The sequence below is a fragment of the Papio anubis genome, chromosome 9 (genome assembly GCF_008728515.1).
Source record: "Papio anubis isolate 15944 chromosome 9, Panubis1.0, whole genome shotgun sequence".
Taxonomy (NCBI): Eukaryota; Metazoa; Chordata; class Mammalia; order Primates; family Cercopithecidae; genus Papio; species Papio anubis.
In genome coordinates this window covers 121,559,106-121,703,284 of record NC_044984.1, presented here as the reverse complement: position 1 = coordinate 121,703,284, position 144,179 = coordinate 121,559,106, and the positions used below count along the sequence as shown (strand labels likewise).

Genomic DNA, 144,179 nt, shown 5'->3' with positions numbered 1-144,179 from the left:
TAGCTGCCCGTGGTGGCAGGTGCCTATAGTCTCAGCTACTCAGGAAGCTGAAGCAGGAGAATCGTTTGAACCTGGGAGGCGGAGGTTGCAGTGGGCCAAGATCACACCACTGCACTCCAGCCTGGGCTACAGGACGAGATTTCATCTTAAAAAAGAGGGAAAAAAAAGAGTATTATTACTCACGGCTTAATTATCTCTAATTTGGGTTTGTATGGTCCCAGTTGTGCGTGCGCATATATATATATGTATATATATACTTTCAAGTTGATAATAGTTGGTTAAGGTTTATTATTATTTAGGATAAAGCAGAACCTGAACCCTAAGTCCACACATAAACCAAAACCTGTGTTCCATCTACCACTAAACATCCCTAATGATGCCTGTGGCCCACGAGGTTTTCACCATAATGGGATTAAGACAAAAGCCCTAATTAAAGCAGCAGCTTTAAACGTGACTCAAATGTCAACAAAAACACCTCCCTTCCTCTATAGCTACCCGTAAATTGTGCACTGCCTGTGAGCACAGGTGGAACTCTCCCATTCACACGGTATGAAGTCAGAACCCGTTCTTCAGACAATTAGCGGTGTTCTGTGTCTCCAACCTTGTATTTATCAATTTAGTTATTTACCTGGCCCAATAGTCAGACATTGATTACTGAGCTAGCGATGTTTGCTGAGTTCATTTTATGAAAGACCAATGGAAACGTCTTCTTGAATAAAAACAAAAAGGTACAAACTTCTCAATTTTAATGACCAACCTTCATCAGAAATCCCGTCTATATGCTGTCTTATCTGCTTCCCAGAATGCCACGTTTTAACCTGCATCAACAGCTGCCAGGGAAGGTTTAGAGAAGTTCCGTGCAGTCAACATGAGATGTTTTCTCCTGTTCGGCTCACTATGTGTATGTTCAGAACCAACAGCATGAGCTTCTGCCAATCCTGTCATGCTAGAAATCTTCCTCATTCACCTAAAAAAATTACAAAAGGTAACTCAACTCATGGCAGACATAAAGTCTAACCAGGAGACCTGGCTTCCAAGGTGAGGCAGGGTCTGTGAGTATTTTTCTCAGCTTCTCTATAGCCTGTAGAAAGGAAATGCATTTTTTTTCCTCAACTGTCACATTGAAGAAAAGTTGGGCTATTCCACCGCTGGATTGGGACCAAATGCATGTAGATGAAGATATAGTCCTTAGCTATAAATAAAGCAAGTGCTTCATGATAGGGAAAGTTGAAGCCTTCTGATACGGTTTGGGCTTGTGTCCCTGCCCAAATCTTGTGTTGAACTGTAATCCCCAGTGATAGAGGAGGGGCCTGGTGGGAGGTGATGGCATCCTGGGGGTAGATATCCGCCTTTGTTGCTGTTCTTTTCTCACAAGATCTGGTTGTTTAAATGTGTGTAGCACTTTCCCCCACCCTCTCTCTCTCTTCCTCCTGCTCCAGCCATGTAAGATGTGCCTGCTTCCCCTTCACCTTCTGCCATGATTGAAAGTTTCCTGAGGTTTCCCCAGCCATGCTTTCTGTACAGCCTGTGGAATAATGAGCCAACTAAGCCTCTTTCCTTTATAAATTACCCAGTCTCAGGTAGTTATTTATAGCAGTGCAAAAACAGGCTAATATATCATCTGTGTGTTATTTCTCCAATTGCAAGGGGTAGGCAAAAGCACCACCTGCTTGTGCAGCAGGGATTGTGGGGAAGAATGAGAGGAGGGAAAATGCTTTATGACCAGCAATATTACTTGAATCTGAGATTTTTACTTGCTACTCAGGATTTTAAAGCCCTCTTCAACACTGACGGATTATCTCACCGTCTCCTACCGTTAAATCCCCTGCCAGCTAGAATGAAATACGGGTTCTCACAGGAAATGTGCCTTTGCTGGCTTTTAACACTCTATTATCTATCGCTGTCACTGCCCTGTCAGGAATCTCCATTGGTAAATCTGACTTCCCATTCTGATGTCACCAGGAATTGTCTGCGTATTTCAGCCCCTTGACTACCAGCCTCCATAGCTCTCACAAAGAGATAACGATGTTTGTTTCACCTGGTGTGTAAGTGATGGTTGTTTGTACTTATACCTGGAAACATGAGGCATTCAGGAAGAAATGGTCATAAGAGGGCATTTTCTGTTTTGTCATTTACCCATCCCTAGGATGTTTTTATTATCAAAATGTTTCAAGATGATGCATCTCCACATCCTATGACAGAGAGTGAGAAGCAGGGTATGGAGAAGAGACTATGTTCTTAAAAAAAAAAATAGCTATGGCCCATAAGAGGCACACATTATTTTTCTATATCCTACTTGCCAGAACTTAACCATGGGACTATATTTAGCTGCAAGAGAGGCAGGAAAATGCAGTGTTTATTCTGCATAGCGAGCTCAGATCGAGGATTTTGTTAGTGGAAAAGAGAGAGAATGAAGTTGTGTGTGCTGGGGTGGCAGTTGCAACTAGTGACTGTCACAGTTACAGACCACGGCATAGGTGATTCCTCAATAAATATATGCTGAATGAGATTAATAATAATAATTATTATTATTAACATTAATATCTGACTCTGGTAGTTATTCTCTGATCATAAACAAATAGAAAACATTTTTCAAACCACCCGTTATGATTGCTCACATCTGCTATACATGCAAAAGTGAATTTCATTGCTTAAGAAGTTACTTTGTACATACTGAGAAAGCCAGTTTCTGAAATATCTCTTTCAAATACAGCCAAAGGTTTCCAGAGATTAAAGATAGTTTTCCAGATCATAGTTAATAGAATTCAGAAAATCTAACCGTGAGCTTATATGATAGAAATTTCAAAACCGTTTCCAATTGCCCTATTATTTTCATACACTACCAGCATGGGTACCACCATGCCACTCAAGAAAGGATGGAATTTGGAGAACCAGGTGAATAACATTGAACCTCATGATTAGGGATGCTTTTATCAACAGTAAAATTGCTAGAAAGCACAAAGCTGAACACGGGAGATGATGCATAATGGAACAATTGGACCAAATGTGTGCTTTCTTAATGTATGTTTAGATATAAACTCTGTGTCAACTCTCCCATCTTAAAAAAGAACAGGCTGGGTGTGGTGGCTCATGCCTGTAATCTTAGCACTTTGGAAGGCCGAGGCAGGCGGATCACCTGAGGTCAGGAGGTCGAGACCAGCCTGACCAACATGGAGAAACTCTGTCTCTACTAATAATACCAAATTAGCTGAGCGTGGTGGCACATGCCTGTAGTCCCAGCTACTCGAGAGGCTGAGGCAGGAGAATTGCTTGAATCAAGGAGGCGGAGGTTGAGGTGAGCCAAGATCACACCATTGTACTCCAGCCTGGGCAACAAGAGCGAAACTTCGTCTCAAAAAAAAAAAAAAAAGAACAAAAATATAAAACCTATGTTTAGCCAATATTTATATTCTCCTAGAGAGTCATCCTTTTCTCCTTTGAGTATAAATGCCAGTTTTAATTTGCGTGCCAAATTAACATTTATTTTGATACATTTAAGAAATATCATTAAAATTTTTAAAAGATAAATGTAAAGAGGATTTTAACATCATTAAAATGCAGAAATAACTTACTACATAGGAATTACTTCTCTGATAAGCAGATGACTATATTTAAAGTATAAAAATACAAAGTAGCTACTTTGCTTAATCTCATTTACTTTGTAGTTTATCAGATTAATATTTTGATAGTCTGCTTGTTGCTTAAAAGCAAAGCAAACTAATTTGTGTAATTGTTGCCTTGGGGTTGGATTGACAAGTTTTTCCTGTTAGTTATCTAGAAATGTGGCTTTCATATATGAACAACTGTGAATAACATTGATAATCTTGTTAGCATTAAAAATTGGCATAGAATAAGAAATATTTCATTAACTTCTCAAAATATGCATCACTTGGGAAGTAACAGTGATAACATCAGTGCTATTAACTCTAGAAGTGCCATCATAGTATTCTAAAGTTGAGTTAAAACTTCGTAATACAGTGCTCCTGTTTATCCCGCTGATGGCCCTGACAGGCACTCTCAAGCAATCCTACCAGTGTCTGAGGTAAAACGTGCTCTCAGAATCCCTCTCATTCCCTTCCCCAAGGATATCACAACAAGGAGATAAGACTATGCAGAGAAGCTCACCCTGATACGTGCTTCTGGTCTCAGACAGTCCTGCACAGATGGCTTGCTCTGTCTTAGACAACTCAGTGTGAAAGCTATAAAATCTGGCCAGGCATAGTGCGGAGTTCACTAAGGCCTAGGAGGTCGAGGCTGCAGTGAGCCATGACCACGCCACTGCATTCCAGCCTGGCTGACAGACCCCATATCTAAGAGATAAAAGAAAAATTTAAAAATGTAAAATTTCCCAAATAGGAGACTCAGGACATGTCAAGATGGAACAGTTCCTTTAGTATAATTTATCTAAAAAGTGCAATAGTAATATATTTTTATTTAAAAATGCCAACAAAAATTATTTGGTGCATTTAATCCCATCATAAACCTACTGCTGCCAGCTTAGTGTCCTTTCTTCGAGTTGGGGTATAGGGGCTGACAAGGGGCAGCTGTCTGCTGCTCTGTAGCTAGTCCTCCTGTGGGAGGGGTCAGCCGTGGCCAAGTAAATACATAAAAAGAATGGTACCAAAGAATATAAACACACACACAAACACACATGCACACACGTACACCAACACATGTGCACACACATTTTTTTAAACTTGCTAACTTTCTATGACGGTTGTAAACTTTTGGCATCTTATTACCTTCAGAGACTTTCAGAAGTAAAAGGGCGAAGAGAACCTGGGTATCTTTCCAAGGGAAGGTTGATTTTAGAAAGTTGTGTGTAAATTTTTCAAGTGCTGGGCTTTCAGCTGGATAAAATTTTTCTTGCTGTTTTCTAATTTATATCCCATGGATGAGGAAACGAAGTCTATGGGATGATAGGAGCTCAGGACACATTGGAGAGGGTTCTAGTGATTCTCATTCCAACAACTTCTGTAGTTGATGATGGTGATCAAACAATATAAACATACAAAAAGATGAAAGAGTTTTATAACATATTGTATGAGAGATGTTCAACAGCAACCCAATGCTGTGGAAACGAAACATAAATATGCAGTTAGAGAAATGTATTTTGAGTAGGGAGTGCAAGTGTGCTATGCTATTCATTGACTGCATCGATCATCCAGACACCTCATTTAATTTCCATCAGTCATTCTCACCAGCCTTAATTTCCTCAGAGGAAGAGGCTGTCTTGTTCATTTTGTGTCAATCACATCTAAGATAGTGTCTAGTAGGTGGATATGCTACATTAGTAAGGATGGGCTAGGTTATGCCCTTGTAACAAACAGCTCCACAGTCTCAGCACCATAAAATATAAACCACATCACAAGAGATTATTTCATGTTTCTGCCATACATCCAACCTGGGATTTTTGCTATTTGGAGGGGAGGCATCCTCACTGTAGATACCCACATTGACCAAAGGCTCAATGTCAACTTGAGGTCAAGTGTGTACAGAGTTAGGGAAGAGTAAGGTGGAGAGTCAAGCCCCAGAATTGGTTTATATGTGAGTTAATTCTCACATTTCATTGGCCAGAGACAGTTTCATGGCCATGAGTAAATATAAAGTGTTTTCAGGCAGTCAGCATTTGCCTCCACAAATACATGTGATATCAGCAGCTGCCCTGTTCCAGGAACCATGCTGGGTTCTGGGGAGGAAAGAGTGGGACATGAGCCTTACAAAAGAGAAATTTACAGTAATTTCAGTAGTTAATAGTAATTATTGGGAAAGTACAGTGGCTCATGCCTATAATCCCAGTGCTTTGGGAGACCAAGGAAGGAGGATCACTTGAGCCTAGGAGTTCAACACCAGTCTGGGCAACACGGTGAAACCTCTGCTCTACAAAAAATACAAAAATTAATGATATGGTTTGGCTGTGTCTCCACCCAAATCTCATCTTGATTCCCATAATCCACACATGTTGTAGGAGGGACCTGGTGGAAGACAATTGAATTATGGGGGTTGGTTTTTTTCCTTGTTGTTCTCATGATAGTGAATAAGTCTCATGAGATCTGATGGTTTTATAAAGGGTAGTTCCCCTACACACTCTCTCTTACTTGCCATCATGTAAGATGTGCCTTTGCTCCTCCTTCACCTTCCACCGTGATAGTGAGGCCTCCCCTGCCATGTGGAACCATGACTCCATTTAACCTCTTTTTCTTTATAAATTACCCAGTCTTGAGTATGCCTTTATTAGCGATATGAGAATGGACTAATACAATTATCCAGGTGTGGTGGGTGCATCTGCAGTTCCAGTTATTTGGGAGGCTGAGTCAGGAGAATCACTTGAGCCCAGAATTTTGAGGCTGCAGTGAGCTATGTTTGCAACACTGCACTCAAGCCTGGGTGACAGAGCGAGACCCTATCTCTTGAAAAACATAAAAAATAAAACAGTATTTCTGGAGACAAATTACAGTTACTGCAAAACATTCACCATCCCACAAATATTTGTGGGGGTCCACTCTATAAATTAGTCATTGGGAATATAGTTGTGTACAAGGGGCAAGATCTCTGCTGATAAGGAGATGATCTTCTGTGCATGGGTAATGGAAAAAATAAGATGGCTTCAGAGAGTTAAAAAAAAAAAAAAACCAGGAAGACAATAATTGGAGCACTTTACTCCAATTATTTCCATCACTTTACTCCAATTATGAATCATTTTTTACTTCATAACTTCACTTTTAACTTCATAAAGTAAAGTTACGGTGCTGCTTTAATTGAGTCTTCCAAGAAGGCCTCTCTGAAGAATGGACATGTAACAGAAACCAGGAGGATGTGAAAGCCACATGTGCCAACCTAAAGGAAAACTAATTCCAGAAACAGGGAACAGGAAAGGCAAAGGCACTGCCTGGAATGTCTGAGAAAGGTGAAGAAACCCAGTTTTTGGAAGGTGAAAGAGATGAAAATGGATGGAGTAGATTGGAGAGGCTGACTATAGTTGATGGTGTTACATGCATTGAGAAACTCATGGATAGGTTTTTATGCAAGAGAGTGAGGTAATGTAGTTTAAAAAGTCACCGTAAATCCTGTGTGGATAATAGATTGCCAGGACAGGAGTAGACTTGTGGTGAACTTAAGAAGCTACTGCAACAGTCCAAGCATAAGAATAGGTGAGCAAGGAGTAGGGTGGTGGAAATTAGGTGGAGAGAGGAGGGCATTTTAGTGGCTGGAATAATAAAACGTGTTCCAGCATTGGATATAAGGGTAAGGAAATTGCAAGACTGAAGGATGACACACGACATACTAGTAAGTGGCAGAATAAAACTAAAGGGAATTTTCAGATGTGCTGTGGATGCACAGAGGAAGGATTGTGGAGGAATTCCATGCCGCAAAATTCTAAGGACTCCCAGACCTCAGGACTGAAGTTGGAAGAATGGCCAGTAGAACGACTGACAAGCCCATCACAACACAAATGATGCCCCCATTTTGGCCTCAGCAGGTACTAGTCAGAGAAGAGGACAAGGTAGAAAAATCCATGGAGAAAGGATAGAAAGACCTTTGCACCCTTGGCCACATTGTCAGCTCCTCAGAGGTCCCCTGGCAGGCTGCCCTGTCCTCTCCTGTCCTCTTTGGGCCCCTCAGTCTTCTCGTTCTGCTTAGGATGGCAGCTTGTTTGCAGGCATAAGCTGAGAATCTGCATTAAGATCCTGGGAGAGATTGTGCGATGAGACTTTAGGAAGTAATGAAGCTCACAGGAGAGATATTAGAGCAGAAAAGTAGAACAAGTTCCAAATAAACACCAACGGCCACTAGAGAGGAGACTCAAATTACTTAAGTGAGACAGGTGGAATGACAGGAGTAGCGACTATGGCGTCAGCAGAGCAGATCCTTTGGCTGGCTGGAGCAGCTGCACACACAGCTCCGATTGGGAACATGAGCCTGGAGTTAATACATGTTTCTTCTTCTTAGGAGAAGACTGAAATATACCTTTTTTTTTTTTTTTGAGACGGGTCTCGTTGTGTCACCCAGGCTGGAGTGCAATGGCACGATCTCAGCTCACTGCAACCTCTGTCTCTCAGGTTCAAGCCATTCTCCTGCCTCAGTCTCCTGAGCAGCTGGGACTATAGGCGCGTGCCACCATGCTTGGCTAATGTTTTGTATTTTTAGTAGAGACGGAGTTTCACCGTGTTAGCCAGGATGGTCTCAATCTCCTGACCTTGTGATCCGCCTGCCTCAGCCTCCCAAAGGGCTGGGATTACAGGTGTGAGCCACCATGCCCAGCCTGAAATATACATTTTTAAATGTTAAATGCAGGGGTTTTAAAAAAAAATTTCTATTTTTATTTTTTAAACTTTTATTTTAGATTCAGATGGTATATATGCAGGTTTGTTACCTGGGTATATTGTGTGATGTTGAGGTCTAGGGTACAAATTTCACCACTTAGGTAGTGAGCATAGTATCCAATAGTAAGTTTTTCAACCTCTTCCTGTCTCCCTCCCTCACCCCAATGTCTTTTGTTGCATTTTTATGTATGTATGTACCTAATGCTTAGCTCCCACTTATCACTGAGAACATGTGGCTATTCTTGTGTTAATTTGCTTAGGATCATAGCTTCCAGCTACATCCATGTTGCCACAGGGGACATTATTTCATTCTTTTTTATGGCTGTGTAGTATCCCATGATGTATATCTACATTTTCTTTATCTAATCCACCAATGATTGGCACATATATTGATTCCATGTCTTTGCTATTGTGAATAGTGCTGTGATGAACCTACAAATGCATGTGTCTTTTTGATAAAATTATTTATATCAATTTGGGTATATACCCAGTAATGGAATTGCTGTGTTGAATGGTAGTTCAGTTTTTACTTCTTTGAGAAATATCCAAATTGCTTTTCACAGTGGCTGAAGTTATTTACATTCCCACCAACAGTGTATAAGCATTGCCTTTCTTTTCGCTGGAGCCTTATCAGCATCTGTTGTTTTTGACTTTTTAATAATCACCATTTTGATTGGTGTGAGATGGTATCTCATTGTGGTTTTGATTTGCATTTCTCTGATGATTAGTGATGTGGAACATTTTTTCACGTTTGTTATTTACTTGTATATCTTCTTTTGAGAAGTGTCTGTTCGTGTTCTTTGCCCATTTCTAAATGGGGTTATTTGGTTTTGGTTGTTGATTTTTTAAGTGCCCTCCAAATTCTGGGTATTAGACTTTTGTTGGATGTATAGTTTCAAATATCTTCTCTCAGTCTGCAAGTTCTCTGTTTGCTCCCTTGATGGTTTCTTTTGCTGTGCAGGAGGTCTTTAGTTTAATTAGGTTCCAGCTGTCAATTTCTGTTTTTGTTGCTATTGCTTTTGAAGAAGTTAGTCATAAATTCTTTCCTAAGGCCAATGCCCAGAATGTTGTTTCATATGTTTTCTTCTAGGAATCTTATAGCTTCAAGACTTACATCTAAATATTTAATCCATCTTGAGTTAATTTTTGTATATGATGAAGGATAGGGGTCCAGATTCATTGTTCTGCATATGGCTAGCCAGCTATCCCAGAACTATTTATTGAATAGGGAGTCTTTTCCCCATTGATTATTTTTGTTGACTTTATCAAAGATCAGATGGCTGCAGGTGCACAGGTTTGTTTCTGAGCTCTCTATTCTGTTCTACTGGTCTATGTGTCTATTTTTGTATGAGTACCATGGTGTTTTGATTACTGTAGCCTTATAGTATGATCAGGTAATGTGATGCCTTCAGTTTTGTTCTTTTCTCTTAGAATTGCTTTGACTCTTCAGGCTCTTGTTTGGTTCCATATGGACTTTAGAATACTTTTTTTTAGTTCTGTGAAAAATGATGTTGGTAGTTTGATATTAATAGCATTGAATCTGTACATTGCTTTAAGCAGTATGAGAATTTTAAGGATACTAATTCTTCCCATCCCTGAGCATGGAGGTTTTTCCATTCGTTTGTGTCATCTATAATTTCTTTTAGCAGTGTTTGTACCGCTAAAGATTTTTTGCCTTCTTGGTTAGATGTGTTCCTTGGGTTTCTTTTTTTTTTTGGTGGCTATTGTAAATGAAATTGTGTTGTTGATTTGGCTCTCAGCTTGAGCATTATTGGTGTGTAGAAGTGCTACCAGCTTTTGTACATTGATTTTTGTATACTAAAACTTTACTGAAGTTGTTTATCAGATCCAGGAGGCTTTTGGCAGGATCTCTAGAGTTTCTAAGTGTAGAGTCATATTGTCCACCAAAAGAGATAGTTTTACTTCTTCTTTTCCTGTTTGTATCCATTTTGTTTCTTTTTCTTGCTTGTTGCTTTGGCTAGCACTTCCAGTACTATGTTGAATTGGAATGGTGAGTGTCAGCATCCTTATCTTGTTCCAGTTCTAAAGGGGAATGCTTCCAGTTTTTGTCCATTCAGTATAGTGTTGGTTGTGGGTTTGTCATAGATGACTTTTAATATTTTGAGGTGAATTTTTTCAATGCCTAGTTTCTCAAGAGTTTTTATTACGAGAGGATATTGGCTTATATCAAAAGCTTTTTCTGAATCTATTGAGATGATCATATGGTTTTTGTTTTTAACTCTGTTTATGTGGTGAATCACATTTATTAATTTGCATATATTGAATCAACCTTACCTCCCAGGAATGGAGCTTACTTGATCATGGTGAATTAACTTTTTGATGTGCTGTTGGATTCAGTTTGCAAGTATTTTATTGAGGATTTTTGCATCTGGATTCATCAGGGATATTGACCTGAAGTTTTTTGGTTTTTTTTTCTCATTATGTCTTTACTACATTTTAGTATCAAGATGATGCTGACTTCACAGAAAGTTCGGGAGGAGTCCCTCCTCCTCTTTTCTGGAATAATTTCAGAAGATTGGTAGCAGCTCGTTTTCTGTATGTCCAGTAGAATTTGGCTGTGAATCCATCTGTTGTGGGGCTTTCTTTTGGTTGGTAGGGTTTTTTAAAAAAATTACTGCTTCAATATTGAAACTCGATATTGGTCTGTTCAGGGTTTCAATTTTTCCTGATTCAATCTTGGGAGTTTGCATGTTTCCAGGAATTTACCCATTTCCTGTAGATTTTCTATTTTGTGTGCATGGAGATGTTCATAATAGTCTCTGAGGCTCTTTTGTATTTCTGTGGGATTGGTTGTAATTTCACCTTTTTCATTTCTGATTGTGCTTACTTGGATCTTCTCTCCATTTTTCTTTGTCAATTTAGTTAGTGGTCTATCAATCTTGTTTATCCATTTAAATAATCAAACTTTGGCTTCCTTGACTCTTTGTAAGGATTTTGGGGTCTCCATTTCATTCAGTTCAGCTGATTTTAGTTATTTTGTATTGGCTAAGAACTGGTGAGATTAGTGCTCTTTATGGAGTAGAAAACTTCTACACCTGGAAACTAACCTTCCGGGGTCACTCTTTTTCCCCTCTGCAAAAGGAAATTGGTCCACTTCATTTTAGCACACACACTATTGATATCTGAGAATCCACAGAGTAGTCTCTTTTCTGCAGACAATGTCATTGTCACCAGGGGATTCTATGGGCTGGCCAATTTGCAATCGTTGTCCTGCTATAGTTATTAACTGTAGCCCTTTCATTTTCAAAGGCATCCCAGTTTGAATGATAAACTCTGTGGTCATCTTAACTTTAAAGTTCTTTCAGAGTCCACCTTTCTCAATGGATTTAACCTATCACTTGATTAACAGGCTATTCAGACACAGGTAGTCTAATGAATAAGGCTGGGGTGGCTGCCCTTGACTCATGGCCCAGGCTTTGAGCTTGAGCAGGGTTGGGTGTGCAAAAGGAAGAGGCATTAGGGCCAGAATGCCTGAAAGCCCTGGACAGTGGGAGTTTGCTTCTGCAGTGCTCAGAGGGGCTGAACTGCAGGCTCCAGGCTGGACAGGCCACTGGGCTTTAGGTCCAGGAAAGCTATACAATACAAGGGCCAAAACTCACCAAGAGGGTAATGTTTTTAAAAAGAGAACAAAGATCCAGCTTTTCCTTAAAACCTAGCCTGGCCTTCTATTCTCTTGGCAAGATCATTAGCAGTTTCAGGTATCCAGTGTGTGGTTTCTCCTCAGCGCTTAGCCAAGGGTGCCTTAGCCGAGCTGGAGACAGGGGGAAGGAGGGAAGAAGGGAAGGTGAGGAGAGAGAGAGAGAGAACACACCTGCATGCCCATGGAAGTGCAGGCATGCAAGTGCCGTGAGCTCTTTCCATTACTGGGGGGTAAGAGCAGCCAATCAAAGCCACAAGCCAGAAATGGAAGCATTAAGCCTTTAATCACTTACTGCCAGGGTATAAGCAAAACTCTAAAACCCAAGAAAATGCCTACTCCCTCTGTGTCACTTTCCCCCATGGAACTCCAGAGTAGAGTGCGGGAAGGCTACATATCGTTGTTGAGGGAGCCCCCAACGGAAGGCTCCTGAAGTGTTATGGGCCCTGGGGCCTGGGGTGGAGGAGGAGCTTAGAATAGGAATGGGAAACTGCCAGGCACTGAGTGGGAACGGAAGCATCTCAGCATTTCCCTATCTCTCTGACCCTCATAAGGAGGACCAGGCAGAGGCCTCTGAAGAAGACCTGGGACCGGTGCTCAGATCAAGACCTACACATGGAATCACTCAGTCTGGGAACGGAACCATGAAAAGGCATGGCGAGCCAGGGAGGTTTGAGGACTTGAATGCAGCTCCCCTCAGAGTCTGCAATGCACTAGCTGTGTCCTAAAGCTGGTTTGAGGAGAGCAGCTTCCCCCACCCCAGTGAGGCCTAGCAGGGAAAGGTTTTATAATTGTCTTGTCATTGTCTGTGGTCAAGTCTTAACCTACTGTCCCAAGTTGTTGTTGTAAGGCGAGGAATCACAACACCCCTGTTAAAACTCTCAAATGGTAATCTGGTTATCTACAGCAGCAAGTCTCAACCTGAGGCCATTTGCTCCCCAGGGAACATTTGGCAATACCTGGCAACATTTTTTATTGTCCAAGCTTAGGAGAAAGCATGACTGTCATCTAGTTAGTAGGGGTCAGGGATGCTGTATTCTACAATGCACAGCACAGCTTCCTGCTATAAAGAATTATCCAACCCCAAATAGCAACAGTGCCAAGGTTGAGAATCCCCACCTATAAGGTATGGCCTTATTGAAATGATAAGCAGGCATCTCCAGGTGGAAGGAATTGACAGATCAGCTACTTCAGAATCCTGAATACAGAGATGGAGGCACAAGGAGTGGGGTGACCTGCCTAATGCCCTGTAGACACTTGGTGGAGAGCAGGGTTCAGACTGAAAGACAGGAACAGGGAAGTCTTGCAGGCAGTCGTTGAGACTCTTCTCCAACAATAGAAGAACAGTGTGGCTAGACGCAGCTGAGAGGAAGCACGCTTGGTGAACTATATTCATGCTGGGGTCAGTGCTACCTCCGCAGATGTGCTAGCTTAGGCGGTCAGCTGCGTGAAATCTGAGAAAGGAGTGATGACGGTGTTGGGGTTTTGTAGATATTTTTTCATGCTTCTTCCTTGAAAATATAAGCTGCACAAAGACGTCCCACCCGCATGAGGGCAGGGGAGGTGTCCATTCCTGCTGTCCTCAGAAGCATAGGCAAAGCAACTCATTCTGTTCTCATCTTGCCATCACTTTTGCTAACACTAACTTAGGTTCTTCAGTATCTCGGAAAGAGGAGAAGATGTGATAAATTTACTAGGCAATGCAAGATCACATCACATCCTCTTTTCTAATTGTTCAGTGCAAACTATGGATCTAAGTTTCCATTAACTTTTTGCATTAGCTACTATCTGCCACCATCTTGCACTGTTTAGAAGTTTTGAAATTTCATTTTGGTTTTCAAAAAAAAAAAAGAATTTTGATTATAATGATAGCTCAGGGCCTGGCAGAAAAAAATTGCACAACACCACAATGTGAAATCATAATCGGTCCTTACTCATAATTTTCCACAAGTGATCTATTTAGATATACATTTAAAAAAAGGAAGTACATTGATTATTTTGCTCATTTGGTTTTTGGTAGATAGTGCTTACATTTTTGATTAAAACTTTCCATGATGAGGGCAGAGAAGGAAATGGACATAGAAGAAAAAAAAAAAAAAAAAAAACAAGCAGGATAAATACTTGTACATTAGCAGTTTTGTTTAAAAGCTGTCCGTAAGGATTAAAAAAAATAAAAGCAGCCGGGGAAAACGTAAAAAATATAAATTGCAGCCACCTGCTTGCCTATTTCCAAAGGAAATGATTTTGTGAAGTGTAAATCAATTTCTTTGAATAAGCATTGTTGCAGTCTTTGCTGCTCAAGCTTCAACTAGCTTTTCTTACCACTAACCTTGTCCAGCCGTGTTCTGTGTGAACAGCAGGAGGTCACCTGCAAGTGGTCAGCTTTCAGGGTCAAAACATGTGCAGCTGAGACCATTTAAAGTAACAACACCATTGTCCAGATTTAGAGAAACCTGGAGAATCCACTGTGCTAATGGATTATTGATCTCAATCCAGGGGCACATTTATAAGTCGTTGTTTTGGCCTGTGACTAATTACAGAATGGTGTGTAATGCTGAAGTAGAGAGGAACAGAGCTACCGTGAGTCCTAAGCTTTAAAGTTGTAGCTACAGGGTTGTGGTTGAGCTCACATCAAAGGCATCGGTCTGTAAAGTATACATTTATCACATCAACTCAGGAGTAGGACCAACCAGCAGGAAAGCAGAGAAACCGCATCTGATTATTTTGTATTTTTGATATATTTTGGAAATGCTATTTGTAAAGAACATTATTTCCCTGGATGGTAGAAATTTCATCACTTTCCATTTTTAATCTCATCTATATTTTCTACTTTTTTATTTAAAAATATCTATGTATTGAAATATTTTCAAAGAAATAAAAATGTTTTGCAAAAGAATAGTGCTCACTAATTTGCAGAGGAGAAGTTGAAGTTCCGCCAGCAAGTAACATAATTGCTCACCTCTCAAACCTCTGGCTTATTGGAACGGAAGCTGATGGAAAAGCCTGCTCTTCACTGCTGTAATTAGTTTGTGTCCATTTCTATCCATCCTTATTGGCTCATGCCTCACATGACATCATATTTTTTATTCTCCTCAAAGTTGCAAGTGCATGAATCATTGCTGAGCAGCTTCACATAAGCAGCAGCAAAGTCTGAATGACTTTGATTATTATTTCCTGATGTCTCCCATCAGAGATTCAGCTATTAATGTAACCAGAATAAGCTCATCTAGGCTTGATTGCACATGAGCAAATTCCACATCATGTCTGAGTCATCCATGATAAATGAATGCAGTTTTTGCAAAGTTAGTACCACTACAATACATGGGTTTTGCATATCATTGTTAAGGATATATTTGACTTAATTGTGAAATTTTTAATGTGGCTGCACTTCAGTGAACCACCCCGATCTATTTAAATGACTATGAAAAATGATTTGTCACTAAATGATTGATTTATTCTAGAAAACTCGACAGAGATGGTAGTAAAAGTACATTTGCTTTTGCTTTTTATGTTTTCAATGTAAAAGAAAATTTCCTCCTTCTACCTAAAAGTGCCTTCCAGGTTGTTGAATTGCTCAGGGCATCTTGAAAGAATTCTATTTGTCCACACTTTGAAATTAAAGTTTATTTAAAAACATTCTTATCATTTCACTCCTAAAAATCTCCCTTTGGCAGCTAACAGAGCAATGTGGCATTATGGTAACCATGTTTCATACAAATAGCCGATTTTTAGGTTAGATGTGACCAGCAGGTGAATCTCTGGGAAATCTCAAGTTTAGATTAAGAAAGTAGCTAATTTTCAGCTGCATTGCTTTTCTTCTGAAGGGAAAAAGGATAACCACAGTAATTTTAAAAACAATTCAGTGGTGCTCATTAATAGGACCTTTTCATAGTCAAAACTCCCCAACAAGCACTGTCTTCATTATCACCCACCCAGCAGGAAACGAAACTGTGCCCAAAGCTGTTATCCTCCTTTGGCCACTCTCACTGTCTCCAAGTTTCCCAAACCTGATGTTATCGGGCCAGTCGTGTTCCCAGCCCAGAGGATCTAACAAGACTGGTCTGATCGTTACTGCAGTGCTATTCCCAGTGACTGTGGGGCCACATCTGACTTATTTCTGGACAATGGGGCATAAGTCAGAACTGGTGAGCTCTGGAGGAAAATCCTTCACTTATTATTATTATTTTTTTAATGCACAGGTTATCTTTTTCTCTGTCTCACATTCTGTACTGCTTTGTATGCTATGTGTGATGATGTGATGCCTGGAGTTGAGGCAACCCCTTTGGGACTGTGAGGCATTGAGCATGAAGGAGGAAATGACAAGTTGAGCATGTTAGAGTGAAACAGTGGAAGGAGCCCACATTTCTAATAACATCTTTTAGTTATCACTAAGCCAACCATGAGGTAGCCACTACTGGACATTTCAGTAAGTGAAGAACAAATGTCTTTTTATTTTAAATCACTCTGACTCAGGTTTTCTGTTGTTTATCGTCAAACACAGCAAAGAAGATATACCTTCTCTGTCATAGATGATATTCTACCAATTGCATTTCTCTTTCATCTGAATCCCCAGACAAATGGGTGGCTGCTCCAGGAACTCATCCCCAACTCAACCTGACGCTCAACCTTCACCTCTCATTTTCTTCTTCCCCTGCTGTGGAAACTATGGGTCCATGGAACACAGTGTGACAACTACTGATGTATAATAAAATGTAACAGGAGCATTGTGGTAAACTCTTCATACTGATGATTGCAGCCTGGGGCCTTATGAGGCTTCACATTTGAATAAAATCGATCCCATAAAACTATTTTTACTATAATGACATTGTCGTCCAGGCATAAAAAGTATCAGAGCAGAAGTTCAACCTGTGTCTGGTTCTCTCAATGTTACCAGCAATGCTTAATAGGATGGTGTGGCATTTTAAAATTCCACACTATTAATAGTTTGTGGTTAGTTTAGTACACATAGTGTTAAATTACGTTAAAAGGTAGGTGACCCAAATTAATAAGCTAGTTCCCTTATTATCTCTCTTAATCTTTATAAGAAAACTATATTTTTAGGTATTTTAGTTGCCATTTAATGCTAATGCACATGACTTATTTTTAATAATTATGTTTCCCAGATCTGGATATAAAAACTTGTGCCACGGTAATGAATCCCCACCTACCAGTATCCCCTTATTAAATTCGAAATGTACTTGCTATGAGCTAAGATTGACTTTGTGTGAGATACATATTTAATGTACAATAAATACTGACTAGGACCACAACATTAAGTTAAAATGATGGAATGAGATAAAGAACAGAGATAGGTAACCTTCGAAAGAAGGCATATATTCAATGGTTTTCGTGGTCTTACAAAACCCTGTTGGCTATCTAGTCCAGATAACCTTTTCCTTAATATAACTTATAAAAATGTCTTTTATCTTTTTCTTTCATATATACATACATATATGCATGAATGTATGAATGGTGTATATATACATAAGTATAATTAGAAAATACATATGCTTGCATATTTTATGTGATATATGTATAATTAGAAAAAAGGGCACATTTTTCATTATCCTTTTATAATATTTATCAACATATTCTAGAGTATAGATGCATCTCCTTAGATGTTGCATAAAATCAGGGATTATTTACATTTTTTTATTTATTTCTAAAGCTTTTTTAATGTAATCCACTAAAGAGTAATATTAAAGTAAAATATACTCACATGTGTTCTGGTGCTAATTAACTAATGAAACCTATTTTTTTTATGTGTAATGGGCACAAGGGGGCACAGTGTGGAATAAGGAAGCTGGTCCCTGCCTCTCTGTGTGCACAGGCTAGGGGAGAGAGAGAGTCCCATAACCATATGGAAAACTGCAGCACCTACAAGTCTGTGCAGAAGAGGAACATGAAATGGTGGAACTGACACAATCCAGGATGTTGGGATGGCTTCTGAGGACCTCACATTTGACTTGGAGCCTGAAGGATAAGGAAGTGTTAACCAGGTGAAAGCAGGAGGCCAAGGTGCAGAGCAGAAGGAGCAGCCTATGCCAACGTCCTGAGTAAGGAGAGAGCATAGTGAGTATGAAAGACAAGGTTAAGGCCAGCGACGCACAAGGGTGAGTGCGAATGGGAACTTGGGGACCTTAACCAGAGAGAAAAGTGGGAATTGGGCTGTACGGATTTTTGTCAGCTATATCAAAGAGCTTTGTCTTTTTCATAAGTCAGTGGGAAGCCACGGAACCATTGCCTGTTTTGTTCAATGTTGGCTTTTGAAAAAATCTCTCTAGAATTCGCCTGTACATTTTCTGAACTTAATTTACCAAACCCTTGCTAAAGCTGCCAAATACAAGGTTCTGGGTAGGTATGGGAGAGCGAGGTTTAGATCCTGTTTTCAAGAGCTTCCAGAATGCCCTCAGCAACAGATTCATAGACCAGTGACAATAAGGCTACAGGACAGTTGAACACACATTGCCATAGATGCCTTTTCAAATGATCAATACATTAGAAAAGGCCACTGATCACGGAAAGTAAAATCTAGATATAAATCTGAACATTGTCTTGATGGATAGCAACTAGAATTCATAACATTCACTGGGACAGGATTACAGGAATTGTCCATTAAGTGACTTCATCATTTCATCATTATAACAATCCTAGAAGGATGAAACAGTGTTGATACCCATTTCATAGCTGTCAGGAAAGAGGGCCAAGAGAAGAAGAATGATCTGTCTAGATTCACTAAGCCTGTCACAGGCAGAACAAGAATTCAGTTAAACCCAGGCCACTGCTGCCCCACACTGTCCACCCATGCCCGGTGGAGGTGGTCAAGTGAAACCCCATGATATAATTGGAGTATGGAAGCTGTCATGCAAAAAACAAAACAAAACAAAACAAAAACTGTTAAAGTCCTAAATCCAGTACCCCAGAATGTGACTTTATTTGGAAATAGTCCTTTCACATATAATTGGTTCTGATATAGTCACACTAGAGTAGGAGGAGGTCCTAATCCAATATGCCTGGTGTCCTTCATAAGAAGACAGTCGTGGGAAGACCCAGGGAGAAGGTCTGGTGAAGATGAAAGCGGAGATTGGAGTGACGCATCTCCAAGTCAAGGAATGTCAAGGGTCTCCAGCACTCACCAGAGGCTAGAACAGGCCTAGAGAAGGTTCCCAGCACAGCATCAGCAGGAACTAACACTGTTGACACCCTGATTTCAGACTTTTGGCCTCAAGAGCTGTGAGAAAATAAAGATCTGTTCTTTTAAACCACTTTATTTGTGGCATGTTGTTAAGGCAGCCCTTGGAGTCTAATGGAAGATGAAAGGGTATGGACCAGGAAGACCAGAGTGAGGCCTTCAGAGGCTCACTGGGGCTCATTGTTGGAGAGCTTTGATTGATTCTCAGGGTCCGAGGAGCAGGCAAGATCTGGAATCAGAGGAGGCAAGTGACGAGCTGTGTTCACTCCGGCAGGCACCACAGACGAAGCTGGTTCTGTGTGGTGTTTCACGTGCTGTACAGAATTTATGCGTCTTGTGTCAGGTGTATTCCTTTCTTACACATATTTTTATGCCATTTGAAATGCTATCCGTTTCTTAATTTTAAATTTGAGTTGTCTATTGCTAATAGAAATACAATCGATTTTCAAAATATTGTATCCAGCAACATTTTAAAACTCACTAACGAGTTCAAGGAGATCTTTCGTGAAATAAAGACACATTTTCAAGTCTTTTACTTCTGTTTTCTTGCCTTATTTCTCTGAGTAGAATCTCCTGGACAATGCTGAATAAACTATTAGTCAGAGCTGGCATCATTGACTTCTCACCACCTTAAGGGTCTTTTATCTCTGAGTAAAAACTACTGCTAAGTAAAACTCTGCCTTTTACCTCAAAGGATGATGTTAGCTGGAGTATTTCTGTAAATACTCTTTACCCACTTGGGAAATTATTTATTTCCCATTATAAGTTTACTATTTCTTGTCTGTTTGTTTGTTTGTTTGTTTAACAGAAATAGATGTTGGATTTTGCCAAATGCAATTCCTACTTTTTAAAAAAATAGTTATACTTATTTCTCTTTTTCAGTCTGTTAATAAATTTATCACTGATTGATATTCAGAAGTTATTAAAAAAAACCTTGTATTACTGGAGTAAACCATACTAGGCCATGATATATTATATATTGCTTATATATATTATTGAATTACATTTTGTTCAGAACTTTTGCATCTATATTAAGGTATGAATCTACAGCTGTCATTCTTATTTTATCTATGGCAGATTTTGGTGTAAAAATAATGCTGCCCTCAGAGAATTTATTGGCCAGTAAATGTCCTTTCCTCTTCAGTTTTCTAGAAGACATTGAGTAGAATTGCTATTATTTATTTATGTATTTATTTATTCTTTTTTTTTTTTTTTTTTTTTGAGACGGAGTCTGGCTCTGTCACCCAGGCTGGAGTGCAGTGGCCGGATCTCAGCTCACTGCAAGCTCCGCCTCCCGGGTTCACGCCATTCTCCTGCCTCAGCCTCCCGAGTAGCTGGGACTACAGGCGCCTGCCACCTCGCCCGGCTAAGTTTTTGTATTTTTAGTAGAGACGGGGTTTCACTGTGTTAGCCAGGATGGTCTCGATCTCCTGACCTCGTGATCCACCCGTCTCGGCCTCCCAAAGTGCTGGGATTACAGGCTTGAGCCACCGCGCCCGGCCATATTTATTTATTCTTAACATATGGTAGAATTCACCAGTGGAGTCATCTGGCTGCTTTATGGGAAGGTTTATCTTAAATTTATTTAATAAACTCAGATATTAATTTTATATATTTATTTCTTATTATTATTATCTGAGACAAAGTCTCACTCTGTCGCCCAGGCTGGAGTGCAATGGCACGATCTCGGCTCACTGCAACCTTCACCTCCTGAGTTCAAGTGGTTCTCCTGCCTCAGCCTCCCAAGTAGCTGGGATTACAGGAAGCACCACCACGCCTTGATAATTTTTGTATTTTTAGTAGAGATGGGGTTTCACCATGTTGGCCAGGCTGGTCTTGAACTCCTGACTTCAGGTGATCCACCCTCCTCGGCCTCCCAGAATGCTGGGATTACAGGCGTGAGCCACCATGCCTGGCTTTATACATTTATTTTTGAGTGTGCTTTGGTAGTTTGTCTTTCAAAGAATTTACATATTACAACTAAGTGGGTGCATTTATAGGCTTAGAGTTCATCATGTTTTGTTGTTACTATTTTACCATCTGTAGAATCTGCAGCGAGATGACCTCTCTAGTCCTGCACATTACCAATTTCTGTCTTCTCAGTCTCTCTCTCTCTTTCGCTCGCTCACTCACACGCTCGCTCTTTGCTTCTTGGTAAATCTGACTAAGGGCTTTCAATTTTTCTGAAAGAACTAGTTTTTTTTTTTTTTTCATTAATTTTCTCTATTGCTTTTATCTTCAATTTTATTAGTCTTCACTCTGGTCTTTTTTCTTTCTTTTCTTCCGCTTATTTTGGGTTTTATTTGCCTTTCTTTCTTATTTTCCTTTCTCTGTTTGGGATTGTTTCCAAAGGCGAAAGTTTAGGTCATTAATTTGCGACTGGCCCTGCTTTTTTTCTAACACAGACTTTTTTATGTCCAGTAAACTTTGCCCAGGTACTGCAATAGCTCATGGCTATAATCCCAGCATTTTGGGAGACTGAGGCAGGAGAATCGCTGGAGGCCAGGAGTTGGAGATCAGCCTGGGCAACATATCAAGACCCTGTTCCTACAGAAATACAAATTCTAAAAAGAACTGAGCATGATGGCACATGCTTGTGGTCCCAACTAATCTGGAGGCTGAAGTGGGAGGATCACTTGAGCCCAGGAATTTAGGGCTGCAGTGAGCCATGATCATGCCACTGCATTCATGGATTCCATAGGATGTTGGAAAATAGACCAACATCCTATCTCAAAAAACAAACAAACAAACAAACAAACACAAAATGAAACAAAACAAAAACAATTAAGTATTATTTTAGCAGTGTCACACAAATTTTCATGAAAAAGCTTTTCTCAAGTATCATTTTAGGCATGTCACACAAACATTGACTTGTTGCATTTCATTTCCATTTAATTCCATTTAATTCAAAATGCTTTCCAGTTTCTGGTTTAAGTTTCTTAAAATTGTGCTGTTTGATTTCCAAATATCTGGAAGTTTTTCATAGGTCTTTCTGTTACTGATTTCTAATTCATGTCCGTGTTGGTCAGATAATAAAATTTATGTTATTCAAATCCTTTTCAATTTCTTGAAGCTTTATTATGGGCCAGAATATGTTCTATATTAGGAATGTTTCGTGAGTGCTGGAGAAGAAGATGTATGCCGATGCTCTTGGGTAGAGGGTCCTATAAAGGTCATTTGAGTCCAATTTCATTGAGTTGTTGAAGTTTTCTATACTTTTTAAAATTTTCTGTCTACTTGTATCAATAACTGAGAGAGTGTCATTAAACTGACTCTCTCTCCCTTGTGATTCTAATTCACAGATAGATAATACCAAAGTGACCAGTGCGTTTAAAACTCTTTGTGCAGCAGGAGTGACACCCAAAGATTTCTCATGATGGAGTCCAGACTAGATGGACCCAAATCTCCAGACTCCCAGCTCTTCTGTAAACCCCATCCTGATTCTCTGAGTCTCTGAATCTTTTGTCCTCATTGTCTTTCCAACTGTCCATAATGCAGAATTTAAATAAAAGGTTAATGTAATCTTTATAACTTATTATTATATTATTGAACAGTTTCAGGTTTCTTGTTCTTATTTACAAAAAACTAATAAGTAGAACATTGTACACTTCTCTGAGCATAAAAAATATACAAAATAAAAATTATATAAAATTAATTCGATTTTTACTTATGAGGTCTATAATTATTCCCTTCATGGCTAATTATCTTCAGTAGGAAACAAATGGCTTCCTACCTTCTTACTAAGTTGCGAAACTCTCATTTATTAAGAATCACTTCTATTAGTAATTATGAAATTGAATATGCCAGCTCTTACCAGATTTATGCTAGACTGTAATAAGTCTGTCTATTCCCAGAAGCAGGAACAAAGTAGGGATTCATCAAATGAACTAAATCTAATCTAGTCTAATTTTCCTTATTGAGATTGGTTCTTAGGACCCTTCTTTCATATTCTGGAAACTGAGACACACTTGTAAATATTAAGTGGTTATAAAAAGACGGCCTGTGACAGGCCTGCAATCCCAGCACTTTGGGAAGCCAAGGAGGGCAGATCTCCTGAGGTCAAGAGTTTGAGACTAGCCTGGCCAACATGGTTAAACCTGTCTCTTCTAAACATACAAAAATTGGCTGGGCATGGTGGTGGGTGTCTGCAATCCCAGCTACTCAGAGGCTGAGGCAGGAGAATCACTTGAACCCAGGAGGTGGAGGTTGCAGTGAGCCAAGATCATGCCACTGCACTCCAGTCTGATGACAGATTGAGACTCTGTCCCCCGCTCCCCTAAAAAAAAGAGATGGCTGTGAGTAGTGGGCCTTTGCATTAGCTCCTGTCCTCACTTTGAAGTGCCCACCTACTCTCTTGGTGCCCAGCTGAATTTCATTTGTAGCATCCTGTATCATACATATCATTGCTTAGTGTCAGGCTCACCTTCCTTCTGTAGAAAGACTCACAGGTGAAGTCTCCTTAATGTAATGAAGCCACTTCTGCACTTAACAGATGGTGGACTTGAGTTCGGTATATGTGTCTCCTTCCCGTGGGTGTGACATCTTTCACCAGATGTCAGCCTCTGCACCAGAACTTAACTCAGCAGCCGAGTTTTGAAGAAAACACAGTGCCTTCTCTGAACCATCAAAGAATGAGTCTGCCCAATAGCTACAAATAGCTACAAGTCACTGATAGCTTGTATCTATCTGCTCTTTCTTAAGGGATATTTATTTTCAATCCTCCGATTAGAAACAAAAAACAAAAAACAGGTGCTTGACAAAGAAGTGAAAAGAGCCAAGGATGTTCCTGAAAAGAGATGAAGAGATGTTGGTATTGATTTAGCCTATAGGCACCGTAAGTATATACCTGAGGAAGGCTCACTGCAAACCACTGGCTTCTCCCTTTTCTGAATTCTGGGACATGTTCACAGTTTTTGGAGCCTTATGTTGGATCAGGGAAAGTCTCAGCACTCCACAAGTTATCCTTTCACCCAAATGCTTCTTAAGAACATGTTTTTAGAATGCCCCACATCCTGGATTTAAACTCAAACTCTGATATTCACTACCTCTGTAGCCACTTGAGATGTCACCTCCCTTGGACTCAGTTTCCCCTAGAATAAGGATTCTAGTGGTAACTTCCTCCTAGGACTATGATGAGGTTGGATTAAGTGAAAAAAAAAAAAGGAAAACCCTTAGCCTAGGTCTTCACAGAAACACTCCTGGTAATTATCCTCTCCAATTGTTCTGTCCAAATTAAACTCTATAGACAAAGCCTGTTGTTTGGATATTATTTTTAAATCATCATAATCTTTTGAAATATGACATACATAACTAAGTAAATGTATAAATATATATGAGGCAGTGTCTGTGCAATGACTGATATGGATAGGTGCCATTCGTGGTGATGAGAATCTGGGATAAATTCCCCATGACTGGTGCATGGGGTAGTTTGGAAAACAGGGGCAGTGGGGGTTCCCTGAGGGTCTAACTGGCCAGAGTGGGCTGGGCCAAGGAAGTGGGGATTGAGCAGGAGCTGGGTGTCAGGTAGGATGTCATGGGGACTGCTGTGAGCACAGGTGTGGGCTCGAGCGATTCAAAAATTGCAGGATTTCACTTTTAGGTCCCAGGATTTTCTCCAAAAGTGAGAAAATATGGCTACGTCTTGTCCATCTTTGGATGCAGTGAAAACTAGAGAGAGAAATGAATAGGCAGTGCACAGAGGATTTTTAGGACAGTGAAAGTAGTCTGCATGATACCACACTGGTGGATACACGTCATTATACATTTGTCCAAACCCACAGAATGGACACCACCAGGAGTGAACCCTCATGTCAGTTACGGAAATTGGGTCATAACAACTTGTTAGTATAAGCTTATCCATTGTAACAAGTAGACTACTCTGGTTAGGGATGCTGAGACTGAGGAAGGCTGTACCTGTGTGGGGGGAGGAGGGGTATGGGAAATCTCTGTACCTTCCACTCAATTTTGCTGTGAATAGTTGGCCATGCACGGTGTCTCATGCCTGTGGTCCCAGAACTTTGAGAGGCCACGGGGAGGGGGATTGCTTGAGTCCAGGACTTTGAGACCAGGCTGGGCAACATGGTGAGACCACATCTCTACAAAATATTTTTTAAAATTACCCAGGTAAGGGCTGGGAGTGGTGGCTCACGCCTGTAATCCCAACACTTTGGGAGGCTGAGGCAGGTGGATCATGAAGTCAGGAGATCAAGACCATCCTGGCCAACATGGCAAAACCTCATCTCTACTGCAAAAAATAAATAAATAAATAAATAGCTGGGCGTGGTGGCACATACCTGTAATCCCAGCTACTCGAGAGGCTGAGGCAGGAGAATTGCTTGAACCAGGGAGTTGGAGGTTGCAGTGAGCCAAGATCACGCCATTGCACTCCAGCCTGGTGACAGCGAGACTTTGTCTCATTAAAAAAAAAAAGAAAAAAAGAAAAAAATTACCCAGCTATGGTGGCACATGCCTGTAGTCCCAGCTACTTGAGAGACTGTGGTAGGAGAATTGCTTGATCCCAAGAGGTCGAGGCTGCAGTGAGAATAATTGTGCCACTGGACTCCAGTCTGGGTGACAGAGGGATACCTTATCTCAAAAAAAAAAAAGTTTTATTAAAATAAAAATAAAGTAATTAAATACATGTATAAATACATAATTGGGAAACAAAAATAAATAACGTTTATTTTTAAAAAATGACTGTAGGCGAGTAGCAATTTGTGAATTTAAGTTGTCTTCATGGCCTGGAAGCCAAATGGGTTTGTAACTCCTTGGCAAGGGACTGGCATAGAGTGTGTCTGTGTGTGAGAGAGACTGGGAAGATGCGAGATGAGTAAAATGACTTCAGGCTTGGGGATGAAGTCAATTCCCTAATGAAATGACCAGGCAGTGGAAACAGTTCATTTTCTGGTCTCATGTTGTCCGTGTTTGTCTGTTTAATTTCCTCCACCTCTGTGTCCTCTATTGTGTTCTGTCAAAGCAGGAGCCTGCACCATATTCTCGTGAACTTTCTCCTAATGAAAGGAATCCCTTATCTTTGACAGGATATCATGGCAAATTATTATTATTATTATTGTTATTATTATTTGAGATGGACTTTCACTCTTGTTGCCCAGGCTGGAGTGCAATGGCGTGATCTCAGCTCACTGCAACCTCAGCCCCTCGGGTTGAAGCTATTCTCCTGCCTCAGCCTCCCAAGTAGCTGGGATTACAGGTGCGTGCCAACACACATGGCTAATTTTGTGTTTTTAGTAGAGATGGGGTTTCTCCATGTTGGTCAAGCTGGTCTCAAACTCCTGACCTCAGGTGATCTGTCCGCATGGCAAACTTTTAACCAACCAAGTGAGGAGGGAAATAATCATTGTGAGACTACTGACTATTGTTACACTCTGTTAAATTTAGCAACACAGTCATTCCCATAAACGATTTAATACAAAAGGTCATGAAACATGTGGATGTTTAGATCTCAGGCTCCTCATCCCATAAGCTTTTTGCAGCTTCATTGCCTTGGCTGCTGTACAGGTTCCATTTAAATGCCCTGATAGAGGATTATGGCACCTGACAGATAGCCAATGTGTTTCCTGAAGTTAGTGCACATTAAATGTCTTGTCACTCTGCAAAAAAAATGATAGTTGTGCAGGCTTCACTTTGGCAGAGGTAACAGAGGCTTGCCCTAGGATCAGATGTATGTCTGTTTTCAGTTGCATTAGCTATAGCTGCTTTGAATCTTCTGTTTAGTCATTCATTAAAATTAGCACCTGTTTTCTGTCAGATGCCACAAGATTGTCAATAGATGCCACATTTATAGAATATACACAGGGCATGCTTTAGACTAAAAATATATTCGCTGCTTGTGTGAAATTCATATTCAAGTGTCTACACGAATCTGGCAGCCCTAGCCCTCAATCGGTATGTAGTCTGGCGGAAACACCACCACATTCACAGACAGTCACAATGCAGTGCAGTCAGGGCCATGAGGGAGAGACAGCAATGAGTACTTGAGACACTGCAGCAGTGGCAGCCAAGCCAGGATGCTGGAGGCCAGAGAAGTCTGTCTTCAGGAGTTAACATACAAAATGAGGCACAGAAGACAGTAAGAAATAGGCCAAGCAAAGGAGCTGAAGGTGGGTCTTGAGAAAGAGGGCAGAAGGTATATCAGACATTCCCAGTGGGCCACCCTATCTATAGCTTTTGAAAAGTCCATGTGAATCTTCCACTCTACCACGAACTTATAACTTCTCATACGTGTGCTTCTGTGCCTTATGTCTCCCCCTCCTACCCACAACTGTGAAAAAGTCAACTGTCTGACTGTTGGGTGGATGGGACATCTGAAGAATAAGAGTAACCTGTCCCCAGGAGCAGCCCTCCATGAATGACTCTTAGTGGGTGGAGTATAAGTACCCCAGGTCCTTCACACCTCAGATGGGAAAATTCTGAGACAAGTCTGCTGCAATTTTTCCTGACACTTCCTCACCCGAAGATCTGGTGATCCCTGTGGTTGCTGGCCAGAGAGAGCACCCTCTGGCATCTCTTTCTCTTATTCTACCAGGTTCCCATTTCTTGTCCAGTCTTTCCTGAACTTCTCAAATAAACACTCTTCACTTGAACCTGTGCCTCAGGGTTTGTTTCTGGAAGAACCAAAGCTAAGAGGTGAACACTGAGATAGGTAGCAGACACTGTCTGTGTAAGAACAACAACATACCCGCTTACAGCTAGCTGGGATATGGGATGTGGACAATGAGTGCCCAGAGGTCAGGCTGGGCTTCAGATACAGTAGGATATTTGGAATTACTCTTAAAATGGTGGGAAAGTGTTATATGGGAATAATCAGAGGAGCAATATGATTAGATTAGTGTCTTACACATGGCTTTCTGCCAGGGGTTTGGAGGAGATGAAAGAAGGTAAAATGGAAGTACCGGAAAGCAAGTAGGAGCTGCTTGCAGCAGCCATGCAAGGGGGCAGAGGAAGTGCTGGGGTGCAGAAGTAGGCCGACAACATACCAGCAGCACCATGCAGACTAGGAGAATATGGGGACAATGGAGAGAAACAATGGAAACGCTGGTTCCTGCTTGCATGCTTGAGGAGACAGCATCCCTGAAGCTAAACTAGAGGCCATGCAGGTCTCCATTTGATGGGAAAATGTTAGAATTAACTGCTTATTCTTCACTGCCACAAGGAGGAATAGCATTCAGACAAAAAGTTTTCTCAGCAAGGCAATTTTACTTTCGGCAGAAAGGGTGCTACCCGTCTTCACTTCTACCATGACAGGACCCTGAACAAAGGGAGACAGGACTATTTATCCCTTATGCATGCAGCCCCTACTGCTGTGTCTTATCTCCATTGGCTGGAGTTGGACCTCACAGTCTATGCTACATCTGATTGGCTAACAATCTAAAACTTTCCTAAATCGGTAAAGACAGAGAGGAACAAAGAAAAAGAGGAAGTTGCTCACAAGAAGGCTTATAGGAGTAATAACATTTCCAGATAAGGAAGGGACATAAGCTATGGGCTGGAACATGCCTGGGCACTTTCAGACATGCCTGATCAAACTAGAACAAATACTGAGGTTAAAGTACAAAGATACATAATACACTCATTCAATTAGACTTAATGGTTACCTAAGGCTCAACAAAGAGTTATTACTATAAAATAAAGAGGCTTGAAGAAAGTTAGTTTCTAAGAGAAGATATTAATTCTAACACTTATGATTTAAAGAAGGAAACTTCGAAGAGGAACTTTTTACTTTCCAGAGAAAACGGCCAGTCCTTCCTGCCCTCAAACATCTGGATGCATGTGGCTAACACTTTCAGTTCTATGACCTACAGATTCCAAATTTACTTCTCCAAACAGCCAGAGATTCTTAGAGATTACAAATTATTGGGTGCTAAATTCTACAAATTCTTCATGGCTGAATTCTCATCATCCATCCTTTTTTATGTCTGGAATATCAACATGGGTCACCTCATTTAAACAAACTTTTCTCACCCTAGTTATAATATTCAGTCTCTTGATTTTTACAAGCACACAACACACAGATGTGCACACATGTCTATGTATGTACACACACACACACACACACACACAGTCCTACTAAGCATTTCATAAGTTTAACTGCTCTTACTGAACATCTTGGACTTCTGAAAGGTAATTCAATATGTACCCATACAACCTTCAGATCTTCAAATATTTCCTCTACTCACTACCATACCTACATTTCTCTCTCCATGGAGATATGTGTGTGCACATATACATGTATGCAATTTTTTATGAACCATTGAGAGTAAGTTGCAGACAACACTCCCCTTTACCCTGTAAAAATGCCAGTGTATATTCTTAAGCACAAGTATACCCACTTCCTAACCACAATGCAATTATCAAAATCAGGAATCCGGACATTGATCAAATACTGTTATCAAATTATCAAGTGCTTTTTGCACTAATGTAATGGTGTTATGGTGGAGAAGTGTTTGTCATATACCTCATCTCACTTCTCCACCTGATCAATGGGGAGCCAGCTAGTGGGGGAGGGGTGGTTGACTCTCAGGGTCTCAGATTCCACCTGCATATCCTTTGCAGCCTGCATCTTGTGCTCTATCACAGGCTATTACCCTCAAGAATGCATCTTTGCCCCATGAATTATCTTCCATTCCTTCCATAGGACAAAGAAGGGACTCTGCAACCCAAAAGATAGAAGTATTTATTTATCTATTTATTTATTGAGACAGGGCCTTACTCTGTCACCCAGGCTGGAGTGCAGTAGTATAATCACAACTCACTGCAGCCTTGAACTTGAACTTCTGGGTTCAAACAATCCTCCCACCTCAGCCTGCAGAGTAGCTGGGGCTATTGGCATGAACCACCTTGCCTAGCTAATTTTGCTATATATTTTTTTTAAGAGATGGGGTCTTGTTACGTTGCCTAGGCTGGTCTCAAATTCCTGGCCTCAAGTGATTCTCCTAACTTGACCTCCCAAAATATTGGGATTACAGATATGAACTACTGCCCTTGACCGATAGAAACACTTAAATAAGTCTTGGGGTGCCACTTTGACCAAGAAATCTGTGATGATAGGTGTGATGTCCACTGACCTGAAACAATGAGTTTTTACTTGTCCAATGAAATATACCCACTCAAATTCATATCTCTTTCTCTTTATGTTTTTTTTTCAATATTCTAGAGTGTTCAGATTAAAATATTAAAAATATGGCCAGGTGCAGTGGGTCATGCCTGTAATCCCAGCACCTTGGGCGGCTGATGCGGGCAGATCACTAGAGCCTAGGAATTCAAGACCAGTCTGGGCAACATGGTGAAACCACATCTCTATTAAAAATACAAAAAAATTAGCTGGGCATGGTGGTGCACACCTATAGTCACAGCTATTTGGGAGGCTGAGGCACATGAATCACTTGAACTCTGGAGACAGAGGGTGCAGCCAGCCAATATTGCACCACTGCACTCCAGCTTGGGTGATGAGCAAGACTCTGTTTCAAAATTATATATATATATATATTTTGTTATATATGTTATATATTTATATTTCAAAATATATATGACGATATATTAAAAATACTAATTCTCTTCATATGTTCCTCACAATAATTAACCTCCATGAATGCAAGCACCGCACTTGCTTTATTCTTAGTGTCTGTTAGCTAATCAATGTTTGTTAGATATTTGTCAATTGACAAAATCATTGAATAACGAATGCAAAACCAAGTACCTAAAGAGTTTCTTTAGCTTTATGCCTAGGCAGAGGACAAAAGAGAAAAGAATGAGGCTGTTGCTGAACATTATTTGGTGCTTCTCATGTTAATAAACCCAGCAGATGGGAGATGACAAGTGTTGGAAATTGTTCCTGGCCATGGTGTGTGTAACAGGGGGCCCTGCCTATGATCCTTTGAACAATTAAGAGTTTACTTGTGGTTTACTAAGCAGAGGATATATTGGGTTTTATAGCATAGGTGGAGAGGAAAAAGAAGAGAATTGGCCCTTAAAGTGAGTTTCTTCATCTGCTTATAATTCATGTCTTGGCAGCAGATGCTCCCCTGTCCTGACGTTTGGAGAAAAGATGAACACCAAGACAAAGTGGCAAGAGTTTCTTTTATCCTTCCCCCGTGCCCACTGCTTAATCAATATTAAAGTCCTACTGCCATGAGTGATGAATGGCTCAGCAGCCTCACAGCTCAGTGGCTCCTAGTGCCAGGTGAGCTGGCAGCTGCCACCGCCGTCCCACCTGTGACCCACATGTGTCTTTCCAAGATGGCCAAAAACAAACTTTCTCTTCAAATGTTGCTTTTTAGCCAATGTTGATCAACAAAGTTAATCAGTCATTAACCTCTGGGTATTCAGTTACATTTTTAGCCTTTATTAGACGGAGGTGCCCCAAAACTAAATTCCCTTTTTTGAAAGATAAAAGTTGCTTTATAGCCAGTGATGGACACCAGGGTGGCTGTTGCACAGGGAGGAAGAGAAAGGACTATGAGATGAAGGTGCATGAGCTGGGGTCATACAACACAGAGCCTCTTCAACCATTCTTGAGAGACAGAGACAGACAGACAGAGAGAGAGAGAGAGAGAGAGAGAGAGAGAGAGGGAGAGAGATATTTAAATTCTAAGTGTAATGAGATGGAATTGAAAACTCTGAAGAGACAGTGTCATGATAGAACTTAATCTTTAAAACGATCTTTCTGGCCTAGGGCTGAAAGAGCATCATGGAGACATACTAGGAAATTGTGATAAACATCCAGGAAAGGGTAGATCATGTGTGTGATGTGGTTTGGATCTGTGTCCCTGCCCAAATCTCATGTTAAGTTGTAATTCCCAGTGTTGGAGGAGGGGCCTGGTGGGAGGTGATTGGGTCATGAGGGTGGATTTCCTTCTTGCTGTTTTTGTGATAGTGAGTGAGTTCTCAGGAAATCTGGTTATTTAAAAGTATGTATCCCCCTTCACTGTCTTCCTCCTTCTCTGACCATGTAAGATGTGCCTGCTTCCCTTCACCTTCCACCATGATTGTAAGTTTCTCGAGGCCTCCCCAGCCTTGCTTTCTGTACAGCCTGTAGATCTGTGAGTCAATTAAACCTCTCTTATTTGTAAATTACCCAGTCTCAGTAGTTCTTTATAGCAATATGAGAATGGACTAATTCAGTGAGGAATAGGAAGCTGGCAGTGGAAATAGAGACATGTGGACTAATTTGCAATCTATCTTTGATGATTTTAGTATCTTATTATATGTAAGGGAAGATTTAAAGCCTATTTCAAGTTTATAAATTTAGATACAATTAATAATTTATTGCTTTGATATCACATGACATTACTGGGCTTTGGAATGTGAGCGGAGGCCATCTGGTGACCTCTCTGCTGGGTAACCCATTGGTTCTGGTGGCACACAGCTGCAGAATGAAACCTGAACATCTGCTACCCTTAACAACCTCCATGCTACCATCTCAGGCCCTGCAAAGTCTGTTCCTGGAGAGGTTGCTGGAAGGAGCCCTAGCACGTCTCCTCCTGAAGGTGTCAGCCACTCACACACTAATGGTCATACCAAAGGTGTTTTCTTATGATGTTCCTCAGCCATGGACCACTGGGGTGCCAGAGTAGAACTAGGGATCCCTGCAGAGGCAGAGGTTGGCCCCTTCCTACTCTAACCACAGTCACATCTGGTGTCCCTGGCAGCCAGTCCATCTCAGTTGATGGCATCTCTGTCCTTCCAGGTCAAAGTCTCTAACTCACTTTTGCCCCACTTCTTTCTCTCATACTGTATCTAATCTGTCAGGAAATCTTCTTGCCACCTCTTTCAAATGTACACAGATTCTGACCACTTCTCCCTGCCGCCCTGCTACTCCCAGTTCTCATCCACCATGGCCTTTCCCCTGGATTCTGCAGTGTACCCATGATGGTCTCCCTGCTTCTACCCTTGACTCCTCGATTAGTCAGGGTCCTCCAGAGAAGCAGAACAGACAGGCCTGGATGCATCAGAGGAGATTTATCATGGGGATTAGCTCACAGGATTATGGAGGCTGAGAAGTCCCATGATCTGTGAGCTGAGGAGTGAAGAAAGCAGATGCTGTGATTTAGTCTGGGTCTGAAGGTCTGAGAACCAGGAGAGCTCTGTTGTATTCCAGCGTCCAGAAGTCTGAAGGCCCAAAAACCAGGAACTCTGACGTCCCAGCGCAGGAGAAGATGGATGTCCCAGCTGAAAAAGAGAGACAGCGAACTCACCCTTCCTCTGCTAGTTTGAATTTATTTAGGCTCTCCAAAGATTAGATGATGTTCACCTATATTGGTGAGGGTAAATCCTCTTCACTCAGCCTAGCAACTCAAATGCTAATGTCTTCCAGAAACATCCTCCAGACACACCCAGAAATAATGTTTACCAGCTATCTGGGTACCCCTGAGCCCAGTTAAGTTGACAGATAGAATTAACACCACATCCTCCATGACCCCATGCACAGTCAAGGGTGTGGCAGCTGCCGGGGGGCCCCTCCTGGAACATGAGGCAGTGCCATCCCATTACACTCAGAGCAAAACTCAGTGTCATCTTACAGTCAGTCCTCTGTACCCCAGGTTTTGCATCTCAGATTCAAAAACACAGTATTTGCTGGATGCAAAGACTGCAGATTTGGAAAGCGGACATGGGCATGCCCAGAAGTCAGCATCTGCTGGAGTTCCTGATGGATCCTGAGAGACTGAGAGACTATATCTCTTTTAATATATTTCAAAGCTACACGTGATCTCCTCCCAGGCCTTTCTGAGCATTTCTCCTCCTACGCTCTTCTTAACTGTGTTCTCCCCACACTGACTTCCTGGCCTGGTCTTTCTGGGAACACACTGGGCCTGCTCCCCACTCAGGGCCTGGGCCGTGCCCGTTCGCTCTGCCAGGCACTTGGTCAAGCTCAACAACTTCAAGTCATTGCTCATAAGTCACATCTGGCTGGGTGCCGCGGCTCACGCCTGGAATTCCAAATCTTTGGGAGGCCGAGGTGGGTGGATCACCTGAGCTCAGGCATTCGAGACCAGCCTGGCCAACATAGTGAAACCCCGTCTCTACTAAAAATACAAAAATTAGCTGGGCATGGTGGTGGGCACCTGTAATCCCAGCTACTCAGGAGGCTGAGGCAGGAGAATCGCTTGAATCCAGAAGGCAGAGGTTGAGTGAGCTGAGATCACACTACTGCACTCCACTCTGGGTAACAAGAGTGAAACTCTGTCAAAAAAAAAAAAAAAAAAGTCACATGTCCCCTGGTTTACCCTCACTGCATGGTTTCAGATTGAAGCCACAGCCCTGCCCAGCCTGCACGCACTCTCGATCGCCTTATTCTGCTCTTTCCTTTGCTCCACAGTACGCATCTCTTTATAACAAGGCACCTGAGTCACTTCTCCTTTGTTTCCGTTCTCCCTTTCGCCAGTCCTCAGAATAGAAATCCTACAAGTAGAGGAATCTTTGTGTGTTTGGTCCCTGCCCTCTCGGAACTAACATTGCTGGAGAGGGAGAGATCACACACACACACACATCTGTCACATGTGTATCACTTACAAGATGAGTAGAAAGGATGGGACATTTTTCTGGGGTTTAAGGCATACTATTTTCAGTAGGATGGTTAGAGAAGATGTCACTGGGAGGGGACATTTGAGCAGATGCCTGCAGTCAAAGGGGAGGCTCTTTCAGATGTGAGGGAAGAACATTTCTGGTAGAGGCAATGGCAGGTGTGAGATGGGAATTTGTGCTGCCACAGTTATCGCCAGTGCCCTGCCCCACAGCTGCTGAGCCCACTTTCGAATCCATCCAGAGCTGTGGAGTTTCGAATCCATCCAGAGCCATGAAGGGCAGTTTCTTTGCACTTGGAAGCTTCCTGGATCCTTTTACATCTTTGCCTGGGAGCTTTCTCCAGCCTTGCAGAAGATGCTCAGCCTGGTGCGAGGTAGCTTGGAAATGCTGCCAAAAGCAACTCTCAGCCAAAGGGAGGGAGGAGTCCTGGACAGACAGCCCAGTGTCCCTGTCCCACAGAGGGTCTTTTCTGAGGCACACCATGCATCGTTCCTTAGAAGGTTCCCAGTGGAATGTGGGCCCCAGCGACATAGGAACAAACACCCTTTGACACATGCCTGTTGACTTTCTCTTTCCCCCATCTCACCTCTCCCATTCTCTCACTTGTGATTCTTAGGTCCACTTTCACCTCAACTAAGTCCCTGACAGTGTCTGCTTTGGGGATAATTCCAACTAGGACATACGCTAAGTATGAAGTAGCAACAAGTGACTGCTCACCACAGATTGGAAAACAAAATAGAGTTGCCTAATCTCTTCTTTTCTGCTTGTCTTGGCTGGTGGTGAAGAAGCTGCATTTGGGTAGACAGGACCCAGAGACCAGACCCCTGGGGACACGATAGGAACCAAGGGAGTCTCAGCAGGAGGAGTTGAGGAGCAGTGTCCAGCCAGTGGGTGTCTATGTTGTCCCTGCATGGCATCAGAGCCTTGATGTTCAGACTGAGGTTCAGACCTGGGAGGAGAGAACGAGGGGCTCAGAGGAAGCCTAGACCTGGGGAAGCTGAAAGGGCAGGCAAAGAGCCCCTGTTCAAAGATGGTCAGAGGATCAGAGGACGGGTCTTGGCTACAGGAAACAAGGCTGACATTCATCACAGGAACCACGGGTCAGAGAGTCCCTCATCAACCTATTGATCTGATGCAAATGCATCCAACTCATCTAAAGCATGAGGCTAACAGTGTACTTTGCAAATTCTGGATACATATTTGCTAGGTGAATAGGTAACTGTAGAGCAGCCAGGAGAAGTCGCATTCAATGCTTTGCAGTGGTTGAAAGTGCAATTTATCATCTCATTGCTCCACTCTTATTATCTTTTTTTTCCCCCAGAATTAGCAATAGCCAAGGCTCTGGTAATGCAAATTGGTATTAACTTTTTATTTCCTCAATATATCAGAAATTTAAGTAACTGCCATTCTTGTGTATTTATACAGGGTCTTAAGGAGACCTTTTATACAGGAGAAGAGTTCTGTCTGTGTTTATGTGTCTACAGCTCCACATTCCTAAATAGAATTCTGTGGAAGACAACTTAAGATCCATGCCTGCCCACACAGAGCTAATCAACACAGCATTTAGGAATTTCACTGTATTCCACTAGAGTGTCAGCCTTTTTTTTTTTTTTTTTGAGACAGAGTTTCGCTCTTGTTGCCCAGGCTGGAGTGCAATGGCGCAATCTCAGCTCACCGCAACATCCGCCCCCCGGGTTCAAACCATTCTCCTGCCTCAGCCTCCCGAGTAGCTGGGATTACAGGCATGTGCCATCATGCCCGGCTAATTTTGTATTTTTAGTAGAGACGGGGTTTCTCCATGGTGGTCAGGCTGGTCTCAAACTCCCGACCTCAGGTGATCCACCCGCCTTGGCCTCCCAAAGTGCTGGGGAGATTCAGCTTTTTAAACATCCTCATTGGCTGATGTTTGGCTCTATGTGGAATAGGGTGCACGTGTTTCTATGGATGTGGGTGGAGGCTGAGTGTTACTCTGAACTTCTCAGGCAGATATGCCTTTGTTCTTGGAGCAGAAAATGCCCATGGAAATTAAGAAGCATTGTCATCTCATGTGCTTCCCTCTCTCCCCCTCCCGCTACTTGCCAACTGAACATAGGATGAGGAAGGCGTGAAAGTCTTAGAAAAACATTGTTTGGTTAAAAAGATCTTGACATCTGAAGGGGCATATCAACTTCAACTTTCATCTCCTGAGATGGTACCAAAAAAAAGATGGAACACAAGTATGAAAATGAAGAACTTCAGATGGTTGCTTTTAACTGAAGTTGTCAGGAAATATAGCACTATCCAGACCATATTTCTCATTACCATATTTGTGACTGTTCCTAAAATTTCCACCAACACAGTCCCCCTTATGTTCCCAAAAAACTCCCATTAAAATGGAAACTGACATCTGAATTTGGTCAATCTACTAACAGTTATTGAACATATTATTTCAAGTCAGTTTTTCCATTATGGAGCTTTTATCTTTGGAATGGCAGAGAGGGGTATTGAGGAAGTGACACACTGAATGGATATGTTTTGAGGTGGAAAGTGGTAAAAAAAAAAAAAAAAAAAAAGAAAGAAAGAAATCCAAGGTATCTAAATTCGTTTCTTTTGAAGTTTTCATTATTTTGACTTTCTAGTAAAGTTTTCCTTTGGTTAATATTAAAATGTGCATGTTCATACACTGCATTTTAGAAATAAAGGGAGGCGGACTGGTACTGGAGGGACCTTGCCTGAGATTTCTTCTGTTTAAAGCGATGAATCCTAACATATGATTGAAACTCGGGGTGTCTGCCATTGTGGTGGCAGAATCTACCACTTCTGTTTCCACATTAGACTAAATATTGCACAGAACACAGTGGCAAATAAGAGTGCTATCTTGCAAACTTGTAGCTAAGATTGGAATTTTGGCTTTCCCTGTGGAAGAGCTCTGTGTGTGACTCTGTCTTTATATTTGAAAATGAGGGAAAAAAATCTCTTTCATTTGATGATGAATTTTGTTTCTTAAGAGGGCCTTCAGCAAAATTCAACATCTACGAGATGTCCTTCATGGAGCAACAGCTGGAATACACTTCATAGCAGCTGTTGAGATAAATAATTCACTGTTAATAGGTTCCAGGGGTATTCCTGAAACTGCCCACCGAGTTGGATAATGGTGCAAAGAGATAATATTATGATGATTTATTCCCATTCAACCTTGCTGGTTTTAATAAAAAAGAGACTCAGGCTCTATTTCCTAATCTTTTGTTTGTTGTTGTTGTTGTTGTTGTTTTGTTTTGTTTCTTTTTTTTTGAGACGGAGTCTCACTCTGTCATTCTGGCTAGAGTTCAGTGGCATGATCTCGGCTCAGTGCAACCTCTGCCTCCCAGGGCCAAGCGATTCTCATACCTCAGCCTCCCGAGTAACTGGGATTACAGGCAACCATCACCACACCCAGCTAATTTTTTATTTTTAATAGAGACAGGTTTTCACCATGTTGGCCAGGCTGGTCTCGAACTCCTGACCTCACATGATCTGCCTGGGATTACAGGTGTGAGCCACCTCATCTGGCTCTATTTCCTAATCTATAAGTCAATCATGAACAGATGTACAGAGGAACATTGTATCTTTGCAGCCTTAATTCTTTGGTAGAAGATAGTACCATTTTGGTTTCACAAGGAATTTCTCCTTCTGTACTCAAGTTCATTTCATTTAAAAAAATTGGCATCTATACTGTCGAAATCACCCAATCTGAGGCTCAGTCATGCCATTTAAGATCCACAGCCAATTATGGAGTGGGGCAGAGAGAAAGTAGGAAGAACACACGAGATGCAGGTTTCTAACTGACCCACAGCCACAGAAAAACGTATTTGTTAATATTTTGAAAGACAGTTACGCTTGCATGCACCTATAAGAAATAAAAATATTTTTACTGGAAGCATTTAAAGTATAACACAATTGTTTGTACATTTTTTTCCCATTTTTCAATAAACTAAGATGGCTGAGCATGTGGGCCTGGACTGGGTCTCTCCCCGCCTCTGAGAGATGATGCCAAACCCGATCTCTGGCTGTCTCTCCCCTCCTTCTTCCACCCTATCCCACATTGGGCTGCATAATTCTACAGGGACCTCCACTGACATTCTCTCACAACAGACTTATTGCAAGACCACTCATTTATTATGGGGTAATTCTTTGCTGCCTGTCACTTCGCTTAGGTTTCAATGTCAGTCAATGCAGGCACCATACCTGCTTTCCCGAGTGTCTCCCGCTATGTAGCAAGTGTCTAACGATCACCATGTATTTGCAAGCAAATTTGTGAGGTCAAACATAATTATATTTGCCTGGCATGGTGGCTCACACCTATAATCCCAGCCCTTTTTGGGAGGCCGAGCCAGAAGGATCACTTGAGGTCAGGAGTTCAAGGCCAGCCTGGCCAACATGGTGAAACCCCATCTCTACTAAAAATACAAAAATTAGCCAGGCATGGTGGGCGCCTGTAATCCCATCGACCTGGGAGGCTGAGGCAGGAGAATCGCTTGAATCCAGGAGGCGGAGGTTGCAGTGAGCTGAGATTGTGCCACTGCACTCCTGCCTAGATGACAGAGTGAGATCCTGTCTCAAACCAAACAAACAACAAATAAAATTATCCAGGTGTGGTGGTGGGTGCCTGTAGTCCCAGCTCTTCAGGAGGCTGAGGTGAGTGGATCGCTTGTGCTAGGGAGAGGGAGGTTGCAGGGAGCCTAGATCACACAGCTGCACTCCAGCCTGGGCACCAGAGGGAGACTCCGTCTCAAAAAACAAAACAAACAAAACACAAAAGATAATGGGAAGCTTTGACATGGTTGTATCTTAGAATATGTGCAAATAAAATGCAAAAATGTGTACCAACTCACTGAGGCATTTTGTTGAGGTGATTTATCATTTTCCTCATTGCCAGCAGGTGACACAAGAATAGTTTAAAACAACAGCGGCTTTTAATTGCTTACAGAACTTTCTGAATTAAAAGTCTAGTGTTGTGACTGCTTAAAAAATCTGATCCCCATGGCTGACAGATGCTTTAAGGTATTGACCCCATCCCTCCAGGCTTGCTGCTTCCTCCACTTTCTCCTCCTCCAGGCAGCCTTCCCTGACCACTGCAGACCACGATGGTCCTTCCTTTTTCTCACTTCCACGTGCTGACCCCACAGTTGGGGAAAGTACTGGCTTATCCCAAAGCTAAGGAGCTCCAGGGCCTCTACAGAAAATAGAAAAATTTCTTAACGTTACCCTAGTAAGTGGTGACAAATGTAGTGGCTAAAAACAATATAAATTTATTATATTACAGTTCTTTTTTTTTTTTCTTCATATGGAGTCTCACTCTGTTACCCAGACTGGAGTGCAATGGGATGATCTTGCTTCACTGCAAACTCCGCCTCCCAGGTTTAAGCAATTCTCTCACCTCAGCCTCCTGAGTAGCTGGGATTACAGACACCTGCCATCACGCCTGGCTAATTTTTGTATTTTTGTAGAGACGGGTTTTCACCATGTTGGCCAAGCTGGTCTTGAACTCCTGACCTCAAGTGATCTGCCTGCCTTGGCCTCTCAAAGTGCTGGAATTACAGGTGTGAGCCACCGCGCCTGGCCAATATTACAGTTCTGAAAGTCAAAATGGTAACATGGTAGCCTAGTAAGCTCAAAACGTTACTTGTTTTGGCTGTTTTGTGTGTTACAAAGTATTGCCGATATCTTTTTTTTTTTTTTTTTTATCCTCAGATTGTCACTTATTTATCCAGAGGGATGGCCTTTGGTGAGGTCCCTGTATCTTTTTTTGACTAAATTGCATCAATAGTTGACGGTGTCCTTGCTTTCAATTATAACAAGATACACAGGTTCATTTTGTACCTTTTCCGACCAATATTTGGAATCAGCCATTTCCTTTTGGCTCTGGTTCTCTTTACAGGTTAATAGCATTTAAAGATCACAGTCTAGGTCCTGGGAGTAGCCATCTCTTCCTTACTGCAGCAATGTCTTGATTACTATCAATTAATAGTAAGTCTTAAAATTGGGTACTGCTTCTTCCAACTATATTTTTGATTTTCAACATTGTTTTGGTCTTCTAATTTATTTTCTTTTCCATATATATTATAGAATTAGCCTATCTATAACTATAAAAATCCTGGTGAGATTTTAACTAGTATTGCATTAAATTTAAAGATCCATTTGGGGAAAGGTAACATCTTTACTATGTTGACATGAATTAGTTCTCATTTTATGTAGGTATTCACTGATTCTGTTATCAGCATTTGTCATTTCCAACATACCAAACTTTACATGTCTTGTTAAATCTATATCAATGTATTTCACTTTAGGGGAGCTATTCTACATAGCATGGGGGGGTGTGTGTGTGTGTTTTAATTTGGGTTTCTAATTGTACACTGGTAAGATATAGAAATACGGTAGATTTTGGAGTGTTAACCTTGTATTCTGAGACCTTGCTAAATTCACGCATTAATTCTAGAAGGTTTTTGGAGATTACTTAGGATTTTCAGGCTACTCGTTCACCTCAGAAGGCTGCTCCACCGTGACGTTGCTTGTCCTGACCTCTGAGCCAGACTTGCTAGGCATTGCCTTTCTGGAAGATGGTCAGCTGTCATGGCAGAGAGAGACAAACGAGCAAGATGAAGGATGCAAGCCTCTTACATCTTACACCTGGAAGTGACCCACATGATTTCTGCTCACATTTAATTGGCCAAAACAAGACACATGGCCGCTTCTCAGTCAATAATTTTGTGAAGTGCTCTCTGAGGTGTATGCCTGGAGAGAGACAGAAAACATATTTTCCAAGCACCCTACTGTGGTGCAACAGAAGATGTTCGAATCTGTTAGGATTCCTTTCTGTAACATGGTCCAATCCTGGGAAATTAAAGGCCTTTGTGCTCTGGTTTTCTGGGAGGTGCAGAGAATATGTTAATATTGCATCTTTAATTGACTGAAATGGTAGAAGTGTGTGTTTTAAGGTAGTGGTTGTCAAACTTGAAGAGCTTTGTTTAAAAAAAAAAAAAAAGAATTCCCCAGGTGACTACTGCTAGATCTTCAGACTTCTAAATCTGGGATAGGACTCAGGAATCCTTGTTTTGGAAAGCTCCTTCAGTGTTTTCATTATTAGAGCTGGGAACCACTCCATGAAGGATAGAAAGAGACCTGGGCCCCGGGTGGTAATGAAGTGAGCTGACCTGCTTGCCAGACCCTGGTGACTTCCTCTTCAGGAGGAGCCCTGTCTCTTCCTGTAGGTGACTCCCAGGCTGTCTCAGGGTCTCTGCCTGTTCCTTCACTAACAGCAGCATTGAGGTAAACACAGAAGAGGTGGATGTCCCAGGCTGTCTCAGGGTCTCTCCCTGTTCCTTCACTAACAGCAGCATTGGGGTAAACACAGAAGAGGTGGATGTGTGCCGGATTCCAATGCCAGGAAACATTTTCTGCTGGATGTCTGTATCTCAGTATTTCCTTCAGACACAAGCACATTCAAGTAAAGAGCAAAGAAAGCCTCTTCAAAATTACGGTATGTTAAGGCAGAAAGAGACTAAAAGGTAGATTCATAACTATCTGCCTTCTGTTTTTGCGGCTACCTGGATATTGAACATCCCCTGAAGCAACAGGACTGCATGAGCTTGGTGTGGCTCAGCCCATCTCCTGATGAAGATCCAGAAAAGAAAGACACTCAGAAAGCCAGGAAAGTGGAAGATTTTTTTTCCAACCAGCCAGGCACCTGACAGTAATCAAAATCTGTAAAGAACAGGATGTGGCGCCTCCTCTGCTTGTTCAGCATGAACATTTTGTGGTGGGTACTGCAAATAAAGATGACTCAGACACAGTCTCCACCCCGGGTCACTCATAGTCCGGTGCAGTAGACCAAAGCTGTGAATGTTAAAGGGCAGACCATTGGCCCATCCAGGGAGAGCGGTAGAAGAGGGAGCATTTATTTGAATAGCTGGGATGCTACCAGTCTGACAAAGGGGGAAGGTATCTTGAGAATAAGAAGCAATGTTTTCAAAACCCAGAGGCAGAATGGATAGAATGGGGTGAACACAGTAAGGTGCAGAGTGTGTGATAAACATACTCGTCAGGTCTCAGATGAAAGTGAGCAAGACCTACCTCCACTGTGATTAAGCCTATAAAGAAAGACATACATGAACACACAAATGAGGCAATGTGTTTTCTTATGCAGCTGAAAGGTACAAGAGGGGACCAGGTTATCAAAAATGTCTTCAGGTAATGGGATTTTCACATCTGGATCTATTTTATTCTGTAATTTTCAAGTAGATGCTTCCCAAATAAAACAAGATAAACACCTGCATCTCCAAGCTATTCATCTATCAGCAGAGAAAACCAACAGAAGAAAGGGCAACTTCCCTCAGTATTCTCAGCAAAGCCCCAGGAAGAGATCTCAGTGGCCTTCAAGCCTGCCCTTTAAATACTCTCTAAGAGGTGTGACCTGATTGGTCAGGCCTGGGTTAGGTGACTGCCCTGCATCCTGAGGTTGAAGTCAGCCCCATATGAAGGAGATGCATGGAGCTACAGGGATGGTGGTGAGAAGGGAGAAGGCGAATCTAAAAAAAAAAAAAAAAAAGAAAAATCAAGTGCTAATTTCAAAAGGGGGATTAATTGTGGTAAGAGAGAAAATAGAAACAAAACAAAAACAAGCAAGTCACAGTTGCCTACTGCAAGCAGGCAGTCACTAAGTAGTTTTTTGCTATCTTGTGTTTATATGCAATGAAATTTTTCCCAATGTGAGGCAGAGGCAGATAGAAATCTGCAGAAATGTATGTTCTAGAGGGAAAAAGTAGGATGAATGCAGGGCAGGTAAATAGTTCTGCACAGTGTGTGTGTGTTTGTATTCTTTTTGTTTCATTTTACTCTGCTTTGTTTTCTCTGTGATGAAAATAAAACATTGAAGCATTCACAGAAACAATGATGCCTTCTTGAAAGAGAACACTAGCTTGGCTCAGAAACCTGTTTTATTGCCCACCCATTGTTTACAACATTGTAAGTGTAGAAGAGGTGCAGAAAATATAAGGGTGCTCTTAAAATAACATTTGAAAGATTTTGTAATGTTTATAAATGGTATATAAATTTTCAACTCCACATATTAAGAGGAAAAAAAAGTGATAAATACTGGATGTCTTGGCCTGTTGGTTTGCTTATCTGTTTGTGGAAAGGCTGATGTAACCACCCAACTGTTCTTCCTGCCTGCTGCACAAACAAAATCAATTCACAGAGAGCGTGGCATTGCAGCAAAGAAAATGTAATTGACATGAGGCCAGCCACGCCACATGGGAGAGAGTTATTACTTAAATCAATCTCATCAAAGGCTGGTAGACAGGGTTTTTCAAAGCTGGTTTTGAGGCAGGAAAATAGGGTCTGGAGGCAGGGAACATAAGGCTGATTCACACTTCAGCTATAACAGGAAATATCCTCTCCATAGGGCGTATGCTGTAAATGACTTTGTAACTTTACTTCATCCTCCCCATTTACATAGGGCGTACCCAAAGCAACCAATGGAACAAAGAATTGGACAAAACGCACAAACAAAGCAAGGAAGGAATGAAGGGTTTTATTGAAAGTGAAAGTACACTCCACAGTGTGGGAGTGAGCCTGATCAGAGGGGCTCAAAGGCCCCGTTATAGAATTTTTGGGAGTTTAAATACCCCCAAGAACCTGGACACCCTCCATCATTAACATATTTGGTGACCCAAGAAGGAGGAAGAGGTAAGCCCCAAATTTGGGATTTATTCTTCTCCTTTCTCCTTTTCTACTCCATAAAGGGGAATCTCTTTCTCTCTCCTTTCCTTTCCAACCTGGAGCCCTTGGTGGGCAGCATTTAAACATGGAAGTGACTTCAGGTTTCTGGCCATGGTCAGTGAAACTAAGGGGTTTCCATGTGGAGAAGCCTGACCGCCACCACCCGGTTCACTTAAGGAATGTGGATCTCTTTCATTGTTTTCCTCTTTCTTTCTCAGTCTTTCAATGGCTGTTTCCTAGTAGCTCCTTGGAAATTGAGGGCAATTGACTGGGGTCACTCCCTGGTATTGCCTGAAGGCCTAAGAATGAATAGGAATAATCGGCCTGCCCCGAAGGGGAAGGATCTTTTTTATTTGTTTTCGGTGTGTGGTCCCTGATCCCTATATGTGGCACAGCTCAGAGCAAACTCGCACATGTTTCAGGTGACTGAAACCTTCTTTTCCTATGCTAAATTATTCCCTTCCCCTATTCAACTGGCTAAGGGTGAAGGAAACCCACCCAGCCTCCAGTTCCTATCATTAAAGTTCATGGAACAAGAAGCATGGAAAAGCATGGCCTTATAAAATTATAAGGATGCTCAAAGTTGGGGATTACACCCAGGTACCAAAGGAAAGCTCACAGGAGGCTCTGGAGGGAACACATGCAAAGTGGCACCAGTGCCTACCTAAGGCCAGACACATCTGGAGCTCTAAGATTAGACCCCACAAGTGGATGCTCCGGGGGGATCCTTTGGACCTCAAACTCTCCAAAGAGGATGTTCCTGGCAGAGGTTCTGAGGTCTAGTAATAAGCCCTCCTTGGAATTTTCTCTCACAGTTGCAATGCTGTTTGGCCCCAAAATTGCTTAGAATCTGAAGTTTACTGTCTAATTGGAAAGTGGGATGGAATTGCATATATTCAGGCTTTTGTGCTGCTGTTCTAAGCAGGGAGCGTGGTTCTAAGCAGTGACAGCCTCCTTTGGTACTGTTTGGCCCCAGTGCTCCTTGGAGTCTGGGGAGGTTTAGCCTTTAAAAATCAAACTGTCTTGGAGACTGATGTACCCAAAATTTTGGTTGACAGCCTTCCTTGGATTATCTACTGGGGCAAAGTAAAACCGGCAAGCTTGTATTGCTATCTCACGGCCAAGGTTCCAAGCTATTGGCTCTTCGTTTATGTGTGTCTAGATGTGGTTATTTGTATATATACTTATTGTTATATATTATGTCTTCCAAATTGGTTATAAGTAAAAGAATGCTCATAAATTAAGTAAAATAAGTCTAAGCAATTTTCAAGTTCACATAACTTTACTAAACAAGCTGGCTTTACAATTATTGGTGGAATAAAAAGAGAAATGCCCTCAGAATTGTCAGCATGCATTTTGTCTGAATTTTATGTTTGTCTTTGCTAGATATTTTAAAACGTTAGTTCAAGCTGGGAGCTGCTGGGGGCGAGTCTGCCTCCCATTCTATTCAAAGTCTCACTGAGATAAATGCATATACGATTGCTTCCTTTGGAAAGGCTAATCAGAAAGTCAAAGGAATGCAACCATTTGTCTCCCACCCATGCTCTGAAAGCCCCAAGCCCCCTCCTCTCTTTGAGTTGTCCCCCCTTTCCGGACCAAACCAAGGTTCATTTGGCAAATGTTGATTGATGTCTCCCTTGTTAAAAGTAAAAAATTGAGTACAGTGAAGAGGATAGTTATTTTAAGCAAACGTTTTGTGTAAATTAAAATCTTAAAAGCTATTTTTAATGCTCATTTGATCTATGGGTCATTTCCAATTAAAAACGGGTTGTAATATGGAGAAACATGTTTCTAAAATTGTGGAATTATTCTTCCCTATAAATGCCCATATCTAATAGTTCAGAGTTTGCTTTTTAGGGTTTCCCTAAAGTTTTAAGTTACTAAAAATAAAATTCTACTTAGCACGTAATTCTGTATACAAAATGTGCCAGAAAGGCTTATGTTATTAGTGGAAAAAAGAATAATTTTGTCTAATTCAGAAGTTGTATAAAAGTTAGTTCAAATTACAGATTTGAAAACATTATTTATGAATCAATGTAGCAAGGAATCATTAAGTAGGGGAGAAAGGAGTGGAAAAAGTTTAAATAATAAAATATTCCTCAAAACCTGATAAAGAATTGGAAACATTTCGCTAATGAACATTTTCATAGTTAAAACTCTTAGTGTTGATTAAGGTAAGACGTATTGTAAAAATGCATCGGCAGTTTCGCAATTCTTTTTTCACTACGGTTAAGCATGAGGCTGAATTTAGCGTAAAACCAATTTCCACACACATGCTTGCATTGCTTCCCTCTGTGGTTCCCATTTTCCGTGAACAGTGCTGGAGTACTTGTTGGTCATGTACCTAAAGTGGATTTCTTGATTGCACAGAATGTCTAATGATATAGGTGAACTTAAGGATATTGAATTGTATATCAGGAATAGTCATTATGTGGGTTTTGGGGGGCCCTAGGTAACACTGCACTTTCCAGGGTAAGTTGAGTATGAAAATTTAGGGGTTTTTATTTTGTGTTGTTTTGTTTATTTGTTTTTGCTTCTAGTTTTCATTGGTTTCCTGTTTAGTCTCCTTTGGCTTTGTGTGTCTCTCCATATAAACCCATGCTAGGAGAAGGCTTTTATTTGGTTCTGTGAATAGTTATTTTGTCTCCTATGCATTTCTAGCAAGTCATCATTCGTTCCATTTATCTGGAATCCCTAAAGCTACCTTTGTGGGGCTACAGGAATTAATGGAGCACACCAGCTTTTTATCTTTAAACAAACTTTGGCTTTTAGGCTTCCTGATACTTCAAGTGTGTAGAGTGTATTCTCACAAATAGAATTTGAGTCATATTTCTCTCTCTCTGCCTAATTTCTTCAAAATTTGTAAAGTGTTTGTGAATATTCTGATTCATGGCAATGTGTTTGTTTGCAAACAGTCAGGCAGGGTCACCAGAGCTGCTCAGGGAGAGAGAACCCAGAAACCCGGCATGCAGACAGAAGGGTAAGAATTTCTTACATCAGTCTCTGGCCTCTTTCTCTCTGTGCAAACTGGTTAATCTCCTCTGTGAAAATTTAAATTAATTGTGTCACATGAGTCCGTGTTAAGAGAGTCCACCAGCAGACTTTGCGTGAGCAACAAGGCTATTTATTTCACTTGGGTGCAAGTCGGTTGAGTCTGAAAAGAGAGTCAGCAAAGGGAGATAGGAGAGGGGCAGTTTTATAGGACCGGGGTAAGCTGTGGAAAGTTACAGTTAGAGGTGGTTATCTATTATCAGCAGAGGAGGGGGTCACAAGGTGCATGATGGGGATATCATAAGACTCTTTGTCCAGGAGAAGAATGTCACGAGGTCGATCGATCAGTTGGGGCAGGGCAGGAACAAGCCATAATGGAATGTCATAAGGTTGGTCAATCAGTTAAGACAGCAGCTGGCTGTTTCCTCTTTTTTGCAGTTTTGGGCTGCCCCAGACTTCTTGGCTCCTGCAGGCCGTCTGGACGTATATGTGCAGGTCACAGGGGTTACAAGGGCTGAGCTTCGGCTCAGAGGCCTGACATTCCTGTCTTTTTACTTATAAAATATGAAGTTATAAGAAAAGATAAAGAAAATATAAGTTTTACTGGGGATTATTGGGGTAGGGGTGATGTTTCTCGGGACTGCTTCAAGTGTGACCAGTGACTGCACAGATACCTTAAAATTTGATAGTGAGTTAAAAGGATTAGGAATTTAGGCTGTGGGGAGATCCTGGAGCAGAGGATGGTACTGTGGGGTTGTTAAAAGTAGCATTTATCATATAGAATGATTGGTGATGGTCTGAATGAGGTTTTGTATGAATTGAGAAACCAAACAGAAGACACAGGCCTGAATAAGAGAAGGAAAAAAACAGATATTAAAGGACTAAGAATTGGGAGGACCCAGAACATCCAATTAGAGAGTGCCAAAAGGGGTTCAGCATAATTATTTGCTTGGTGGGTGATTTTTGGGGCTCTATCCTTGAGTTGTTTTTTTTTTTTATGTTGTCATATACCAGGCCAGATTGGTTTAGCTAAAAACAACACTCTTCATTTAAAAATATAGAGTCCTCCTTTTTCAGCAGTAAGTCGAGGCCTATTCCTATCTTCTTATATTAATAATGAGAAAAACAAAACAAAATAGTAGTAAAGTGTTGGTGTCATGAGGGGAACAGGAAGCTGTTTGGTCCTATTTGCAAATTGATTTTGTGGAGTGAGGAAAACTAGTGTACATGTGCCTGTCCAATTGATAGGTAGACACGTGTAGGTGGAGGAGCCACAGAGGAAGGGGAGACTTTTGTAAGGCAAAACTGGAAATGTAAAGTGAAAAGATGGCCAGGAGCAGCAAAAGAGGTGTCTTGCACCCAGACTCTTAGGGATTTAGTAAGGGCAGCAGCCATTAGAAGCTGTAACGGGGATTGATGGGGCAACTGGGTGGGGGGTGGGGCATTGATTTTTATGGTGTATGAGAAAGCGCATAGCGTCTACAAGCAACCTTTCATTGCTATTCATGGGGTTGGGTATAAGTAAACAAGAAAGGGGGCTGGGAGGAGAGTCTGAAGAACAAGGGGAAGGTAGCCAAGGATGGAGTGAAATGCAGGGCAAACGTCTTAAAGGAAATGAGAGGTTCTCAGTGGCATACTAGTGGCTTGTTACCCATATGGAAGAGGTTATGAAAGGTTGATAGAATGGAATGAGCCTGTGAGGCTGGAAGGAGGAATTTTCAGTGGGAGAGTAAGTAGGAGTGACTGATGAGAAGGCGAAAAACTGGCCATGAGGGACAGAAGTAGGAATACTGGCTGCTTCTTTAGCTGTCTTATCAGCATAATTGTTGCCTTGAGCAATGGGGTCTGAGGCCCTTTGATGGCCTTTGCAGTGAAGGACTCCAGCTTCCTTTGGAAGTAAAGCAGGCTTGAGAAGAGTTTTTATTAAAGGGGCATTAATGAGGGAGGACCCTTGTGTAGTAAAGAAACCTCTTTCAGCCCATATAACAGCATGGTGGTGCAGGATATGCAAGGCATATTCAAAGTCAGTATAAATATTGACACGCAGTCCTTTTGCAAGAGTGAGGGCTTGAGTTAAGGCAATGAGTTCGGCTTGCTGAGAGGTAGTGGAGGGGGGCAGAGCAGTAGCCTCAATGATAGATGTGGAAGATACTATAGCATAGCCTCCCTTTGCTGGTGTGTGGCGATTAGGCCTGGTGGAACTGCCATCAATAAACCAAGTGTGATCAGGGTGAGGAACAGGAAAGAAGGAAATATGGGGAAATGCAGTGAATGTCAGATGGATCAGAGACATACAGTCATGGGGGTCAGGTGTGGTATCAGGAATAATGTAGGGGCCAGCCTGAAACAGTAAGGTCAAGTTGTTTGGACATAAAGGCTACAGGGCGTGGTCCTGCCTCTTTTGTAAGAATTCTGACCACACAGCCCTGTACTTTGGCTGTGTGTAATGAAAAAGGGTTGGGATGAGTTATGGGGAGCTAGTGTGGGAGTAGCTTCTAGCGCTGTTTTTAAGGAATGGGAAGAGGAGTGGGGAAAGGATTTAGGATCTATGGGGTCAGCTAGGTTTTCCTGTGTGGGTTCATATAATGGTTTAGTCAGGATGGCAAAACCAGGTATCCAAAGGCAAAAGTACCTAAACATGCCTAGAAAGGAAAGGAGTTGTTGCTTTGTAGAAGGGGTTGGGGTTTGGGAGATTAGCCGGACACAATCAGCAGGGAGAGCATGTGTGTTTTTATGAAGAATTATGCCAAGATAGGTAATGGATGAGGAAGAAATTTGGGCTTTGGAGGGGGATACATGATATCCCTTTTAGAATAGATGTTGGAGGCACAGGAGGGTGTCCTGTTGGGAAGATATGTAGGAGGGGCTATAAAGTAGAAGGTCGTGAAAATATTGAATAAGATGAGAAGCAGATGCATGGAAAGAAAGTAAATCACGAGAAAGGGCTTGACTGAAGTAATGAGGGCTGTCCCTGAAGCCTTGTGGCAGTACAGCCCAGGTAAGTTGCTGAGACTGATGAGTGTCAGCATCAGTCCAAGTGAAAGTGAAGAGAGGCTGGGATGAAGGATGCAAAGGAATAGTAAAGGAAGCATGTTTGAGATCCAGAACAGAATAATGGGTTGTGGAGGGAGGTATTGAGAATAGGAGAGTATATGGGTTTGGCACCACTGGGTGGATAGGCAGGACAATTTGGTTGATAAGGCACAGATCCTGGACCAGCCTATATGACTTGTCTGGTTTTTGGACAGGTAGGATAGGAGAGTTGCAAGGAGAGTTCATAGGCTTTAAGAGGCCATGTTGTAACAGGCGGGTAATAACAGGCTTTAACCTTTTTAAAGCCTGCTGTGAGATGGAATACTGGCACTGAGCAGGGTAAGGATGATTAGGTTTTAGTGGGATGATAAGGGGTGCATGATCAGTTGCCAAGGAGGGAGTAGAGGTATCCCATACTTGTGGATTAAGGTAGGGAGACACAAGGGGAGGATGTGAAGGAGGCTTTGAACTGGGGAAAAGGGTGGCAGTGAGGTTTGGCTGTAGCCCAGGAATAGTCAGAGAAGCAGATAATTTAATCAAAATGTCTCGACCTAATAAGGGAGCTGGGCAGGTGGGGATAACTAAAAAGGAGTGCATAAAAGAACGTTGTCCAAGTTGGCACCAAAGTTGGGGAGTTTTAAGAAGTTTTGAAACTTCGCCGTAAATACCACAACAGTTACGGGGACAAGGGAAACAGGCCCTTCAAAAGAAGGTAATGTGGAGTGGGTAGCCTCCATAGAAGTTAAACACGGGTGCTGTCCTCCATGAGGCGGTGCTGTCTTCAGAGAATTTTCCTATTTCTGTCACCTGGGCTCATCCCTGCGTGCCCTGATCTACCTGTCCATGTACAGCTGCAGCACATGCTTGATGCCTGTCTAACCAGAGTGTTCTCAGCCATTACACTGACTCAGTGTCACTGTGGGTGGAATGAGATGACAGACATCCTGCAGGTCACAGAAGCACTGTTGGGTAAAATAAAAGCAGCTTCTGCTCTTCCTCCTCCAGTAGCTCATGTTTGATTCCCAAATCCTTCTCAAATTGAGAAATATGTGGGTGTTTTATTTCATTTTCAAGGTTTTTCTCAGGATTTGAAATCTCCTACCTAATAGTTACTGAAGTTTAAGAAAAGCAAAATACAAAACTGCCCCCAAATCTCTGTGCTGCTGTTAATGATCTCCCCTTAGGGTATGGTGCTCAGAAAACCAATGACTAATGATCAGACCAGTTTCTATCCTATCTTCAGGAACCATCTACATAGTTACCATGTTGTGAGAAGCACCAAGACCCCATCTGTAATTCTGCTATGGGCTGCCTGGCGCTGATTCTTAATTTTGCAACCCCTCAGCTCGGCACAAGAGATAGCATCCTATAGTTCACCTGCTGCCACTTGCGTAGGGAATAAAAATAGCAACAGGTCTTCCAGACTCCAGTGTCCAACCCCACACATTTTTAACACCCCTTGCAGGGAATCCATCTCTCTCTCTCTCTCTCTCTCTCTCTCTCTCTCTCTCTCCTCTCTTTCTCTCCCTCCATCAGTTCAAACTTTTGCACATGTGTTGGCATCTTTCATGCTTCTGTTAAACCAGAGTATAGTTTTTCTTGTCCAGAGGTTTAGAAGCAAAACAATTTGAGCTGCTAGAAGATAAGGTGATGACTTCCTGTTAGAGTTTATCCATTCTGAGGTTCATTTTTACACTTCTGTGAAAGTGCTTTGATTGATCTCCAGAGCAAAGACACAGCAGTTCCTAATTTGAATGTTTCAGAACCGATTGAGAGCCCTGGTTCAGCCACTGGGATACAGGCCAAGCTGTCAGAACTTGTTTTGCTTTGTTACAGGAGAAGGCTAACGTAGGTGGGTGTGGAGGCTGCAAGGCAGGGATTACACTTCCTGAAACTGCAGCCTTCCGTGAGGGGGTGTGAAAGCAATCACAATAGTGAACACGAAAAGTTTAATGGTGTTATTTGATTGAGACTTCGAAAGGTGAGACTGAAACACAGCACGACTAGTTCATAGGTTGCCTTTTTTTTTCATTATTTCTTTTTTCTTTCAACAGGTTTTCTTTTCTGTAGCAAAGTGACTGAAGTAAAGTGGATGTTAGGAGATGTGAAAATATGAGAAGAGCTGGAAATAAAGAAATAAAGAGGATCAGTTGTTCAAACATTATAAGCAGGATTTTGCATAAAAGAAAGAGGATAGATGAATTGATTTGTATTTTTATTGATTATTATAGTACCGTAGGTATCCATGGGCTTCTCTGATGGCCAAGAATATAAAACTAGGCCAAATATAATGGTTTCTTCCATTTAAAGCCAGAAAAACACCTTTGGCAGAAACAAAATTAGAAGGTGGAAAGTTGCTGTTGGATTGAGATATGATTACCTTGGATGTCCAACAACTTGTGGCTATATCATCTAGTAAATCTAAGTCAACACCAATCTGTTGACTCAGAAGTCCCCCTTCTAGGCATACCCCCAAGATAAATTTGTTCTCCAACAACAACAACAAAAAAAAGTGATTTCTTCATAAGAGCCACATCTGGAAACAACAAAAGTGTCTACAAATAAGAAAACAAATTAACACATCACAGTGTTCATACCATTGAATATTGCAATATAGCAAAAACTGAATATAGCAATAGAAATGAAGTATTTCTACAAAGAGCAATATGCATAAATCTCCCAAACATTAGAAAAAGAGCAGGAGAAGCCAAACACAAAATAATCTATAGTGAATTATTCCCTCCATATGAATTCCAAAAATACCTAAAACAATTGGAGATTAATTGTCCTCGCCCCTTCTCTGAAGGGAGAGGTAGCAGTTGGGAATTCATGGGGAAGGCATGGGGAAACATTCTGATATTCTGTTCATATTCTATAATCTGAATAATTAAGTATTTTGGAAGGGGTTACATAGGTGCATAGCATTATGCAAATCTTCATCTAGGTATAGTCTCAAGATTTGGGCATGTTAATATATGAATGTTACACTTCAGTTAAAACAGTTCAGTTTCTTTTAATTCCCCTCAAATAACAATATTAATGATAATAGTTAGCAATTACTGAAACTTTATTATGATAAGAGTTTTGCATTAATTTCATCACTTTCTCCCTAGAATGAAGCCTATTGCATAGAAATTTTTAATTCCCAATTCACAGATTATAAAAACTAAGGTTTAGAGAGGCTGACCAAGGTTCCACAGCAGGTTAAGCAGCAAAGCCAGGACTGGAACCTAGTTTGCAGTGGAGCTGATCTGAAGGGAAGCAACTGGAAGCAAAGAAGATGCAACTGGTTGGTGTTACTCTACCTTCCTCCAGAAATGATGCAAATGTGTTTTCAGGAAGGCAGCATGTTTTATGTGTTCGTGTGTGTTTGTGTGTGTGTGTGTGTGTGTGTGTGCGCCTGCCTGTGTGTAAGCCTTCTATTGCCAACACTTTCTGCCTTGACTGTAGTCAAAAAAATGAAAACACACGTTCAATTTGACAAAGTCTATTTTGTGATACATCTCCTTTTTCTTGGAGCTGAGGACACAGGTGAGCCATGTGACCAATACATTCCCAACAAGTTTTCCATGCAGAGATGAGTGATGGCCAGAAGCAGGAGACATACACACTGACCATGACCTTCACTGACTACCAGACCTCAATCTAAGCAGGATAAGTCTTGTTCACTCAAGGGTTTGACAAATGTAGCTTTTTAACCACATCTTCTCCATAGGTTAGGTAAATAGGGATTATGTGGAGATGAATTATAGCAAGATGATTTTCAAATACTCAGATAAACATAAGTTTCGATAAATGTATGTTTCACTCCAAAAGTTAGTTATATATTGGATTCTTAGGACATGTTTAAAGTAAATTATTAAATTGCCTTTATTGGTTTTCATCCCCGTGGTAGTATTTCAACTCCCAGAAAGATATGGAAGTCCTTGGGGAAGTTTGTGATTTTTACACTAAACCAAGAGCACTTTTGGCACTTCATGAATAGGGATAGGGGATTTTGAATACACAAGTGAATGATCAGTCCCAGACACTAGAGTCATGTCAGCCCAAATATCTATCATGCCTCCTCAGAGGATCTCTGCAACAGAGGCAATGAGGTACTCTGTTCTAGTTGGAAATGCCTTACTCCTGCAGGTGAAACTACTTAATCTCCTTATAACAGTGCAATTACATCCATCTATCTATACATGGATCATATATATATATATATTTCACTGTATGCGTGTTTCCAATCTTCCTCCTACCCCAACTCAACATTCCTGCATGCCTTGCCAAGTTTCCAATGTTTTCTCACATTCCTGAGTGTTCCTGCCTCAACAGATGTTCTTCTTTGTACTTTCTCAAAAGAGAATCAGGGGGAGAGAAGCTAAAATGGTAATGACAAGAGGCATATTTGCAGAAGATAATTTTTCAAAAAGTTGGGAGCAGAACTGGAACAGCTGTGGAAGAAGGGTCAAAGTTAATCCCCTCTTCCAAAGAGCAAGCATATCAAGTTGTTGTCAGGAACCATGAGTATTAGCAGGTGCATGAAGAGAACTGATCCCAAGCTATGCATGTAGCCAATCCAACCAACTTTTTTCATACCTTTTGTTAGGGTAGAGTCCTTAACATGCTGATCAGAAAGGGTACCCATCCTATTCAGGGAGACATGGTACAAAGAAGCTTCTTGAAGCACATAGTCATCAATCAGGCTTACACATATTTGCAGGAGAACACAGGTGCTATCTTACATTTTTAGCTCTAGTTTATGAATGAGTAAAGCAACAAGTGATTTATGTGTCCTGTCAAATAAGAACCCCCCAAAAAAGCATAATCTTCTGGTATCTCATATAATTCTAGGCATATATTTTATGTATGATACTGCTGATAGTCCCTCTTTTGATTTTTTTATCTCTTTATAGCATTGGTTACCATAGAGACAAACATAACACTGCCCTGGGCAATGCTTATGGAAATGTATCAGTAAAAGTGAACATCAGTTTATTAGGTAATGACTTTTCCTGTTTACACAATTAACTCTCAGAAGGTAGCCTGTTTATGAAACATACATAAATAAGCCACATGGGTGAAGTCACTGTCTGCTAGACAATTAAAAGTAAATGACCTGTGCTATTATTCAATATTGACTCTTCTAACAATTCAGTATCTAGGTTGACGTATTTCTAGATCCCAATTACTCAGCAGCTAAATGTTTGAATTGTTTCATACTCAGCTTTCAATAACTGTGAAATATTTTCAGCCTTTCCTGTTTGAAACAGGCTATGAATTTTTGTTTGTGTTGCTATGGTGATCTATAGTGTCACCATTTTAATAACCACATCAAATGCAGGCATTAAGTAGCAATGTAATACCTCTACATAATTTAACACCAACTATAACAACCTGTGATATAATTGAAAATATTTCATAAGGAAATTTAAAGTAAATAGAAATAAATTACCCCAAGACTGAAACATAAATATTTGAGGAATGAGCATGAACACTGATGATAGAAAAATCCCTTTCTAATAATTGGTGCAAATCCATGGTTAGTTGCAATCAGACCAGTTTTTGTTTTCTATCTTGCAAACAGAGAAAATTAAACACATACAAATTATTAGGGCAGGAGGCATCAGGACCTTTTTCTACAGACTTCAGTGATGCATTTATAGTCATTAACTCTTGGATCATGGGTCATTAGTCTCTGGCAATACTGAAGACTGAAGTTGTATGGTAGATTCCTTAATGAGCTGATGAGAGGGAGACTCTTGTCATCCAAGGAGACATGGTACAAAGGAGATCTAGTGGCTTAAACTAGAAATGAGGTCGTTTCATATTTCCTTCACCATGTATGTTTTCCTCCTGCTTGTTGAAGAGACTTGCCTGTCTCTTCACAGCCAATTCCCAAGTGAAGATGAGTTGGCAACTGGTCAGATGTGGGGCCCTGAAACATGGACCACAGAGTGGGTGAGCCAAGGTAGGAGATACAGAAGGTGAAGCAAGATGCTGAGAAGGAAAAGAATAAAATTATCTCCTGAAAAACAAACATACAAATCCCTTTCTCATTCCCAAGGGAACCATTAATTTGATTCAAGAGTCCTCTTTTCCTTGTACTTCAGAAAAGCTGACCTAATTGCCAGCTCCAAGATGCATAAACCCAGCGTCCTGTTGATGACAATGTTTGGTCCAAGGGTAAACACATGTCCTGAGTTGCCTCAATCAGACTAAAGGAAGGGACCTCATAGTTTTTGATTAGGGAAATGATTATTTTCTCTCTCCTTTTGACTCTCTGTGATCAAGTGAGCACATAGGTCAAATGAAAATTCTAGTGCAGGGCTTCCCAATCCCGGTCTATAGCCTATCAGGAACTGGGCCACACACAGCAAGAGGTAAGCAGCAAGTGAGCCAGTTAAGCTTCATCTGTATTTACAGCCACTCCCTATCATTTGCATTACCTTCTGAGCTTCACCTCCTGTCAGAGCAGTGGCAGCATGAACTCAAATGTTAACTGCATATGCGAGGGATCTAGGTTGCACGCTCCTTATGAGAATTTAATGCATGATGATCTGTCATGGTACCCCATCCCTCCCAAATGGGACTATCTAGGTGCAGGAAAACAAGCTCAGGGCTCCTACTGATTCTATATTATAGTGAGTGGTATACTTATTTCATTATATGTTACAACATAATAATAATAGAAATAAAAGTATGCAATAAATATAATTTACTTGAATCATCCTGAACCCATCCCCCCAACTTGCCCGAGTCTGTGGAAAAATTATCTTCCATGAAACCAGTCCCTGGTGCCAAAAAGGTTGGGGACTGCTGTTCTAGTGGACACCTGAACAGAGAGAGAAAAAGAGCCCTATGTATTAAGGATTTGGTTGAACAGCTGAAGTGACTGAAGTTGGAGGATTTCCTTCTTTGGGCTTTGCAATGTGAGCTACTGATTTTCGTGTTATTTTAAATAGGTGCGAGGCAGCCTTCTCAAGATCTGTAGCTGGAAGCAGCATCTTGTCTGCTACAAGGCTACAGCAGTCGAGTAAAATATCCATGTTCCCTTGATTCAAGGAGCTTTCAGCTCTAGGGAAAACATGACATCTTCATGGTCTGGCCTTGAGCCTGAGGAGCACTGAGAAGTCACTCTAGGGAAGATGCTGTTCTGGAAGAGAAGCAGGACCCTAACACACTTCAGTGCACTCCATAAAACGGTTGGGGCAATCAGATGTGTGGTGCTGACTTGGAGGCCCTCTCTGGAGTGCGGAGTTGACTTGGAGGCCCTCTCTGGAGTGCGGAGTTGACTTGGAGGCCCTCTCTGGAGGACAACAAATGTGTTTCCTACATTATGACCCCTAAAAGAAAGACACATAGTGGCGATGTCAGTCAGTGTCCTTTTCGTGGTTTCCAGTAAACAGTTGGAATAATTTGTGAAATCTTAAGGCTAGTATTAATAAAGAACATTATTGCCACCCACAGGCCTGAAAGATAAACAAGACAAAGTGCTTCCTACAACCTGGAGACCGAGAAGGCTGCCAGGCAGGAGCTGTGATTGCAGCTGAAAGATGCAGCTAGTCTTTAGCAACTCCACATGGAGGAAGCCAGGAAAATAAATACTCAAATCAATCACAATTTCTTTTTCTGCTATTTCTTGTCCATGCTCTGAATTTTTCAAAATCGACTAGAAGCTAGAGAGCAAGGGAGACCTTTGGTGAATCTACTCTGAATATGGGGCACAGAGCAACGGGGAGAGAGGTGATCAGGAGACACCCAGTTTAGGTGCCTGCCTCTTCCTCATTAACAACTTCTGTTTCACTCAGCGTTCCTTTGTGCCCAGCTGAAAAACTGCATTCTCCATTCTCTTACATTTGCTGTGACTATGATGTGGAACTGGAACTAACAAAAAGGAAGAACAACAGAGGAGGTGCAAGAAGCAAGAGAGGGAAAGCACCATGGTGGAACAGTGGCTGATAGTTTTCTGGTAGAATGCTATAAAAACATTTAATAATGAGCATGTTCCATATCCAGTGATTTTACTTATGTTTTAATTTTGATAGTTAAGTATTTAAGTGTTCCTTTTGTGCCAGGGAATGTATTATGGACCAAAGAGTAATGAAATAAAGATGCTATTTCACTTCCTGCACTCATAGAATATGTTAATGTGGAGAAAGGGAAGACAAACGATATCCATATATCTATATTTATATATCCTTCTGATAAAGATGATGCCAGTAAAGCAAAGCAGAATGATGCCAGTAAAGCAAAGCAGAATGAAATGCATGAAAATTGCCAATCTGTAAGTGACAGATCTAAATAGTCAGAAAGAACCTCTTTTGAGGACAAATTGTTGGCAGGTAGCTGGAGAAGAGCAGAAATAACAGCTTTCCTGGGGCTACAGTTCCTTCTTGGAATGCTATCCACACATACAAACTTTTTTCCCCCTTCTTTATGTGGATCAAATACATATACAAAAAAAAAATGCAATACATCTTCAGGCTTGAGGAATAAAAGTTCTCTTAGAGAAGTTTAGGTCTACATTCACAACATCTATAGAAATAAAATCCACATTGTTTAGTGCAAAGGGTTGGCTACTGGGAAAAGACTTGGCTGCCATATCAGGAGAGCCTGTGGAATTTATCAAAGAGCGTTGTTGCTTACCCTGTGGTTTCCTGTATTCACCAAAGCAATGTATCACCAGACGACAGAAGTAAAACTCTTCTCTTCTTTTTTCTCTGTGGTTCACTTAATGGAGATAAAGCTTCCCAGTAGGGCAGCCAGTGAAGTGTACTCTTTCCTAATAACCTGATGAAAGACACGTGAAAAGATGGAACATAATTGGACCAATCCCTCATCCTGGAGCAAAGTCTAGCTGATTTCAGCAGGATTCACATATTATGGACAAGAAAAATAGGTACTTGAATTATAAGCAACGGAGATTCTGGTAGTGTTATCTAGCATTATTACAACAATGGCTGCCTTATAGAATACATCACCACTGCAAGCCAGTTTATTGCTACATTAATTCACAAAACAGGGGCAATATTAAATACACGTAATATTAAATACAAATATTATTAAATACATACTTATTAGACATTTTTCAGGATTAAAAAAGGTACAGAGGTGTGTTTATCATAGTGCCTGGCATAGCAAGTTTTCTAATTGTGATATTGTTGTTGTTAACATAACTTATTTAACCTACACGCATTGTTAAGCATGTTTGTTTCCTGCTAAATGTAGGGTCTTGACAATTTTTTATCAGAAGAGGTGAATTTTCAGAATATCAAAGTTGTTCAGGCCTTTGTAAATCAGTCTGCTTAAGGATTACTTACATATCATAGTCAATATTTGGGTATCTGAATCCAAATTGTGCTACTGATGTTTTATATACAGTTTAATACAAAACTTTAGACAAGTGAAATTTAACCAACTTTATATGAGAAAAGAACAATTCATAAATAAGGCAGCACTCCAAACCAGAAGATGTTTAGACAGCTCCGCTCAGCAGTCGTAAGCAGCAAATTTGTACAGGCTGAACAAGTAAGCAAAGGAGAAAAGTTACCCGGTTGGCCTCACCTAAGCGGCTGCCTTATTTGAGCATCATGTAATGAGACATTTGCCTTATTCGGGCATAGTCTCGCTAGCTGGAAGCCTGTGATTTGCTGAAATCTGGCTATCTGCTACAAAAAATTTACTCCTAATTTAGGTTTGGGTTTATGTACTAAATCAGGCTGTGATTTATTATGTGGGAACTCAAAACACAGAAACAACCTCAGGTTGTCTTCCTGCTTACTTAACAGTGCTGACAGGTATGAAAGAAAATAGAATCTCAAGACCCCAAACTCACCACGCCAAAGAAAAGTGAAGCTGGGAAACTAAGTCATGCAATACTGCCTTCCTTTTGTTTCCAAACAACTGTAATTTCACAATCCTGTGTCCTAGATTCATCCAGAAGCCAGGTTCCCATAAAAAAAGAAGGTCACATATCTCCCCAGATGGCCTCCCTCACACATTGCTCCCAAGGAAATTCCTTGCCAGTTGCTGAATCTTCCAGGATACACAGCTCCTCCAGAAGTTAGCCCTAAAACAGTTCTGCTGAATCTCACTCTGACAATGTCAGTTACCAGCTTATCTTCATAGGACAAGGAGAATATTAAAAATCCACCATGGGCCTATCCTAAGAAGAACTCACTATTGACTTTCCTCTACTCCCTCTTTTCACATGTAAAATGCAGATTTACTAGGGTAAATGGAGCTTCACAAGAACGTAAGCATCTACCACTGCCTACCCTCACTTTTTTTCCTCTCCTACTTGCTGTTTCCCCTTTAAATACTGAGGTTCCCAAAACCCTCTTCGGAAAAAGCACAGGTCACAGATGCTCCTGTGATCCTGTATTTGTTCCTAGACGTGACCTTGACCTTGGCTAAATAAGCCTCTATGGATTGAGGTCTGCCTCAGTCATGTTTTGAACACAGGGTTTGTCCAACACTAACTGAGAAGTCGGTGACTGAGGATACAGAAGACAGGACTAGCAATTCCCTTGAATAGGCAGAAGATGATAGCCTGCCCCATGCACAAATGACTGGTGAACAGGAGGGCTTACATAGGAACATGACCCTTTACCTATGGTAACAGGAGGAAAGCAGAGTTCACCACACAGAGCAGCAGGATTGACCTTGGCCACCTCTGCTGTCTCATAAAGTAAGCAAGGCCGTAGGGTAAAATTCACACAACTGAAGTCAGTGCATCCCCAGGTGTCTTCCTCCTCTAATGTGGGGTGTTGCTCCTGTTGGCTTTTCTCTGCGTGAGTCCTGATCTGGGTAACTTCAAGTCTTCTTGTTGTTTTTTTTTTCCATTTTTCCCCCTTGAGACAGGATCTTCCTCTGTTGCCCAGGCTGGCATGCAGTGATGCAATCTTGGCTCACTGTAGTCTCCACTTCTTAGTCTCAATCAATCCTCCCACCTCAGCCTCCCCAGTAATTGGTACTACTGGCCTGCACCACCATGCCCAGCTATTTTTTGTGTACATATGTGTGTGTGTATATATATACACACACACATACACACTTTTTTTTTTGGTAGGGAGTCTTGCTATGCTGCCCACGTTGGTCTTGAATTCTTGAGCTCAAGCAATTCACCTGCCTCAGCGTCCCAAAGTGCTGGGATTACAGGCATGAGCCACCGTCCCAGCTACCCAAGTCATCTTGAAAGACCCCCTACTTGGGGGACTTGACTACCATGGTTTGGCCTTTGGCCTGAGGTTCAGGGAGCTCCTAGGGACACCTCAGAAGGAACAGATCCTGCCCTCTGGGACTCGCGGGCTCTGGAGCTCCCTCTACTTCAGGCCCAGGTGCTGGGACAGGCGTGCTCCTAGGCATGGAGAGGGGTAGCTGTGGTATCCGAAGCCCGTTTCTCCTAGCCACGCCTGGAGGCGTGGTTTCCGGGTCTGAATCAAGGTGCCCGCGGCCTCGTCTTCTTCCCGCCAACTCCCAGCTCTCAAGAAGGGGAGGCTTCCAGGGGCGCACCCAACTCCCACCAGAGGCCAGGTCTCCCTCGGGACGCCCTGTGACTCTAGGCGGCAGGTTTCTGGAATCCACGCTGGACATGGCCCGCAGCTAGACTCCCTCCCGGGCTGAATCCACGGTGTCGTGCTGCGGGTCTACACGGCCGCCAGCGTCCTCCCCGCCATGTCTCCACACTAAGCCTGATTGGCAACCCGCGGGGCGACTACTTCGTCCGCATGTCTCCTGGAGGTACTGGGCACATCCTCTGGGTCCTGAGGCTGCGACCTGGGGCTCCAGGTCCTGGGGTGCTGGGGACCGCCCAGCAGCCCCGTCCTCTTCATCACCGTCCTGCGCTCGCCTGCAGCGCCGCCGACGGCTGCAGAGAGCAAGGCCGGCGATTATCCCGCGCGCAGGCGCACACGGCGGCCACCGCGGCTAGGAGGGCGGGGGCGGGGCCTCATGCCGCGGTAGTTCGGGCGAGGCTGGTGGGCTCCCTTGCGCAGGCGCAGACGGCGAGGCTCACGTTCTCGCGAAAGGGTGGTGGTGGCCCCGGGTGCGTGAGAGACGCCTGCGCACAGGCGCACACGGCGGGGGTAGGGTTGGGCGGGTAGTAGGGGCGACCTGGACGCAGGTCCGTGCTGCAGGTGAGTGGCCATGGGAGCATCTGGACCGTCCGTGAGGGGTTACAGCCGTCCCTGAGGGGTTACAGTTGATAATCTCATTATTCCTACAGTCTCTAAAAGTGTTTTTGTGTTTTTCTTTGTTTTACTACAGATGTGGAAATGCATCTTGTTCCAGTACATCACATTCCAGGGAACAAAGAATTCCTTTACAAAGCCGGGTGTCGTCATTTTCTTAGAAGAACCACTGCAACGGTAATCAAAGTTGACTCTGCTGGAAAGGCAGGGGAGACGGAAATGATAACATAAGCAGCCGGCTGTGTCATTTCTAACATTTGTATCTTTTTTTCCCAGTTATTCGTGCCCACGGCTGAGTTTAGAGTCACCTGCTTGTTTACCTACTCGCGCGCACACACACATACATAAAATATAGTAAACCCTACTGATAAATCAGAATTCCCATCACAGATTGCCTTTCATTTCTAATTAATGGAGAATTCTAAAGAGGGAAAGCTGTGAGGAAGCATTCCCTAAATAGCAAGTGCATACGAAAGGTTTTTATTGCATGTAACTTACATGAAGGTGCCAACAGTAAGGCTTCATCAAGTTTTAGTTTATTTGTGGAAAACTGATTTCCAATTTAAGCCATTTATTAATTCCGTGTTTCAGAGAAACTTGACCGAGCACTTGCCATGCTTCCGGCACCGTTCAAGGCAACAGGGTTATGGTCTTGAATAAGAGAGACAGAGTTCTCATCTCTAGACAGACTGGCAGTAAGCCCGAAAATAGATCAATACACAATATAATTTCAGATAGTGACTTTTTGCTACAAAGCCAAAAGTAAATCAAGGTGAGCAGATAGCGTATTTTTAGAGGAGGTGCTACTTGAGATAGAGACGTGAGGCTTACGTCTTACTCATGCAACCTGCCTTTCGAATGGAGGTGGAGTGCTGTACTTTGCATTGTTCTCATCCCAGGACTGTCAGACATTACAGAACAAAGGAGAGAATTGGCAATACTTGCACTGTCTCTTAAAGCTTCAGTCCAGAAATGATATTCACCACCGTTGCACATATTTCACTGGTCAAAACAAGTTGCAAAGCTAAACTGACCGTCAAACGAGGGAGAGCATGTAGAATCCCACCATGTGCCCCAAATAAGAGAAAGCTAGAATATGTATGAGCAGTCCTAATGATTATAACACATGAAAACATCTCCCCAAAATCACTGCCTGGAGAGGACAGTATACTCTTCTCATTTCCCTTAAATTGAAAGGCAAACTGGTTATAAATACAGAATATTTCAGGATGGTGCAGCCACAGTGAAAAATGTAACTCGAAGGAGAAGGGTTGGGGTAATGGTAGTGGTGGTGGTTCTGCACATTGAGTATTTATTTTCAGACTGCCATGACCTTTCTACGCCATGCTACTATAATTTGCATGTATAGTTATTCATGATCCTGTATGCTATGGAGGGCAACAAGATAGCATCCTAAGCAGTGGCTTACAGAGCAAGCAACTGTGAATTCCAGATGCAAAGTTTGGCATGAAGCTGGGGTTGGGAAATATAATCAAAGCTCTCACAGTGATAAATGAGGTACATAATTTTATGTCTGTCACTGGGTAGCTTTGAAATATTAACCATCAAAAACCTCTCTGAACTGTAAAGTTTTGCAAGCAGATATCTCTTCTGCGTAATGAAGGTGGAAAGAAAACAGTTACATCTGGAACAAAAGCATTGCTCATGAAGTGGAAGTGTAATTTTGTCTTGTGACAGTAATGCAATATTGTCAAAAACTCAGATCTACATAAGGAAAAAAAGATCATCAGAAAAAGATAAAACTATTGTTGTTTCTTGTAATTGGACTAAAAGGTAACTGTTAAAGTAATGATATTAACAATACATTGGGTGATTATAGTTTTTAGATAAGTAAAGTCAGTAATGGCAATGTCATAAGGGATGGGAAGGAAGAATCAGTCATATTATATTGGAAGATTTCTGTACTACATGTGAAATAGCATAATGATATTTGAAGGTGGACTTCGATTATGAATGTATATTGCAAACTCTAGGGCAAGCACACACAAAAATTAAAAAGAACTATAATTCACATACTAAGACCAAATAAAATATGGAATCAAATAAAATGCCCAATTAACACCAGAAAAGGGGAGGGGAGGGGCCAAGATGGCTGACTGGAAGCAGATGCATTCGGAGGCTCCAAAAAAAACCACAAAAAACCATAATAAGTGTGTGAATCCATCACTGGCAACCAAGGTATCCAGATTCTCTTATCAAAATTGACTAGAAGGGTGGCGTGACTCACGGAGAGAAGGAAGACCAGTGTGGCATGGCAGCCCACCTGAGAGCCACCGCAACCCCCTACCCCCAGCCAAGGGAGGCAGTGAGTGAGCATGCCACCCAGCCTAGGAAACTGTGCTTTTCCCACGTAAGTGTGCAACCCACAGATTGGAAGATCCCACTCGCGAACCCACCCCACCAGGGCCTAGCCTGCCAACCCTGGAACATGCAGATTCTTATAGCCTCTCAGCTGGAATCTGCTTAAGCCTGAGGAACTCAACTCCTAAGGGGAGGGGTGAGCAACACCTGCTTCAGCTGCCCGCTCCCTAAGCCTTTTAGCTCCTTGGGGGAGGGGCAGCAGCCAGCACTGGGACTTGCAACTGCCTAATAAGCTAAGCTCCATGGGCAGGGAAAGGGCAGACCCATTTCCATAGCTCCAGGCTGCGTTTTTCTCCTGCTGGAGCCAAGGAGGCTGGACAGCTTGGTCCCAAGACTTATCCCCACAGCTCAATGCACCAGCTGTGCCAGTCTGTGGCCAGATTGGCTCTTCAGGTCTAACCCTGACCCATCCTTCTTCAGTGGGTGGGGCTTCCCTGCAGGACCTCCAATAACTCCAGCCAGAGGATCTCCCTGGGCCTGAGCCCCTAGGGGGAGGGGTGGTCACAGTCTCTGCAGATCACAGACTTAGGCTCTCTTCCTGGTAGTTCTGAGGAATCTGGTCAGCCCAGACAAGTGGGCTCTTCCAGCGAAACACACCCTCTCCACCAAGGGACAAAGGGCTTCGTTAAATGGGTCCTGCTCCCTGTGCCACCCAACTGGGTGAGACCCTCCAACAGGGGTTGTTAGACACCCTATACAGGAGCAATCCTACAGGCATCAGGTTGGTGCCCCTTAAGGTCAGAGGTCCCAGAAGAAGGAACAGGAACACATTTTGGCTGCTCTCCAGCCTCCTTGAGTGGCATCTCCAGGCACAGGACTGAATCAGATGAATAAGACCTGAAGTGAACCCCCAGCAAATTGCAGCCGCCCTACAGGAGAGGGACCTGACTATTGAAAGAAAAACAAACAAGTAGAAAGTGACAACAACAGCATCAACAACAACAAAAACAACAAAAAGGCCCCCACAAAACCCCATCCAAGGGTCAGCAGCCTCAAAAACCAAAACTAGACAAACTCATGAAGATGAGAAAGAATCAATGAAAAAATGCTGAAAACCCAAAAGGCCAGAGTGTCTCCTCTTCTCCAAATGAACCCAGCATCTCTCCATCAAGGACACAGAACTGGACGGATGATCAGATGGATGAATTGACAGAAGTAGGATTCAGAAGATGGGTAATAAAAAACTATGATGAGCTTTCCTTTTATGAGCTAAAGGAGCGTGTTCTAACCCAAAGCAAAGAAGCTAAGGACCTTGATAAAATGTTAGAAGAATTGCTAATGAAAATAACAAGTTTAGAAAGGAATGTAAATGACCTGATGAAGCTGAAAAACACAGCACGAGAACTTTGGGAAGCATACACAAGTATCAACAGCTGAAATGGCCAAGTGGAAAAAAGAATATCAGAGTTTGAAGACCACCTTACTGACATAAGACATGCAGACAAGAATAGAGAAAAAAAGAATGAAAAGGAATGAACAAAGTGTCCAGGAAATATGGGACTTCATAACAAGACTGAACCTACAGTTCAGTTGATTGGAGTACCTGAAGGAGACAGGGAGAATGGAAACAATCTGGAAAACACACTTCAGGATATTATCCAGGAGAATTTCCCCAACCTAGCAAGACAGGTCAACATGCAAATTCAGGAAATAAGAGGGCACCATTAAGACACTCCATGAGAAGCTCAACTTCAGGACACATAATCACCAGATTTTTCAAGGTCAAAATGAAGGAAAAATTGTTAAAGGCAGCCAGAGAGAAAGGCCAGGTCACCCACAAAAGGAAGCCTATCAGACTATCAATGGACTTCTCTGCAGAAACTCTACAAGTCAGAAGAGATTGGGGGCTAATATTCTACATTCTTAAAGAAAAGAGTTTTCAACCCAGAATTTCATATCCAGACAAACTCAGCTTCCTAAATGAAAGAGAAATAAAGTCATTTCCAGACAAGAAAATCCTGAAGCATTTTGTTACCATCAGAACTCCTGAAAGAAACACTAAAGATGGAAAGGAAAAATCAATACCAACCACTGCAAAAACACACAAAAATATAAAGACCAATGACACTGAAGAAACTACATCAACTAGTGTGCAAAATAACCAGCTAGCATCATGATGACAGGATCAAATTCACACATAACAATACTAATCTTAAATGTAAATAGGCTAAATGCCCCAATTAAAAGACAGACTGGCAAATTGGATAAGGAGTCAAGACCCATTGGTGTCCTGCATTCAGGAGACCCATCTTACATGCAAAGACACACAAAGGTTCAAAATAAAGGGATGGAAGGAAAATTTGACAAGCAAACGGAAACCAAGAAAAGCAGGGGTTGTGATCCTAGTCTCTGACAAAACAGACTTTAAACCAATAAAGATCAAAAAAGACAAAGAAGGGCATTATATAATAGTAAAGGGAACAATTCAATAAGAAGAGCTAACTATTCTGAATATATATGCACCCAATTCCAGAGCACTGAGATTCATAAAACAAATTCTTAGAGACCTACAAAGAGACTTAGACTCCCACACAATAACAATGGGAGACTGTAACACCCCACTGCCAGTATTAGACAGATCAATGAGGCAGAAAAGTAACAAGGATATTCAGGACTTGAACTCAGCTCTGGATCAAGTGGACCTAGTAGATGTCTACAGAACTCTCTACCCTAAATCAACAGAATATACATTCTTCTCAGTGCCACATGGCACTTACTCTAAAATTAATCACAGAATTCGAAGTAAAACACTCCTCAGCAAATGCAAAAGATCTGAAATCATAACAAACAGTCTCTCAGATCACAGTACAATCAAATTAGAATTCAAGATTAAGAAACACTCAAAATCCACAATTTCATGGAAATTGAACAGCCTGCTCCTGAATGACTCCTGGGTAAACAATGAAATGAAGGCAAAAATCAACAAGTTGTTTGCAACCAATGAGAACAAAGAGACAATGTACCAGAATCTCTGGGACACAGCTAAAGCAATGTTAAGAGGGAAATGTATAGCACTAAATGCCCACTTAAGAAAGCTAGAAACTTCTCAAATTGACACCCTAACACCACAATTAAAAGAGCTAGATAGGCAAGAACAAACTAATCCAAAAGCTAGCAGAAGACAAGAAATAACTAAGGTCAGAGAAGAATTGAAGAAAATAGAGACATGAAAAACCCTCCAAAAATTAACGAATCCAGGATCTGGGTTTTTGGAAAAGTTACATAATAGATAGACCACTAGCTAGATTAATAAATAAGAAGAGAGAGAAGAATCAAATAGACACAATAAAAAATGATAAAGGGGATATCACCACTGACCTCACAGAAATACAAACTACTATCAGAGAATAATATAAACACCTCTATACAAATAAACTAGAAAATCTAGAAGCAATGGATAAATTCCTGGACACAAACATCCTACCGAGACTAAACCAGGAAGAAACTGAATCCCTGAATAGGCCAATAACAAGGTCTGAGATTGAGGCAGTAATTAATAGCCTACCAACCAGAAAAATTTCAGGACCAGACGGATTCACAGCTGAATTCTTCCAGAAATACAAAAAGGAGCTGGTACCATTTCTTCTGAAACTATTCCAAACAGTTGAAAAGGAGGGACTTCTCCCAACTCATTTTATGAAGCAAGGATCGTCCTGATACCAAAACCTGGCAGAGACACGACAACAACAACAAAAAAACTTCAGGCCAATATCCCTGATGAACATCCATGTGAAAGTCCTCAATAAAATACTGGCAAACCAAATCCAGCAGCACATCAAAAAACTTATCCACCATGATCAAGTCAGCTTCATCCCTGGGATACAAGGTTGGTTCAACATAAATCAATAAATGTCACATAAATCAATAAATGTAATCCATCATATAAACAGAACCAATGACAAAAATCACAAGATTATCCCAGTAGATGCAGAAAAGGCCTTTGATAAAATTCAACATCCCTTCATGCTTAATACTTTCAATAAACTGGGTATTGATGGAACATATCTCCAAATAATAAGATCTATTTATGACAAACCCACAGCAAATATCAAATTGAATGGGCAAAAGCTGGAAGTATTCTTTTTGAAAACCAGCATAAGACAAGGATGCCCTCTCTTACCACTCCTATTCAACATAGTATTGGAAGTTATGGCCAGGGCAATCAGGTAAGAGACAGAAATAAAGGGTATTCAAACAGAAAGAGAGGAAGTCTAGTTGTCTTTTTTGCAGATGACATGATTTTATATTTTAAAAAAATCATCATCCCAGCCCAAAAACTTCTTGAACTGATAAGCAACTTCAGCAAAGTCTCAGGATATAAAATCAATGTGCAAAAATCACAAGCATTCCTTTACACCAATAATAGGCAAGCAGAGAGCCAAATCATGAATGAACTGTCATTCACAATTGCCGAAAAGAGTGGAAAACACCTAGCAATACAACTAACAGGGGATGTGAAAGACCTCTTCAAAGAGAACTACAAACCACTGCTCAAAGAAATAAGGGAAGACACAAACAAATGGAAAAACATTCCATCCTCAAGGATGGGAAGAATCAATATTGTGAAAATGGCCATATTGGCTAAAATAATTTATAGATTCAAAATTATTCTCATCAAACTACCATTGACATTCTTCAGAGAATTAGAAAACACCTATTTTAAATTTAACATGGAATCAAAGAAGACCTCGTACAGCCAAGATAATATGAAGCAAAAAGAACAAAGTTGGAGGCATCATGCTACTTGACTTCAAACTATACTACAAGGCTACAGTAAGCAAAACAACATGGTACTGGTACCAAAACAGACACATAGACCAATGGAGCACAACAGAGACCTCAGAAATAACACCACACATCTACAACCATCTTGTCTTCAACAAACCTGACAAAAACAAGCAATGAGGGAAAGGATCTCCTATTCAGTAAATGGTGCTGGGAAAACGGGATAGCCATATGCAGAAAACAGAAACTGGAACCCTTCCTTACACCTTATACAAAAATTTACTCAAGATGGATTAGAGACTTAGATGTTAAACCCCAAACCATAAAAACCTTAGAAGAAAACCTAGGCAATACCATTCAGGACATAGGCATGGGCAAAGGCATCATGACAAAAATGCCAAAAGCATTTGCAACAAAAGTCAAAATTGACAAATGGAATCTAATTAAACTAAAGAGCTTCTTCACAGCAAAAGAAATTATCATCAGAGTGAGCAAGCAACTTAAAGATTGGGAGAAAATTTTTGCAATCTAACCATCTGACCAAAATCTAGTAGCCAGAATTTACAAGGAACTTAAACATATTTACAGGGGGAAAAAAAAAAAAAAAAGCCCCATCAAAAAGTGGGCAAAGGATATGAACAGACACTTCTCAAAAGAAGACATTATAGACATTACGCAGCCAAAAAAACATATAAAAAAAAAGCTCAACAGCACTGATTTTCAGAGAAATTCAAATCAAAACCACAATGAGATACCATCTCACGCCAATCAGAATGGCGATTATTAAAAAGTCAGGAAACAATAGATGCTGGAGAGGATGTGGAGAAATAGGAACGCTTTTACACTGTTGGTGGGAATGTAAATTAGTTCAACCATTGTGGAAGACAGTATGGTGATTCCTCAAGGATCTAGAAGCAGAAATATCATTCGACCCAGCAATCCCATTACGGGGTATATACCCAATGGAATATAAATCATTCTGCTATAAAGACACATGCACATTTACTGCAGCACTATTTACAACAGCAAAGACATGGAACCAACCCAAATGCCCATCAATGATAGACTGGATAAAGAAAATGTGGTAAATATACACCATGAAATAATATACAGTCATAAAAAGGAATGAGATCATGTCCTTTGCAGGGACATGGATGAAGCTGGAAGCCATTATCCTCAGCAAACTAACACAGGAACAGAAAACCAAACACCGCATGTTCTTATTCATAAGTGAAAGTTGAACATTGAGAACACATGGACACAGAGAGGGGAGTAACACACACCAGGGCCTGTGAGGGGAGGGAACCTAGAGGACAGGTCAATAGGTGCAGCAAACCACCATGGCTCACGTATACCTATGTAAGAAACCTGCACGATCTGCACATGTATCCCATTTTTTTTTAGAAGAAACAAAGAAAAAGAGCATTAATAAGCATATAGAATTAAAAAATAAAAATAATACCAGAAAAGGCAGAAGAAAATGGAAAAGAAAAAAGGAACAAAGGAATAGTAAACAGTTACAAACATGAAATATATATATGAGTGTGAATGGTCAAAATATACTAATTAAAAACAGAGACTGTTATAAACAGTCTACAAACAAACAATATTTGGCTATATATTATCTATAAGAAATCTACTTTAAATATAGAGAATCAGAAAAGTAAAGAGATGGAGAAAGGCATACCGTGATAACAATAATCAAAAGAAAGCTGCAGTATCTATATTAATTTCAGGAAAAGCAGACTTCCAGGAGAAGCAGACTTCGGAGCAAGAAATATTATCATTGCTAAAGAGCAACATTACATACTGGTAAAAGCATGAGGAGTGAATGTATGCAAATCAGAAAATATTAGGAGTGCAGGCAATCACAGGATGAAATGCAGAACGTGCCAAAAAATTGAACCATATTACAAATATATGAAAGCCTCTCTGAAGCTTCAGGGATGGGGGTTACTGACCTAAATTACTTTGGAAGTTAGTGGAGTCTGTAAAACAACAAAAGGTACTGCACAGAAACATTGTACTTTATTTGATAGAACTGTTTTTCACATGGGTTTGTGTTAACAATTGTAAAACCACTCTAATATGTATTCTGGAAAGAAATATGTAAATGGACTGCATACAGTGGGGTTCAGGTTTTTCACATTAAGAACTTACAGCTGAACGGGAAGGAGGCTGTAATGATCTATATGATAATAGTTTAGAGCTGAGAGCATCAGTATGAAATAATATTTACTTTAACATAGATATATCTGTGTAAGGTAGCATATGGATATATTTATAGATGCATGCATGTGGGTTAGTATATGCATATATATTTCCTTGCTCTGTCAGCTCAGAGGAAATAGAAACAACACCCCAACATGAATGAGCACACTACAGCCCCAGTGTTGGTTTCTAACATCATATAAATAATGGAAACTAGTATTTTTGGAGAAATGTCTGACTTTATGACCAGGGTAGGAAATACGTATGATGATCCTGGAGCATCTCATAGTACAAGTAAGTAATGAAGAGCTTTAAAAAAATAATTGTGATGTCAACATAATGCAGAGCCAGCTGAGGGCTCCAAAGGGCCAAGCCTGGGACAATATGAGCAAAGAAATAGATAAAATAGTATTATAACCCAAATATGAAATTAACATCCAGGAGCGAACACTGGTAGAAATGATAATACATAACTGGGAAAGAATGGACAAATCTGTGCAGAGGCATTCCATGTCATTTATATAGATAGCCAGTCTTCAAGAAGTGAGCATAACTTACTGCTCCTTAAGCTTTGGGCTGTGTGTACTAACCTCCTTCCAAAGAGGAAAAGTATGGAAATCAGAAGGAAAGTAATTGTACAGTGGAGAATCACAACGGCACTACTTTAACCAAAGGATCAAGTTTAATAACATCAGTAGTAATAAGTCACATTGATGATATATATCCTTGATATGATATGACAAGAATGGCACTTTACTGTGTGGTCTTTCTTCTCCAAACACGTAATTGCTGTCTAATCACAAGAAAAACATCAGAAGTATTTCAATGGAGGGACATTCCACAGACTACCCGACCATTTAAGGAATACCAGAATTTATTTTTTGTTGGTTAACTTTTAAGTTCAGGGGTACATTGTGCAGGTTTGTTACATAGGTAAACATGTGTCCTAGGAGTTTGTTCTACAGATTATTTTATCACCCAGGTATTAAGCCTAGTACCCATTAGTTATTTTTCCTTATCTTCCCCGTCCTCCCACCTTCCACCCTCTGATAGGCCCCAGTGTGTGTTGTTTCACTGTATATGTCCATGTGTTCTTATCATTCAGCTCCCACTTATAAGTGGGAGCATGCAGGATTTGGTGTTCTGTTCCTGTGTTATTCTGCTAAGGGTAATGGTCTCCAGCTCCATCCATGTCCCTGCAAAGGACATGATCTTGTTCTTGTTTATGGATGCATAGTATTCCACGGTGTATATGTACCACATTTTCTTTATCCAGCCTGTCATCGATGGGCATTTAGGTTGATTCCATGTCTTTGCTATTGTGAATAGTGCTGGATATGAACATAAAAATGCAGGTGTCTTTACAATATAATGATTTTGAACTAGAGAAAAGTATTTTAAAATTCATGATGAACTGTAAAAGAGCCCAAATAGCCAGTGCAATCCTAAGCAAAAAGAACAAAGTTGGAGGCATCATGCTAACCAACTTCAAACTATACTACAGGGCTACAGTAACCAAAACAGCATGATACTGGTATCAGAATTTCTTAAAAGTGTAGAGCTTATTAATTAAAAATGAAAAGAGAAGTCTGAGAAATTGTTATAGGCAAGAGAAGGAGACATAACTAATGTGATATTCTGGATAGAATAATGGAACTTGAAAAGGATATTAGGGAAAATCTGAGGAAATCTGAAAAGAGAATGGACTTTATTTAATGACAATGTACTTGTATTTTGTCATTCATTGTGGTAAGTATATCAGGATAATGGAAGATGTAGTAGAGTAAGAGTGTTTGGGAACACTGTACCATCCAAACAACTTTCTGTAAATCTGAAACAGTTTGAAATTAAAAGGTTTATATAAAGAACAATAAACTTTAAACTATCAAAAAAAGAAAAGAAAAATTAGAATCATAATTAGAAAATAGGTTCAGGAAATGAAAGCCACTTGCTGTGTCTGACTCTATTTTCTCACAAAGCTTTTTGTTTGTTCATTTGTTTTTCTTAACTTACCATGTTTAAAGTAATTACAGTGATATAACGTGAAGGTCAGGAGTTTCTGTGCTGCAGCCTGAATGTGCTGTAGAAGCAAGAAAATTGCAAAGTATCAGACCCTTTTCAGGCAGAAATTTGTTTCTATCTAGGTGTTAAAATGAGTTTTGATAATAGTGGAAAGCTTGATGCTGTGTAACAAAGACCAGATGTGCCCTACATATACCCAGGTACTCCCCTACAGTTCCCGGGGTCCTCTGATGGTAAGTTGGGGCCATCTGGCTATTCCTCACCTGTGGACTCAGCATGATTGATTTGCAGCAATCTTGGCTGAGGCAGGTAAGGACGGGCGCGCCTCCTGTTGATCACTATTTCACTCGCTGCAATGAAGCTGGACTTACAGGAGAAGTCAATTTCACTGCCTTAAGGCAATAAGGTCTCAGGCGTTCCCTGTTGCAGCAACTGGCACTAATTACTTTAATGAAGAATGCCTCATACTGACTTTTCCCAAGTCATTGAGCACATTCTATCCAATACAGGTATGAAAAGTGTGCAGGGAGCGGGAGCCAAAAATAGGATTTCTGAGCCAGAGCCTGTGACTGAGGTGAGAAAAGTAAAGGTCCCAGTCTTAAAATAGCCTGCACATTTCAGAATGACATTACTCCCAGCCCCAAGGAGGAACACAGCTCCCTTTGTGAGGAGTGATGAATTATGACCATGTGGAGATGCATATTTCATAAGTCCTTCTACGTTTATGAATGGTGGCTGAACTGTAAATATAGCTGGAGCCAGAGTCTGACATTTCACACATATTAAATTAAAAACAATGACTCCTTTAGCCTTTTACTTCTAAGTAAAATAAAATATCATGTAATCCCAGCACTTTGGGAGGCCGAGGCCGGTCGCTCACCTGAGGTCAGGAGTTTGAGACCAGCCTGACCCACATGGTGAAACCCCGTCTCTAGTAAAAATACAAAATTAACTGGGCGTGGTGGTGCATGCCTATAATCCCAGCTGCTCAGGAAGCTGAGGCAGGAGAATAGCTTGAACCCGGGAGGTGGAGGCTGCAGTGAACCGAGATCATGCCAATGCACGGCAGCCTGGGCAACAAGAGCGAAACTCTGTCTCAAAAAAATATAATAAAATATCAGGGATTTCAGAACAGTTGTTTTCTTATTCTTTCAGGTAAGGCATATATTTAGTTGCTACTATGTGACAGGGACTGCATAAAACACTGACAATTCAGGTTTAATAAGAGACATTCTTATTCCTCAAGGAGTTCATATTTTAAGAGACTGAGTAATACATAAGTAATTTAGATGTACGATGTCCAGTGCTACAATAGAGGTCTGCATAGGGTGCTAGGAAACAGAAGAAGCAGACTTAGCACAGCAAAGAGGTTCAGAAAAAGTTTTCAGAAGTGATAATGACACTGGCAAAAAGAATGGAAGAGGAATTCCAGGTTGAAGATGTGTGAGCAAGAACAAACATTTGAAAAATTTTACTACATAGGGACATGATTATCACATAAGTCACTTATGTAAGTATTACTATATGTGATAGACTAACTTTTCTTCTATGTGTTAAGTGTTTAATTACATTTCGTTTGGTATCATGAGACTACAAAGTACAAGGGTAGGAACAGCATGAGATCATATTTAGTGGTACTGATCACAGGTAAAATTACACTTCAATGATGAGGAAATATATGTGAAGTTAAACTTAGAAAACAATATGCATTTGATTAAAGGGCTTCTAAGAACACACTCTTGTGATATGTATATTGGGAAACAGGCTGTTACTTAAGTAGGATGTATTATACCTGGAATTCTAATCACATACCTCTTATCGAAGAGTGTACTTCCATTATTAGACTGGGATGTCATATATTTTAAAGCTCAGAAACATTTTAAGAAATACCATGGCTCATGTGGTTAAAAGCTAAACTTGTATTAAAATTACTTTTTAGATTTAAAAAAAATAAGATGTAGAATTGGAACCTTTGATAATACCTTTGACATATAAAGAATCTAAACAAATGAACAAGTAACAAGAATGGATAATGGACCAAAGAAGAAACATAAACAAGCACTACAGAAATGAAAGATGTTCAAGCTTACCAAATATCAAATATGTGTGAATTTTAATGACAAAATCACTATATGTTAGTTACATTAATACATATGTAGAAATACAATCATAGTCAAAAGTGTGAAATATATCAAGAGACCAACATACACAGATGCTGCTAGTGAGGCCCTGAGTTAGTTCAAATGTTTTCTAAGACATTTTTACAACACATATCAAAAACTTTGGAAAATAGATGACCTTTAACAGAAGTCTCAGTTATTGACATTGCCTCCAAGGAATTAATCACATATTGTTTTTAAGAACTTCAGTTCAAATATCTTCACATCTGCATTGTTTATAATAGTGTAAAATTGGGGATAACCTAAAGATCTAACAATAAATGGTATTTTAGTCACATGCTGCAAATTAGAAGCCCAAAAGATAATTATAGCCTGCAGACACTGTTTATACAATTCAGTGATTTAAATTAATTTTGACTGGTTGCAAATACTTATATTTGCAAATGCCCATCCCTCTACATTTTGTGTGTGTGGTAAGAGGCACCCAATTTTATTTAGTGAAGACTTCTCCCCTATTCTCAGTCCATGTGATTCAGATGGTCTCTGTGTCCAGACTCAGGGATGGATCATGGAACCCAGATATGACTAGTCAGATGGTTCCCACAGTTATGGATATTATCACTGGATGGGCTCAGATTGGTCTAAGCAGAGTAAATCTTAAGTATTTTTTTTTTCTGGAGCCACAAGAAAGAGATGATATCTTTTCTGTAAAATGTTGTAAGTGGATGGTATGTCCTGAATCTATAAGGCCACATCACATGGACTCACCCAGCCTAGCAGAAGATGGAATGAAGAGAGGGAGGAAAACTGAGTCACAAAGCCACAGGTTCTAGGCAAGCCTGCGGTCAGCCAGTTCAGACCCTGGTCTTTTCAGTGATGTGAGTCAACAAGCAACAACCTCTAGTATCTGTTTTTCCTTTTTCAGTTAAAACATGTGGAATTGGAATTTATGTTACTTGTATCTGTAGAATGTTCGAAGTGAGAGAGAAAGAAAAAAAACAAACAAAATGAAACAGAAACGTCCACCAGGGAACAAAATCCCCCTTTCTCTCACCTTCATTACTTCTTTACAAAGCCACACTGAAGCCTTCCCTCCCTGGCAATTGGCACCAATGACTGTATTTTCAATTTCTTTTTAACTCTATTGACTTACCTGACAATACGAAGATGGAGAAGACTCTAAGGGGAAGTCATTGCTGTAGTATTGCGGAAAAAGATCAGTGCATTTGCAATTTCTGAACCCTGAGAGATAATGATTCCAGCAGCCTGCAGAGATTTCTGAAATGCATAAATACAAACCGCAGCAAACCTTGGCCCACCCAGCAGGGAAGGGCTGAGGCTTCAGCGCAGAGTTAACTGGAAATGAGCAGAGAGAAACAGATTCTAGTGCCATGTCTTTATTAAATAGAAGGGTGATTTAGCTGGGCGCGGTGACTCACGCCTGTAAGCCCAACAATTTGGGAGGCTGAAGTGGGCAGATCACTTGAGGTTAGGAGTTCTGGACCAGCCTGGCTGACATGGCAAAACCCCATCTGTACTAAAAATACAAAAATTATCTGGATGTGGTCCAGGCACCTGTAATCCCAGCTACTCTGGAGGCTGAGGCCAGGAATCGCTTAAACACAAGAGGCAGAGGTTGCAGTGAGATGAGATTGCACCACTGCACTCTGGCCTGGGTGACAGAGTGAGACTCCATTTCAAATAATAATAATAATAATAATAATAATAATAATAATAAGTGATTTAGTAACATTGTATTAACAGTTCACAAAAGGGCATTGGGAATACAGAGAAACTTTAATAATTGCCACAAAACACAGACAACTGGAGATAAAATGAGTGCATATGATGATCTATTGGGGATTTGCATTGTTTCTCTTCTCTCTCTCTCTCTCTCTCTCTCCCCTCCCCTCCCTCTCTCTCTCAATCTCTTTCTCTTCCTCCCTCTCTCACTCTTTCTTTCTTTCCCTTCCATTCAATAGAGACAACCATCTTAAGTAACACCGGGCTCTTACTGAGAAAAAAAAATCTGCTTGTTTTCTCTATCATAAAACATTAGTTAGTAAAGTCCAAGCAATTTTATCTGGTCCCCTTCAGATAGAAAAGAATATGCTACTTACCTGCCCGTAACTTCATCCTCTCTCTATCCTCTGCCTCTCCAGCAGGGCAGCTCTGTTCTGAGACTTTCGTGGTCAACAGCAGCCCGACATCCTATGCTAGTTAGGTACAGCCCCAAGACTGGTCATCCTTGGTTGGCTATGGAAACACTGACTCCATGAGCCTAGAGACTGAACTTTTCCCCAGAAAATAATAAAAACTGTATTTGTCTTTACATATTTTATTTGTTCCTGTACGTTGATCATTGATCCACCTCTGAGCTGAGGAAAGGGAAGCTGCTTTTTTTTCTTTGAAACTATGTCTCACTCTGTCCCCAGGCTGGAGTGCAGTGGTGCAATCTCGGCTCACTGCAACCTCTGCCTCCCAGGTTCAAGTGATTCTCTTGCCTCAGCCTCCCGAGTAGCTGGAACTACAGGCATGCACCACTACGCCCTGCTAATTTTTGTATTTTTAGTAGAGACAGGGTTTCACCATGTTGGCCAGGATGGTCTTGATCTCCTGACCTTGCGATCCTCCCGCCTCGGCCTCCCAATGTGCTGGGATTACAGGCGTGAGCCACCGCGCCTGGCCAGGAAGCTGCCTTTAATCACCTGTATTCCTAAATGGCTGAGATTAGATGAGGACACCAATGTTGACTCATCCAGTTCTTTCACTCAACTTTGACTTCCGTGAGGGCAGCATGGAACACTTTAGACAGAAAAAGAGGTAGAAATGAATAGTAAACTTCACTTGTAGGAGAAACTTTTCTTATTTTTCTTCTATGACTTCAATGTTGTTTTTAAAATAAAAAAGATAGATTTCATTTGCATTAAAACAGATCCAGAGAATGCTTAGGCCTGCAGCCAGTGGCTCTTGGTGGGTCTGGTTCTCTGGATGAACACGTAGTAACGAATTTATTATTGCAGGAAATCCACTTCCCACCTTTGTTTCAGAAGCAGAAATATTCTTTATTATACTGTGTTGGGGTGCTGCAGTGGCTGTTCATGCTAACTTGTGCTTACTTGCAAATAAGTTTGTGTATGTTTTAGGCATCACCAGGCATTTGAAGATTCAACCCTGTCACTGAAAGAGAGATTTTATTTTAACCCTATTGTGAGCCTTTCAGGCCTTAGGTGCACAGAGGATTTACCTGGAGAAAGTTTTGGGGAAGGAGCTGGCCCCAGCTCTGAGGGCTCCTGTTCTTGTAGGTTCCTCACCAGCCTCCGGGGTTATAGCCTGAATCCTGCCTGGCGTCCTAGAGAGGCATAAACACCTATAATGCCTCTCTAGTGGGCTCTTCTTAGACTCGGGGAAGATCTCATTTTATGATGCTTGAGGAGTCTCAGTTTTCCCTTGCTCTGTAAGGCTTGGAAATGTTTCCTATTACATCACAAATCCCCACTCTTCCTTAGTGGACTTTGATTCCTGAAGTAGCTTGCATGTGCCTGAAACCGTGGAATGTCGTCTCATGCGACAATTAGACAGAAAGACTAGCATTTGCTTACTCTTTGTGCATGTAATTGTGCTGCCAACCTTTCCTTAGAGTTGTATCTTGTTAATATATTGTCGGTTGGATTTTGGCATCATTCTCAGGTTTTGGCGGAATTGAAATAGTCATTAGCTAGCTTTCCCCATTCAAATAAGACTGCAGAGAAAGGAAGGAAAAGATGTGAGTAAATCAAGGAGCTTTTCCTTTTCTCTGATTTTGTTGACTGCAATTCCCATCTCTTGGTTCAGCTGTCTTTCTCATTAGTGGATCCTGATGAAATTATGGAAGAAATTGAAGAGCTCTTGATACTCCTATATAGACCAATGAAAACAAGTCATTCGTAGGTGGTTTCTCAACACAGATTGCCGGATCCTTTAAAATCTGTGGTTCTCTTGCTCAGAGAGGAAACTGAGATCATCCTTCTCATTGTCATCAAGATACAGCAGGCAGAGGGTGCCGCCCACTCATCTGGGTGCTTTGACTGAAGTCCCAGAGGCCCTGCAGCCTCAGCACAGTTGCAGACCTGCAAGGTTTCTCAGGGTTATTTCCTGGTAGAACATATTTCTCTTTCCAAGGCATTTCTTTGACTTATTCATAAATTTAACAGGTATCAACTGACTTGTGTCTGTGGCTTGGCCTTGTACAGGAGTTAGAATCAAAAGTCAAGCCTGTGCTGCCCTCATGGAAGTCAAAGTCCAATGTAGGAGCTGGAAGAGTCAAGGGTGGTACCCTCATACTCCTTTTTTTGGATGGAGATGTTTTGCAAAAACAGCTCCTTTCAACAGGTGCCCTGCCCAGAGAGTACCTGCACCATCTCATGTCAGTCCTAGACAGGTAGCCTCTTTGTTACATCTTCTGTCTTCTCCCTCCATAACTCATCACCACTCTGGATGCAAGGGAGGTAAGACAAAGCAGGAGAAGAGAAGCCCCCTCCCTTCTCCCACAGCGTGTCCAGAGGGGTAAGAGAGATTCTGGGTATGCAGATTGTTAATCCAGGATGGCTTATTTAAACAGTAAACAAGAACATACACAAAACAAACAAAATGAAAACTTTCATTGGACTTCTGTTGAAAATCCAGGAGACTATTATGTCTCAGGAGCCCACATTTCTATGGGGTGACCCCTGGCTGGAGCTGTCACCCCCTTAGACAGAGCAGTTACTCCTCCTGTCACTGCAGCCCACTCTGCTGCTCTGGGTTCTGTCATGAGCTGGATTGTGTGTGCTCATAATACGTATGTTCAACTTCTCACCTTCGGGACATCAGAATGTAACTGTATGTGGAGATTGGGTCTTTAGAGCAGTCATAATTTAGTAAAAATGAGGTTGTTATGGCAGGTCCTAATCCAATCTGACTGATGTCTTTATAAGAAGCGGAGATTAGGACCAGACACGGTGGCTCACACCTGTAACCCCAGCAGTTTGGGAGGCTGAGGCCAGTGGATCGATCACCTGAGGTCAGGAGTTTGAGACCAGCCTGGCCAACATGGTGAAACCCCATCTCTACTAAAAATCAAAAAAACAAAAAACAAAAAAACAAAACTGGGTGTGATGGCAGGTGCCTGTAAACTCCAGAGGCTGAGGCAGGAGAATCACTTGAACCTCGGAGGCGGAGGTTGTAGTGAGCCGAGATTGCACCACTGCATTCCAGCCCAGACAACAGAGTGAGACTCCATCTCAAAAAAAAAAAAGAAAAAGAAAGAAAGAAAGAAAAGAAAAACAAAAAAAGATGGAAAAGGAGATTAGGGCACAGACACCAAGTGGGCTATGTGAGGACACAGGGAGAAGATGGCCACCTACAAGCCAAGGAGAGAGGCCTCAGAAGAAAGCCACCCTGCAGACACCTTGATCTCAGATCTTCCAGCCTCCAGAACTGTGAGGAAATGCATTTATGCTGTTTAAGCCACCAGTCTGTGGGGTTTTGTTACAGCAGTTTGAGCAAATTAATGTGAATTTCCATTGCCAAGCCTCTTCCTTTTGACCCATGTATCTGATCTTCCTGGTGATTGTGGGCCATTTGAATGTGTGCTCTTTGATTTGAACTCAGTTTTCATTGGTTTAATATACAAAGTTGTGCAATACGCAAGGGGCCTCCTAAAAAAGGTCCATATGCTAATCCCTGGAGCTGGTGAACATGTTACTTTGTAAAAAGGGACTTTGCAGATGTGATTCAGTGCCTTGAATTGGGAGATTACCCAAAATTATCTGTGTGAGTCCCGTGTAATCATGTTTTCTAATAAGGAGAAGGATTGAGGGTCAGAGTCAGAGGAGAGGTGACCACAACAGCAGAGGTTGGAGTGTCAGGATTGCTGGCAGAGGGACCTAAGGAAAGGACTGCAGGTGGCCTCTGGAAACTGGAAAAGACAGCTAGGAGTAGGCTGTCCCCTGGAGCCTCCGACAGGAACACAGAGCCAGGAGTAGATGTTCCTCTGGAGCCTGCAACAGGAACACGGCCCTGCTGATAGCTTCATTTCAGCCACACAGACCAATTTCTAGACTCAGACCTCTAAAAGTATAAGACAGCAAACTGATAATGTTTTAAGCCACCTTGCTTATTTATTTGTGAACATGGGCATCACTGACTCGTCCCACTTGGATGTACACTGCACAAGGCAGGAATCTTGCCTATCTTGATTCACGCTGTGTCTATGGCACCTAGAATGGTGCCTGGCACACACAATTACAAAAACAAAACAAAACAAACACAAAATGTTCAGTAAAGTCCTGCTAAGCAGATTACTCATCCATATTCCCCAGCCATGGTGTAGAGTTGACACCTCCATCAGGCCATTCTACTCACTGGGAAAACCCCATGACTTGCACCTTTGCCTGAGGTTGGATGCAGAACCCTGTGGGTAGGAAAATAGACTGATGCTGTTGAGTGAATAATAATTAACTGAGTTCCATGTTTATTCATTTACAACACAGTAGGCTCTAAGTTAAGCATCTCTGTTATTTTGTCTCATTTACTTCTCAGGACAGTCCTACAATATAGGGACTTTGATCATCTCCAGTGTGCCTAGGAGACAGGCTCACTAGTGAGGAGTGATGCAGCCCAGGAATCACAGTGGTGAGTAATACTCAAAGTGCAAGACGTTGCCTGCATGTGGTCTGTGTGCATCTCCATGACCATGTTGTATACGGCAGCTGCTGTGGGGTAGAAACCCCCTAGTGGTTTCAGAGTCCCAAGAGCTGAGTTTAATATTCTACATCACTGCTGTGATACAGAGTCTGATTCCATTTTTAATGGTTGGCCCCTGACCCCTTTCAAGCCCCACCCCTCACCTGCCCCGGTAAGAAAATCCAGCATCACCTCCCTCAGCACTGTAGGGAGTTGAGCCATGCACGCCAGGACCTGTGCACTGGAGCCCACCCGGCCCGCCTCCCATTAGCAATCAGAGGCAAGGCTGCCCTCCCTCTATCCCCCACCCTCTGCCCCACTCAAGCCATGGGCTCCATTGGTACCAGGAACAATCCTGCTGTCCCCCAAAAGTCCCATTTTGTGACTAATAAACCGTTACATACATTTTGGGTGCATTTTTGGATCAACAATCTCAACACTGGTCTCAGTATCCTAACCCATGTGGGGAGCAACTGGGGACAGGTAGGTCTGCACTCCACCAGAAAACCACAAATCAACTACTTAATATCTGAGTTACCTTGCAACGAGTGTCACTAACCCACACCTTACTTTCCTGGATTGTAAAATGGTGAGAATGAAATTCCCTACCATAGAAACTCCCAGGTAAAAACCCTCTTTGAAGCATTGCATATAGGGTATATAGGGTATGTATTAGTGATGCTAATAGTGATGGCAGAAAAGAAACTCATATTTAGAATTTTATTTTTTTACTCCATAAAGCCATGGGAAACAGATGAGAATGATTTGGGCTCTTGCCAAATGAGGTTGAAAAAGAACTAACTGTCCTGACATGTCATCATGGCTGTGGTTATTTAGGTCCAGTCCTCACTGAAGGACTGATGAGTTATGCTGAACCTCCTTGAGGGCAGAAAATCTACATAAATTACTTGGAATTATTCTGCACAAGAGACTTGTTTCTTCTCTTCTATTGATTGATTTAAGCATTTATGTCAAGATGTCTCATGAATATTTTCTTTGTACTTTGGGTTACCCAAAAATATTTTATTTATTTTGTTGCATGAATTTGTCTAGCATTGGCTACTGAGAGCTCTTTCAGTTTGTACCTTTGCATACCCCCAACAATGATTTTTTTTCTTTTGAGGACTTTCTTACTTTCTCACACAAGATATTCCAGCCTCATTTTGTGTATCCTCTGTCTCAGTTCTAGAAGCAGTCATTTTCCCAGGAAACTGGGGTTCTTTTCATGGGAGAATGGTATTAGAAATCAACATCTGGATTCCAGGTGGGCTTGCTTCTAAATAGGTAGACCTTTTTCTGTACTGGAGTTACATCACACACGCATTGCATCAATTGTGTGTGTGTGTGTTTGAGAAAGAGAAAGAGAGAGAGAGATCAGACAGTGCTGGGTATTGCTCTACTAAAGCAGCTCATGTGAGATGTACAGCAAATGCTTCCTCAACTTGTCAAGCCATTATCAAATAACTCTTACATATTAGTTTTCTATGCTGCCTAAAATCTTATCATAAATTTAGAGGCTTACAATTTATAAGCTCATGGTTCTGGGGGCCAGAAGTCCAGGCACACATGACCAGGTTCTCTGTTCAGTCTCACAAGGCTGACATCTTGATAGGTGTTGACGTGATGAGGCTCTTTTAATCTTTTTTTTTTTTAATTTTAAGTTTTTTCCGTCATCCCTGTGTCTCTGGTAATGGTACAGGACTTACGTCTATATATTATGTGACAGCTTAGACAGTGCTGAGGATTCAGTCTTTGCCTTGATGAGAAAGCATCTACCTCCTGGGCTTTCTTGCAGTCATTTCTTGCCCATTTTTCTTATGAAAAATATTTGGCTGCTCTAGTCACTGCACTTGATGAGATTAAAGTCTGTAGCTGTCTCAGGTGCAACTAACTGAAAACACATCATGACATCTTTCTCCAAAGCCATTTTTAGAACAAATTATTGAAGCCTTGGCACCCTTCCGTGACATTCCCTTGGAAAGACAGCAGGACTCTGTTCCTGTCCTGGGACATACCAGGTGAAGGCTGAGGATTGTTGAGGGAAGATAGATGGCCGAAAGCGGGACCCTTCGCAGCAACACACACTCCCATATTTCCATGTCTTATTTCCCTTTTAACTGCCATTCCTTTGTGAAGCAATAAATACCCCCTGGTCTTATTGGAATGAGAGAAGGATAACCTTATGGGCTTTAGTGCCACAAAATGCATTAGCTGTCATGTCAAAATGAAATCACTTATAATGAGCAGAGAAAAACAAGGAAGTGAGTATTGGTATGATGTATAGACAAGGAAGACTTTTGTATCATACAAGCTAAAGAATAAACCATAAAAAATAACTTAGCTACAAAACAGTTTAAAATATCTGTTTATCACATTAGACCAAAATCAAAACTAAAATGTAAATGACATGTTGGGGAAACTATTTTCAAACTTTCTAACAAAGAATGAGTATGCTTAAGGCAGGGAATTTATAAATTAATCAAGGTAAAAGCAAATGCATCAAATAAATAGATGAAGGACATTAACAGGCAAGTCAAAATGGAAAAAGTAAGACAGTCAACATTTGAGAAAAAATACTCAGCTTCATTAGTTCTATAATTAATATAAAATAGGAACGAGGAATAGTTACTGTTTTGTTGCTCAAACTGGAAAGTGGCTTTTAATACAACTCTCCTTTCTTCAGGTCATGTTGAATTGGTCACTTTATGAGTAGTACTGTATATGAATATCACTTTTCTTAAGGACACATTGGGAACTAGAATTGAAAGGCTTGTGAGTGAATATGCCATCTGACTCAGCAACTTCAGTGTTGGACACTTACTTGAAGCAAATTATCAGAGCTCCACAACAAGGATAGAGGCTACCAGGGAGATAGTGAGTTCCCATTTCAGAAAATGTGCAAGCGTGAGGGACGATTGATGAGGCTATTGATAATACCGGGAGAGGGTTGGGTTAGATGAATCAATAGTAAGGTCATTCCAAGTTTCAAATGTTATGACTCAACCACTCTCTCATCAAAACAAAAGTGTTTGGAAGAACATAAAGATACGGAAAGCTTTACATTATTATTATAATCAAAATAGCAGCAACACACTTGTTATGTGCAAGATGTTGTTTGAAGCACTTCAAAGGTATTTGCTTATGTAAGTTGTACGGCACCATGAGAGGTGGGTATTAACATCCTTATTTTATAGATAAGCAAAGTAAGGTACAGAGAAATAAAGTCACATTCATCAGGCCACGTGGGAAATAAATAGAAAAGCCAAAGTGTCAGCCCAGACAGTTGCTCTGTGCCGCACACAATCTTAGGTCTTATGCCAGCCTGCCTCCTATTTGTTAGTTCTGCTGTAATTCAAGGTCTGAATAATTGTTTTTTCTTCAAAATAGGATCTGGAAAGTCACTAGGTCTGTACCACACTTTACAGTGTATAAAACACTTTCACCCAGAGTTATCTTATTTGATGCTTTCAATAAGACATTGGAGTTGTCCCAGGATAAGAACATCTCCATACTAGGGGAAAATGAAGTTCCAAGGAGTCGTGATTTGTCTTTCTTTAGTTCACAGTGAGGTAGACGAGATGCTCTCGTTAAAACCTTCTGTGTCACCCAATGGCGTACAGGGTGATCGATACATTTGCTTTATTCACTTTGAGGCTGGTGCTTCCAACAAGGGAACCGTAGGGCATTCAAAGCCTGGACTTGGACCTACATGAGCTATTTATCCATGGAGCTTTTAAAATTGCACCTGCAATACTTCTCAGCCACAAAGGTGACATAAATACTTGTGTTTGCTTCTCAGCCACACAAACCCTGCACTATCCTTCTCAATTTCCGGAAAGTAAGGTTCTGCACGCTTGCTTCAGTTGTCTGTTGTAATGTAACAAACCACCTCTAACCATAGTAATGTGAAAGAACAACCATTTTAGTTCCTCATGATTCTTTGGGTGAGAATTTGCTCGGGGAGAGGCGATATGGACCATCTTTGAGCCATAATAATGGGAGCTGTGGTTGTAATCATACAAAGGACTGGGATGACTCAGCTGGTTTCATGTCTGGGGTCTCAATTTGCCCTGTCCACTGGGTTCCTCGGTTGTCTACCATGTGGCCTCCCCACCAGGCTAGCTTAGGCTTCCTCCCTGCATGGCAGCCTCAGTGTGAGTTGACTTCTTACCTAGTGGCTGACTTCTCCTCTGGAAGAACCAGAAGCCGTAGGTATCAGAAAAGCTGGCTTGGAGCTGGTACAGTCTCCCTCCTATTGTATTCTACAGTCATGGCACGTTCGAGGCCAGCCAGACTCTAGGAAAGAGAAAGACACTGTGTGTTTATAAATGGAAGAAATGTCATGAATATCAAAGCCCTGAAAAATAGATTTTTCATTAAAACTTTCATATGTGCAAGTAACAGACATTTAAAAAATTGCAAAATGTAAACAGCTGAAACTATTTTTTTCTCTCTTATGCCATTCCTGTTTGTCCTTCTAAATAGCAACTATATCTACACGCCCACATATATTTAGATTTTTCCTCTTTCACACAAAGTGGAACCAATCGTATCTGCTCTTCCACACTTTCCTTTTCTTCTATTACCATAGTATTTCAGAATGCACACACATGTAACTATTCATACTGATACAGGTAATCCTTGACCAATGCAGGGGTCAGAAGCACCAACTCCCCACATGGCAGTAAATCTGCACGTAATTTTCAACTCTTTCAAAACCTAGCTACCAACAGCCTTCTGTTGACTGACAGCCTTACTGATAACATCAACAGTTGATTAACACATAAATAGACTGGTATATATGTATATTTTATGCATTCATGACATACCTAACTTTTTCTTATTTTGTTTTGCTATTGGTGACATGGTTTGTGAGGTTTCCAGATTGCTGAGAATCTCCAAATCATTTTGTAATATATTTATTTTAAAAAACCCACTTGTAAGTGGACCTGCACAGGGCATAGCCGTGTGTTGTCTTAAGGTCACTTTTGTCTATATAAATATAATTTTATAACATACAAATACACATACATATATAAATGTATGTACCCATAAATACACACATGCATAAATATATTTGCTTATGTAAACACATTGTTAGGACATACACAAAAAGGAAACAATTGTTTGGGCGAGGAACTAAGGGGCCAAATGTCAGGAGTGGTAGAACAACGTTCATTGTACATCCTTTTTGACATGTTAACTTTGAGCCTTGTGATATATTAATACATATATTTTCATATTTATCAGCATTTTAAGTATAAAATATAGCTCAGAAACATTTTCTGGTAAGCTTTGGGAAGTGGCTTTTTAACTGCTGAATAATATGTCATTTAATGGGCACACCGTTATTGACCAAACTCTGTCCTCACCTCCTTAACAGCAACATTAAAATTTTTTTATTACCGAATGTGTCTTATGGACCAACTCCTAAGTCACTAAATATAATTTAGAGGAAGAAATCTATTTGTATACATTATTGATATAAGTATGTACTTGTTTGTGTATGAATAATGTAGCTCCTGGCCAACAGTATCAAACATTTTTAACATCAAATCAATGTTTATGGACCTGTCAGGTGATACAGCGTAATGGCAATGACAGAAGAGCCAGATCATTTTTTAATATAATCCCAGGTCTCTTTGAAAATTGAAAACACTTTTTCAATTAAAGAGTTGTCAGCAGGTCTTGTGGCTTGGCTGGAATGAAAGTACTCAGTTGTAAATTTATTTTAAACTCCTGCCAAAAGCATATGAACTGAGATAATTAAATAGGCTAACAGGAAACTGTAATCCCAAACAAGGCAGTGGGATGCAGGCACAAGACCACCTGATGTGCCTAAGGCTCCCCTCTCTATTTAGGCACAGACAGGTGGAAGAGAATTAGAATTGAGCGCCCAGAAAAGAATCCTTGGGAAGGGTTTTATCTTGTTTTGTTTCTTCTGTCGTCCAATAAGTAGATATCTGCTGTTTATGGCTTCCTTTCCTTTCCTCTTCAGATCACACCACCATAATGTTCTACTAAGAATGTCTTTCCTCCTCTAAGCAGTGCCTGTAAATAGTGGGTGATTCTTTGTCACCTCCCTGCTTCGGGAGTGAGCTTGTGACAGACCTGGCCAGTCAGCAAATTCTCTCCTGCTGATAAGACCGATTAGGTCAGAGATAGGCACATGCCCTAAGTTTACCCAGTGAGGCTCAGCAGGAGCCTTCTATTGGGATTGTTGGGAAGAATGTGGCGCCTCTCTATTGGGGTGGTGGAGCTGTGTCAGTGTACATACGCAGCTCCTAAACATCACCGATGGAGAGGGTTTGCTTGAGAATGAAGCCCATACAAGGAAAGACACATTGAGAGAGGAGACAAGCTTGCTGATAGTCTAATCAAAGAACCAAGGGATGCGCTAACCCTAGTCTTCCCAGTGACAACAGATTCATTCTGATTAATTCATTAATCAACTGTGAGCTGATTAATAGTTGATTAATTACCACGTTTTGCTGAAGGCATTCGAGTGGTGTTCCTGCTATTTTTAACCAGAGTCCTGTTGGATACAGTATATACAACTGTGAGCCCTCATGTCCTCTGTCTACCTCTAGGTACAGAACAGAAGGAAAGGAGGCAATGGGGCTGAGCCCCATCCCTGTGTGTACTGTTTTTGCCTTACTGCAGATAGCACTGCCTCCTTCTGGTCTGTGGCTTTTGTCTCTGGAGACAGAATCCTTGGCCCCCAACAGTATCTACATCCTAATCCATGGGACCTGTCTCCTGGCACAGGAGACTTTGCAGGTGTGCTGAAGGTAAGGATTTCGAGATGGGGAAATTATTATGGATTATCCAAGCAAGTGCTAAATATAATCAAAATAGGGAGACAGGAGGATGAGAAACAAGACACATATATGACAGTGGATGCAGAGGTGAAAGGAAGGGAGAGGGAGAAAGAAGAGAGGGAGACATTTGACTCTGTTGGCCTTGAAGATGGAAGAAGTTACTCTGAGCCAAGGAGTGAAGATAGCCTCTAGAAGCCAGAAGAGGCAAGAAAAGGATTTCTCTCCTGGAGCCCTGGCAGGGATGCTGCCCTGCTGACACCTTCATTTTGAGAATTATGACCTCCAGCATGATAGAGCAATAAATGTGTTTTAAGCCACTGTGGTTGTGGTCATTTGTATAGCAGTGATAAACTAATATCATCTCCTAATCATTCTTTCTGGGCCATCTGTGTCTCCCTTTAAATTACTCTTCTCTCTGCCACAAAATCCTTTCTAAGACAGAGCTCAGGTCATGTCACACCCAGCTCAATGTTCCCCCAATGCATATGGAATAAGATTGGCCTACTGGCGTGGCATTTCACGATCTTTACCATCAGTTCCAACTCAGCTTCCCCCTCTTGCCTTCCTTCAGTCTCTCCTGTATACTGTGTCTCTGAAAGCTGCAGCATCTCAGTATTTCCTGAGCAACCCTCGTCATTGTTTCCATGATTGTTTCCTCCAGTCTGTGCATCTATTCTCTCTCCTTGCATCTCTAAATCTGTGTTGTCTTTCAGGGCCTGACTTTCATGGCACTGCGTGCATGAATCTTTTCCCAATATTCCTTTCTAGTGAAAAAAAATTTTTCAATAATTTTGTGTCTCTCTTGCCATTCTTTTTGACTTTTATCTTCTGTTGCTATAATTTACATATGTCAGCTTTCTTTCCTGTTACATAGGAGCCGGGTCTTTTGTATTATTTCTCAGAATGCCTAGCAAATACTATGTGTTAAGTATGTGTTTCTGGAATCTGCTTGTTCATCAGAGTTTCGTAAGGCATTGAAATACAGGTCAGATGCCCCCATGAGCCAGGAAGGTGACACAGAACAATGAATGAAGTGAACTTGTGAGCTTGTGGGAGACAATACTGAGTGGTGACTACCGGTCAACTGGAAAGCCAGGGTCCCTTCCAAGAGGAGCAGGTGCTTCTGTGCTCTATTCGAGACAGACGACACTGTTGGTACCATTTTTAACGGTTCAGTGAAAGTCTAGCATCCAGAATTCTAAGCAAAACGTTCTTGTGGCTAGAGCAGCCTAGCCTGTGGAATGCTTTGAGTGACTTATTCCCCTGTGGAGATCCATGAATGCGTGGATTCATTAATGAATGGGAGCTTGGCTGGCCTTTTAAAACCACATCTCTCAGTTTGGACAGCACAGCTCTTCCAGGTGGCACCTTGAGATTTGTATTTGCAGGCAACTTGGGATGACTCATCTTGAAATGACCTCAGTTGTCATTTATCACAGCCAGAAGTTTAAATAGATACCTAATTGCACTGATGGTGATTATGATTCCTGGATAAAATATTTGGATGTCCTTACAAGCAAAAAACAAAATAAAAAACAAACTTTTTTTTTTTTTTTTTTTTTTTTTTTTTTTTTGCTGTTCTTTATTTGGGACACAATTTTGGAAAAAGCATGGAAGGTTCCTGTAGATGAGAGGGGCAATGTGGGTGGGTGAATTTGTAGGCTCAAAACCCATTCTTCTGTCATCAGAATATTATCAGAACTTGACCATCATCCAAGTAGAGAAACTACCAGGAGAAGATCAGAGGGATCAGCTCACAATTATCCAGCACCTATAAAATTCAAGACACTCTGTTTTCATATATTTGCTCTTATTTAATGGGTGTGCAAAGGGGCCCATTATTTTCAGTTTGAAATTGTGCTCATGTAAACCTTCAGTTCTGATTTTAACAGTATGATCTTTGTAGAAGAAAGGAGTCTAATGACGTCGAGCCAAGCTATGGGTCAATTGTGTGTGTGTGTGTGTGTCCAGGCATTCATGCATTGGCAGAAAGAAAGAAGTAGAAAATAGAAGTCTACAATAATAAACATTGTTTTCTCCATTGGTGAAACTATATCCACTTTTAATCTCACTCTGTTTAACTAAACAATGTTAATATTTTAAAATTTTATTTGGGAGCAATTCTGTGAACCAAAATCTAGATAAAAATGCAGAATGTCCCAAATCAAAAGAACTAGAATGTTCTGTAGAAGTGGAAACTGGTTTGAGTTAGTGAGACGTTGCTTTTTTCTTTTAACTAAAATGGTTGGAAGGGAAAATGGTGCAATAGATGAAGGTGTAGTCTTCCAAATGAGACACTCCTGGTTTTGCTTTTGACCTTGAACAAGGAGTTGGTATATTTTAGCTTCCATTTCTTTATCTATAAAATGGGATAATAATACTAATACATAATGTATAGGGTGATTCTGAAGATTAAGTGACATAAAGTGTTTAAAGTAGGTGCTCAAAATGTAGGTATTAAGACATACTACAATATTACTATAATGCATTGTGGAACAAAGTGAAAACAAGACATATTTTGGAAAAACATTGCTTTGTTTCTTTCCATATGCAAAAATACCATAAATCACTCACTGATTTATTTTGGGTCAAAGTAACTTTGATTTGGACATGTGAATGATGTAATCTATGCAGAGAAATGGAGCAAAAGCTCAAGAAAGCATCTGGATTGTTGTTTCTTGGTTTCTTTTTATTTTCTTTGTTTCCTAATCTTTGCCTCACCTGTTCTTAGAGTGAGAGCTGAGTTGTCAAAAGAAAGACAACAAAATTTCTAGAAGTCTAAATGTCTCCAGGCATTGTTCTGTAATAACAGTCATTGCTAAAAGTGGAGGTCTCCTGCAGTAGCAGTGTGGGCGGGTGTCATCAGAGAATCCTTGCTAGGATTTCACACACAAAGCCACCCTGCTGCCAGGCAAAACCCCAGGCTGAGAGCAAGAGCAGAAGCCAGGTCTCCACAGTATTGTTTTGTTTTGGTTGTTGGTCTTTTAAATTTTTTTCTTTTTTACCTGTCTAATTGGGAAAATAGTTTGGATTAATAAAAATATTCAAAAAGAAATGATGTACAAAAATCCTAATTGTACACTTTTGCCCAGATTCACTTATTGTTAATATTTTGCTCAATTTGATTCCTACGTGTCCTTCCTCTCCTCTTCCTTCCCTCCCTTTCCCCCAGTTTCCTTGTAATGATATAGGTTCATTTGTTTTAGCCTGCTTGAAATGTTGTTTTTCCCTTCATCATTCCTATAGATTTAATTTTACTTTGGAGTACATATAACATTAACTTTAATTTTTGAGTACGTATGATGTTCTTTCTACCTCATTCTCTCCACTTCTCCTAGGTAATCAGCTCGTTTTCTGGTTTATTCTTTCTTGAGATGGTTAATTTTATGTGTCAACTTGACTGCGCTAAGGGATCCCCAGATAGCTGGTAAACATTATGCTGGGTACATGTGTGAAGATATTTCCAGAAAAAATTTGCATTTGAATCAGCAGACTAAGAAAAGTTGCCCTCATCAATGGGGGTGATATTATATAATCCACTGAGGGCCTAGATAGAACAAAACGATGGAGGAAGCATGAATTCAGTCTTTCTGAGTTGGAAGATCTTTGTTCTATTCTTGGACATTGGAACTCCTAGTATTAGTCCTTTGGACTCAGACAGAGTCTCTCACCAGCAGATACGTGTTGTACCTGCACCCTGACCTCCTTCTGCCTCCCAGCCCTTTGGCCTCAGATTGAAAGTTACACTGTCTTCTCCCCTAGTTCCCAGGCCTTCAGCCCCACTCAGGCTTAACTACACCTCTGGCTTCCCTGGTTCTCCAGCTTTCAGATGCATATTATGGGACTTAACCTCCAAAACTGCATGAGCCAATTCCCATAATAAATCTCCTCTTAAATATCCAGATATAGGCTGGGCGTGGTGGCTCACGCCTGTAATCCCAGCACTTTGGGAGGCCGAGGCGGTCAGATCACCTGAGGTCTGGTGTTCGGGACCAGCCTGACCAACATGGAGAAACCCCATCTCTACTAAAATACAAAATCAGCCAGGTGTGGTGGCGCATACCTGTAATCCCAGCTACTCGATAGGCTGAGGCAGGAGAATCACTTGAACCCGGGAGGTGGAGGTGGAGGTGAGCCGAGATCGTGCCATTGCACTCCAGCTTGGGCAACAAGAGTGTAACTCTGTCTCAAAAATAAAATAAAATAAATATATATATATCCAGATGTATCCTGTTGATTGTGCTTCTCTGGAGAGCCCTAATACATTTCTGTAATTATTTCTGTAAATATATGCAGATATATGCACATTCTCCTATTTTTTTCTTTTATCTTACATAAAATGTAGCATGCTATATAAGTTCTTTTAAATATATTTTTAAATGTGGTAAAATGCATAACAAAATGTATCATTTTAATTATTTTTAAGTGTACAGTTCTGTGGCAATAACTACATTCACATTGTTTGCAACCATCACCCCCATCCATTTTCAGAACCTTTTCATCATTCCAGATTGAAACACTGTACTCATTAAACAATAGCACCCCATTCCTCCCTTCTCCCCAGCCCTCGACAAACACCATTCTGTCTTCTGTCTCCAGGAATTTGCTTATTCTAGGTACCTCATATGCGCATAATCATACAATATGTGTCCTTTTGTGTCTGGCTTATGTCAATTAGCATAATGTCCTTAAGCTACTGCCATGTTGTAGCGTTTGTCATAATACTGTTTCCTTTTAAAGCTGAATAATTTATAACGCCTTTTGCACTTACCTTTTAAATTGTTTGAAAGTTAACATCTCCTGGAGAGCATTCTATATCAGTTCATTAAAAAAATAAAAAGTCTGCGTGTTTTTTAACAGCTGCAGAATACCCAACCGCAGTAGATAGCCCAGTTTATTCAACTGCTCTCCCATACTTGAATATTTAGGCAGTTTCTAATATCTTGCAATTACAAATCATGCTGCAATGCATAATCTGTGCAGATGTATTTTTTGTATGATTAGATGCATGTCTTTAGGATGAATTCCTAGAAGTGGCATTTCTAGGCCAAAACATAAATGCATACATAGTTCTATTAGAAATTGCCAATTACTCTTTCTCTGGAGTTAAGTAATTTGCATTCTTGATACCAGTGTTGGAGAGTTTTTTTTTCCCCCTGACAACCTTGTCAAAAGAGTCTACTGTCAAAGCTTTTGGCTTTTTGTCAATCTGATGGGTAGAATATATCTCAGAATAATTTTTATTTTAATTTTTCCTAGTATGTGTAAAGTTAAACACTTTACATACAGTTAAGAGGTATTTTTTCACTTTCTGAGCTGTCCAGTCATCATTTTTGCAAAATTTGCTACAGCATTTTACATTTTTTCTCATTATTTAAAATGTCTTTATGATTTTGGAGTTTGCAGTATATGTCATCAACATTTTTTCCTGTTTATTATTTGTCTTTTTGTGTTCCTCATAATGGATTATTTTTGCCATGAAAGTAAATATACACGCACACACACACACACACACATATATGTAGTCAAGTTTTTAATTTTTCAGTTACATATGGAACTTGGTCATAGTTGAAAAGATTTTACCTAGACCCAGATGATATAGGAATTCACCCTTTTTTCCTTTCCATTTCAGTCTAATCCATTTGGAGGATTATCTGGTGCATGGTGTAAGGAATTGATATAATTATAACTCTTTGAACAAATAACTATAATTTATTCTAACACCATTTATTTAAAACTCTCTATTTTGCCCCCATGAATTGAATACAGTGGTAACCACATACTAGATATTTACATGCAGTTATGGCTATTTTGAGACTCCCTGTCCTGTCCCATTGATCAGGCTGCCCCTGCGCCAGCTCCTCACTGCCCTCTTTGATTTAGTACCTGGCATGACTGGTTCCCTTCCAGACTTGCATTTCAGTACTTTCCTGGTTCTTCTGCTTTATTTCTTTTGCTATATAAATTTTAATATCAGCTTGTATAGCTCCAAGAAAATGTTCATTACAATTTTTATTGGGGTCACATTAAAGTTATACATTAAGTCAGAAAGAATTGAAATATCAATGATGTAAAGATGCCCTACCTAGAACAAGGAAGAACATAGCTATTCTTCAGGAGAGTTTTATACTTTTCTGCTTGTTGGCTTCAAACATTTCTGGTGCATTTATTTTTATTTTTATTTTTTTTTTGAGACGGAGTCTTGCTCGGTTGCCCAGGCTGGAGTGCAGTGGCCGGATCTTGGCTCACTGCAAGCTCCGCCTGCCGGGTTTACGCCATTCTCCTGCCTCAGCCTCCCGGGTAGCTGAGACTACAGGCGCCCGCCACCTCGCCTAGCTAGTTTTTTTGTATTTTTTAGTAGAGACGGGGTTAGCCAGGATGGTCTCGATCTCCTGACCTCGTGATCCGCCCGTCTCCGCCTCCCAAAGTGCTGGGATTACAGGCTTGAGCCACCACGCCCGGCCGCATTTATTCTTAAATGTATTTATTTCTTGTTGCTGTAATAAATGAGATCCATGGATTCATTTTATCTTCTAACTGGTGAATATTTGTGTCTATAAATGTTATTGATTTTTGTATGTTAATGTTGTACATTGCTCTCTTGCTGAAATCCTTTAGCGTTTATGTTAGTTTTATCATTGATCCTCTAGATGTATGATCAGGTTCTCTGCCTATGGAGTTTTATATCTTCATCTCAGTCTTTATGTACAAATTGTTTCCTTTTGTCTAATTGCCCTAACTAGTTCCTGAAGAACATTGTGAAATAATAGTGAAAATTGTTCACATTCTTGCTTTGTTAATGATCCTAGTGGAGGTCCTTCTAGGGTCCCCTCATTATGTAAACTTTTGGCTTTTAATATTGAAGTGTATGGCGGGGCGCGGTGGCTCACGCCTGTAATCCCAGCACTTCAGTAGGCCAAGGCGGGTGGATCACGAGGTCAGGAGGTCAAGACCAGCCAGGCCAACATGTTTTTTTAGTAGAAACCCCGTCTCTACTAAAAATACAAAAATTAGCCGGGTGTGGTGGGCAGGCACCTATAGTCCCAGCTACTCAGGAGGCTGAGGCAGGAGAATCGTTTGAGCCCGGGAGGTGGAGGTTGCACTGCCCTCCAGCCTGCGTGACAGAGTGAGACTCCGTCTCAAAAAAAAAAAAAAAGAAAAGAAAAGAAAAAAATTAAAGTCTATACCCACTGTTTTTATTTTCTCAACTTTTTTTGGTCAATGATGTGTGTTTTTCAGCATTTATTAAGAGAACCATTCTCTCTTTCTTCTACTCCTCCCACACCCACCCTTCCATCAGCCTGTCAGTTTCACACCTTCCAGGGGTTGAATAAGAGAGAAAAGAGGGAGGGGACAGTAAAGATCCTAGAAGTATCACTAACTTCCCAAGCTGGCTTTCCTCTCTGGCCTTAGTAGAGGTTGCCTCTTTCTCTTATGGGCACTTTCCCATATTTCTCAGTGGTTCCCTGCTGGACCCCAGTGACAATACCTCTGGTTCAGGAATAATTTGCTTTTACTGCCCCCTAATTCCTCGCCTGCTTCTATTCATCCTGCCAGCCACCCCACATAGATGCTCACTCACAAAGTCTCCAGGTTGCTTTTACATGCTGCATGAGTAGGGGGACATCCATTCCAGTTTTCCCAAAACCGTCTCAGGCAATTTCTGGTGTCTTGGCATAATTATTAATATTCTCCTGTTCACTTTCAAAAGTCTCCCTATTTGGGCAATAAGAGGCCTGGCTTCCCTAGACGTGGCCACACCAGGAGCACAGGCAGACATGGCCTTCTTAGTTTTGGGGCACTCTGAGCACCCAGGTCTCTCCTCACAGGGCAGCCCCCAGACAGCTCTGCCACCAGACAGGTAACTAGGCCTCCTTAAGACCTGCATATTTCTGGGGCAGGGCTCATATCAAAATCCACGGTGTCTTCCTGTTTTGAGCTCTTCAAGTGGTCCACCAGGCAGTAAATAAAGGACGTAGCATCTCCCCTTTCTCCTCACCTTAGGAACTACAGATCTCATCGAAGAGTTGTTTTTTGTTGTTGTTGTTGTTTGTTTTACAATCTCCTCCATTTTTTTACAATAGCCTCTGGATTTTGGCCCCTAGGTTGCGCCCATCTTCACAGCAGGCTGGGACGCATTAGCGTTTAAAAGCATACCAGAGCAGATTCAAATTTTTACACATCCAGCTGTTTCAAACATAGCCCACATAAGCTGGTATGTAACCATTTAGAGCCGTCCAGTTTTTTGTGTTTTTTTAATACTTTAAGTTCTAGGGTACATGTGCACAACATCTCGTCCAGCTTTGTATACTCTACAAAACTGCATCCAACATCTGCTAGCCATAGATAAGACAAACTCAGGAGCTCTAAAGCCCCCCAAATGGCTCTTGCCTTTTGGAGGGCTCTGACCCAGAGACTCCCTACTGTGCTGCAGGACGACATCACCTAGACAGATGAGTCTCCCCTAACCCAGGAGTTCCCTTCTCCTCCTTTTTATCTGGGTGATGGGCCACATGCCACAACCTCTGGAGCAGCTGGTGCTGTGAGGGACTTCCTCTGTCTGTCACTGTGCTAGAGTGTTCAGCGGATAACCACGGGCGCGCTCCTGCTGCCTGCTGGTAGTATCGCCTCTCTTTTGAAACCCATGATTTCCCCATCTGCTCCCTCCTCCTGCCTCTTTTTATGTTTTTAAAAAGGTTAAAGGGCATTAGGAATTATTGAACAAGTTTTCAGATATTCCTTTGAAAATGTGCATTTTGGTCTGTTACTTTATTTTGAAAATCCTGATGTTTGGCCACAACGTCCTGCTCCACGTGTGCTGAGCATCTTCCATAGAGAGTATTGCGACATCACAGGTGCATTTATTAGCTGGAGTGAATACTTAATCCGTGCGTGAGGTGTTAACCTGGGATCCCATTTAATACTCACAACAAGGAAATCTATGAACATGTACTTAGGTTCTAAAGGTGTTAAAGGAAAAGAAGTAAATCCTGAAAGCAGGCTGAGACCCCTGGGAATTTTTACCATCACTCATTGACAGCTAAAGATTTGATAGTGATGTGAAAGGAAGAACGGTTTGATTTTTCAAATGTCTGCCGGTAGCTTTTCTGTTTTCTTTGTTGTATCTTGGTAACTTTCATCCCTTATGAGGCATAGTTGTTACAGAGAACATCTTATGTATGCAACAAAACCCTGTGGACCATATACTTTAGAGTTATTCTAAGAGGTTTTCAAGGGCAATTTTGCTATATGCTGTCTTCCACTTGTATTCTGAATTTAGAAAATTTGTGTAAGGTACAAGAGTAGGAAACATGCCAGAAAAGAGAAAAAAGAAAGTAAAATGTTGTACCTGTGTCCAGCGGACTTCTGTGCTGAGAGGGGAGCTGGGCTGTCATTGCAGTTTTGTTCTAATCCCACTGTCTAAAATGACTCATTGTTCTTGGCTCACATGAAGATGTCAGTGTGCTGAGAGGTAAGGAGCGAAGGGGAAGACAGTGATACGAGATGAAAGAATAAGTCAGGTCATGCCCCGAGGCCTGGGAGGTTGTGGCCAGTGTTTGAATTTTGTTCTAATCAAAAGGAGAAGGCTCTGGAGGGTTTTAAGAGGAGGAGAGATGATGCTTGATTTATTTTTCTAAGTGATCCCTCCAGCAGCTCCACGGATAACGTATTGTGGGACTTAAATATCAGTGATCAGATGGATGTATTGAAAACCATGAAGGGCCAGGCGCGGTGGTTCACCCCTGTAATGCCAGCACTATGGGAGGCCGAGGTGGGTGGATCAGGGGGTCAGGAGATCGAGACCATCCTGGCTAACACTGTGAAACCCTGTCTCTGCTAAAAACACAAAAAATTAGCCGGGCGTGGTGGTGGGCACCTGTAGTCCCAGCTACTTGGGAGGCTGAGGCAGGAGAATGGCGTGAACCCGGGAGGCGGAGCTTGCAGTGAGCCAAGATCGTGCCACTGCACTCCAACCTGGGCGACAGAGCGAGACTCCGTCTCAAAAAAAAAAAAAAATTCATGGAAGACAGTTGACAGTTGAGAGATGTGGACTCAAGTAAAGTCAAGACAAGTGTTTCTTTCTAAGCTTTGCCTTCCGTTCCCCTTCTAAACCCGTGGACAGCTGGGCACTGCTGTGATGAATGTAAATTTTAAGCACTAATGTTCTAATAAGATACGTACACTAATCAGCACTGTAGAATTGAAGATCAGGTCTTCAGGTAGAAGTAATTGAAGGCAGCATTCAACCCCCAAGCTATCGTTCTGACTGCCAGGCAAATTACACTATCAGACTGAAAGAAATCTCCAGAAGCCAGTTGCTGGAGTTGTGAATCTCTACACAGTTATTAAACTCACAATGAAACCTCATGAGAAAAAACATATTAATGTGGCTCCAAAAAGTTGCCTGGTTTCTATTTACTTTTCATTGTCCAAATAAAAGACTGTCTCTGAAATGAGTGAAGAAACTGAAATAAATATGTTGGTTTGGCCCTGGCTGCCCATCTACTACACTATCACACACACAAATGCAACATGAGCATAAAAGGATTCTGGAAACAGCATACACAAAACTCAGCAATGCCAAAGTCTCAGTAACAAACCCCAATCCCCAGAGATGCCTCAGCATGGGAAAAGGCACAGAAAAGAAGGCAATGTTTATTCTTAAGCAAGTGGTGCAAATGAGTCCCAAAAATTCAGACATTTCTCCAAACTTCCTGGAAATTCCTGCTACAAACCGGTCTTTTAGGATATAGCAGGTCTGCAATCTGGGTCAGTTTCCTACTCTCAGAACTTTTCCTTCCGGTGTGTTCTTGTTTCATTTATTCATGCAGCAGCGTAGAGAGAATTTTTCCCCTTTGAACTTAAGCCCCTTGGACTGTGCCTTTCAGAGAGCAAAGCCTGCACCTCCTATTCACAGCAGGCTATTTTAATGTGTCTGGCATTTCACATTACAGTGTCTTGTTAATGTTTTTCTGGATGTGTTCTTCTAGGTGTGGCTGTCACCTGCTAAATAGTTTGAAAGCTATTAGCAGAAAGAATATGCAATTCTAACAGGTGCACAAGCGGTGAGCCTGGGGGTTAAATGTATTAGAGTCAGAATCTCACACTGTTCATGAAGCACATTTGCGCTTTCTCAGGCAATGTACATTGGTGGCTGGCTGGCAAATTGGAAGTTGGATAAGAGTATTTAGAACAAAACATGTGATAGTTAAGCTGTCTCTGAAATTCAACCTGTGAAAATATCCACTGGGGGCCATTAGAATTTCTAAACTGGGAAAATGTGGCAGTGTAATTGCACAGAAGCTTTGAATTAGGTGAATTCTGAGACGATCCCAAAGGTAAAAGTGCTACTACAGTGATGATCAGGAGACTCAAAAAAGTGTTTTCTCCCTGTGCAAAAATCGTGTTATTGGGATCGAGGGGTATATCAAAACATTAAAAAATTCATTTAGACATGTTAACATAAATATTTTTAAAAATTCATTTAGACATGTTAACATAGATATTAGTTGTATTTGCTTACTATGTAGATAGGTAAGATTCTTTTTATAGGTTTGCTAAGACCACTCAGTCATAAAGAATTATCTGATTTTATAAAATTTATAGTTTTCATACAATATTATCTCATATTCTGCTCTAATTTAGTAGCATTTCAATTTCTTCAAAGACCTGAAAGGCTAACATTCCCCAACTCAGATTAAGAATATCTTGTTTCAGCCTGATGTGGTGGCTCATGCTTGCAATCCCAGTACTCTGTGAGATTTAGGTGGGTGGATCGCTTGAGCTCAGGAGTTCAAGACTAGCCTGGGTAACATGGCAATACCTTGTCTCTACAAATAATACAAAAATTAGCTGGGCATGATGGTATGTGCCTGTAGTCTCCGCCACCCGGGAAGCTGAGGTGGGAGGATTGCTTGAGCCTGGAAAATCAAGGCTGCAGTGAGCCATGATCACAGGTCCTGCACTCCAGCCTGGGAGACCCTGTCTCAAAAAAATAAATTAGTTAATTAAAAATCTCCATTTCATTGTGGAATTTCAGTAGAACCTTAAGAGTGAAATGGTCCAGGCGTGGTGGCTTACGCTTGTAATCCCAGCACTTTGGGAGGCCGAGGCAGGCGGATCACCTGAGGTTGGGAGTTTGTGACCAGCCTGACCAACATGGAGAAACCCCATCTCTACTAAAAGTACAAAATTAGCCAGATGTGGTTGTGCATGCCTGTAATTCCAGCTACTCAGGAGGCTGAGGCAGGAGAATCACTTGAACCTGGGAGGCGGAGGTTGCAGTGAGCCAAGATCATGTCATTGCACTCCAGCCTGGACAAAAAGAGCGAAACTCCATCTCAAAAAAAAAAAAAGAGTGAAATGACTTTCCTCACTCCCATTCCATCATCCTCCTCCACTTTCCCTCCCGTCCACTACAATTTTTTCCACTTTAAATAAGGAAAAAGTCTTTCTAATATTAAACTCCTTTCTCTGCAGAGAACCAGCACTTCAGAGTGATACACCCCAATCTCATTTTCTTGTCAAAATAATTCAGTCATTGCTGCTGATTTTTTTTTTTTTTTTCAATTTCATTGATGACCCAAAGCCTAGGGGAATCACGACCTGGCTCGAGGTCATTTTTATGGGTTGAATTGTCCCCCCCAAAAGACGTGTTGAGATCCTAACACCTAGTATCTATGACTATCACCTTATTTGGAAATAGGATGTTTACAGATGTCAAGTTAGGATGAGGTCATGAGGATGAGCCTTAATCCAATATGACAGGTGTCCTTACAAGAAGAGGGAAATTGGATACAGAGACAGAGATACACAGAGGGTAGACAATGGAAAGACACTGAGAGAAGACCACCATATGGCCATGACGAAGGCAGGATGACAGTGCTGCAGCCACAAGTGAAGGAACTGGAGCTACCCTAAGGTGGGAGAGGCGAAGAGGAACCCTCCCTAGAGGAGCCCTCCTTAGAGGCTTCGATGGAAGCATGACAACTGCCTACACTTCAATTTTGCACTTCCAGACTCTAGAACTTCTGTAGTTTAAGCCACCCAGTTTGTGACTCTTGGTTATGGCAGGTCTAGGGAACCAACGCAGGCATAAAACCAGTAAGTGGTCGAGAAGTAAATAACACGTGGATTCATATAACCCCAAAGCCTGAGTCTCACCTGCTGAACAACTCTGCCTTTTTGTTGAACATGCTCCCATCAAGACTTCCTACACGCATTCACTGTGATGGTTAGATGTGGGGTCTTCAAAATAAGCCAAAATGTGATGTCTGTACTCCACTGTCTTATAGGCAGGTTCGAAAACGAATAGTAAATCCAGAAAATATTTGTTGAATACTATAAAAGTTATATCAATGCCTGTATAGAATTTTTTCAAGTATATTTTAAAATTCTTTTGAAATTTTCAGCAACTGGAGACCCTAAGTACATGGAAAGGGAAATCTACTTTTTTTTTTTTTCTTGAGACAGGGTCTCACTCTGTCACCCAGGCTGTAGTGCTCACTGCAACCTCTGCCTCCTAGGTTCAAAGGATTCTTATGCCTCAGTCTCTAGAGTAGCTGGGATTATTGGCATGTGCCACCACACCGGGCTAATTTCTGTTTTCTTAGTAGAGACGGGGTTTTGCCATGTTGGCCAAGCTGGTCTCAAACTCCTGACCTTAAGTGATCCACTCACCTCGGCCTCCCAAAGTGCTAGGATTATAGGAGTGAGCCACGACGCTTGGCCTGGAAATCATTCTAAATATAGCTTCTCCTTAAACCAAGAACAATTTAGAAAGTCCTAACTAAGTTCATCAGTACATATTAATTCTTATCTCTTAGTAGATTGGGAAGTCACTGAAGCATTGAGTTTGCTGTAATACACAGTGATTATAAATTAGTACTGGTTAATAACTTGAAATTTGGTTGTTTATAATTGTATTTCCAATAAAACAAGTTGTAAAGAACATACATTGCATATTATTTTAGAATCCAGTGTTTACATAGTTCGTTCAAGGTGTTTTCACACAGCTGTCTGATGTAGTATCCCAATAGCCACCTTAAGTGCCTGTGATCTAATAGGTGCTTAAGAAGTGTTTGCTCCATGAATTAATTCTGGTTCATCATCTTTTAGGGTGATTGAAATAATATTGTAATACTCATAGATTTACCAAAGTGATTACCATTTCAAGTCCTCTTTATTTTTTTGATTAGGTCCATGTTTTCATCTTGTATTATTTTTTCTTCTATTGAATGGAGTTATCATTTCTTGTAGTGAAGTCTTCGAGTAATAAATTCCTTCAGCTTTTGGCTTTTGTAAATCTAAAAACGTCCTTTTGTGTTAAAAAAAATAAGTATATATGAGTGCACACAGAATTCTAGCTTGGCTATTTTTTTCTTTCTTTCATGTGAAAATGGTGTCCTGCTATCTTCTTATTTGCATTGCTTTTGACAAGAAGTATGTTGCAACTCTGAGTTCTTCCTCACTATATAACATTTATTTTTACTTTGTTTTTAAGATTTTTTTCTTTGTAAACTGTTTTGGACTATTTGGTTATAATATTTCTTTGTGTATTTTTTAATGGTTCTTGGGCTTGGGTTTTATTAAGCTTCTTAGATCTGTATGTTTTATCATTTCAGTACATTATTCATTCAAATGTTTTTGTACCTCCTTATTTGGGGAACTCCAGTTACACAATTATTAGGCTGCTTCTCCTAAGCACAGTGCACTCTGTTCTTTTTTGTTTTTGCTTTCATCTCTCTCCCTCTCTCTCTGGTTAAGCATGGTTAGTTTTTTACTAATTTGTCATCATATTCACTAGTATCTTCTTCTATTGCTTACCATATGCAACATAATTGTTCGTTTCACACAATCTATACTAGATATATATACACACATATATATACATATATATATGTATATTTGAGATGTAGTCTCACTCTGTCGCCAGGCTGGAGTGCAGTGGTGCAGTCTCAGTTCACTGCAACCTCCACCTCCCGGGTTCAAGTGATTCTCCTGCCTCAGCCTCTTGAGTAGCTTGGACTACAGGCACCCGGCTAATTTTTGTATTTTTAGTAGAGACGGGGTTTCACCGTATTGGCTAGGATGGTCTGCATCTCTTGACCTCGTGATCCTCCTGCCTCGGACTCCCAAAGTGCTGGGATTGCAGGTGTGAGCCACTGCACCTGAAGTCATCTATACAATTTTAACTTGTATCTTTTTTTCTTTTTTTTTTTTTTTTTGAGATTGAGTCTCGCTCTGTCGCCAGGCTGGAGTGCAGTGGCGCAATCTCGGCTCACTGCAACCTCTGGCTCCCGGGTTCAAGCGATTCCCCTGCCTCAGCCTCCCAAGTAGCTGGGACCACTGGCACGTGCCACCACATCTGGCTAACTTTTTGTATTTTAGTCGCAAAGGGATTTCACCATGTTGGCCAAGATGGTCTCGATTTCCTGACTTCATGATCCGCCAGCCTCGGCCTCCCTAAGTACTGGGATTACAGACGTGAGCCACCAGTCCCAGCCAACTTGTGTCCTTTTTATGTTTTGTCTCCATGCCACATTTTAACACTTCTCTCCACTTTCTGTACACACTGAATGACTGTTATAATGTCCCTTTCTTCTGATCCTCACATACGTGTCCGTTTTAGATGTTTCGACTGAAGTTTCTTCTCATTAGAGGCATGCCTGGTAATTTTTGATTGGATGCAAGATATTGTGGAATGTATCCTTTTGGGGGATATATACATATATATGCTATGTAAAATTATGTAATTTATATAGATACTGATTTTTGTTGTGGAACACAATTAAGGTATTTGAAATAATTTAATCCTTTTAGGTAAGGCTTTTAAGATTTATTGGACAGAAATAGAGCAACATTAATTTAAAGCTAAGAGTTCACTGTAATTCAGTAAGAAGTGAAGACCTTTTAAGAGTATCCTACCTTATTTCTCATTGAATTATGAGGTCTCTGTGTTTAGGTGATGGGCCAACCATGCTAAGCTTGCATGTGGTATCATGGTGCTGTCCTCTGGAATTCTTCCACATCGTGTTTCCCCTGGCCACAGTCAGTTTCTGCATCACTGTGCAGATGAACAGCTGGCTGAACAGCTGGAGGGGCCTCTGGAGATTTCTCTGTGGATCTCTCTCCTCCCCAGCTCTCTGCAGTCAGATGGCTCCTCTCTGAGTCCCCCCCCACCTTTCTGTGGCCTGAAAACTTTCTCAAGGCAGTACATGTGGGGAAATTTGGGAGTTTACTTCATTATTTTCCCTTCTCTCATAAATCACTAATTTTTGCCTATATCTATGTATTTAAAACTGTTGTATATATTTGTCCAGTTTTTTTTTTTTTTTTCCTGAAGGAGGGTGAACCATTTCCTACTACTTCCTCCAGAGAAAGCTCTTGCCTATATTTTACTTGGAGAAAAAAATTAAGTTGCATCTCACTGTAGAACATACACATAGACTCACACACACTCACATACACACATACATACTTTTTTTTTTCATTTAGTTTCCTAGTTAATAACTCCAGATGCATTCTTTCGGTTTGGTGCTTCAACATGTCATTATGACCATTAATTGTGCTTCATATGTTACATAGCACCAGTTTGGAAAGATGAAAATTACATATTTTATCTGCCCTTTGAAAATTCTTTAACTAGTTCTAAAAGTCATTTCTTATATATTTAATACCTAAGATTAAAAGGACTACATATGCAAAACAAGTAAGGTGAAATAAAATATTTAAATGCATTCTTAAAATAGCAGGGTGAAAATGCAGGCTATAAAATAGACAGTTTTTCAAGTAAAATTCTGACACTATAAAGAGGGCATCTGGCATACATTTGGATGTGAGCTAGGAGAACACTTTAATTCTTCTTTGTATCACCTGCAACAGTTATAATAAATGGATGATCTTACATTCCCATTCATTTCTTTTTTATGTATTTTTTAATGGTTTTCCTTTTATTAATAATTTAAAAAGTTGCATCACTGGCTAGATTACATGGAACATTCCCATTTATTTCTAAGTTTTTTAAAAGGAGGAACTGGTTTTTCTAACTTATCTCTTTAACCTTATTGTCTAGGTCAGGATGTAGACCGTAAAAGTCATCAATAATATTTGTTGACTGGATATACCAATAAGTAAATTCAGGGACAGACTATTCAAATATGTTGTTTTAAGCATCCCCCCAAAACACTAACCACTAGTTACCAGAGAAATCTGTCATTACCATCACCAGTTGCAGGCAGCTTCTGCAACTAATTTGAGCAGGAAAACACTCCTATTTCCTATATTACCTCTTAATTGATTCAAAAACAGCATCCCAGGAAACAATTATTCATAAATCAACATTAGTATGTGACACACAAATATAAGGAGGAATTATAACACAGCATTTAATAAAAAAAAGAGTACCAAGTTGGAAACAAACATTTCCAAGTATTCTTGTAAGGAATTCACAGATAGCAGAAGAGGATGTTCAGAGTTAGATAAGAAACACTACCTGTAAGACAATTCTTGGAATTTGGTTAGAAGAAAAAAAAATGTATCCACTCTGTCTCTAGGCAAGTAATTGATTTTTTGGCAAATCTATTGTAGAACTAAGTTTTAAAGACACAGCTTGACAAGAATGATTTCTATTTGAAACAAATTCCTTATGAATCTTTTTTTCTCCTTCACCCCCAAAAAACAAAAGGCAATTCAGAAGTCTGATCTAATCTCCAATAAATGCATTTTGTGCTTAGTAGAGTTGTAAGTATAGTAACAGTGAGCTTGACTTTAGACTCTGAGTGATAAGAAGTGGCCAATTTGGGGAATAAACGCTGTGGACAGAGACAGGAGTCTACACTTTCCAGCACTTCCCCAAAAATGTAATCAGTGTTCAGTGCCCCTACTAAGGTAGAAATGAGAATTCTTGAAAGGAGCTTATTCTAAATTCCCATTCCCATTATCCAACAAAATATACTTATTCTCTTAACACTCCTAGTTTGTCATTTATTGATAGCCAGTGCTTAAGATGGCAGAGAGTACAGAAAATGAATTAAATTCCCTAGTCCATAAGATTAAGTCACTCCCTTGCTCAAAAGCAACCCAATGGCCTCCCACTGACCTCGTCATACAAGCCCCACTTTTCACCATGGCCTTTGGGAATCTTCCTCATTTAGCCCCAATTAAATCACCTCATTCCCCATTCTCTCCCCGTTCTCATTTTGTTCCAGTCACACTGGCCTTTGTTCTGTTCCTCAGGCAGGCTGGGTTTCTTCTTAACTCGGACCCTTTGGGGTGATCATTCATTTTTCTTGGCATGATCTTCCATTCCACCGTTGCTTGCCTCTTGGTCTTCATTTGGGTGTCAGCTCGAATACTTGCTCTCTGGAAAAATTTACCGTGACCACTCATATTCCCTACCCACCACGTTGCATTCCTCCATACCCACCTGCACTATTGCCACATAGTATTTGTCTTTTTCCAAAATTATTATAACACTTGTGTCTGTCTCTTCCAGCAAAACTGAGTTTAATCTGTCCTGGTCAGCACAGATGTTTCAGAACTTAGAATACTGCTGGCCCAGAGTAGACCCTCCAGCAGCATTTGTGAGAATGATATGAAGAAAAGGAAAATAACCATTAAGAGCAGAATGGATAAATTGTGGTATAGTCAGATAAAAAACACTCTATAACAACAAGGATAAATTATCCATAACTACATGTACCACAATGCTATGCAAAGGAAGCCAGGCATAAAGCAATATATGCTGCAAAGCGTTTGCATGTCACAAAATGGTGAAGAAATAAAAAAAAAAAAAAGCATATACTGTATGACTCTACTTACATAAAATGCAAACACAGGCAAAATTAATTCGTGTTGTTTGCAGTCAGGATGGTGAGTCCCTTTGAGAGGATAGGAACAGGAAGGAGCATGGATCAGCCCGGTCCTCAGTTGTCTCCTGAGCTGGAGCTGGCAGACCAGGTGTGATCACTTTGTGAGTAAGCCTCGAGCTTTCTACGCCTGTTATACTTTAATTAATTTGGCCTGAATTCAATATTGCATTTGCTACTTAAGCTTTAGATACTTTTTTCCCATTTGGCACATCTGTGATGTCCAAGTTTTTCATATATATATAAAATTGCATATACACACACATTTTGTATGTGTATATATAAATATAAAATATATAAAAATTATGTAAGTATATAATTTATATGTAATGTATGAAATGTTTATATGAATGCATATATGCAAATAACATATAAGCAAAATCCATAGTACATGTATATTTAATAATGATATTAATTCATTTCTATGTAAAACATAAATACATAAAATATATAGGCTGGGTGTGATGGTGGCTCATGCTTGTAAGCACTTTGGGAGGCTGAGGTGGGAGGATCACTTGAGGCTAGGAGTTTGAGACTAGCCTCGGCAATAGTGAGATCTCATCTCTAGAAAAGAATTTAAAAATTAGCTAGGTGTCGTGGCGAATGCCTATAGTTTCAGCTACCAGGGAGGCTGAGGTGGGAGGATGGCTAGAGCACAGGGGGTGGAGGCTGCAGGGAGCCGTGATCGCACCACTGCACTCCAGTCTGGGTGACAGAACAATGTCCTGTTTCAAAATAGAAACAGATGAGGGAGGATGGCTAGAGCTCAGGGGGTGGAGGCTGCAGGGAGCCGTGATCGCACCACTGCACTGCAGTCTGGGTGACAGAACAATGCCATGTTTCAAAATAGAAACAGATGATAGATGGAAGGATGGATGGATGGATGGATGGATGGATGGATGGATAGATAGACAGACAGACAGACAGATACAGACAAACAATAGATGACTGGCTAGCTAGCTAGATAGATACAGGCAGATAAGAATTCTATCTCCTCAGGAAAACGTGCTTTTTGTTTTTATTTCATGATGATAGAGTAATTATGCTCTTGGAATTATGTTTGTCCTTTTACTGAGGGAAACTCAGGTGTGTCGGGTGCTGGGCTGGAAGAAATTGGAACGGTTTCTCCCTCTCTCCAGGTCTCTGGGGGATAGGACATCCTAGTGATGCTGCTCCATTCTGTTAGGAGCCCTCAGTGTCCTGCAGAGACTGACTCTGAGCCAGTCTTCAGGGTGGGAGGCCCCTCCCAATGGAGCCGTCAGCCATAAAGCCACAGGCTGCAAGAAGCCTGTGGTGTTAATCTGGAACCAAGTGAACAATTAGAGAAGGAAATTTCTGCCCAGGGCAATATGGGTGGGTGTGGAGAAATGGGTCACTCTTAGCATACAATTATGTAAGCAAATACGTGAAACCCCAGCAATGCTACTCCTCCAAATTATCCTAAGTATATTTGGATTCAAATATTCAAAAAATATTCAAAGACTACAAACAATGCAATTATCAAATACATATATACAATAGCAAGAACAGTAATTAGTCTAAATGTACGCAATAGGAAACTAGATACACAAAATAGAATCGATTCATATGATGAAATTCAATAAATGCGTTAAAACAGATGTGTAGAAAAGTATTTAATACACAGGAGGGTTCATGAGTTATTGTTGAATGGAAACAGGATACAATGCAATATGTCCACCCTGATAATTACAGGTACATATTTATAAGAAATAACATAAGCATAGAAGAATATACAGTAAAAATGGTTCTTCTTGGTGAGTGTATAATTGATATTGAAATATTTACTTCTCTTTTTATTTTGTAAATTTTTAACAATGATGGTATCTTTTATATTCACAAAAGAGTATATGAAACTTATTATTTTTATAATAAAGTATTTGCAACTATTGATCCGAGGCCACAATTAAACTGTAGGTAATTCAAAAAACATTTTAGCATGAAATGTCTTTTTTTTATTTATTCTTTTTGCATTTATACAAGCACTCTTCCCTTTATGGTCTATTTGAAAAATAGAATATTGACTCTATGCCATGTTAATTATATTTCTATTTTATTATTATTATTATTATTATTATTTGAGATGGAGTTTCACTTTTGTTATCCAGCATGGAGTGCAATGGCATGATCTTGGCTCACCGCAACCTCCATCTCCCGGGTTCAAGAGATTCTCCTGCCTCAGCCTCCCAAGCAGCTCAGATTACAGGTGCATGCCACCACGCTCAGCTAATTTTTTGTATTATTAGTAGAGGCGGGGTTTCACCATGTTGGCCAGGCTGGTCTCGAACTCCTGACCTCAGGTGATCCACCCGCCTCAGCCTCCCAAAGTGCTGGGATTACAGACGTGAGCCACCATGCCCGGCCTTCTATTTTGTTATTGCTATGTAAGAATAACTTGCACATTTGACAGTAAAATATACCAGTGGTTAAGTTGACTTACCATGGCACCGATCAATCATTTAAAACAATAATAAAAACTAAAATTTCCTGGCCCCAGTGAAGGGAAAGTCACCAGCTGCTGGAGCACTGGATAAAAGCCTACTGAAGTGTGTAATTAAGAGATATTCCAAAATTCAGAAACACATCTAGATTTATCAGTCCATCCAGAAACCAATTTGGTCCCAATGAGTCATACAGAATGACAGTGTCTTAATTTTGGTCTTGCAACCAAACCCCAAGGTTACAGGTAGGCCTGAGCTAGGCAGGAGAAGGCTCTCCCCTCACCCACTAGAAATGTCCGGGGATGGTTGGGCACTTGTCAAATTGGCTCTCTGAAAATGATCATTCGGGCCGGTCGCAGTGGCTCACGCCTGTAATCCCAGCACTTTGGGAGGCTGAGGTGGGTGGATCACCTGAGGTCCGGGAGTTCGAGACCAGCCTGGCCAACATGGTGAAACCCCGTCTCTACTAAAAATACAAAAATTAGCCGGGTATGGTGGCACATGCCTGTAATTCCAGCTACTTGGGAGGCTGAGGCAGGAGAATCGCTTGAAGGTAGGAGGCAGAGATTGCAGTGAGCCAAAATCACGCCATTGCACTCCAGCCTGGGTGACAAGAGTAAAACTCCGTCTAAAATAAATAAATAAATACATAAATAAAATTTGAAAAGATAATCCAGCAGCCAGGGAGAGACAATGTCCTGATGGTCCACACCTGTTAACATTTACATTGTTAATTGAATGCAGGCCCCAAGGAGAAACAACTTCCTGGGCATGCATATTAGAGACAAAAATGGCGGAGTATGCTCTTCCGGGTACACGCCACTGAAAAAAAGGAAGAAAACCTCTGATGGGAATGCGTGTAACTGCCTGCACACACTGCGCATGCTCAATTCCCAAGGGTAAGGCGGGCTCTGCGCATGCCAACAGCCCACTCTGTGGGCGGAATCATGGGAAAGAGGCCGGTTTATGAAAGTTCTAGGATCCCAATTAAATGGGGCACTTGACCTTCTCTGTTAAACCTTCCCGTGCCCATTTGGGCCTCTTCCAAGGGCACCGTCCTTTCTTCCTTTTCTAAAGCCTTTAAAATAAACTTCCATTCCTGCTCTGGAACTTGCCTCGGTCTCTTTCCCCGCTTTATGCCCCTCAGTCAAATTCTCTCTTCTGAGGAGGCAAGGACCGAAGTTGCTGTGGACCCATAAGGATAGGCTGCCGGTAACTTGGGATGACTCGGATCTCTGCCACTAGTAACACCATTGCAATTTATTTCCTCCCTGAAGAAAAGATATAAATCACACTGTTCATAATGTTGCATTCTCCCTAATGTAAATTATTTGAAACCTAAGTACGTATTTTTCATTGCTAGAAAGGGGTTAATTAATACAGTGGCTGGATCACAGTTATCAATATCACGTTTCAAGAATCTTGGGAAGTCTGTTATAGTTGAGTGTACTTTTATAAAATCCCAAGTCAAGCTTTTAAACTGAGTCCCACTATCTGGTCAGTGGAAAATAAAGTCTCATTTGTGGTGTTTGGCTTTTCTTCCTGTTATCTGTGGTCCCTGAAACCACTCTAGCAAAGGGCACCTGAGTGGAAGAGGCTCATGGGTTAGTAGCATTGATAATGATGGAGCAAAATGGATTGACGTGCATCACCCAAAATTCTTACCTTCAGCTGTCAGATGACAGAGAAAGAACCTTGAACACAGTAATTGCCTTTTTTACTCAGAGCTTCAGTAACATTTTTTCTAACATAGAAAGTAGAAATTGGCATGCTAGTTTTGAGATTTTTATATAAAAGGTCATCTGTCCACAGCAAAGCAAACCTGGGTACGTGGAGGTGATAATTACCTTCTGGCACCGCAGTCTCCTGAGATTGGCTCAGGCAGGCTTTTATTTTCACTTCCTTGAAATTCAAGGCACAGTAACACGTGGGGCCTCTGAACTTAAACACCTGGTTTCCTAATCTATGTTATAACCCAGGCAGGGGAAATGGTTACTTACTCTTAAATGTGGAATTTTTATCTCAGAGACGGAGCCATCAAAATGTTATTTATGTTTTTCAACTTGGGATGCTCCATGATTGAGTCAGGAAAATGCCTTATTATAGAAGAGGGAATAAAGGACACAAGTCATTATGTTTCCTATTCATAAAAGGACTTCAGATGACTTTCCTTAAGCAAAGTAGTTTAAATCTAAACATGGACAAGATTTCACAAAAAAAGTGACATTTTCTTCCTCCTTGCTCCTGACCTTAATAAAAATAATTTCTTATGCGCATTTATTTCTGCAAATAAAGAACTAGTTATGGAGAAGTCCTCAGGCACAAGGCATCTGTAGGATCCTGTCTATAGGAAGCATCTTACAAGGAAAGCTGAGACACAAGCATTGTCCTGAATAGACAACCTCTGTGAGCCTCCTTTCCATCATCTCTAAAGAGGATAATGGAATCCCGTGACTCTGTCTTGTGTGAGCCAGGTATAAAGGCACAATAGAGCAGGCTTAGTTTTGTGTTTTCATTGATTGTGGCTCTTGTCCCAACTGCCTTCCCCATCCAGCATTGACTAATTGTAATGAATGAGAAACATCTCGCATTTGTTTAAAATATTGCAACCCTTACATGGTGCCTTTAAATTTTGCAGGTGTGAATTATTCTTTCACAGAACAAAGTCTAAGGGCAATCTGGACAGCATCTGTGTTTTGATGCAGGTTTGTACCCGTATGGTGTAATACAGAGTTGCAGGGAAGACGCCCGTGGACCTACGGTGGCAGTTTCACCTGGAACAGGAGTTGCTGTGTTGCATTCTCTCCTAGGGAGAGTCTAAAATGAAGCTATTGGGTTGTCCAGCATCTGGCACCGGACCCAGCCCAGTCAATGGAATATTAATCAAGCATTCATAGAAGAAACAAACATGCTGACCATGATTTTCCACGATTTTGAAAATGTTTGTTATAAGTCTAATGAACAGTGAAAATAATATGGAAGAAGATAGGTGGTAGACTTTCAGTAAATATGAGCAATAGACTTGACGATTAAGGATTCTTAAAACTTCTCTAATCTTCTATAAAAATTATTTTTAAATCTTTGGAGTTGAGTGTGTGTTGTGTGGGGAGTTTGTGGCGGGGATTGATGATAACTCATCAGTACACTTAGGGAATCATGACTATGACTTTGATCATCCTACTTTAGAGTGTAGAGGAGATAAACCCAAGGTTGTGCTGCTTGTTTTAGAAGCTGAACTAATAGGGAAATAGAATTTATCTGTCTTGGTATTTCCTCTGTGCCCAGAATAGTGCCTGTCATGTAATATGTGCTTAGTAAACATTCAGTGACTTAAATAACTAAAAGTTATTTAAACCCATTATTATGAGTACATCTATTGATCGGGTTGTTTCCTCGGCATTTCCATCTTCATCTTCTGGGCACCCTCACATCAATTTTGTACGTGCCTGAATCTCATTTCTTTTTTGTGACAAAAGCTGCTTTAAAAAATAATTGAATATGCCAGTGAAAGATGAGTGTTTAGGAAGTGGAGGAGGCTGTGTGACTGGATGTCAGTGGCCATCCAGGGAAGGCATGTCTCACCAAGTTGGCGAGCCCTGCCAGAATTACCTGTGGACCAGAAGTGAGTGTGGATGGATCCGTTACATTTTATCCCATGAAATGGGGAGGCCTGTAAAATAATTCATAGGTTGCCTTCTGCTGAGGGAATGCAGACATCTGTCTTTATCTAGATTGAGAAGGGTGAATAAGCAGATCTTGGTGGAAAGCTACTGTTTTCTTTAGAATCTAAACTTGAGATACAATGGATCTGTTCTCTAATACTAATTATTACTTAGATTGTGTCTGGAGTTTTCCACCCTGCCTTCCACTGGATGGAATGTATTTTCATGTATTCTCCAAACTGTGACCCAGGATTCTTAGTACCTCTTCCCTTCCTTTCCTTTTTTCCTCCACTTTCTTCTTTTCCGTCTTTCTCTAATCCTTCTCCTCCTATTCTTTACCCAATTATGTTATGGGATGTCTAAGCATCCCAAACTGCATTGATTTAGGTCATTGCAGGTTTAATGTGTCTTCTTCAAACAATTTTTTTTTTGTCATTGTCACTCAAAGTCAGTCTCTGAGAGCTCAGTAACACAAAAGACATTGTAAGAACTCTCATGTAAGATACCCTCCCTTTTATCAGACAGAAATATGGTGTTGGTGAAAATCTCTCAGCATATATGTTAGCTTGTATGATAGCTACCACATGCCAACAAGGTTGGACCAATAAAGTGATAGAGCTTATTGAGAGTTCATGTATCCATCTAGTGGCTCCCAAACCTTTGTGATTTGAGTTACTTGGAAAGCGTGTGCAGCGCACAGATTTATACCTACTGCACCAGAATCCCCCAGAAGTTGATAACTGCAGAAAGTTCTCAGATGAAGCCAGTGCTTAGCCAGAGTTAGGGATCACTGTCTATGCAACAAAGGACTGAATTTTCCCAGAAGAGGGTGCTATTTTCCCTCATTGATAGACATTGCTACTTCCGACCTTGCAACTCACCACAAGGTTTTCCTCTTGGTGGTCAGGTCAGCTCTCTGCTTCAGATAAATTATACTTCCCTGGAAATAGATCCTAGAACAATCACTTCAAGCATGCTACTCATCATGTGAGAAATGGTGGAGCTCCACTGTAAGAATGAACCAATGGAGGCAAGGTATTTATATCAAAAAGAAGCAATTAATTGCTCAGGGTAATCCCAGCAATCAAAACTAGGTTCCAATAAAGCTGCAGACAATTGAGGATGCCTGTGAAAATCATTTTATTCCACCTCTTCCATCTCAAGTGGTTTCCTGATATATCTTGATTGACATCCCAGGAGTGTTTAATACATGCAGATGTGCTCTTTTACCTAAAATACTGGGATGTATTTCATTGTTTGCTTAGCTAATACTGTTGTAAAAAAAAAAAAAAAAAAGAAAAAAAAAAAACCATTTTGAGTGGCATAATACAAACCTCACAGATAAATCCAGAGGATTTTTATAAAATGCCAAGCTTGAAAAGATTTAATTATATTGTTATGACTAATTGCATAGTGCAATACTGTGAGCATAGTACTTATTGTTTTGGGGAGTTTTTTCTTCCTTTCTACATATACTATTTTAAGAGCAGTTATAGGCTTATAGAAAAGTTGAGTAGAACGTAAAGAAAGTTTCCATAGACTCCCTCACCCCTGCCAGGTCCTGTTTTTAATGTCTTGCATTGATGTGGTACATTTGTTAACAATGGGGGAGCCAATAATCATACATTATTATTAATTAAAGTCTGTCGTTACAGTAGGGTTCCCTCTTTGGGTTGTACGTTCTACAGGTTTTGACAACTACATAATGTCATGTATCCACCACTATAGCATGATACAGAATAGTTTCACTGCCCTAAAAATTCCCTGTGTTCCGTTGGTTTATCCCTCCCCGCCCCCAACCCTGGGAACCACTAGTCATTTGGCCTTCAGTTTTGCCTTTTGAAGAATGCCATATAGTTGAAATCAGACAGTATACAGCCTTTCAGATTGACTCGTTTTACTTAGCAACATGCATCTAAGTTTCCTCTATATCTTTTTGTGGTCTGAAAACTCATTCTTATTGCTAAATAGTATTCAATTGTGTGGCTGGGACATAGTTTGTTTCTATGGAATGGCTTAGGTCTTTGAACATAGTATGGAATAATGCAGATCATATGAGTAAGTTTTCTTTCCAAAATAGAATTAAAAAATGCTTTTTGATGTCCTTTGTACTCTGCTTTATCCTCTCATCTGCGAGCTGTCCCTTACACCCCAATAAGTTCAGATTAATTTAAATTAAACTCATTGGAGGTTTCTACCTCCATAATTGAACACAAAGAAGACAAAATAATGCAGAGATGCTTTCAAATAGGGGAATTTTTATTTGTGGAGATTTAGAAAACTACAGTTCTCAGAAAACATAAGTTGTGCTATGATGGGTCAGTTTAGAGTAGATCAATCCTCCCATTTAGAACAACTGAATTAATTAACTGATAAAATACCAAAGGAAATAAGGTTTGTTTAAAGCATTGCAAAGCTATCTGTTTCATCAGGTTTTGAGAAACATTGTCCCTAGGAGAGAAAGGAAGCACTTTAAGGTGAGCCCAGCATTTGATTCTGCCTTATCATTGAGATATTTGCTGACTCATAAGCAGTCAAGAGTAGAAACCTGAGATGCTAAATAGAAAGTGACACTAAAACGCAGCAAATGCCAGGCAGAGCTTTTACTGATCTTACAGTTTGGGGAAGGCTGAATGTACAGTTAAGGCTAGCCAGCCTATCAGTTAGGAAGGAAATATGGAAAAGTGAACCTGGCAATCTCTAAACGCCTTTGGCTCTCGAGATATTTCCTTATTTGTAATAAATAAAGACCAAGAGGCAAAAGAATAAAATAGGAAGCAGCAGTTAGGAGGCTGCAGAGACAGCCGAGCCTCTGCAATCCCTAAATGTGGAAGGAAAAACAGTTGGGTTCAGAACTCAACAAGAAACATAGCCCCCGGTAAATGACTCAAGCTTTATACTGAAAGATTGCATCCTATAAGCAAGAAAAAATAATCCCACAAGACTTACGAAAACTGAACACAAGCCTCAAGTCTTCTTAATCAGTTAATAGAAAAACAAATGCAGCCTGCGTACATACACACTAACTGCTTCCCAAAAGCTGAGCTCGCGCAATGCCGTTTCAAAAAACAATGTCTTATTAAAGATTTGTTTTAAAAACTATCGGGTTTACCAAAGGAAATTACCGAACACAAGAAAAATAAAATGTTATTTAAAAACCCTCATAAACATATTCAGTAAAATAGATGATAAGATGAAAAATGTTAACAGAAAAGAACACTCTGTACAATTATTCAAATTAAATTCTGTTACTAAAATATACAAGATTTGAATTAGTAAACAAATATGTGGGCTTCACAGCGTATTTGGCAAAACCGAGATGATGATTAATGATTAGGAATACAGGCCAGTGGAAAATGGTCAGATGGAAGAATAAACAGAGAGGAATCAAACGTAAAGACATCGTGTGAATGGACATTAAACATCTAAAAACATTTTTGGAATGGACAAATGGCCTGACAAATGTGTGTAATAGTGTCAAAATTAGAAAAGAGAATAGGGAAGAATATTAGAGGAGATTCTGAGAGTCTCCCGAAACTAATTAAATAAATTTTGCTTCAATTTTAATAAATCCTACAATGGCAGGGAAAATAAATACAAAGAACTTGGCAACTAGGCTAATCAGAATAAAAATGTGGAAAGAAAAAACAGAAGAAAGAAAAATAAACATTTTATTAAAAAACGAGAGTGTCTTACAACAGTCTTCCACAAATATACCCAGGCTTAGAAAGCTTCCAGAGAGTAGAAAAAAAAAAATACATCAACGTCACATCAACTCTTATACGGTAAAAGAGGAAAAACCTACACAGTTTCTCTATTGTCCAGCATAACCTTGGTGCCAAAACATGGCAGAAACACTATAAAAAGAGTTACAGGGCCAGGTGCAGTGGCTCACGCCTGTAATCCCTGCACTTTGGGAGACTGAGGTGGGCAAATCACCTGAGCTCAGGAGTTCGAGACCAGCCTGGCCAACAAAGGACATGTACAAAAACATTCATAGTGAATATTGTGACTATATGTACAAAACCATTCATTTGCAACGTTCACTAGAGCCCCAAGCAAGAAACAACCCAATGTCCAATAATGAGAGGGAGCATTCATAACATGAGATATGGTTCTATCATGCGAAGTATTGAACTACTGTCCCCTGCAATACTTAGAAGAATTTTGAAAAAGTAACCTTGAACAAAAGAGGCCTGGTAACAATGAGTGCACACTGTGGGTTACTGTTTGCATAAAGGTAATGGCAAGCCAAGTTACTTGGTGCTGGAAGTCAAAATAGTCGTTACTCTTTTGGAGATACTTGCTGGGGGACTTGGTTAGTTCTTATAATGTTTCCTGGTCTTAGTGGTGGATATATGGTTGGGTTTGCTTGTATAAATTTATCATAGTATGTATATAATTTGATTTATGTACCTGTCTGAAAAACGTATCTTGTTTCAATAAAAAAGATGATACTTAAATATTCCTGGGCTCTATCCAGCCCAATTAAATTAGAATCCTCCGGGACGGGGGATAACTATATTTTAAAATCTCCACAGGTGACTCTGATGTGAATCCAGGTGTGAGGTGCACCTCTGTTTTGATCACTTGTGACGATGGCCCTCAAACTTGGTATGTATCAAACCATCCGGGAACTTGGTGAGACTGTGGGACCCTGAGCCTCAACCTGCTTCAAAGAGGAGAGGCATGCATATTTTTTGGTAGCTTTCAAGGTGATTCTGATACTATATACAAAAGTTTGAGAAGCACTACTCCAGAGCCTAACATCCAGGACTCTGATTCTCAAATTGGTTGCACACTGTCATTACCTGGGAGGCTTTTAAAAAACAGAAAACAAAAACCACTGTTGCCTGTTCCCACCCCTAGATATTCTGACAGTTGTTATGGAGTTTGGTGTGGGAACCAGAATTCTTAACCTCTCCACAAGGTGTTTCTAATATATAGCAAAGTTTGAGAATCACTGATCCAGGAGAAATGTCTCTTTTCTGCATGTGTCTGCGTTTCTGTTTTAACATCATAGAACATTTAAAAAGAATGTAATTTTTATTTAAAAATCAAATAAAAGACACTCTATACATTTGGTAGTTGATAAATATCTTTGATCGAATTTTTCCTGAGATCTGCTGAGTTGCTGATAGTTTCTCAAAAAAAGTGCCTACATAATAAAAACATTTAAAGAAGCTTATCTCTTTTATTAGGAAACCTAATATATGTATTAAGATAAAGCAGAATTGGAAAATGAGTTTTATTCCAGCCTGTCTTCCTAGTAGTTTTCAACTATCTTTTATTTTGTTTCAAATGCCATCACCTGTATTTTTCCAGAACACAAACACGTGTGTTCCAGAGCTCAGTTTTCCAGCTGAGTGTGGTTTACAGTGACGAAGCAGCGACTCCCTGTGTGCTCCCTGTTAATACTAAGGACATCCAGGAAACAACCATGGTCATACTGAGGTTGGAGGCAGGACTGGACTCAGGAGGTGGGGCTTGGACACTGGACCAAATTGAGGACTAGCTCAAACAGGTCCAGGTGGAGGCACCTTTCCGTAAGACACGCCCACTAGTGTGCCTGTGTCAGTTTACCACTGCCATGGCAACACCCTGAAGTTACCTCCCTTTCTATGGTAATGACCCACCCAGAAGTTACCACCTGTTTTCTAGAAATTTCTGCATAATCTGTACCTTAATTTTCATTTAATTAAAATGGGTACAAATATGACTGCGGAGCTGCCTCTGAGCTGATATTCTGAGCACACTGCCTATGGGGGAGCCCTGCTCTGCAAGGAGCAAAATCTCTGCTGCTTCAATAAATGTTGCTGTCTGACACCACTGACTACTCACCCTTGAATTATTTCTGGATGAAGCCAATAACCTTCCTGGGCTAAGCCCCAATTTTGGGGCTTGCCTGCCTGCATCAATTCTCTCCATTATTTTCTTATTTCTCCCATTGCCTGGGCTCCAAATCAGCTAATTATGAAAACAAAATATGATTTCCTTCCCCCAGGAAATGCTCCAGCGCCAGAGGAGTAATAGGCTGAGAGCATTATTAGCTGAGTATATCATGCATCTCTGAGGCTAAAGGTAGATCTTTCAGCTTGGAATTCGTCATTGCTGACTAATAGTTCACGCCATGGATACCTTAGTATCTCCACTGGAAATGATTTGGAAGAACGCATTTGTGTCTCCCGGCCTAGTTTCCCAACAAGAATTCTGGGTGGTGAGCTTCCCTGGGGTGGAACTTTGGTGTTGTTCTTGCATCAAAGACACAATCTTCCATTTGTCACACAGATATCCCAAACCCACACCATGGCTAGGCATGGTTTTCATGGGAGCAAGCAAAAATAATTCCACATCATCAGGACAGAGTAAGCCTGTGTGCTCTGGCAATATTCCTTATGGGGGTGATCAATTTTTAACAGGCTGTAGGGTTGATGTTTACATTTGAGCTCTTGACCAATCTCTGAGTGTCAAAATGCTTTTCTGCACAATAATCATTGAGAAAATGGACGTTGAAACCATATTCCTGGGACCCGCGTTCTGGCTGCTCATTCACTGTGTGAACTGTCTCTTTCTCACTTTTCCCATCTCTGTCTGTCTCAGTTTCCTCAACTTTAAAATGGGAATAAAAGCAGATATTTACCAAGGACAGTAGTCATGAAAATTAAATGAGTCCATACATAAGCACTTAACAACAGGATCTGGCATGCAGTAAACATTCGATTGTCAGTTATTATTAAAATCATTATCTAGCTTAATTCTTGGCATATAGTAGACTTAAAAAATACTGATGTTGACTTATCATGTTAGTATTTGTTCACTTATTCAACTTCTAGAAAGTGTATCTGTGCTTTGATCACCCAAGGTCTATTCCCCTTCCTTTTGGTAACAAGGACTGTGTGCTCTTTGGAGATGAAACTCTCTCTACACAGGTGGAAAAGCCCAGGGGAAAATCATGTGATCCAAATAGATCACTGGGATTCTTTCTTCCCAAGCTTGAACATCAAAGGCTTGAACAAAGTTATTCATGAAATGGAAAAAAAATCCATTTAAACAAATTAATTCCTGCAGCATTGATTCCTGTGAACCATTCCTGGCTCTCCATGTATATCCGTGTACTCCCTCATGGCTGTTAAATAGATCTCTTTATTGTTGATGTCTGGGCTCAGATTCTGTTGCAAAAGAAAGACAGGAAGAAAGAGTGAGAGAGAGAGAGAGAGAGACTGAGAGAATGAAATAAAGGAAGAAAAAAGGAAGGAAAGAGAAAGAAGAAATAAAAAAGAATTAAGAAAGGCAGAGAGAAAGAAAGAGAAAAAAGAAAGAAAGAGAAGAAAAAAAGGAAGGAAGGAAAAAAGAAAAGAAAGAAAAAGAAAGAAAAGAAAAGAAAGAGAGAAAGACTGAAGGAAGGAAGGAAGAGGCAAGAGGGAGAGATAGAATAAGAGAGAGGAAGGAAGGAAGGAAGGAAGGAAGGAAGGAAGGAAGGAAGGAAGGAAGGAAGGAAGGAAGGAAAGAAGGAAGGAAGGAAGGAAGGAAGGAAAAAACGAAGGAAGGAAGGAAGGAAAAAACGAAGGAAGGAAGGAAGGAAGACCTTCCCACACACATTCGAAAGAAGACTCACTGATAGCCTTGGGTTATGGACTATAGATGGAAGTAAACAAGTTTTTCCCAAAATTGTGACTGAAATTAATCTTGAATGGCTAAACCGAGCATTGCTCTGTAGACCTCATGATGTTAACATTTCACCATTTATAATTTTTTTAGTGGTTTTGGAACTACATTTTCCCCCCAAAAAAGCATTATCCTGTATCTTCTTCAGCGTCCCCTGGTGGACACAGCTGCAAAAGCGAAGCCTGTTTGCCAAGTGACTAGCTAAGGGGTCAATTGCTGTTCCTTAGGTGGAGAAAAGCCAGGGGGCTGCAGCTGTGGCGAGTTCTCAGTACAGCTGTAATAGAGCAGAGAGAGAGGTGACAGAAACAGTCTACTTCAATCGCACTGGACACGTGAAGTGTTTTTTCCCACGGTGATTCTTTGCTGAAGTTTGATTTCTCTTATTGATTAAAAGCATAATGAAATACCAAGAAACAAACACCAAATGCAGAACAGCTTTTAATTCTGAAAGGAAAAAAGCAAACTGCAATTTGGAAGCATAAAAAGGGTCTTTAACAGCCTCTGTGCTTTCTATTACATTTTCCTTGAGCAAAGTGTTGAATACATATTTGTCTGTTATATTATTTTTATATCTTTTTGTATGTTGATAATTTTTAATAACTTTTTCTTACCATGGAATGGGAAAACAGAGAGAGACTTTTATTGGCTAAGTAGTGAATAAAACAATAATTTCTAGGTGGATGATCTTTTCAATTTCTGTTAAATGAGTAACACATTTCTAAATGAACACCATTTTATTAGATGAAACACTCCATCTCACCAAACATATTCTTATTTACAATTTCCAAAATTTATTTATTAATGTTATGTGTGACTGGGACTTAACGACAGCTTCCATTTTTGCTCAGAGTTTTTTACTTGATCAGAAGCACAGAATTGTCAAAAAAAAATTCAAGCACTGTTTTTCACACATCTCTTGAAAACATGAATAGGCAGGAAGGAAGGGAGCTCAATACATGTTATTTTTCTTCCCCGTCCTCTATGAAAGTGGTGAAGAGAAACATCACTCATCCCTGCCAGTGAAAATTGGACTCCAAGTGTCCAATTTTTTTGCCAAAGCCAAAAAATAACTTTGAAAGTAAATTATATTCCTTGCTTTACAGCTGAGTGACCTACTGAGGATTTGTAATTACATACAGCACCATTTTAAAAGACGGAGTAGACTTCTGAGTTGAGATACTATGTTCTGGTATTCTTGTCTAAAATAGCTTCCACAAGAACCTAAATTTTATCGAAAAATACTTAACAACATCTTTTTCACAAATGAGTTTATTCAGACTGAACGCAAACACCTTGAAGGAATACTTTGCATTTAGTGTATGGAAAGGTGTATACCTGAGATCATTGAGCAAAATACAAAGAGCCCTAATAGAAATGTTTGTATCTGCCTGGACCACAGGGCCTCCAACTTGTTGCCCAGAGAAGAATTAGTCCCATAAGCACCCGTATTAGGGAAGAGAAACCGGCCAAAGGCTGAACAATAGACACTGTATAAGTAGTGAGGTGGTCACAGGAAATAAAACATGGATCTATATCTATACTAGTTTTGAAATATAGTGATCAATAACAGCAGTCCAGGCGGCGGGACAACCATGAATAACACAGATTCATCAAAACTCAGTGTGCTGTATTTACTTCCCATGCTGGGGAAACAAATATTTTAAAAGAGAGAGAGAGAGAGAAAGAGAGAGAGAAGGAAGGAGAGGAGGGGAGGAGGAAAGAAAGGAAGCACAAACATTCTTTTGAGCATTTCATTGCCAAATAAATGCACAAAAGTATGTTTATTTCAAATGTTATTAATCACCATAGATTTTCCAGTGAAACTCCTTAAATTGGTTTTCTGGTGCTGTTGTAAGAAATCACCACAATCTTCATGACCAAAAATAATACAAATTGATTATCTTACAGTTCTGTAGGCGAGAAGCCGTACATGAGTTTCTATGCCCTAAAATCAAAGTGTCAGAAAGCCGGTGAAACTTATGGCGTGTTCAAGGGAGAATGACTTTTGTGTGTGTGTTTTTCAGCTTCTACAAGTTGCCTGCATTTCGTGGCTTGTGGTCCTGTCCACCTTCAAAGCCAGCGACAGACACTCAAATTTTTATATTTCCTCACTCTGACCCAACTCTGCACCCTCTCCTGTCCACGTTATTTTAATTTTCTTTCAAAGAGTTATTTGACCATAGTGATTATGCTAAGTTCACCCAGATAATTCAGGATAATCTTCCTGTTTTAGTATCAGCTGATTAGCAGGTGTTAGAAATACCAAAATTGTTAGAAATAGATAATTGGTGCCACAAAGAAAAGTCAGCATGGAAACAAAAGATCTCCCAGCAAGGCCATCTTTACTTTCTACAGAAAGGATGCTCAGTCGCAGATGGAACAATGGCAAGAACAAAGGAAAAGCAGACATACTTATCCCTTACGCATTTGGGTCGTCCTTACTGCTGTGTCCTGCATCCATTGGCTGGAGCGGGACCTCAGTCTTAAACTGATATCCGATTTGCTAATAGCCTAAAACTTTCCTACATAGGTAAGTGTAAGAAAGAATAAAGGAGAGGAAGTTTCTTACGAAAGGTTTAAGGAAGCAATGACATTTCGAAATGAGGAAGGGGCATAGGATGTGAGCTGGAACGTGCCTGTGAGCATGTCCTACAGTTACATAGGATAGGGCTTAACAAAGAGTTATTACCACAAAGCAAGGAGGCTTGAAGAAAGTCTTTAAAAGAACCCATTATTTCTAACAATTATGATTTATTCTTTAACAAGAAGGGGAACATTGAAGAGGAAACTTACTTTCTACAGCAGGCTTAATTCCATCTCCCTTAATTTCCCCTTGACGTGTAACAAAATATATTAGTATATTCTGGGGATTAAAACTTGAACTGATATGGAGTACATTATTCTGCCAGCATACCTCCCTAATGCATTTATTTCCATTGCAATACCCACAACTTGTCACCTTTTTTCCGCTGAGCATTTGGTCTTAGCCCAAATACTAGGGAGTCTTCCTGAATGTAAAGCAATGCCTCTTCTCATTTGGAAGAGAACGCTAGAGTCGAGGTGGAGCAGAAGTCACTGTCGGAATGAAACACACTGAAAGCTTTTCTATGACTATTTTAAAATAAATTTTTGTTTGTGACCTCCAGCAGCCAAACAATCCCCTGACCTTTATGACTAGTCATGGAATTTTCACCATTGGAAATTAACGTTCTTAGAGTTCTGCCGCTCAAAAAAATAATTGCTTTTAAATGGCTCCAGGGAAATGTCTTTCTTTTGTGAATGCCTCATTAAGATTTTATCAGTTCTGCTTTTATTTTTTTTCTTTTTACATTTAAATATAAGGATTCCTTAGGCATTTTCAATAAAAGTTAATGAGTTATACGAAATCTGGTTGCAAAGTGAAATTTCTTATGTTGAATGCTATTTCCTCATGGAGTTCTCCTTTATGAAGGTAGAATTACAATGTGGTTCTTCTCCTTAGCACCAAAAATACAGAAATATAAAGGACAGCCTCAAGGAAATGTTATTCTTGGAGTATCAGTATGGTGCATCAGTAAAAGTTTTTTTCAGTATGAAATGAATAGGTCTCTTTACTGATACAACCTTTCCTTACATTCTAAATTGTACTTGACAGAGAATAACTCTTAGTAAAAGCTAATATATTTCTGAAACAATCTAATTGTTATGTTTTATTAAATAATAATGTAATAATTTATATAAAAACTTCAGATGGAAGTGAGATCTATTTTTTATTGTATAAAATGACCAAATTGATATTAAAAGTCTAAAATTTTCAGAGGGCAGATGCTTTGTTTAACAATTCATCTTGTAGACTACTTAGCATGGCTCAAAACTTAAAGTCCTAGATAGACACTTTTTGTGGAAATAAAATATTTCAGGCTCTTTAGTTTTAAAAAATTATTAGATGACTCATGAAGGTTTTATATGAATGTCTTCTTTGTCCCAAGAACACTATGTTTCTCTACAATATAGCCAATAAAAATTATATTAATTGTTATAATAATTTTATTTAGTAGAAATCACATCTTTGGCGACAGAGCGAGACTCCGTGTCAAAAAAAAAAAAAAAAAGAAATCACATCTTTATTTTGCATATCATGATTCTGAGATAGTGAAAGCTTCAAACACTTGTCCAAAATTATTCAATTGTATATGCAGAACTGGATTTAAACAGGAATCACTTTAATTGTGTGAATTAGTTTCCATATATTAATATATCTTGCATATTTTTATGTCTTTTAAAGCATTTCTCAAATAAGAAACAATAACTGCAACTATTATTTTTGCCTAACTAACCTTAGAAATGTTTTAAATAAATTGTATTTTTTATGTCTCATACGCTTCCCTGGTAGAAAGTTGTAATGACCATTTCTTCCATCCATTTTCTTAGAAAACATCATCTAAGTCCCATAATTGAGGGTTTTGTTTTCTGAAAGAGTGATTTTAAAAGACACTTTGAATATTAGGATTTATCAATAAGAATATACACCGAAACCAGAAAACAAATTTTAAAAATGAAATACTCATTTTATGAATGAAATTTTCTAGGATAAACCTAAGAATCTGTTAGAATTTTAAAATTAACCAATAAGTTTATAGAAATAAAACATAATAATCTGAAATCAGTGGGGAAAAATAAAAATTGAATATAGGAAACTTGATGAAGCCTTTAGAAGGCAGGGAAGCAGGACCAGGTAAATATCTAATTAGTGTTGCCTCTCTGAAAGTCCAGGTCTGCTTTTAAGATAGCATCTTTCAAACTACAGGTCACAGCATACCAGTGGTGTGAAATAAAGTTAATGGGCTGAAACCAAGATTTATTTTATAAATCAGATGGAATACGCTATGTCACAATAAAAGATAACAGAGCCAAACAGAATAGAATGGAATGGAAAATATTTGACAGCATTGCAGCAGGTAAGGAGGGGAAATGTACATTTGAGAAATTTTGCTTTAGTATATGTGAGTGTACACATGGCTATGTGCACATATGTATTGGCCAAGGTTGAAAATGTATTTCTCTATGTGAGTTTTGGTTGAAACATTTTAAATCTACTTCTTTAGAGCTTATAACTGTAACACTTGATGTTCATATTAACAATAGAGAAAACCTAAGTATCGGGTGATATGGGTGAAGAAATAATACAGATCCTTGTTATTGAAGATTAAAACATAATAAAAATAGCAACATCCACACATCAATAACAATAATAGGCCAGGCATGGTGGCTCACACCTGTAATGCTAGCACTTTGGGAGGCTGAGGCAGGCAGATCACCAGAGTTCAGGAGTTCAAGACCAACCTGGCCAACACGGTGAAACCCCATCTCTACTAAAAATACAAAAGTTAGTAGGGCCTGGTGACAGGTGCCTATAATCCCAGCTACTTGGGAGGCTGAGACGGGAGGATCACTTGAATCCAGGGTGCAGAGGTTGCCCTGAGCGGAGATTGTGCCACTTCACTCCAGCCTGGGCGAAAGAGCAAAACTCCTTCTCAAAAATAATAATGATAATAATAAACATATAAAATTATCATGTGACAGAATTCCAAGTGCTTTACATTTATTTACACTAAATTTTCACAACTCAACTGTATGAAGTTCTATCATCCCAATTTTAGAGTAAACTTAAGCAAAAGGAAGCTAGCCAGTTGGGGAACCAGATTCAAAAACTGGGAGCGGGTCCGTTACCACCCCATGCGCCTTTGCACTGTTCCTTCCTCACCTCATGGAGACTGAAGGTGAGTTTGCTTTGGAAAGCAATGAAAGAAAATAGAAATTGCTTTGACAATCTTATTAGCATGTGATTTATTGATATCAAGGATCTGTAGTTTGCAAAGTTAGGCCTCAGATCAAGAGAACAGGTGTTTTCTTAGAGACCAGCAGTTCCAATACCTGCCAGTAGCTTCTTGGAGTAATAGGCAGAGAAGAGTTCCCAAATGCTGGGCTGACCAAGTGGAAAAAGCAAAATGCTGCAAGTGACTGGAAATGTCTGCACAGGATATGAGAGAAGAGACTCGCTTAGCAGGTAATTGCCATTTATCCATCTATTCATTCATTTAATAAATGCATTGTGAGGTCCCGGTCTGGGACTGATACAGTGGCATTGTGATATATCTCTGACCCCAAGGGGCAAAGTCGCTGTTCTTCTGAGGCTTATATTCAATTAGGGAAAGCTGGTTGATGAAACAAATACATAAACAAAGATGGAATAACTTTTTCAGAAATGATCGTGCTCTGAAGGAACGAGACACAGGAAAAAAACATACAAATTACTCATAACTAGAGGGGGAAGAGTTGCTGTTTTAGTTAGGATGGTCAGGAAAGTTCTTTCTGTGAAAACAATATTTTAGCAGAGACTTCAATGAAGCAAAGGCACGAGAGAGTATGTTCCAGGCACAGGGAAAAGCGACTGCAGATGTCTTCGGTGTCTTTAGTGTGATGCTTTGCAAATGCTCCTGTCTTGGACCTGTTCACTTTATGCTTCTAGTTTTAACTGTTAATTTGGGGCTGGAAGGCTGGGCACTGACATGCCAGCAGTAGTCATCCTGAGGGAGTGGGATAGTGGGAAAAGAGGAACCCCTTTCATTTTGTGGTTGTGTTATTGGTGAATAATACTACATATACATTTTTATTATATTTAATTATTTTCCAACAATCACATCATGCTTGTCTATTAGATGCATTAAATTACTTACTTTTTTCTGTTCATCGCATACCCACTACCTTAGACTCAGTGCAATGAGTCATGGGACTGGCTGGGCAGATACTTACCAGACTTGTTTTCCTGTAACCAACAGGAAACATTTTTGGGCAATATTTTTTTACGGAAAAAAAAGCTATTGATTTTTTTGCAAACAAGCACTTGTGTTTCCATGTTTCGGTGAGTTAGGTAAAATCATCATAAACGAATGGACCCTGAATCCCTTGCTCCTGCCCTGATTTTCTGACGTGGTTGCCATGGAAACACAGGCACATTCAGGAGCTCTGCAGAGGTTCCAAGTTATGGGATAAGATAAATACGACTAACAGTGGATGGGCTGGTGCAGGTGACACCTGCAAACTGGGTCTTGCAGGATGGTGAGTGCCATCCATCACTTTGGAGGAGGCACTGGAGTATCAGCAATCCTGCATCAGTGGCAAGGCAGAGGCTGAGAATCCTTCCAGGAGGAGAACTCATGCTTTTCCCTGTGCACCCAGGTTCAAAGAGGACACGGTGAATGAGAGCGCTGCCCCAGAGATGCCATCTAGTGACCAGGTTCATAAACCGGGAAATTACAAAGCACAGATAGCTCCGGGACGGACAGTGCTTTTGGAAGTTCATAAAAAGTGGAATAGTTTGAAAACCTGATAATACGAATGTCGCATCATGGATCACTTTCGTAAATGTTTCTTCAAAACAATCTGTGGGTTTTTTTCCTGTCTGCTACGAGTATTATTTTCCAATTTGAACCCACGTTGTCTTTTTTTTTATTTGTCTCTATAATTTTGATAAGATGTTTTTTAAAAAATTGACATTGATCTTTCTACCAGTAAGAAAGAAAGACTATAGTCATTTTCAGGGAGAGTTAATAACGCTTCAAAGTGCTGGAATGAGAGAATGAAGCAATCATCTCTCTCATCAGGCAGCTCCAAAGCATTAAGTCTACTCCAAAACAGAACTAACGCCCAGGTATAATTTTAGTGATGACCGAAACCTGAACGAATTGACAATTTCAGTTTAATTTATGTAATAAAAGGTTTTTAAGCATCCAGAACTCAAATAGATATTCATTATACATTTTATATTTCAATTCCAGTTTTTATTATTTTAAAACATTTTATTTTCTCCACTTAAAAAAATGATACAGGAGCAGAAGTACAATCAGTTATCATCAGTTAAACAGGCAATTGGAATAGCGGAAATCAGGCCGGGTGCGGTGGCTTACGCCTTTAATCCTGGAACTTGAATCACTTGAGCTCAGAAGTTTGAGACCAGCCTGGGCAACATGACAAGCCCCTGTCTCTACAAAAGAATACAAAAATTAGCTTGGCATTGTGGTGCACGCCTATAGTCCCAGCTACTCAGGAGGTTGAGATGGGAGAAAAACGAGAGTCTGGGAAGTCCAGGCTACAGTGAACCATGATCACACCACTGCACTAAAGCCTGGGCGACAGAGCAAGACCCAGCTTGGTGACAGAGCAAGACAAGACCCTGCCTCAAAAATAATAAATAAATAAATAAATAAACAAATAAGCAGGTGAAACTGGATGCAGGGAATATGGAAACTATCTGCACCAAAATCCAACTCAGTTTACCAAATCTAACTCTTCAACATCAAGTATGCCAACTGGCTATAAATGCATTCACAACTGTAGTTTGCAGTGTCTCTGAATGTGCCTCTCCTTGACTTTATTTGACTCTAGATTCTGGGTTTTGAAAAGACAAACCTAACGTAATGGGGAATCAGCATTTTTGGCTCCTGTTAGGAAGCCATGGGCACAGCTACTTGAAGAAGGTGACTCTGCTATGACGTGAATTAGAAAACATGTGGCATTACAGGTTTTGAGTTGTTGTTCCTGCACCACTTTATCGGAAACAAACCATTAAAATCTAAAATGGCATTTTCTCCAATTCCAGGAGTGTTTCAGTTGAGAAAAAAATGCTAATGTTAGTATCACTGAAGAATTTTCCTGCCTTTCACTAGGCCCTGGTTTAAGGACCACTTTAGATGCCAATAAAATGTTTCTTGCAGATGTTAATGAAAAACCTTCTGTTGAAGACGGAAGAGTTACTTGATGTGTTTTATTGCCCTAAAATCAAAGTGAAAATTAGCTTCTTATGGACTCATTGAAGGAGCTGAAATAAACATGTAGTTCCAAATGCTATGACTGTATTTGGAATGAGATGATTGAGAAAGTATGTTTTTCTTTTTCAGATATGTGTCCAATACTGTTTCTGAGACTCTCTGCTCAGAATTAACCTTTGAGAGGCTGGGAGACATATGCATCAGTCTAACTAAACCAGAGAAATGTGAAAAGCAAACAAATAAATAAAAAATAAAAATTAAAGAGTCAATGAGCTAGGGATTGAATGGAAGAAAACGTTCACTGCAATTGCAGGGAGAGAACTTTTTTTTTTTTTTCCAGTTTGATGGATGTATTTGCAGAGAACCAAATCTGCCACTGAGAACAACTACAGAAGCTGAATTTAAAAAGAATAATGTTTTGGCCAGGCATGGTGGCTCGTGCCTGCAATCCCAGCACTTTGTGAGGTCAAGGTGGGTGGATCACGAGGTCAAGAGATTGAGACCAGCCTGGCCAACATGGTGAAACCCCATCTCTACTAAAAATACAAAAATTAGCCAGGCATGGTGGCGTGTGCTTGTAGTCCCAGCTACTCAGGAGGCTGAGGCAGGAGAATTGCTTGAACCCAGGAGGCGGAGGTTGCGGTGAGCCGAGATAGCGCCACTGCACTCCACCCTGGGTGACAGAGCGAGACTCTGTCTCAAATAACAATAACAATAATAGTGTTTCAAGGTGTCAGGAAGATAAAAAGGCAGCTAAGATTCAGACAAGATCTTTTGAAAAGGAAAACTCATTGATATGAAGTCCAAACTCTTCTCCTTGAAGCATTTTCTCACTGTGACTGTAAGAGGGAAGGACCCTGAGGCCAAGCAGAAGCTCAGCCTAAAGTGACAGCTCAGCAGAGCTTCTGGAAGCCTCAGAGGATTGAGAGACGGGAATTGGTGTTCAGACCTTCCAAGGCCACCAACTCCTGACAGACAGTGATCCCAGAGACAAGAAGAATATAAGGCATAAGTCAAAATCGAATCTCTGTTTGCCTGTAAGACATCTGCCATCTCTTAAACTCACCAGTGTAAGGTGGTAAGAACACAACCAGAAAGCAGCCTCTATAAGGCTGAGAAGCTGAGCTTAGGTTGTGCTTATAACATGGTCAAACATTAGTGTTGAGGCCTACTCAGAAGTTGGGCCTTTATGCAAATAACCTGGGCTCTCTATTGGGAGTACTGAATGGCTACAGCCTAGGGTTAACAGTGAACCAGAAATAACAAAGACAAAAATGAATATCGGGTTCAAGCTCAGATTCCATCACCTGTTGGATGTAAGACCCCAGATCAACTCAATCCATGGTTGGATGAAGGTTAACTGCACCCAATCTAACTGCAGGTCAAAGCTAAAATAAAATCTCTCTGGAAAAATATGACACCCAGAGTCTCAATTTTTTTATATAAATATTCAAAATTTTATTAAACGATATAAGAACACCAAAGTACTTCTGATATACTAGACCAAGAGAAAAAACAATCAATAGAAGCAGACTCAAGGGTTACAATAATTTTTATTTTGTAAATATTGATTTAAGAAACATGATTAACGTATTTGACAAAATATGAATTATAGAGTAAAAGTAAAATGGAAATTCTGGAACTGAGAACATAACTGCCAAGTACTCCATAATCTTTCTAATTATCTTTTACCTTGATTTAGAGTTTTTCCAAAGGATTAAAGTGAGGTTAGTAAACCAGGAAACCTCTAAGATCATTAAACCCCAGGATCTTTGACATTTGCCAGTCACTGGGTCTTTGAGACAGACACATGTTAGTCTATGTAAAGTGTTATTCAGAATCAGTTTCTCTTCCAGTCTAGTTCTGGCCTCTGGTTGCAGACCAATTTTAGTAAATTCACATACATGTCAATAACTCAGTCATGCCTTAGTGAAATCATTGAGGTTAATCAGAATTCTGCACATACTACACTGTGGTGAGCACTGCTTAATACCATCCAAATTACGGCAAGCAATTGGGATGGGAGTTCAGAAAGGGAATGACCCTACAGGTTAGTGTGGTGAGACTTGAGCTTTCTTGGCTAGCATCATGGACAATCACTCTGTGAAGGAATGATTAATTTGAGTGTTCCTATTTCCCATCACATGCAGATTCCGGGGGAAATTCTTCCAACTCTCCTCTCCTGCCTCTTCTTTTACAGTGTGGAAATACTTGCCCAAATAAAACAAAACTAACAAAACAAAAGTAGCCAATCTCATGAAGCTCGTGTTCCATATATATAGGAAGTCCCCTGTGTTGGACTTCTAGCCCATAAAACTGAGAGAGGATACATTTGTGTTCTCTTAAGCATCTATGTCTATAGTAATTTTTTAAAGCAGCCATAGGAAACCAAAATGTGCCATCTACTTCGTAAGATTAAAAAATGAATCACGTATATTTATTTTTCTTTTTCCTTCTCCTGCCACCCTTTTTTTTTTCCCCCCTTGAGACAGTGTCTCTGTTGCCCAGGCTGGTGTGCAGTGGTATGATCTCAGCTCACTGCAACCTTCACCTCCCAGATTCAAGCAATTCCCCTGCCTCAGCCTCCCAAGTAGCTGGAATTACAGGCACACACCACCACACTAGGCTAATTTTTGTATTTTTAGTAAAGACAGGGTTTCTTTGTATTGACCAGACTGGTTTTGAACTACTAACTTCAAGTGATCTACCAACCTTGGCCTCCCAAAGTGCTGGGATTGCAGGCATAAACCACCACGCCCGGCTAAATCATGTGTCTTAGAAGCGTGCCTGGCACATAATAAATTCTCCATCATCATTAGCTATATAATTCATTGCAAAGTTGAGAAGTAAATGAGACAAAATCCCTAAAGCCCTTGGTACAGAGCCTAGAGCCTAGCACACAGAAGGTGCCTGATCAACGGTGTTTATTGTTACTTAAAAAGAGATCTTACTTGTGAGCTATAAGAGAGCATGTGGCTTTGTGCAGAGAAATCTTAGGACCCTCTGCCTTGTTTCTTTGCTTTCATAAAAATATTGAGATATCTAACTTAGCTGAGAAGCAACTATAGACTTAAAGAAGCATACTAAAAATGAAGTAATTTTTTGGAATTAAAAAAAAAAAAAAGGATGAAACAGAGGTCAGATTGCTCTTAATGCAAACTTCCCTGACCTTGGGATATGTTTCCTGAAAGCTTCAGGATCTTTTTCTTCTTGAAACATTTAAATGTGTCCCTTTTATGTCAGTAATAGCGGCATTAATGGAGGCGGTCCGGGCAGGCAGGAGCAGGCTGGGTGACGTGAGTCCTGGCCTTGTCAAATGGTGTCACTCTATGGAAAGGCAGCATTAAATTTCTGAATGTCAAGTCAAGCAGTGTGTCCAACCTGGAAACGTTTTGCCTTACCACAGCTAAATAATTAAATACTGTCACGGCTCAGCGTGTTGCTTAAAGTTAACACATCAGGATTTACATTATTCTTAGCCACAGGCACATTTTTCACCAGTTTTAAAACCCTCACAATAACTTGACTGTCCTGTCCAGCCAGCCCTTGTGCACACAATTTTCGAAGCATATCAGCTCCTCGAAACAAATGTATTTAGTCAGAATAATATGTCTGTCGCCAAGCAAAGATGAATCATGATTTAATGGAGCTTGAAATTACTTTAGTCTGTAAAGCTCAGCGGGAAGATGGGTTTCACCTGCCTGCCCTGTCCATTGTTTACGCCTCCAACGTGACTCGCAGACGTGCTCAGGGCTGAAACTAGGAAACCAGGTAATACTCATCTGTTACATAACAGGCCTTCCCTTTTTCCCCCTCTTTGTAGCACTGATCATGGGTTCAATTAAAACAGAATTTGTGCAATTTTCCAGGGGCCGCATCAACAGAGAAGTGACAAAAACAAATGAGTAAATCAGGTCGACTGCAGCACGGGAGGGTTTGTGCAAACCAGAACATGGTGATTTATAAATACCACTTGAAAATGTGACATATACCCATTTTATAGATAAATAGAGATACCTGAAAAGAACAACTGCTACTCACAGAATATTAGGACCGTAATTCACACCTATGGTAATTTCCTAAAGTAGAAAAAGTCTTTCACGGTCTGAAATATTCATGGCATACCATACCTATAACTCATGGGACAGTAAAAGACTTTGCCAAGCTGACTCCAATTTAGCAATACTGAATGCTTTTTAAAAATGATATAAAAAGAAAAGGGAAATGGGGAGCCTACTTAATATAGCCAGCTTTCTGATGACACCTAGAAGCACTAGTTCCTGTAGGAATGGGACATTTTATTTCTGTGTTTGTTTTGTTATCGTAAAGCATCATTTTTGTCCTACTTCCATGTTATGGGAAGATTTCCACTCATCTTAGACTTTCTGAACCCTCTTATTTAGGGAACCACTTGAATATATTTTGTTGAAAAACATATAAAGCTTTGGGTATGGTGAAAATTGGTTTAGCAAAACAGTTAAGTTATATCTTGAAAGAAATAAAGGAGAATTGGTGGATTTCAAGTTGCAGCTTCTAGGAACAGAGATGAGAGATGGAAGAGCAGGGAAGAGAGAGGAAGGGGAGGGAATGGATGGAAGGAGAGAGTGGGGAGAAAGAGAGAGCCCCTCTTACAGTCTGCACCTTAACTTTCTGAGTGACCTCCTGCTCCCCCCTCACCCTGCCCTCTAACAAAGGAGACACAGTTATACCCTATTATCAAGATTTTTATTGTATTTACTCTTCTTTTTTAGACTCTTTCTTTACCCTTTCATCCTAAAGTAAATCTGTGACACCTGCATTGCTTAAGTATCTCCTTTAGGTGATTAAATGAGATCAGGGTGGCGTCTATTATGACACAAACAGAACAAAACGGTCCTCTGATGGGAGGTACAGGAACCCAGAGATGGAGGGAGAGGGAGGGGGAGGAACAAGAGCAGGCGGCTTCCTTCCTCCCAGGCACAGAAGCGAAGGGAGACTGTGCTGCTGACATCCCCACCGTGTAAGGTGGGCTGAAGCCCTGTGTTTGGACACAGAAGAGAAAGAGAATCCGAGGGATACCAGAGGCAGGGCATCTGGTTCACCCACAACATTGGTTAAATAAACATAGTACTGATTTTTACCATTAAAACTGGGTACCAAAAGAGCCATTTACTGGAGACACTGTTTATCTGTTTACAATGCCTGTAGGTCCTCGAAAATAATGTGATTTCTCCTTAAACGCCTGGTTGGAGAAAGTCCCCAAAGGTGCCATCCTGTATCTCCATGGCCTGATTAGAGGCCTTAAGTTCCAGGTGTCCTTTAATTTCACTGCTCTGCATTTTGCTCTCATGACCAAAGGGAACTGTCACAGTAATCGTATCACTATGTATTTTCTGAGATGATCTGAAGGAGGAATACTTTAATAAGACCTAAGTAGAGTGGGGCGTAATACCATTGGTTCAGTGTCATCTTACACATCTTCTGAACTATCTAGAGGAGAACAAACAAGTATAAATAAAAAGCAGACCCCTTTTGTCCCCAACCACTTGTGACATCTGGCTAGTAAAAGCCAATGATTTGTGGCGCCATACATTTTTTTCCTTCCTAGTGGCCTAGGAAAGATGCTCAACAATTTTCATTACATTTGAATGTTGATGTCAGCTTGTCCCTAAGAATGAAGGGCCTTGAAGCAATTAGGCACAATACGGTCACACAGAAGATTCTGTCCTGCTTCTGGGTTGCACTCCAACTGCCATCTAACCCCTGGGGCAAGTTCAACGAGGAACTGGCTACCTGAAGGAGCCGCCCCAGGCAAAACACAGATGAGGATAATAACGTTCCACGTGGAGGAACCTACAGGGAGAAGAAGAGTCCTGCTTCAGCTTTGCCAAAGAATGGGGTGATCTCTTCTTATGGCAGCCACATGCAGCCAGCAGCGGTGGCGTTGAAATGGAAAAGGTTCCCCTGTCCCCCTCGCAGAGCGTGCGATGGGGTGTGCCCGCTTCTTCAGTGCCCCGTTGCTCAAACCTCTAGTGGCGCATACAAATGGGCAGGTGGTGGGGCTCCCAGCCCATGGCAGTGTCTCGGGGTGGATGTTTAGGGCTGAAGCCCCAGAGGGCGTGTGTTCCAGGGTGCTCTCTCAGTTCACCGTCTATAGGCGGCTTGTGTTAACTAGCTCAGTGAGACCCTCTACCTTGTCATAAGGACAGAGGGCTCTCTGGATCCCGGGTTCTTGCCTTGGTGTACCGGAAGAATCGGATCACACGTGGGCTTGGAGAATGACTGCAAAGTTGTATTGAGTGGAAGTTAACTGCGCTGATGGGGGAGTCAGAAGGGAGATGGTTTTCCCCCGGAGTTGGGCCGCTGGGTGCCCGGGCTGTCCTCCTACTGCCCAGGTCAAACTCCACCTCCTCCCACCGGTCGATGGCCTGCCGGGGAGCCGGCGGGCGAGCCGGCGTCTGTAGGTGTGTTCTTCTGCTGGCAGGCTCTCCACGACCAGCCGCTTGGTCTTCTTCCACTGACGCGTTCTTCTCTCCCTCCAGCAGCTTCTGTCTCTGCCGTGCTAGGGTCATGGATTTTTAGTGAGAGGTCTGTGGTGGGAAGGAAAAGGCCGGGCAGCAGGCAGGCAGGCCAGGGATCTGTCCGTCTTGAAAAGTTAAGAGTGCGTTCATCTGTCCCTTTCACCTAGGCCCCAGGGTTAGAGGCTCCAGGCTTGGGATTCTCCGCCTTTCCCACTCCAGGCTGGACTTCGGGCTTCTTCTTCCCACCTCCAGCTAGGGACTGGGCCTTTCTCCACTCCTAGAAGGCGCCAGGGATCTCAAATTTCCCCTTCACTTCCATGCCTTTAGGACTCGGGCCCGCCCCTTCTCCTACCTAGGCTAGGGATTCTGCCTCTTCTCTTCCTACTCCAGCTTAGGGACTCCTCTGCCTCCTCTCCCTTCCTAATTAGTGCTTTTTAGGGACTGGGCTTCTTTCATTTCCAGCGCTTTGCTGACTACTTCCTTCCTTCACGAAGGCCAGGGACTCCGCCCTCCAGCCGCACCTACCTAGCTTAGGGATCTCAGCCTCCTCTTCTTCTACTCCAGCTAGGACTTCTGGCCATTTCTCCCACGACCTAGAAATGAAGGCCAGGGATTCCTCATTTCTCTTCCCTTTTACCTAGCTAGCGCCAGGGGACTACTTCTTTCCTTGCTCAGCTAGCGCCAGGAACCGAACAGTCGATTCTCCTCTCCTTCTGGGCATGGTGGTGGGTCGCTCGTTGCTATGGTTGAACACCAAATGTAACATCGGAGTCACAGCAGAGAGTTATTTATGTTTATTACTACGCTGCCGGGGCTAGGGTCCCAAAGCTTCCCCCAGGTGCAAAGGTCTCTGGGGACCCTGGACTGCTTTTTGTTACAGGCTGTTTATATAGGCAAACACACAAGTTCAAACACAGCTTATGGCTTAAATTTAAAACAAAAGCTAAGGCTAGTACACAAATAATTGTCTAGCTATGGTCTGAGCAAGGTGTCTTGTTCTTCTGATTGTTGTGGGGAGCAGGATCCAGGGGGGTTCTTTCGGGAGCTGTTAGATTCTGGGAACTGGTGCGTTGGGTGGGTGGGACCCCCTCGAATTGGCAGGGTGGGACCCCTTGAGGTTGTTTCCAGAATTGGTGGTGGTGGACCTCATCAGCGTGGGACTTATCGGCAGGGTGGGACCCATTCAGCGCCACCCATGCTAATTTAAGTTTTATGAGGCCTAGTTTTCATTCTCCTCTTTTTAGGTTAGAGGCTCAATCTTGAGCTCTTTTTAGTCCTGAGGGTTCAGTATTGTTAACAGAACCATAGCATACCATAAAACACCTATTTTGTTAAGGGCTTTGTAAACGTTATATGCACGCCCGAAAGTCAAGATGAGCTGCGGAGCGAGGACAGGGTCTCAAGATGGTGGAGATTAGGGGTGCTAAACCAAGGGGTGATTGGTTGTACCAATTTTTAAAACCAACTCGAGACTTTTTCTTGGTCTAGTATGAGTTTTTCTTGCTCATGCCGAGATCAAAGGAGTCTCCAGAACAGATAGTAGACTCCGGGAAAACAACTTGTACCAACACGCATAGTGGTGTCACACAAAAACGGCTGTGGATATACAGGGTGAGTCACGAAGTTGTAAGTCCATCAGTCCTCTCAGAGGAACCCGCCATGCATTGCTACCACTCTGTGACATCTGGCTAGTAAAAGCCACGATTTGTGGCGCCCATTACATTTTTTCTTCCTAGTGGCCTAGGAAAGATGCCTACCAATTTTCATTACATTTGAATGTTGATGTCACTTTGTCCCTAAGAATGAAGGGCCTTGAAGCACTAGGCACAACACGTACACATGAAGATCTTGTCCTGTTTAAGCAGCACCTAACTGCCATCTAACCCTGGGCAAGTCTAACGAGGAACTGGCTACTCAGCTGTTCTGGTGCAAAACATAGATGAGGATAATAACGTTCCACGTGGAGGAACTTGGCAGGAGAAGAAGAGTCCTGCTTCAGCTTGCCAAAGAATGGGTGATCTCTCTTATGGCAGCTACATGCAGCCAGCAACGGTGGCGCTTGAAATGGAAAGGTTCCCCGTCCCCGTGAGCGCAGCGAAGGGTGCGCCCGCCTTCAGCAGCCCCGCTGCTCAAACCCCAGTGGCATACAAATGGGCAGGTGGTGGGGCCTCCCCAGCCCATGGCAGTGTCTCGTGGATGTTTAGGCCGAAGCCCCAGAGGGCGCAGGTTCCAGGGTGCTCTCAGCTCCACCGGGGCCCTCCATAGGCCAGCCTGTGCTGGTCCAGGTTTCAGTGAGACCTCTACCTTGCTTCTCATAAGGATAGAGGGCTCTGATCCCGGTTCTGCCTCCTGTGTACCGGAAGAACTGGATCACACGGGCTTGAGAATGACTGCAGTTGTATTTGAGTGGAAGTAATCATGCTTGATGGGGAGCTGTGAAGGAGATGGTTTTCCCCGAGTTGGGCCACGGGTGCCCGGGCTGTCTCCTCCTCTACTGCTCCAGGCCGCCCCCACTCTCCCACTGGCCGATGGCCTGCCGGGAGGCCAAGCACAGCCGGGCGCTCTGTAGGTGTGTTCTGCTGGTAGGCTTCTCACCCACTGCCTGGGTCTCTCCACCGACCGCCTGCTGCTTCCGTCCCCGCGCCAGGGTCATGACTTTACAGGCCCAGGTGGGGCTGCAGGCCAGGGATTTGCCTTGGAAAAGCAAGAGTGCCTGTCCTCACCTAGCGCCCCAGGGCTAGAGTGGGGGCCCAGCCAGGGACTCCCGCCTCTCCCACTCCAGCCAGCCAGGGACTCCTCAGCTCTCCCACTCCAGCCAGGGACCCCGGGGCCTCTCCTACTCCAGCCCAGGGACCCTGCCCTTCCTCCTACCCAGCCAGGACCCTGCCTCCTCCTCTACTCCAGCCCCAGGGACCCCCAGCCCCTCCTCCCCACTCCAGCCAGGGACCCCCGCGCCTCTCTCCCTACTCCAGCTCTTAGGGACTCTCGGCCCTTCCTACTTCCAGCCAGGGACTCCTGCCTCTTCCTACTCTCCAGCGCCAGGGATTCCCTGGTCTCCTCTCCTACCCAGCCAGGGACCCCTGCCCTCCTACTCCAGCCAGGGACTCTGCCTCCCTACCCAGCCAGGGACCCTGCCTCCCTACCTAGCGCTTGTGGGACCCCGGCCTCTACTCCAGCCAGGGACCCCCGCCCCTACTCCAGCCAGGGACCCTGCCTCCTACCCAGCGCCAGGGACCCCGCCCCTCTCTCCCACCCAGCGCCAGGACCCCGGCCCAATGAGCCAGGGACTCCCCGGGGCTCTCCTGACGAACAGCCGCCCCAGGACTCCCCGGGCTCCCACCCAGCCAGGGACCCCTGCCTTCCTGACTCCAGCGCCAGGGACTGCCTTCTCCTACCCAGGCCATAGGGACTCCCCGGGGCTCTCCCACTCCAGCCACCAGGGACCCCGGGGTTTCTCCCACTCCAGGGCCAGCCTAGGGACTCCCGGCCTTTCCTCCATCAGCTTCAGGGACTCCCCGGCCTCCCACTCCAGCCGCCTGTGGGACCCCCGCGGGCTCCTCTCCTACTCCAGCGCCCAGGACCCCGCCTCCCACTCCAGCTTGTGGGACCCCGGGCCTCCTCCCACCCAGCGCCTAGGGACTCCCTCCTACCTAGGCGCCAGGGACTCCCCGCCTCCTCCCACCCAGCCAGGACCCCGGCCCTCCTCCCACCCAGCCACCAGGGACTCCCTGGCCTCTCCCACTCCAGCCAGGGACTCCCCAGCTTTCTCCCATCTAGTAGCCAGGACCCCCGCCCCTCCCCCACCTAGTGGCCGGGACCCCTGCTCCTCCTCTTACCCAGCCAGGGACCTCCGCCTCTCCTAATTTGAAGCCAGGGACCTCCCGCCTCTCTCCCACTCCAGCCAGGGACACCGGGGCCTCTCCTCCCACCCAGCCAGGACAACAGCCTCTTCCTAATTTTAGGGCCAGGGATATCATTTTCTCTCTACTCTAGCGCTTAGGGATACTCCGCTCTTCTTATTTTAAAGGCCAGGGGACTCCCTCAGCTTCTTCCTACTCTAGCGCTTAGGGACCCTGCCTTCTTATTTTAGCTTTTTCCTGGGCTTCCAGATTTTTTTGTGGCAAGGATCTCTCTGTTTTTCCTTTTTCCTCTAGTACTCCTGCAGGATGCTAAACGGCCAAGGAATTATCCACTACAGAAGCGGAAGGGAGAGAATGGAAATGGCCGCAGGCAGCTCCTCTCCCCTAGAGAGCTCGGGGCGCAGCGGAAAGAGCACAGTCTGCAGGACAAGCGCGGAGGACTTCAGTCCCCTCTGCTGTATATTGGCTTTAGGACTCAAGTTGTCCATCTTTAAATAGAGGAAGGCGTTTCCCAGAATTACCACAATCAAAGTAGGTGAGAGCACTTAAGAAAATTGTGCACCGAGATCAGCTGCTGATATGTAAATACTGCTGAAGCTGCTTATTCAAGGTAATCTAAATTCCGCCCCCCCCCCCTTTTTTTGAGACAGAGTTTCACACTTGTTGCCCCGACTTGAGTGCATTGGCGTGATCTCGGCTCACCACAGTCTCTGCCTCCCGGGTGCCTCCGCTTCCTGAGTAACTGGGATTACAGGCGTACACTACCACGGCCGGCTAATTTTGTATTTTTAGTAGAGACGGGGTTTCTCCATGTTGGTCAGACTGCTCTCGAACTCCTGACCTCAGTTGATCCGCCCGCCTTAGCCTCCCAAAGTGCTGGGATAACAGACGTGAGCTTTCAAGGCCTCTGTGCCTTGGAAGACAATTCCACGCATGGCCCTAAATTTCCGTTTTTAAAAGTGGACTCAAACTCTGCTTTCTTATCAGAAGACTTTTGTTTGTTTGTTTTTAAGATTCTACTCCTTTTGTATGCTCTGTCACTTTTTTGAGCTTTAAAAGCCGTCAACTTTTAAAGGAGGAAACAAGACCCAAACATGAAATAGTGGTGATTGTTAGTAACTCTTTCAGTGGTTGATGGCCAAAAAAAGAAAAAAGGATGTGTTTTTTTAATCTATGGATTTTATTAACCTTCCCTACATCAATGCCCCAACAACTGCAGTGACTGAAAAATATCTGTTCTGTTATGAACTAGCCAATCTACTTTGGAAATAGGTGACATCCTCAGGACCTGGGGAAAATGTTTGAGACAGAGGACGGGCTGGTCTTATTATTTATATCATTGTGAAAATGAACTGCAATTTATATTTCACACTCACCCATTACTCTCATGGCCCAGATACGTATTTGTACTAACCCAGAGATGATATAGAGGTAGTTGGAATATGCTTCTGGATTTATTAATTTCAACTGGAAGCCATATTCAAAAAATTAATTATCAGGAAATAGATGAAATAGCTAATAAGCATATGAATAAACTGTAAATGTTTTTTTAAATGCTAGATAAGAGAGCAATGAATGACCTGTCCTCTGTCATTGTAATTCTCAGAAAACCAAAACTCCTGGTTTTCCAAAACAACTGGAAATGAGATGGACAAAAATTAATGAAATAAAAAAACTAACATATACAACAAACCCCCATGACACAAGTTTACTTATAGAACAAACCTGCACATGTGCCTGTGAACTTAAAGTTAAACTTTAAAAAAAGGGGTGCTGGGGCTGGGCGTGGTGGCTCACACCTGTAATCTCAGCATTTTGGGAGGCTGAGGGGTGGGCAGATCACTTGAGGTCAGGAGTTCCAGACCAGCCTGGCCAACATGGTGAAACCCCATCTCTACCCAAAATACGAAATTAGCCAGGCGGGGTGGCAGCACATGCCTGTAATCTCAGCTACTCGGGAGGCTGAGGCAGGAGAATCCCTTGAATGCTGGAGGCGGCGGTTGCAGTGAGCTGAGATCTCACCACTGCACCCCAGCCTGGGCGACAGAGTGAGACCCTGTGTTGGAAACAAACAAACAAACAAACAAAAAACTAAAATCTTTATAAGTCCAAACGAGAACTAAGATATGAAGAGGAACTCCACGTCAGGCTCTAGAGGATTAAGAAGACCCTACTAGATCATCACAACGTTTTATTATTTATTTATTTGAGATGGAGTTTTGCTCTGTTCCCCAGGCTGGAGTGCAGTGGCACAATCTTGGCTCACCGCAACCTCCGCCTCCCAGGTTCAAGCAATTCTCCTGCCTCAGCCTCCCAAGTAGCTGGAACTATAGGCATCTGCCACCACACCCAGCTAATTTTTGTATTTTTAGTAGAGATGGGGTTTCGACATGTTGGCCAGGCTTGTCTCGAACTCCTGAGTTCAACTGATCCACCCTCCTCGGCCTCCCAAAGTGCTGTGATTACAGGCGTGAGCCACCGTGCCTGGCCAATCATCACAGATTCTGTGCCTTGAAAGACAATTACAGAAAATGTGTGTGGGAAGCTCAGAGACTGAAGATGCCTTTGTCGGCTGTGCAAGACAACAGAACAAAGGTTTCAGGCTAGGAAGGGACTTGACTGGGGTCTCGGGTGTGTACCCCACACTTTTTTATCCAGACCAGGAAAGCCTGCCTCTTGGAACTAAGAATGAGGAAGAATTAGACTGTCCTGACTTTAA

At 41.3% G+C, this 144,179-nt stretch overlaps 2 long non-coding RNA genes across 2 annotated transcripts; one reads left to right on the top strand and one right to left on the bottom strand.

Moving 5' to 3' along the window:
• Positions 1 to 43,360: 43,360 nt before the first annotated feature.
• LOC108581166 lies at positions 43,361 to 121,872 on the top strand. Its single transcript, XR_001893078.3, has 5 exons — positions 43,361 to 44,416; positions 62,729 to 62,829; positions 82,674 to 82,766; positions 119,170 to 119,242; positions 119,954 to 121,872. It is a non-coding gene; the product is annotated as an uncharacterized LOC108581166 (long non-coding RNA).
• Positions 58,466 to 61,358, bottom strand: LOC103876159. The gene is made up of 2 exons (XR_002515917.2): positions 61,074 to 61,358; positions 58,466 to 59,251 (listed from the first exon to the last, which is right to left on the bottom strand). It is a non-coding gene; the product is annotated as an uncharacterized LOC103876159 (long non-coding RNA).
• Positions 121,873 to 144,179: the final 22,307 nt, after the last annotated feature.